The sequence below is a fragment of the Mastigoproctus giganteus genome, chromosome 12 (genome assembly GCF_048544385.1).
Source record: "Mastigoproctus giganteus isolate SK-2022 chromosome 12, ASM4854438v1, whole genome shotgun sequence".
Classification (NCBI taxonomy): Eukaryota; Metazoa; Arthropoda; class Arachnida; order Uropygi; family Thelyphonidae; genus Mastigoproctus; species Mastigoproctus giganteus.
Window position 1 is genome coordinate 146062701 of NC_143586.1, and position 121896 is coordinate 146184596.

The window sequence follows — 121896 nt, forward strand, 5'->3', positions numbered from 1 at the left end:
CAAAATGTGTGCTCCTAAGCTTTCACTTGTTCTGTGTTGCCTTTTTTTCACTTTCTTATTCCACTTGTGTTTGTCTGTCTGCTTGGAAATTTGCTCATATCCAACTAGTTCCGAAAAAGGGTGACAAATTTCCCCAATTGAATTATTGTCCCATTGCACTTCTACTCTTTCTGAAGTAATGAAGGAATCCATTTACAACTCCTACACTTTCTATAAACATTCCATCTGATCAATGATTGCCAATATGAATTCCATCAGTGTCGATCCAATGGTGATATACTAGCTTATGTTACCATCTATGGACAAATTAAATGGGAAATGTTTGGTGAAACTCAAGCAATTGCTTTTGATATTTCAAAGGCTTTTAGCATTAGCTTTAGCAGAGGCATACCGATGCAAGAAAGCAAGCTTATGCAGCATCAGCCAAAAAAAAAACCTTCCCATTTCATCCCACCATTCGTTCCAAATGCCTGTCTAGTTCAGCCTTAAATTTATTTAGGCTATCAACTTCCACAACAAAAGACGGAAGTCTGTTCCACCAACCTTTTGATTGTGTTTGGTATAAAGGTCTTCTAAATAAGCTTCCATCTTATGGATTGCCGACTGTTTTCTGTAATTGGGTATTCAGTTTTCTATCTAACTGCTCATGGCAGGTGATGGCTCTGTCTTCTAACTATCCCACTAATGCTGGTGAAGTTAGGTTCAGTTCTTTTGCCATCACCACCAAATACGGAGGATGCGGAAAGGTCAGGGAACGACCACCGCATATCCCGAAGCAAAATGGCCTTGGTTGCTAATGCTCCTAAAACCAAATAACAAACAACATGAGTTCTTTTCCCACTTTTTTCCTCTTGTATATTATTATTATTAGATATATGGGGCAAGGAAGCCTGAGGCTTATTCTGCACCAGCCAAAAAAAAAATTTCTGAATTACTCTGAGAGAGAGAAGTAGAAGGGAATCACCAAGAAAGAGAAGAATGATGATATCCAGCTCAGGACCACCCTGGGTATGCCAAGCCCATACTCACCAGATGTGAGCCCCTGGGGTTGTTGATGACCTTCTATTGAGTGTAAATTCCATCCATAGTTTTGCTGATGATAGCAGATTGTATTCCACCTTTCAGTTTGAGAAACTTGCACAAACAGCTTCAACACTTCTCAAATATCCACTTCCAATTCCTTAAATGCTGATTTCTGGGTAATTCTCCAATGGGTAAAATAATTTCAATCCTTCTAAACCTGATTCCTGTTATACCTCACAAAAAGGATTCTTCTGCTACTATGCTTATCTCCAATGACACTCAGATTTCTACACAAGATCTTATATCTCTATTAGGGATTACTTTAACTTCTAATCTCTCTTGGCATAAGCACATTACAAATACTCCTTCCTCTACATCCGTAAAACTAGGTTTTCTTCCAAACAAACCATGCATACTAAGTACTATAGGTTCTTATACCTTTCGTGTTTGGGGTATTCATTAAAAAAAATCAATGATCTGTACAAAATCTCAAATCCAGTCTACCTTAGAATATTATTCCCACATCTGGGGCAGTGCCCCCTTAACATCTCTTAACCTTCTAGACTTCATGCAAAAGAGGGCATTTGGGCTGATTAATGAACTATTTTTACAAAATCTCTCCAGTCTCATAGATATTCTGTTTCTGCTCTATGCATTCTGTATAGATCCTTCCATGGGCACCGTTCTTCCAGATTGGCTTCTCTATTTTCTCCCTCTCTCTTCCAAACCAGTTCGAACATGTGTTGCAACCAGTTGGAACCCTTATAATGGCCAAATTCACTGACCCAACTTTACTTCTTCCTCATTTGTTCCTTCAAGTTCCATTTTCTGGAACAGTCTCCCTTCATGTACATTTCCTGAAAATTACAATCTACAGGAATCTTCTTTCATCTTCTTAACCTTCAGCCATGCATACTAAGTACTATAGGTTCTAATACCTTTCGTGTTTGGGGTATTCATTAAAAAAAATCAATGATCAGGAGCATCCAGCCTTTTTTTGGCTGAGGGCCAAAACAGATAAAATGATTAAGGTGCTGCATGAGCAAAAAAATAAAATAAAATAATAATTAAAAAAGTTCCTTACTACTAATTTACTAACCTAACCTTTATTCATTAGCTGAATATTAGTCTGTTAAAAAAAACCACAGTTTACTGGCCTGACAGCCAACAGAAATATGATCTACAGGCTGGTGCACTGTGTTTTTTTTTTTTAAATAGACTAATATTTGGCTAGTGAAAAAAGGTTAGATTAGTCACACCACTAATTCGGGACAGATTCAATCGAAAAACTGTGGCTGTGTATGATACTGCACACTAAAGATTAATGGCACCATTTTACACTTGAATACTTTTCGAATTAATTGCACAAACTAATCTAGCCAAATATTGGTCTATTAAAAAACTATAGTTCACTGACCTGTAGTTCGTATTTCTGCCAGTTGTAGTCATAAAAAAAATGGCATTCGGTCTACCAGAAAACCCCTGTAACACACAGCAAGGACAAGAGGAGAAAGCAGCGAGTGAGAGAAGTCTCCACCGGTCAATTAATGCCTTCTTTCTTTTCTTCTCGCAGATAGTCTGGAGTGCCACACCCTGTTCTAAAGTTTAACCAAAATTTAAAATTAGGCTTTCAATTTTAGGGTGTGCATCACACACATCAACTCATTGATATGTCTAACCATAGTTTGCTGAGATAAACTGATTTTGGAAAATTTAGCACTTTTTTTCTGATAAATTTTCCCTGAAAGGATTTTGATTTTTTAGAGATTTCTGCTATTGCATAATTGGCGTTGACAGAGGATTCTGCTTGAGAGTTCATAATTTTTAAGAATGACTGTTGATCCAAAAGCTTAACTGTCAATTTGGATTCGTGGTTAGCATCATAATGTCTTTTAAAATTAAACTCTTTCATACAGAAACAACTGACAAATAAGCCTGTTTTTGATTGCAATGAAAAAGTACTGATCAGGCCATTTCTACTAAAATACTCTCCATTCTTCATAAACTTTTCTTTTCTTACCAGAAACTCAAGCCATTATTGTCTACTTTGATGTAATTAACTCATGCACACACTGCGAATTTACACAAATAAATATGCAAAAGTGAAACTGAACAACAGTTGGCCTTATAATGTCTAGTGACTGGCAGTGCAACAGCACGTGGCAATTTCATTTACGTAAAACGGCCATTTCAGACATTCGAAATAAAAGCAGATTCATTTATGGCATTAACTAATAAAATTAAAAACTCTACAACTGTTACATTATTTTGTACGACGCCTTGTCATAACTCTGCAATACAGGAAGTACAATGCTATGTAGAAAAACTCTTTATTGCACACAAAAGGCACATACACAATACCCTTCACGGCTACAAGCCAGGGGTTTACAGTAAAGGCTAATACAATGTAATAAAAAAGGATGAGATAGGAGAAAAATTATATATATATCACTAATTATGCAAGTGTAGGATTAAACGTTGGAGAAAAAAATGACAAATTTGCATACGAAAATATGTATACAACAGCATGTTATCAAGTTAAATTATTCTCCAAGGAGCAGTCCTCTTACAGTGCTGGAGTCATCTGAGCAGGTGCAGAAAGTTGGAACAATGTAGTGATGGACAGGTCCTCAGGAGCAGGTTTTAATGTCCTGTGACGTGGTCATGAGAAGGAAGTTGAAGTAAGTTCTGCCTATATTTTTTATCGACTGCAAACTTTTAAAGGTTGCCATCTAAGAAGTGTATGAATTGCAGAATTTGCACAGTTAAGAATCGATCGGATAACTTTAACCGGTTTGGGGTGACCTGAAGGACTGGAATGGCCCAAAGGCTTGGTACTGGAATTCTCCATCCGCAGTTAGCCCAGAAGTCTGGTTCCGAAATGATGCCAACCATCATTTTTACAGCAGAGATGTCTTCTCTCATGGATAATGGCAGGAAGACGTCTGATGTTTAGAGCTGCCGCCATCTGGGTGGTCCTTGGTGCATGGGGAAGCCGAAATTTCCACACGACCCACTTCAGTATTTTGGCCACGCAGCCAAAATTTGCCCGCGAAAATCCATCTCAGATGCGTTGTGGCAGTTGAGGTCCAGACTTCTGTGCCATAAAGTATGACCGGCTAATATATCTGCACCCAACAGCCTGGTCATGGACATGCATAAGTTGTTGCTTCAGCATCCACCGGAGTCAACAGAACGTTATTTGCAGGTGGTCTATGTGTGGTAGAAAGGAGAGCTTCTGGTCAAATATAACGACCATATCGGTGTGTGCTGAACAGCAGAAATTGGGGATCCTCTTAGATTGGGTTGCACCATGGTTGGGTTCCGTTTGAGCGAGAAAGTCAACTGTTTCGACTTCTCAGGATTGATGTGAAGGCTGAAACCAGAGAGAAAGGCCTCAAGGTTCTGGATTTTCTGTAGGATTAAGGCAATTGTGTAGTCAGTAGTGTCTCCAGGGTTGATAGCAGTGAACAGCTTTATATCATCAGCGAAGGTGATGTTATCAGTTTGGCCTGTCAAGAAAGGCAGAAGAACAGCTGAGAACAAGATACCAGAGAGCACCCCACCTTGTGGGACTCCAACTGTAATAGTTCAGGTGTAGCGCCGATTGGCATTGCGAACAATAATAGTCCTTCAAATAGGCCTCTGGGGTTGGGTATATTCATACTATGATTTTTTAGTGTTTCTCACCAACCATTGAAGTAAAAACGAAAGACGGAAAACCAAATTCTTAAAATTTTTAATATTTACAATAAATTTATTTACAAACAAAACAAAATACCATATTACTGATGATAGTAATTTTAAAATAAGACAACTGTGATATACAGTAAATATACAAATACCGAATTTAAAATACAATAAAATATGCTAGGTTAAAAGCGCTAAAATACTAACTGAAGCTTTCAAAGGCTTCTGCCTTCTTTCTCAACAGTGTACTTCTATTCTGCGGTGCATGATTAAATACCAGCAGGTTCACGGTGCGTCTCACGTAAACGTATACTGTTCCCGTCGGAACCGGAAGTGGTCTTATTTTAAAATTACAGTTGTCTTATTTTAAAATTACTATCATCAGTAATATGGTATTTTGTTTTGTTTGTAAATAAATTTATTGTAAATATTAAAAATTTTAAGAATTTGGTTTTCCGTCTTTCGTTTTTACTTCAATGGTTGGTGAGAAACACTAAAAAAAAAAATATCATAGTAATAATAGTCCTATTCTCAAGCATTGTCTGAATAAACCAGAGCACGAGTAAGCCAATGAGGTATCTGTTCCCGTATCCATTAAGACATTGACAAGGCTACTGCTCGTGTAGTAGCCTTGCCAACGCATAAACAAATACCGAATCAAATGCCGCCTGGATGTTGATATAAGTAATGGTGATTTCCAAACCGTGCTCAAATGCTTCAAGGATCTTGGTAGTGGTGGTGACTAGATTTGTAGCGGTGGATCTTGACTGGGTGGAATTGCGGATCTGTGGTGGCTGATGTGGCATTATTTGGGTAGTTAATGTTTTTAGAAGAGATTTCTCAAAGAGCTTTGATAGGCTTGATGCAGAAGAAACTGGACGGAAGTGACAGGGCCAAGAAGCAGAGCATAGTTTTAGCAGCGGTCTTACTAGATAGACATGCCATATAGGAGGGAAGAATTTTTGATGAAGGATTTTGTTAAATAACGACAGAATTGGATCAGCAATAAATGTTGGTCCAATTCAACTACAACAATAAAATTGGATCGACAATAAATACTCAGCCATTTCAGCATAAACTGAGGGATCCCATCAGTGCCGGATGCAGCCATAGGCGCTAAGCTATTTATTGCTTCAATCAACTGATATTTGGTGAGTTGAACTGAATTTAAGGTGTCTATTGAAATCAGATTGATTGGGAATTCTATTGGTGTAGTGTATTCCGGCTAAGCCGTGAACCTAGTTATATGGTCGAGCCAACTGCTCAGATTGAGTGAGTCAATGACATCCTCTGATCTGCTTCTATGGAAGGGCCTCCCCTTATTTATGGTAGCCTTTAGGTGAAGTTTTATTGCCTCCTTGTTCCTAATATAAAATGCCCTAGCTCGGAAGAAGGTAGTTCTGTCCGAGGGTGAGCCAGAGTTTTTCCGCCTCTTGTGCATGTTCTGTTTGATGTGGAAGCTTTCAGAGACTTTTGGACTCCACCAGACCCTTGAATGCTCTGTAATGGTTAGCTTCTTCATTGCAGAATAGAGAGACTGCATGGGTAGCATAGTGGTATCGTCACCTTCCTACCCATACAGGGTAGAAAAGGCTGGGTTCGAATCCCGTTGATGACACGAGGAACTTTAGTTGGCTTTTTTCGCTCCGTGGCTGAGTTAGTCGGTCTCAGGTGTAGAAAACAAGATTTTTCCCACAGAAACACGGTTTTTTCATCCAGCAAACAGGCAAATCGACCAGAGAACACGCACAATTTAGAGACAAAATAAATATGGGTGGTCATTAGGTCAATCCTGAGTTCAGGGTCGCTTTCCTCAAGGACATTCCATGGGATTGATTGGGCCGCATAAACACCTTTCAGGATTGAAGTATTTTGGCACTGTAATTGTTTTGGCTGCGACTTTCCTCCTGCCAGAAGTGATGGGCATTTCTATTTGCACAAAGAGAATGGTGGGATTATGATCAGACTGTATGTTGCTTGTAGGGTAGCTATGTATGTGTTTACATCTCCCATTCTCAAGTGACTTCAATCGACTACCGCTGCTATAATGCCCCACGGCTGTACCATGTTTTTAATAGGCTGGGAAAATTTTGCAAAAACGTGAAAAGTCTAATTTTATTTGCATCCGCTCTTTACCACTTTCGCTTTTCTTTCTAATGACAGTAATGGTCTTAAAGTCAATTGAGAGGAAGCAACGGCTTATGATTCCTAAATGAATAAAATGAACTATTTATTTAAATAATCCCAGGGGCTCACATCTGGTGAGTATGGGCTTGGCAAACCCATGGTCCTCAGCTGGATATCATCATTCTTCTCTTTCTTGGTGATTCCTTTCTGCTTTTCTCTCTCTCTCAGGATAACTTGGGAGTTTTTTTTTTTTGGCTGGTGCAGCATAAGCCTCAGACTTCCTTGCACAATATGGCTAATAATAATAATAACATTGATAAAACCGGTTCGATATATCAATCGTTTTGCTGAGAGAATTCAGGAGTGGCCATAAGCATGTTCACTGGTTCTGTCACATGCCCCCCCCCCACTCAAATGGTCTAAATAATATACACATCTTTACCGCATTTCTATCAGCGAGCCTACTGCTACAAGTAATTCTTGAACAGGGCTCCACAAATTTTGGGATCAGCCCTAAGAGTTGTGTGTGTGTGTGTGTGTTTTTTTTTTTTTTTTAGGAGCATTAGCACCTAAGGCCATATTGCTCCGGAATATGCGGTGGTCATTCCCTGACCTTTCCGCATCCTCCGTATTTGGTGGTGACGGGCTTGAACCCCGGTCTAATCAAGAAGCGTGTGCTACGCACTGCTGCTCCTTCCCACATGGCTACGGAGGCGCCAGCCCTAAGAGAATTAGGAGTCATTTCTACTTTAGATTTGTTATTCTCAAATTAAATATATACGGTTCGAAATTTACATAAAAAGTAAAACTGTAATGATTTTGGGACCAGCCCTTAGAGAATTACAAATCATTTCTACTTTAGATTTGTTATTCTCAAATTAAAAATATATGGTTCAAAATTTACATAAAAAGTAAAACTGTAATTATCACCTCAGGGCTTTTTTTATTATCATTAATTATTACCGCCCGAGGCAAGTGCAATTACCATCATTGCAGCTGACAGTCATTAATAATAATAATGACAGACGTTGCTGTTATTATTATTATTATTAGCTATATGGTGCAAGAAAGCCTGAGGCATATGCTGCGCCAGCCAAAAAATAAAAAAATAATAAAAAATTCCCGAGTTACCCTGAGAGAGAGAGAGAGAAGTAGAAAGGAATCACCAAGAAAGAGAAGAATGATGATATCCATCAATACTTATTTAAAAACATACTGTTATAGAATGAATAAATGTCTCAAATAATATGCAGTTAAAACATACACAAACTACAGTACTTATTACAATGTTACAAATTACATTAGGATTCGTTTTAGAACAGCTCCTCTCCATCTATCTTATAATGGTCTTTATATAAATGCTCTTGATATGTGAAATCAAATCTTCCGAATAACAATGAACATTCTGTTTGTACTCTAAGATGGCCAAACAAGAGAGGAATTTACAGCCCGGCTCCGAATAGATTGGAGCTCACTGGTACGCCATTCCGATTCGTCACACACAAACACACGTCACTAATATCTTATGCATACTTGATTATTAAAAAAGTTCCGTTAAACTTGAGAAACTCTTACCCATGGATCTACGCACAGCAGTGAATAAACTTAGATCCTCCTGCTGTTTCGCGGTGATTGGATGAAAGAGAGAGAGAGAGAGAGAATCTTTATTGAAAAAACATTGCAGGATGCCCTTCAAATCAAATTGTTATTTTAGGGTTGCCCATATTTGTGTCTGTAAATTGCGTGTATTCTATGGTCGATTTGCCTGTTTTGCTGGACGAGAAAAACCTTGCTATCTACGCCTGAGACCGACTAACTCAGCCACGGAGTGAAAAAAGCCCATTAAAGTTCCTCGCGTCATCGACGGGATTCGAACCCGGGCCTTTTCCACCTGGTGTGGGAAGGACGGTGACTGTACCACTGTGCTTCCCTTGCAGACGGGATGCCCTTCAGGGCCATCAGGCCTGGGATTCACAGCCTTCTGATACTTCCAGGATTCTGAAACAATTGTTTACAAAATGAAAACAGAAAGGTTCGCTATACAAAAGTAACGATACAAATATTTAGAAATTAAAACAGAAAAGTGACTACAGAAAAGAGAGAACTCTTTTAGGTCGGATTAACATCGAGTTAGGTACCAGGTTAACATCGAGATAGGTACCAGGGGCGTTCCTACGATACGTTGCGCCCAGGTGCCAATCGCAATTTGGCACCCCTTTAAAATTTTCTTCATACTAGTATATAAGTTTCAGGTTTTCAGGCGCCCCTTGAATGTTGATGCCCGGGTGGTCCCGAGGGTGCAAGGAGTGCAATGCACCCCTTGCACCCTTGGGACGACCTGCCCCTGATAGGAGCACAAGTTCAATCAGACAAAAGCAGATGTAAAGGAAAAGTTGAGTTATGGCTGATTAGTCCTGCTATCGAGAATTTTTTTCCTATATCCGATAAATGGCGAATATGTTCAGGTGAACATCAAGATTCTGAGTCTGCTTGAGCATCTGCTTGGGAAGGAACCTGTCCAAGAGATGGAGACGTGTTGAATGAGGGTAGAGCTAGGAATTAGACCTTAGGGCAGCAGGGGAATCCTCAGGCCACAGGTATCCCAGAATGAGGGTGTTATTATTATGCCTGTTATCATCTTGACTATTCCTAGGCGGCGTTAGTTGTTGATTAAGGTGGGAAGCTGTGGAATCCCCAGAGAGTTAGCAAGCTGTATGGTGTGAATCAGAGCTGGAAGGTTGTGTTACCTTTTGGTCCACTTTAGGAGTCAGAAATGTGCTGCAAAGAACTGTTCCTTTATTGATAATGCCTCAAATTTCAGCATTGTAGAGTAAAGTTGGAAAGATAATTGTTCTAATGTACCTCGTGGTTGTTTTTTTATCAGTGATATGTAGGAGACGTTGCTTTACTATCAATTGGAGTCAAAGGAAGTGTGAGGAGCATGTCTAAGTGGGTATTAAATCGAAGTTTGGAGTCGAACACAACCCCCCCCCCCTCCCTCCATAGATCGTGATGAGAAGATGATGCTGCCAACTGAGGCTGGAGTGATGATGATGGTTTTGCTTCAGTGAAAGCACCATGAATTCGAACTTGGCAGGATTCATATTGAGCCGAAACTGGCAGAGGTAAGCTACGACTGCGGTAAGTGTGTTGTTAATTTCCACTATTACCAGATCTAAGTCTTGACTGGGGATGATTGGAGTGAGTATTTTTATATCATCTGCATAGCTCAGTAGCCCCTAGGTTTGTGCAGCCAGTGGGGAGCAAAGAGGAATCCTCATTGTGGGACTCCTGCAGTGATGGAACTTGAAAGGGTGTGATCACCTGAATGAAGTTTTACTACCTTGTCGAACAACAGAGAGGAGAGGAAGCATAGTACGTTCCCTCTGATCTACAAGTGCATTCCAAGAGAGTGAAGTTGGTTTACTTGTAGAGAATCAAATGCGGCCTCATTGTCTAAATAAGTAATAGCTAGTTCTTTTCTTTGCTAAAATCCCAACAAGATTATACTAGTGGTTACTAGCAGGTTGGTGATCGTTGATCTGTTTGCAAGGAGTAGTAAATTTTCGGTGGATTGCTGGACAAGATATGCTTAGTGAGGATGAGGAGTAAGACCTCTAGAAGATTCTGCAGGCTGGAGTAGTTGGAGATGGGTCGGTAGTGTTTAGGTTGCGATGGCGACTACACTTCAGCTAATGGTCTGATAAGAGTTTTTCTACTGCTGTGGGAAAATCTGGTTCAAGAGTAACTGGTTGATGATAAAAGTGACTGAAAAATGAATGGACTTAGGCATTTAAGCATGGATTGAGAAACTCCATCATCACCGGCGGTTGACGAGGATGGTATAGATGTGATGACTATGATCAGCTTTTGTTTTGGGATCTGAATGGTATTCAGCACTTCTTGCTGGGTAGGTTCCGTTGGTTGGACTGAGCGTGTAGCACAGTGGTATCGTCACCGTCCTCCCCACAAAAGTGGAAAAGACCCGGGTTCGAATCCCGTCGATGACGCGAGGAACTTTAATGGGCTTTTTTCACTCCGTGGCTGAGTTAGTCGGTCTCAGGCGTAAAAAGCAAGGTTTTTACCCCAGAAACTGGGGTTTTTCGTCCAGCAAACAGAAAAATCGCCCACAGAACACACGCAATTAACAGACACAACACGGCATATGAATTTAATTTTTTTGACTCTCTCTCTCTCTCTCTCTCTCTCTCTCTCTCTCTCTCTCTCTCCCTCACTCTCTCTCTCTCTCTCCCTCACTCTCTCTCAGGGTAAATCGGCAATTTTTTTTTTGGTCGGTGCAGCATAAGCCTCAGGCTTCCTTGCACCATATAGCTAATAATAAAAATTAAAAAAATTATGCGGGTGGCTGCAATAAAATAAATTTTTTTAGGCTCCGTTAGTAAAGCCAGATCTGACTTTGACGCTGAATTATGGTTAAGTCTTGTACGAAATCGAGCCACAATTCTGGATCAAGTTGCTGAGGAAAATTTCTTATATGAAATTTTACCTTTAGCCAGATTCCTGGTAACATACATTTTTATTGCTTGAGATTTCAGGCTGTTGAACTGGGCCTGTGCCCTTGAATAGATTATGCAGTCATTGACATTTTTTTAACTCTTTCCATGTTCGATGATGCTGGAAACTCATTTTGAATTCTGAATTCCAAAAAGTCGTGTATGTGGGCTAATTGTGATTCTTTAAGAGACCGCATATTTGGCAACCGTATTGATCCAGTTTGTGAGAATGTTCACGGCTAGTTCTGGGTAACAACTCTGTAAGGCCTTCCAGGAAAAGAGAGAGAGGCGGCTCTGATGCATTTGTCTACATTGAGTAAGTTGGGGCCAGTGATATCAATCGTTTTAGAATTAGCATTAGCATTAATAGAGACATATGATGCAGGAAAGCAAGCTTACACAGCATCAGCAAAAAAAAATCCAATTTCACGCATCCATTTGCTCTAAACGTTTGTCCAGTTCTTCCTTGAATTTATTTAAGCTATCAACTTCCGAAACGACAGGTGAAAGTTTGTTCCAGCAATCAACTACTCGTTGGCTAAAGCCAAATTTTCGCACATCTATTCAACAACTGTCTCTCCTCAATATGAAACTGTGCTCTCTCAGGTTCTTAGTCTGAGCTAGAGAAAGAATCCCATCAGCATTCAGCTTGCTCAATCCATTCAAGGCCTTATACACCTCAATCAGATCACCTCGCAGGTGCCTACTCTCCAGGCACTGCAATTTGCAGAACTTAATCCTTTCTTGGTAAGAGCAACCCTTTGTTTCCCTCACTAATCTTGTTGTTCTTCTTTCTACTCGTTCTAGCAACTCTACACCCTTCCTAAAATGAGGCTTCCCGACCTGTACACAGTACTCTAGGTGTGACCTGACCATTGACTTGTATAATGGGATAATCACTTCCCTTTCCCTGCTAGCAAAATTCTTATATATCATTGACAAGACTCCATGAACTGTCCTGGCCGCCCGTCTGCACTGCTCAGCGAAGTACATATTTGACTGCACAATTACCCCCAGGTCTTTTTCACTTCCCAGAGTGTATTACCACACATTTGGTACGTTTCCCTTCGGTTACTGTTATCCATATGCAGTACTTTGCATTTGTCAATGTTAAACTTCAGTTGCCATTCACAGTCCATTTTCCTAACTTATCTAGATCCAGTTGGAGTAGTATACTGTCTTTACTATCGTTTACAACCATGCCAACCTTTGTATCATCTACAAACTTGGACATTAAACCTGATATACATTCATCAATATCATTGATAAATATTAAGAACAACAACGAGCCCAACACGGAACCCTGGGGAACTCCATTAATAACATTTATCCACGAAGAGCAGTGTCCATTGATTACCACTCTCTGTTGTGTCCCACTCAACCATCCCTTTATCCATTGTAGCAATTTACTCTTAATGCCATATCTCTCCAACTTGTACAGCACTCTTCCATGTGATCAGTATTAAAAGCTTTCCTGAAATTCAAGTATATGATATCAAAATTATTTTTGGCATTCAGTTCCTTTGTAACCACATCATAGTATCCAATGAAATTGGTCAGACAAGACCTCCCTTTAACAAACCCATGCTGTGTCTTAACTATTACTGCAGTCTTGTCTTGATGATCCTGCAATGCTTCTTTAACCAGGGATTCCATTATTTTCCCCGGAACACAAGTTAAACTAACAGGTCTGTAGTTACTTGTGTCACCTTTTGAACCTCCTTCTTGAATTGGTGATACAGTTGCACACCTCTTGTCCATGGGGACTTCTCCTGAGTCCAAGGAAGCTCTATATAATTATGGCTAAGGGTTTGCTTACTTCCTTTGCTGCCTCCTTTAATATAACTGGATAGATCCCGTCAACCCCAGATGCCGTCCTTGTGTTTAACTTCAACAATTTCTCCTCCACTTTGTTCTCAGTTATTTCAAAATCACTTAGTTCCCTGTTAGCGTTTGATAAATATCTGCCACTGCCCTTACTGAATAACTCCTCATGTGTGAATATAAATGCAAAATACTCATTCAGTTTATCAGCTACCTGAGCATGATCATCAATAGTCAACCCATCTATATTAAGTGGTTCCAATCTGATTCATCCCTTTCCTTCTAGAATTTACATAAGTAAAGACCTCTTTGCTGTTTTTCTTTGCATCCTTTGCCAAAGATTTCTCGTAATCTGCCTTCGCCTGCCTCACCTCCTTTTTGACTTTATAGCAGACTAATTTATACCTGCCATAGCTTCTGTGTCAACTGATACTTTATATGCATCCCATACATTCTTTTTCTTCTGTGCCATGAGCCTCATTAATTCATCTGACAGCCATTTAGGCCTAAACCTTGAACAATATTTCTTAGTTGGAATGAAAAGCCTAGTAACCTCCAAAATGAAGTCCCTGAAGGCTACCCATTTAGAATTCAACTTTGGTAACGTCATCAGTAGATTCCACTGCAGAGAATTTAAAAACTGTCTGAGAAATCTGTAGTCACCTTTATGAAAGCAAAAGCCCTTCCCTTTAGCCTTGATGGTAGTTCCGTCCTTAAGTAATTCCCACATCAGTACATTGTGATCACTGTTACCCAGTGGTTCCTTTATCTGCAAATTCTTAATGCATGAATAATCACTGCTTATAATCAGATCAAGAGTATTACTCCCTCTTGTTGCCTCTCGAACATATTGCTGTAGAAAACAATAATCCAATAAATCCAGAAAAATCTTGACAGTGTGCGAGTGACCAATCCACAAGTTTCAGTCAATATCTCGCAAGTTAAAATCCCCCATTATAAGACATTCTGATTTACTGGCCCCCTCTATTGCTCTGAACAATTACTCATTATGCTCATCGGATTCATTAGGCCTATAAGACTCACCTACTCTCATTTATCCTTTCCCAGTGTTTATTTTACACCAAACAGGCTCAACACTGCATTGTCCACCAACATCAATTGGATGCACTTCCTAAGATTTTATGTGTTTCTTAACTAACAACATAAGACCCCCTCCTTTCCTGTTCTATTGACCCTTCCCGTACATATTGTACTCCACAAATTGCAATTCTGCACTGCTTATATCTGTGTGACACCACGTCTCTGATGTCCCAACAATATATGCATTTGATGTCTCAACTAGTACTTCAAGCTCATCAAATTTATTAACTGTATTCCTAGCATTGGTGTACATGCAAGTATACACGCACCTGTTCCTACTCTTAGTTACCCTAACACAGCCCATGTATTTACTTGTTCCACTATGACTCCCAGCAGTCCTGGAAATCTCCATTACCTTGCTTTCCAGTCTGCTGCTCATTCTAATAAAAGCTGTGCACGAATTACTTTTGACTCTTCCTATGGCTATTGGTAACCTTTTAGTCTGTGTATTCTGTTGCCCCCCCCAAGCTAGAAGTTTTCCGACCCACCTAACACTGCCTTGATAGCATCAGCAACTATTCTTGCGCCCTTTCTATTTAGGTGTACCCCATTCCTGTAGAAGCAGTTCCTCCTGTCAACAAGCACAGACCGGGCTGAAAAAAAAATTCTGAAATATTCTTTCGTTCTTGTTAATTTAAAGGGAGTCACATGTGGTGAGTATGAGCCTGGCACACCCAGGGTCTTGAGCTGGATATCATCATTCTGAAATCCTCAATATTTTGTTATTTCTCCTCGAACTCCAATTACAGCCTTGAAACGATCTGGCATAGAGTTAGTCAACTTCTGGATATACGGTTGCCCAATTTCGTGATACCACACCGTTACAATGCTCTCCTGCAGCTGAATTTTGTTGGCAATTTTCAATAGCGTTCAAATCAAGACTGTTGCTGGGTCAGTCAAACGCTTTAATGCCAGCATTTTTGAGATATGACTGCACCTTAAGGGAGAAAAACGAGTGTAAACATTGGTGTAAGTATGTTTTAAACCTTTGGAGACAAGAAGACAAATTCATCATTAAATCTAAATAGCATGAAACTTACCAATTTTGCTTTGTGGCAAGGTGCTGAGTCCTGTTTAAAAATGCAGTTTTGGATGTTTGTGTAGTGATTCCTAATAACGGGTTTCAGGCACTCTTCCAAGATAGCAGTGTAGGTTTCTGCATTCACAGTTCCGTTAATAAACTTAATTTGCCCCAACCCTTTGCTTGTTATGCATCCCCAGACCATTTGACCGGCGGGGAACTTTGTAGTCGACGTTATGCAGTAAGGATGGTATGGCTCCGATTTTCGTCTTCTGACATATCGCTTCTCATCCGAGCCATGCATATTGAATTTCGATTCGTCAGAAAAGATGACTGTGCCCCATTGCTCTTTTGTGAATGAAACATGCGTTTTAGCCCAAGCAAGCCGCTTCTTCCTCATTTGTTGGGTCAACAAAGGCTTCTTCTTGGGCCGATAGACATGCAGAGCACATTCCGAAAGTCGTCTTTGGATAGTTCGTGCACTTGTTTCAACAACAGTGGCCATTTCAAAGTCCAGTTTTAAATCAGTAGCACTAGCACTAACTAGCGATTACGAAGGCATAGCCGTTTCAAATATCGATTTTGGGAAGGCGTAGTCAATCTCTTACAGCCTGATCCAGGTCTTGTCTTCACATCACCGGTTTCATGCTTTACTGGCTGATCCAGGTCTTCTTTTCTCATCGGCGGTTTCACGCCGGGATACTGATACTGTTGACTGTTGGCAGCCTATTTTATGAGCGATAGCACTCGTAGAAAGCCCTTCCTAGGACAGAGCAACAGCTACACTTTATTTTCTTGGTGTCAACTGAACATATGGAGCCATGCTTATACATCCGGAAAACTGGATACTAATGAGTGTGTATACCCTTCCAACGCTGTATTTATAGAAACGGCTGATTCAATACCTTGCAAATACTGTCTGATACAATAGAAGCGTTATCTGATGCCAATACCTTTGCTTTGCGACAAACAAAATGACTGTAATCAAACAACAACTTATATGCAGGGCCGGATTTAAACTTGTTGTGACGTTAAGCTATAAGATGTATGAGGCCCTTCTCTTTATTACAGTTCACCTGTGACAATATTAAAAAAAGGATTTTTTAAGATGGAGGGAGGCCCTAAGCTGTAGCTTGTTTAGCTTATGTGTAAATCCGGCCCTGCTTATATGTTTCACTACAAATGCTACTTTTTTTAAAGGTGATTCAGTTTTTTGTCCTCCACTGTATACATGCACACATGCAAAGCGCACCCAGACTGCTGAACTACATACATGTATATACAAAATATGTGTGTGGTGTAGCGAAGTCTGGTAGCGCCTCCTTTTTGTCAAACTGTCTCGTTGACACAAGGGGAAGCGTTTGTATGTTACCGTATTCTAGTTGGCAGTTTACCTCTTGTAGTTGTACTTTATTAAATTATTTTGTCACTAGTAATTTACATTTTGTGTGTAATTGTTTGTACCTCCCATTTAGTAGGTTGCTTAATTTGTAGTTATTTCATTTAGGTTTTCAGGCTAAACTTAATTTTTTACTCTCCCTTCAACTTGTAACCATTCTCTTGTATTGGTCTAATTTGGTCGTAGTTTCGAAATATAATATTTCAGTAAAGAAGTTAATGTACGTAAGTTATATGTATATGTATGTAATTTTTTAATTAAAATGTGCATAAATTCGCACTATTGTATCATTAAGCAGTGATGTGTACAAGTAACATCAAGTGATATATCAGATGTGTTTGATATGAGGCGTACCCCTACCTTAAAATGAGTAGTTTAAAATTAATTGATAGTGAAGCTGAAAGCAGCTTGTCGGTGCCATCTTTAATTTGAGATTTCAGGGAATTTAGGAGGGACAAAAAAAAAAAAAAAAAAAGAAAAGGAAAAGAATCCAGTTATAAAATGAATTGAGAGATTGGGTATGTGTGACATTTGAGAAACTACGTTTGCATAACACCAACAGTAAAATATCAACTTATTTAGTTTTTAAATCGTTTTTCCCCTTAATTTATTTATTCATATTTCAGAAAACATTTTCGTTGCCATAAAAAGAAAAATCTTTAATTTAAGGAATTATAAGATTATTAGTTCATTGTCAAACAGCATATGTTTGTTATGAACATAGATGAAATGGCTAATTATGCAGGTTGACATTTGAAATGGACAGAATCATGTGGCAAAGGTGAAATGGGCACTTGTATACATGAAAAGTAATAAAGGCAAGTGATCATAGAGCAGGCACAGAAAGTCGCCTGAAGTGAGGAAGCTTGCCGAAAAACAACTTTCTATTTTTCATGTCGATAAGTATCACTATATAAAGTGGTTTGAGGTGATGTGTTTAATACATGGAAGCCAGCTAATGGGTGTTTTGATAAACTTATGTGTCAGAGTCAGAACAGTTTTTTTATGACATCTTGACATTCAATGGTTGATTGTTTACAGATGCTCTTAAACATGCTGCCCTGGTATCTGGATATGATGAGAGTGGGTGATAGTCTAGGAGCATTCTGTGACCAACATCAATTTTCAATTATGTGTCAATGTGAATAACCATTGCAGTCAGATATAGATTTTTTTGGCAAATGATGTAAGAGCCAGTGGGCTTGCTCTAGTAAAAAATGATCTAATATCAGATTTTGAAAAATATTTCTGTGAAGATAATTTTATCTGTGCAAGAATAATGTGAAATATTAATTGTCTGTATGCTGATTATTTGGTTTTTGCATTATCCATGCATGATTTTTTAATTTCTTTTGTATAATTTTTGTTTTAAATTTATTGAAGACATTTCTGACTAATGAAATAGCATGTCATCTATAAATTGAATTATCCTTTCAATTTTATGGGACATTTTGAATGAGTATTTTGCATATGTTTCACTACAAATGCTACTTTTTTTAAGGTGATGCAGTTTTTTGTCCTCCACTGTATACATGCACACATGCAAAGCGCACCCAGACTGCTGAACTACATACATGTATATACAAAATATGTGTGTGGTGTAGCGAAGTCTGGTAGCGCCTCCTTTTTGTCAAACTGTCTCGTTGACACAAGGGGAAGCGTTTGTATGTTACCGTATTCTAGTTGGCAGTTTACCTCTTGTAGTTGTACTTTATTAAATTATTTTGTCACTAGTAATTTACATTTTGTGTGTAATTGTTTGTACCTCCCATTTAGTACGTTGCTTAATTTGTAGTTATTTCATTTAGGTTTTCAGGCCAAACTTAATTTTTTACTCTCCCTTCAACTTGTAACCATTCTCTTGTATTGGTCTAATTTGGTCGTAGTTTCGAAACATAATATTTCAGTAAAGAAGTTAATGTACGTAAGTTATATGTATGTAATTTTTTAATTAAAATGTGCATAAATTCACACTATTGTATCATTAGATGATTTTGTAATAACAGAAATTGTTGAAGATAAATATAAGAAAGGCACTTGGGGTGGATGGGATCTATCCAGTTATATTAAAGGAGGCAGCAAAGAAAGTAAGCAAACCCTTAGCCATAATTATGAGAGCTTCCTTGGACTCAGGAGGTTCCTATGGACTGGGGATGTGCAATTGTGGCTCCAATTCACAAAGGAGGATCAAAGGTTGACACAAGTAATTACAGACCTGTTAGTTTAACTTCTGTTTCGGGGAAATTAATTGAAGTACTGGTTAAAGAAGAACTGCAGGATCATCTAGACAAGACTTCAGTTATAGTTCGGATACAGAATGGTTTTATTAAGGGGAAGTCTTGCCTGACCAATTTGATCGGATACTATGATGTGGTCACAAAGGAACTGGATGCAAAAAATAATTTTGATATCATATGCTTGGATTTCAGGAAAGCTGTTGATACTGTTGCACATGGAAGACTACTGTACAAATGGGAGCAGTGTGGCATTGGAGGCAAATTGCTGCTATGGATTAAGGAATGGTTGAGTGGGAGAAGACAGAGTGGTAATCAGTGTTGGGAATGAGAGTGGTATCTAGCAGGGATAAGAAAGTGATTATTCCCTTGTATAAGGCAATTGCGAGGCCACACCTTGGGTACTGTATATAGGTCAGGCCTAATTTTAGGAAGGATGTAGAGCTGCTGGAACGAGTACAGAGAAGGGCAACAAGATTAGTGAATGGAATAAAGGGCTGCTCTTACAAAGAAAGGCTTAAGTTTTGCAAATTACAGTGTCTGGAGACTAGGCACCCACGAGGTGATATGATTCAGGTGTATAAGGCCTTGAATGGTTTGAACAAGCTCACGCCGACCTGGCTAGCTGGGTGGGTAAAGTACTTGCCTGGCAACCTAAAGGTCACGAGTTTGAATTCCTTCTCGGGCTTGGATCAGAGTAGTGCAAAAACTTTGGGAGGTGCATTATGGCTACAGAAGCCGATACGCCAACAACTAAGAAAAAAAAACAAGCTCAGTGCTGAAGGGATTCTTGCGTATTTAGGTTTGTGACCTCTTTCTCCCTCTTTGCCATTCATTCATTCATTCCTTTGGATGTCTGTAAAATGCTTGTTGAATTTAACATTTTGGTTTATCTCTGTGTTATTATTAATGAAAAGAAGATCAAAATAGAGCAGGGAGTGGTCCAAAAAGGAACCCCATTTCTCACATAAATTTATTGCAGGAGTTAAAATGGGAAGGAACAAACTGGACTGGCACAGTTTTGAGTGGTTGGATGAAGAAAGTTATATGTTACTATTGTTACCATTTTTGTGTTTAGTGACAAATGGGCCTGGAGTACTGGGGTCCATTGTTTAATAATTTTTCAAATAGATATTTACAGTATACCCAGTATAAAATAAAAATATAAGTACAAATTCAGTAGCTTTCGGAACACGTGTCCCTTTATCAACTGACAAATTTGAATACATTACAAGCAAAGTGTGGCACGTTACTCAATCGTCATTGTTGTAGCACGGACGTGTGCTGCCTTGCGCCAGTGATCATCCATCAATAAAATGGTTGTCTCCATGATGGGATGTATACGCATGCCTTGAATTCATTAACATCATTAAGGACATTTCAATCCCTGATAACTGTCATGACATCATTTGACGTGGTTTCTTTATTCACCTCGATTCCCGTCCAACAGGCCGTGCACTGCGCCAGAAGGCTCCTTGAGAGCGACTTAAGCCTCCAATCCAGGACGTCACTATCCACTGATGACATCTGTACCGCCCTCAACCTATGCCTCTCTAGCAGCATCTTCACCTTTGAAGACTCACTCTACAAACAAGTACATGGCACTGCTATGGGTGCCCCTGTCAGTTCCGTAGTAGCTAACATCGCCATGGAAGATCTGGAGAAGCAGATACACCAGAACCCACCTACACCTATTACAACGTGGTGTAGATACGTCGACGATATTTTTACCATAATACCACGTGGTTCTGAAACGGTACTACTAGAATACCTCAACTCTCTATCCAATTTCATCAAGTTTACCGTAGAATCAGAGGTGGACGGTTCGCTCCCGTTTCTGGACGTACTAGTGCATCGCGTAGGCCCACATCTAGAGACCTCAGTATACCGCAAACCCATGTGGTGCGGTCAATTCACCAACTACGGGTCCGGCCACGCTCCAAGCCATCTCAATAGCACTGCCCGCACCCTGTTCTCCAGGGCCTGGAGCCATTCCAGCACCGACACAATTAGACGTAACGAGGTCTCCCGTGTGAAGGCGGACCTAACCAGATGCGGTTATCCATCCCATGTACTAAACAGATGCTTGTTACAGGCACAAGAACTTACTTCCAACCCAAGACCTCCGAAGCAAGTCGGCATATCATCCGCCTACATTCCGTACTATCCAGGAGTGTCAGGATGTATCTCGAAGATCCTGAGAAGTTACAACATCAAATGTGTGCAATTACCAGGTAGGAACCTACGTTCACTTGTCTCCAGTGTGAAGACCCCTGTCACACCTGTCTTACGCAGCAATGTAGTGTACCGTATCACCTGTAGGGCCTGTAACAGTTGCTACGTAGGTGAGACATCGAGACGTCTCCAGGATCGCCTCACGGAACACGACAGAGCAATCCGGCTTGCCGAAACTGACCAGTCCGCGCTTGCAGAACATTTTTGGGCTACCAACCACGATCTTGACCCCAAGCGCAACTTTGAGATAGTGGACCACGCGCGACACTTTCGCCACCGCCTATGGCTAGAGTCACTAAACATAATAAACAACCCTAAGGCATTAAATCGCCAGAAAGGCATGCGTATACATCCCATCATGGAGACAACCATTTTATTGATGGATGATCACTGGCGCAAGGCAGCACACGTCCGTGCTACAACAATGACGATTGAGTAACGTGCCACACTTTGCTTGTAATGTATTCAAATTTGTCAGTTGATAAAGGGACACGAGTTCCGAAAGCTACTGAATTTGTACTTATATTTTTATTTTATACTGGGTATACTGTAAATATCTATTTGAAAAATTATTTTTGTGTTTAGCATTAGTAGAGGCATATTATGCAAGAAAGCAAGTTTAAGTAACATCAGCCGAAAAATAAATAACCATTTCACATGTTGATTCCCTCTTAACGTTTGTCCAGTTCCTCCGTGAATTTATTTAAGCTATCAACTTTAATATAACAAAAGAAGATACTATAAGGAGGACATCCATATAACTTCGTGAACACTTGATGGCATTATTAATATTCCATAAAAAAAAAATATCCATTTATATGCTGGATGAATGGCTGTCATAAATGGGCTGTGCACATTTTGTAGCAGTGCATAGGCACAATCTTGCCATGTGTGAAAAATCCATGGAGTTATTTTAAAAGTTTTTGATGCCTGTGGCTTGCAGCATCCTGTTTTCTTGTGAACTGAATAAATTTTAACAATATTCCAACTGCAAATGATGAATTGCTTTTAACTATACAAAATCTTTAACTTTACTTCACAATGTCATTTAAAGGCACTATTACAATCTGTGGGAGTGATGAAATGAGATTGTTACTATGCTAGGTAATACAGTACAGAAAAGTTTTACATCCACTAAGATGGATTAGATAGGCCTGACGTAGCTGAGTGGTCATGAGCGTGATTGTAGTACCATGCGCTGTTTGAGTGGCCCGGGGTTCAAGCCCATGGACTGCTAAATATGATTGTTTGTATTGATGATTTACTTTAAACTCCACTGACCTCGTGGTCGTGCCGGAGTATAAAAGAAATAGCAGTTTAGTTAATATCTTTATGAGATGATATGAAGAAAAGAATATTGAAAGTTTTGCATTAGCAAAGGTACATGATGCAAGAAAGCAAGCTTATATAGCATCAGCCAAAAAAAAAAAAAAAAAAAACACCCTTATTTCACCCATCCCCTTGCTCCAAATGTTTGTCAAGTTCTGCCTTGAATCTATTTAAGCTATCAACTTCTACAAAGACAGATGGAAGCTTGTTCCAACCATCAACCACCCACTGGCTAAAGGCAAACTTCCGCACATCTATCCTACAACTGTCTTTCCTCAATTTGAATTTATGCCCTCAGATGATTATTCTGAGCAAGAGGAAGAATCCCATCAGCATTGAGCATGCTCAAACCATTCAAGGTTTTATACACCTCAATCAGTTAATGTTAATAAAACTATTTGATCCGTTTGGATGTGTAATTAGTATTTGGGTGTATAGACTATGTTAACTAGAGTGAATGGAGGTTCACTTCAAAATGGCAATGAAATAATTTGTTCAGTAAAGGTGTTAAATTATCCCATAAAACAAAACAGGTAAATGTGTATTGGAGTCAATAAATACAATTTGCAAGCCATGTGAGTGAATTAATCCAGGTTCTTCTTTGGGCAGTGCAGAGAATTAGAGCAAAAAAATACAAATACAGTAATTTTACTTTTAACTTGTGAGAGGCCACCATTAAGTTGAAATGAAAAGTGTTAAAGAAATAAAATACATGAAAGAAAATCCATTATAATTTTCTGAAATTCACATTTTATCATTTTGGCACTGTCAGTTCAATAAGTTATTAAAATTAGCAACTACTGTAAATTCCCATTATAACTACTATAGGAGTGTGTTTTAGTCCTAATGCCCGTGATGAGTTTACCAAACAGCTGTACAGAGAAATAATGGGTTAGCAATTCAGAATGTCTCAATGGGGGATTTTAACTTTCAGATGTTGAATGGAAGTTGTGGCGCCTCCGTAGCCAGGTGGGAAGGAGCAGCAGTGAGCAGCACACGCTTCTTGATTAGACCAGGGTTCGAGCCCGTAACCACCAAATACGGAGGATGTGGAAAGGTCAAGGAATGACCACCGCATACCCCGGAGCAATATGGCCTTAGTTGCTAATGCTCCTAAAAAACCAACCAACCAAACAAACAAAACAAACGAATGGAAGTTGTGGGTTGGTCACTCACACACTAACAAGACTTTTGTGGATTTCTGATGACTGTTTTCTACAGTAGCACGTTAGAGAGGCAACAATAGAGGAAGCAATACCCTTGATCTGGTTATCAGCAGTGATTTTTCATTCTTTAAGAATCTGCAGGTAAAAGACTAACTGGGTGGCAGCAATCACAGTGTGCTAATGTGGAATTTAATTAAATACAACTACTGTCAAGGGTAAAAGGAAAGGCTTTTCCTTTTATAATGGTAACTACAGTGGTCTCAGACAGTTTTTAAATTCTGTGCAGTAGGACTAACTGATGATGTTACCAACAGCAAATTCTAAATGGGAAGTATTCAGGGAAGTAATCAAAGAAGCTACTAGGCTTTTCATACCAGTGAAGAAATACTATTTGAGCCTTAGACCTAAATGGATGTCAGATGAACTGAGGCATGTGTAAGAGAAATGCATGGAATGCATATAAATTATCAGGTTATACAGAATCCTATGGTAGATATAAATTAGTCTGTAATCAAGTCACAAAGGAGGTTATGCAAGCTAAGGCAGATTACGAGACGTTTCTGGTAAAGAATGCAAGGAAAAACGGCAAAGAATTCTATGCTTACATTAACAGTAGAAGGAATGGATTGAATCACATTGGGCACTTGATGTCTGTGGGTTAACTGTTGATGACCCTGCTTAGGTTGTTGTTATTATTAGCTATATAGTGCAAGGAAGCCTGAGGCTTATGCTGCACCGGCCAAAAAAAAAAAAAAAAAATCCCCAGTTACCCTGAGAGAGAGAGAGAGAGAGAGAGAGAGTCAAAAGGGAATCACCAAGAAAGAGAAGAATGATGATATCCAGCTCAGGACCCTGGGTGTGCCAAGCTCATACTCACCAGATGTGAGCACCTGGAGTTGTTTAGTTCTTCCTTGAATTTAGTCAACTACTCGCTGGCAGAAGGCAAATTTCAGCATATCTTTCTGCAACCATTCCTTTCTCAATTTATTTGCTTATTCCATGTATTTGCTTGTTCCATGAGGACTCCCACCAGGTATTGAAATCCCTAATGCCTTGCTTTCCTAGGCAGCTGCATGTTTTAATAGAAGCAGTGCAAGAATCAATTACATCTCTTTCTGCATCTGTTGTTAAGCTGCATGGTGTATCAACCTTCCCTCCAAGGGAATAGCTTTTCAACCCATGTAATAATAGGTTGAAAAACTATCTGAGACCACTGTAGTCACTGCTAATGCTATCACCGCTGTGATATCATTAGCAGTGACTACAGTGGTCTCAGACAGTTTTTAAATTTTATACAGTGCGATCATCTGATGTTACCAACAGCAAATTCTAAGTGCGAAGCATTCACGGAAGTAATCATACAAACTTCTAGGCTTTTCATTCCAACTAAGAAATACTGTTACAGGCTTTCATCTAAATGGATGTGAGATGAACTGATGAGACTTGTGGAAGGGAAGAAAAATGTGTGGGATGCATATGAATTATTAGGTGATACAGAAGCCTGTTGTAGATATAAACTAGTCTGTAATCAAGTTACAAAGGAGATTAGGCAAGCTAAGACAGATTACAAGAGGTCTCAGGCAAAGAATGCCAAGAAAAGCAGCAAAGATTTCATTACTTATATTAAAAATAGAAGGAAAGGGTTGAATCACATTGGTCCACTTAATGTCGATGGTTTAATTATTGATGAACATGCTCAGGTTGCTGACCAACTGAATAGGTATTTTGCATCTACATTCACACATTAAGAGGCCTTTAAGGAGGAGAATTCCAGAATTTAATTGAAATCTAACAGGGAGCTAAATGATTTTGTGGTAGCTGAGAGGAAAGTGGGAGGGAAATTGTTGAAGCTTAGCATAAAATTAAGGGAGGCAGCAAAGGGGGTAAACAAACCCTTAGTCATAATTACAAGAATATCTCTGGATTAGGTGAGATTCATAGGAACTTTTTTTTTTTTATGAAATCCCCAAACACATGAGGTATTAGAACCTATAGTACTTAGTACCGTGCATGGATTGCAGATTGAAAGACACAAAAGAAGGTATTTGTTGACATTAGACTTGAACTTCTGTAGACTGTAATTTTCAGGAAATACTCGTGAAGAAAGGTTGTTCTTAACAACGGCAGTTGAATGAATAAACGAGGAATATGAAAAATTAATTCTGTGAGTTTGAAGTTGGGCAGTAAGTGGATGATGGCACGAGTTTGGACTGTTTTGAAAGAATTAGCATTAGTAGAGGCATATGATGCAAGAAAGCAAGCTTATGCAGCATCAGCCAGAAAAAAAAAAAAAAAAAACTTCCACTTCACCCCTCCGTTCGTTCGAAATACCTGTCCAGCTGAGCCTTAAATTTATTTAAACTATCAACTTGGATGGAAGTCTGTTCCACCAAGCAACTGCCCGTTGGCTAAAGACAAATTTCCAGACATCTATTCTACATGTCTTTCCTCAATTTGAATTTATGCCCTCTCAGGTGATTATTCTGAGCAAGTGGAAGAATCCCATCAGCATTGAGCATGCTCAAACCATTCAAGACTTTATACACCTCTGTCAGATAACCTCGCCGGTGCCTAGTCTCCAGACACTGTAATTTGCAAAACTTAAGCCTTTCTTCGTAAGAGCAAGCCTGTGTTCCATTCACTGACCTTGTTGCCCTTCTCTGTACTCGTTCCAGCAGCTCTACATCCTTCTTGAAATGAGGCCTCCAGACCTGTATACAGTACTCAAGGTGTGGCCTCACCATTGCCTTATACAAGGGAATAATCACCTCCTTATCCCTGCCAGAAAAAGGCGCCTCCGTAGCCAGGTGGGCAGGAGCAGCAGTGCGTAACACACGCTTCTTGATTAGACTGGGGTTCGAGCCCGTGCCCACCAAATACAGAGGATGCGGAAAGGTCAGGGAATGACCACCGCATATCCCCAGAGCAATATGCCCTTAGTTGCTAATGCTCCTAAAAAACAAATAACAATCCCTGCTAGAAAAATTCCTATATATCATTGATAAGACGCCATGAGCTACTCTTGCAGCCCGCTGTACTGCTCAGAGAACTTCATATCTGCCTGCACAATTACCTCCAGGTCCTTTTCATTCTCTACCACTGTCAATGTAGTACCACAGAGTTTATACGTTGCTCTGGGGTTGCTGTTTCCCTTATGTAGTACTTTATATTTGTCAATGTTAAACTTCATTTACCACCTCTCAGCCCATCTGCTAAACCTTTCCAGATCCTGTTGCAGCAGCAGCATAGCGTCAGTAGTGTCCTTAACAACCCTGCCAACTTTTGTATCGTCTGCAAACTTGGACATCAAGCTTGATATACCATCATCAATATTATTTATAAATACAGAAAACAATAATGGACTCTTCCCTGAACCCCGACGGACTCCACTAATAACATTAGTCCACGATGAGCAGTGTCCATTGATTACCACTCTGTCTTCTCTCCCTCAACCACCCCTTTATCCATAGCTTCAATTTGTGCAGCAGTCTTCCCTGTGCAACAGTATCAAAGGCTTTTCTAAGATCCAAATATATAATATCAAAGTTATTCTTTGCATCCAATTCCTTTGTGACTACATCATAGTATCCAATCAAATTAGTCAGACAAGACTTCCCCTTAACAAACCTGCTATGTCCGAGCTGTAACTGGAGTTTTGTCTAGATGATCCTGCAATGCTTCTTTAACCAGTGCCTCCATTAATTTTCCTGGAGCAGAAGTTAAACTAAGAAATCTGTAATTACCTGTCTCTCCCTTTGATCCTCCTTTGTGGATTGGGGTCACATTTGCACATCTCCAGTCCATGGGTACCTCCCGAGTCCAGGGAAGCTCTCATAATTATGGCTAAGGGTTTGGTTACTTCCTTTGCCGCCTCCTTTAATATAACTGGATAGATCTCATCCACCCCAGGTGCCTTTCACTTCAAAAATTTCTCTTCCACTTTACTCTCAGTTATTACAAGATTATCTAGCTTACTGCCAGAGTTGAATACACCTCTGGCATTCCCCTTGCTGAATAACTCCTCATGTGTGAATGTTGATGCAAAATATTCATTTAGTTTGTTAGCTATATGAGCAGGATCATCAACAGTTGAACCATTGATATCAAGTGGACCAATCTGATTCATCCCCTTCCTTCTAGAGTTTACATAAGAAAAGAACTCTTTACTGTTTTTCTTTGCATCTTTTGCCAAAGATTTCTCGTAATCTGCCTTCGTCTGCCTAACCTCCTTTGTAACTTGGTTACAGATCAACTTATATCTATCATAGGCTTCTGTGTCACGTATTAATTTATATGTATCCCAAGCATTTTTCTTCTCTGTCATATGTCTCATTAGTTCATCTGACATCCATTTAGGCCTAGACCTTGAACAATATTTCTTAGTTGGTATGTAAAGCCTAGTAGCTTCCAAGATAAGTTCTTTGAATGCTTCCCATTTTGAATTTGCTGTTGGTAACATCATCAGTTGGTCCCACTGTATAGAATTTAAATACTGTCTCAGACCATCGTAGTCACCTTTACGAAAGCAATAACCCTTCCCTTTACCCCTGATGGTAGTTACCTCTTTGAGTAAATCTCACTTCAGCACACTGTGTTCACTGCCACCTAGTGGTTCCTCTATCTGCAGATTCTTAATGCATGAAGAATCACTACTGATAATCAAATCAGGAGTATTACTCCTTCTAGTTGCTTCCCGAACATGCTGATGTAGAAAACAATCATCCAATAAATCCACAAAAGCCTTGTTAGTGTGTGAGTGACCAACCCACAAATTCCAGTCAATATCTGGGAAATTAAAATCCCTCATTATAAGACTCTCTGATTTACTGGCCCATTCTATTTTATCTGTACAGTTTCTTATTACACTCATCAGAGTCATTAGGCCTATAGCACACTCCTACTCTCAATTTTGATCTCCCGGTGCTTATGTCACACCAAACTGACTCGACACTGCACTGTCCAGCGATGTTGAATGGCTTCACTTCCTTGGATTTTGTGTTTCTTAACTAATAGCATAACCCCTCCTCCCTTCTTTTCTGTAGACGTTGTACTCCCCAAATTCCATTTCTGCATTCCTTATATCTGTGTGACACCACGTCTCTGATATCCCAACAATATCCGCCTTTGATGCTTTGAGCAATACCTCAAATTCAATCAATTTATTTACCAAACTCCTAGCATTGGTGTACACGCAAGTATACGTGCACCTGTTCTTTTTCTTAGCTACCCTAACACAACCCATGTGTTTACTTGTATCGCAACGACTCCCAGCAGTCTCTGAAATATCCTGCATCTTGTTTTCTAGGCTTCTGTTCATTCCAATAGAAGCAATGCATGAATCACTTTCACCTCTGCCAGTGGCTACTGTTAATCTATTAGTCCTTGTATCCCCCCCTCAAGCTAGCAGTTTTCCGACCCACCTAACACTGCCTCGATAGCATCAGCAAATATTCTTGCACCCTTTCTATTTAAGTGTATCCCATCCCTGTAGAAGCGGTCCCTTCTGTTAACAAGTACAGACCAGGCTGAAAAAAATTCTACCCCTTGAGCCTTGCACAATCTTTCCAGGACCTAATTGATCGACAAGGCTCTCATCATATACTCCCTCCTATCGTGTCTGGGCAGAATTGCAGACACTTTCAAATTCAACCCTAATTCACACCTTTTTTTTTTCAACAGTGACCTGTACTTGTTAAGTAATTCTGCCGGTCTCCTACTCTTAATATCATTAGTGCCAACGTATACAACTATATCACCTTTCGTGCCCTTAAAAGATGATATCTGCTCTACAACGTCATCAACCTTTGCCCCTGGCAGATATACCCCGGTCCTGTTCCACCTATCCTTTTTACAAAGCATGTTCCCCGTTTCCCTGACAATAGTCACCAACAACTACTAGTTCCTGTGGGACCAGCGCATTCTGATTAGGGGTTGCCGCTGTGTTGCGTGATAACAAAGTGCAAGCTCTGGCATTGATGTGGGCAGCTGAGAGCTTGATGGGCCCTCACTTTAAATCCTTCAAGGGTATCCACCCTGTCCTTTAAGCTCTCATATAGGCCCATAATAATGCTGAGTTGTCACCTGATTTCTTTACACTCCTTGCATCACGCACACACAAAGACATCCCCTATGGCAATATCATGTCCCGTACCCGATTGCTCCACAAACATCATGCAAGCAGTGCATTTTAAAAGGCTGTGATTCAGAGGGCAACTGCCCCCCTCAGTTCTCCTCTGAGCCACAGCACTCCCATTAGCTTGAGCCTTTTGCTTTGCTGCTCTGGTTTGAGTCATGATTTCGATTTAATTTCAATAAAATTTAAATTTCAGTACAAAATTATAACCGTAAACTTGTATCCCAACACAGTTATAACGCTATATATATTTTTCAGTAATAAATATTATCTACGAGTTCTGTTTATATAACTTCCGTATCAAGTTATGTATTAATTATGTTTCGTTTGTAATCTAAGTCATTATATGTGTTTAGTTAAAAGGACAATTTAATCAGCAACTAGGTCTGACTAGGTCTATAAGCTACTTATAGAAAATAATTTGATGTATCAATTGGTCAATAAAGTGGCTAAATATGGTTATAAAACTTCTCGTTCAGCGGAGTGCAACTCGTAACACGTGGATATGATACCCTTACCGATGCTTTTATGCAATTACATGGCCGAGTAAAGAATAAATAAACCAGATTAATCGGAAAAACACAATAATGCTATACTACTAAATTTAAATCAAAAGTTTTAGAAAAACAATAATTTCAAATCAATAAATAAGAAAATCCACTTAGCGGCTTTTGAACACATCTGGCTCCCACTAGCCTCGTCAGAAAGAGAGAGGGGGAATTATAGAAGCCAATTCAGAACAGTGCCCATGGAAGTATGTGTAGAAAAGACATGCAGAAGAAATGGTTCGTCTATGAAACATAGTGGGGAGATTCTGTTAGATGAGTCATTAATTAATCTAACTGCCCTCTTCTGAATGGAATCTAGAAAGCCTGAGAGAGGTTTTGGGGGCACCGCCCCAGATCTAGGAACATTATTCCATTGTAGGGCAGATTTAAGATTTGTACAGAGTGAACAGCTGTTTGGAAGAAAGGTAACGCTGAGAGCGAAAGAGAAAACGAAGTTTTTTATATGCAGAGGAAGCAATATTTGTGATGTGCTTGTGCCAAGAGAGATTAGAAGTCAGGGTAATTCCCAAAAAAGATATATCATCTTGCCTAGAAATCGGAGTGTCACCAAAGATAAGCATTGGAGCAGAAGAATCCTTTTTGTGAGATATAAGACAGGACTGAGTTTTAGAAAGATTGAAATCAAGTCGACCGGGCTAGCCAGGTGGGTAAAGTGTCTGCCTGGCAACCCAAAGGTCGTGGGTTCGAATTCCGCCTCGGGCTTGGATCACAGTAAAATGCAAAACTTTGGGAGGTGCATTATGGCCATAGAAGCTGATGCGCCAACAACTAAAAAAAAAAAAAAAAAAAAAAAAGATTGAAATCAACTAAGTTTTCTTTGCCCCACTGGAGAATTACCTGGAGACCAGCATTTAAGGAATCAGTAGCAGATATTTGAGCAGGGCAAGGTTTCTCAAACTGGAAAGTGGAATGCAATGTGCTATCATCAGCAAAACTATGGGTAGGATTTCTGGTAAACGGAAGAAGGTAATTAATATACAAGAGAAATAGAGAGAGGGGGAAAGAACTGAACCATGGGGGACACCAGCATTAGTGGAGAAGTTAAAAGACAGAACCATCTACCATCACCCTCAGTGAGTGGTCAGAGAGAAAACTGGATAACCAATTACAAAAAACAGTTGGTAAACCATAAGATGGAAACTTGTTTAAAAGACCTTTATGCCAAACACGAAAGCCTGAGAGAGGTTTTGGTGGTAGGGCAGATTTAAGATTTGTACAGAGTGAACAGCTGTTTGGAAGAAAAGTAACGCTGAGAGCGAAAGAGAAAACCAAGTTTTTTAGATGCAGAGGAAGCAATATTTGTAATGTGCTTGTGCCAAGAGAGATTAGAAGTCAGGGTAATCCCCAAAAGAGATATATAATTTTGCCTAGAAATCGGAGTGTCACCAAAGATAAGCATAGGAGCAGAAGAATCCTTTTTGCTAGATATAAGACAAGACTGAGTTTTAGAAGGACAGAAATCAACTAAGTTGTCTTTGTCCCACTGGAGAATTACCTGGAGATTAGCATTTAAGGAATTGGTAGCGGATATTCGAGAAGTTGAAGCTCATTGAGCAGAACAAGGTTTCCCAAAATGGAAAGCGGGATGCAATGAGCTATCATCTGCAAAACTATGGATAGGATTTCCAGTCAATGGAAGGTCATTAATATACAAGAGGAAAAAAGTGGGGGAAAGAACTGAACCTTGAGGAACACCAGCATTAGTGGAGAAGTTAGAAGACAGTGAGCCATCTACTATCACCCTCAGTGAGCGATCAGAGAGAAAACTGGATAACCAATTACAAAAAACAGTTGGTAAACCATAAGATGGAAGCTTGTTTAGAAGACCTTTATGCCAAAAACGATCGAAAGCCTTTGAGATGTCAAGAGCAACTGCTTGTGTTTCACCAAACTTTTCCATTGAATTTGGCCATAAATGGGTAACGTAAGCCAGAATATCACCAGTGGATCAACACTGATGGAATCCATACTGCCGATTGTTGATCAGACGGAATGTTTCTAGGTAGTTTAAGAGTTGGCAGTTAATTGATTTCTCCATTACTTTAGAAAGAGTAGAAGTAATTGCAATGGGATGATAATTGGATGGGCAGGATTTGTTACCCTTTTTACGAATGGGTTGGATATGAGCAAATTTCCAAGCAGAAGGAAAAATTCCTTTGGAATAAGAAAGTGAAAAAGGCAGCAAAGAACAAGAGTAATTTCAGGAGCAAAGGTTTTGAGAAATACCATCAGGACCTGGAGTTTTTTTAGCATCAAGATTCGTCAAAATCCTTTTGATGGAAGACCACAGGAGGCATTGAATGAAGCATGATTGGAATTGGTGGGAAGTGTTTTACCAAGATCATTAGTTATACAAGATTTGGAAGAAAAATGGGATGCTAGCAGGTCAGCTTTATCCTTGGCTAAAGTGACAATAGAACCATCTGGTTTTGACAGAGGTGGGAGCAGAGATCGGCAAAAGTTGCGACCAATAGCTTTGGCAAGAGACCAGAATCTTCTGCTACGATTAGGGCAAGAAGCAAGTTTTCTATTCTTAGCTTGTTCAAAATCTAGTTTGGACTGATTAATAACTGTTTTACAATTGTTGCGAGCTTTGGTGTAGAAGATTAGAAAACTGAAACTGAAGAATTGGAAACAAGCCAATTACTATATGCAACATTCTTCTCTTGAAGAATGTTGAACAGCCTTAGCACATTTATTGGAAAACCAAGGTTTAGATAAAGGACGAGATTTTAAATTGGAGTGCGGAATAAAGGATTCCATTCCTACAAGAATAATTTCACTGACACGATCTGAGCAAACATTCACATCAGAAGTTTTGAAACAGTAATTCAACCAAGGAAAAGAAGAAAAGAAATCTTGCAGGTCATCCCATTTTGCTTTCTTGTAATGCCAAACAACACAAGGTTGGAAATAGCTATGAGATAAAGGCTCCATTGGAGAAGAGACAATCAACAAGTTGTGATCTGAGGTGCCTAAATGGCCACTCACTTCGACCGTGTACTTAGAAGGGTTGTTTGTGAGAAAAAGATCACAAACAACCTTAGGATTGTCTGTTATTTTGGTAGGTAAATGAACAATCTGAGCAAGGTCATTAGCAATTGCTAATGACCTTGCTCAGATTGTTCTCGTTTTTGTTTTCTAGTCACACAGACCCAGCTGGTCGAGATGCCTCAGCATCTCAACCAGCTGGGTCTGTGTGACTAGAAAATAGAAGCCAGCTGGAGTTGTGAACATTAAAATTACCAAGGAAAATTACCTCACTGTTAGGAAAGTTGGACTGGAGAAAGTCAAGTTGCAAAGAGAGGAAGTCAGAGTTCTAAGTGATTAGTAGAGTTGGGAGAATGGTAGAGACAACAGATGAATTTGACAGAATGAGGTAGAGAGATTTTAAGCCAGAGAAGATCGAAAAGAGGAAATCCCAAGTTACCAGGTCTCTGACAGGGAATATTGGAATGGACATATGCACAAATACCACCTTTGAGACGAAAGGAATCATATAGCGAATAATTTGGGCAACTGAGATGAGTAGTGCTTGACTCAACCGATAACTGAGATTCTGTCAGAAAAAGTACATTTGATTTGGCAGACTGTAAGTGGAAATGAAAATCACTGAGATTAGAACTGAGACCATGTATATTTGTGAAATGAACTAGGAAGTGTTCATTTCACAATAATTGTGAAATGAACTAGTACTGGAGATGTGCAGCTGTATCCCCAGTTTACAAAGGGGGATCAAATGGGAACATGAGTAATTATTGACTTTTAGCATTAGTAGAGGCATACGATGCAAGAAAGCAAGCTTGTGCAACATCAGCCCAAAAAAACCTCGCTCCCATTTCACCCCTCTGTTCGTTCCAAATTCCTGTCCATCTCAGCCTTAAATTTATTTAGGCTATCAACTTCCACAACAAAAGATGGAAGCTGTTCCACCAATCAACTACTCGCTGGCTAAAGGCAAACTTCCGCAGATCTATCCGACTTGTTAGCTTAACTTCTGTTCCAGAGAAAATAATGGAGTCTCTGGTTAAAGAAATAATGCAGGATCATCTGGATAGGAATGCACCTATATTGCAGTTCACATCATGGATAGGAATGCACTTATATTGCAGTTCATATCATGGATAAGAATGCACTTTATTGCAGTTCATCATGGATTTGTTAAGGGTCGATCTTGTTTGACCATTCTGATTGGATAGTATGATACAGTAAGAAAGGAACTAGATGCAAAAAAATAATTTTGATAACATATACTTGGAGTTTAGGACAGCTTTTGATATTGTTGCACTTAAGACTGCTATCCAAATTGAAGCAGTATGGCATTAAGGGCAGGTTCACGCTGTGGATAATGGGATGGTTGAGTGGGAGAAGATAGGGAGTGGTTATTAATGGACACTGATGCTATGGACTAATGTTATTAGTAGATTTCCCTAGGGTTCTGTGCTGGATGCATTTTTTATATATTTATTAATGATGTTGATGAAGGTATATCAGGATTAATGCTTAAGTTTTCAGAAGATATAAAGGCTATCGGGGTGGTTAATGACAGTTATCCAGATAAGCTGCTGCAACAAGATCTAAAAGAAATTAGACAGTTCAAGTGTAATACAGTAATACCCCGACTTACGCTAACTCGGAGTTACGCGGTTCTTGATTTTTTCGTTTGGCAACATTGCCGCCCACTATCTACAAGGTCGTTTTTCATATGCTATCGATATACAGTGTGACGGCGGAGAGTGGGAGCGAAAGATGAACAAAATTCAACTTTGCTGCCGCATGAGCTGCACGCATATACAAGAATTTGCATTCCAACTGTCATATTTATATGTGTGCGTTCGAATTCGTGCTCAACTTTTGTTGGAAATTACATCGTTTTCACGAATAAAAAAACTTTCCAGGCTTTAAGGTTTCCAAAGGCCGATTGACAATGATGGTTGGTGGGAATGCAGCTGGTGACTGCAAGTTAAAACCTCTCTTAATTTATTGCTCCTAAAACCCAAGAGTTTTAAAAAATATATCTAAAATTAGCTTACCAAAAGTGATTTGGAAGTCAAATCATAAAGCTTGGGTGACAGCTTCCGTTTTTGAGGACTGGTTTGGTCACCACTTCATACCCGAAGTCGAACGTTATTGCAAGTCTAAACAGATTCCATTTAATTTGATCCTTCTTATTAACAATGCACCGGGTCACCCTCCTGCCACCCTAATTAATTTCAACCGACGTGTGACAGTTGTGTTTTTGCCTCCAAACACAACCAGCTTGCTGCAACCGATGGACCAGGGAGTCATCAAAACATTCAAGGCCTACTACACGAGGCGTTCGTTTGCATGTCTGAATGAAGCTATGAGACAAAATAGTGAGATATCTGTTAAAGACTTTTGGAAATAATTCAATGTTTTAGATGCCGTAAGAATCATTGAAGAATCTTGGAATGAAATTCACAAAAAAACGTTGAATGGTGTCTGGAAGAAACTTTGTCCATTTTTTTTCAAAAACGAGACAAAAACAACACCAGAAACTGATCATGTCGCTCATATGATAGAAGAAGTTGTTAATTTTGCCAGGCAATTAGATTTGGAAGTCAATGGTGATGATGTCAAAGAACTGTTGGATTCACATAGTGAGGAGCTGACAATGAATGAGCTCATAGAGATGTGTGAGCAAAACGTCACTGAATTATCCGACACTTCAGACCCAGTTCCACCAGAAAAGCACATGACAATTGCAAGCTTGACATAAGGTCTCAGCTCAATTGAAAAGGGCTTAAAAATTTTAGAAAACATAGAATCCAACGAAGAACGCATTATAGCTACAAAGCAAGGAATAAAAAATCATTAGCTTGCTACAAAGAAATTCTGCGTGAAAAAAAGGCACTGTGTCATCAGACGAATTTGTTATATTTTATGACGCCATCGAAATATTTTTTTTACGTAACTCATTTATTTTTTTAATACATAATTTGTATTAATATGTATAAATAACTGCAATTTTATTAAATACAGTCGATTCCGGTTATTTGGGACACATCGGGACTAGTGCATTTTGGCCCGATTAAGCGGCTGCCCCAATTATCCGAAGTTTCACGTAAATAGTTAAAAATACAATTTACCCCCCCCCTTTACAATTACTTCACTGTACAATCAAATCACATTACGACGAACTCACCACAGTAAAGTACCGTTCATTATACGATGTGTTGTAAGCGCCGGTCATTGTGATCACGTTTGTGAATTGAATTTTAATTCTATTAAACAGCGATTCTAATTAGCGAAAATAGGAGGAATATTATCCACAGGCTATAAAAGTAAAGATATATTAAGCACAGATTTACCCTTTATTACCTTACCAATTAAAAAATTAATGATACGTGAAAATCGGAAGAATATACGTGATAATTGGAATAATTAATACGTACTGTAATATGTACATACTAACTAGTTGACATTTCTATTCACTGACATTTGTGGGTGGGGGTTAAAATTTAAAACAGTAAAAAGATAAGCAATCAATAACAAGGACACGGCACACACAAATTACAAGTAACACAACAAGCGCAAGTGAGAATGGAGTAACAAATTACGAAGCTTTAAAAATAGGAATGAAGAGAAGATTCTGAAAATTATTTTTTTTATATGATTGAAGATTCCATGGAAGTGTAAACACATTTTACCATAATAACACACAGAATTCCAGCTGTCGGTATTACCGCAAATTCAATAAGATCGAGTTTACTGTCCGTTTATGATAGATTGCACTAACAGAAAAGCCCAATAAACAGGTGACTGCTAATTGTTTTTATTGTTTTATGGTTGTGACCTCCAGAAATCTGACCGAACTACGTGGTACGGTCGGAGACAATCGTAGTGTAATCTCCAGTGCTGAGGTCTCCTGCCCTGATTAAACGGCATTTTGTCCCAATTAAGCGAAGTAAACCCTGGCTATTTTCTCAATTGGTTTTTGTTTTTTAAGATTTGCCCCAAATAAACGGCTGCCCCGATTAACCGGTGGCCCAAATAACCGGAATCCACTGTATTTTTCTTTTAAACTAGTGTTTTTGCTAGTCCTTGGTCCCAATTAAACAAAATTTATATATATTTATATATTTTCGTCGGACCCACCTATCGCGTAACTGCGGGGTATTACTATATTGACAAATGGAAGGTACTACATACGGGTAGCAGCTGTGTGGCACTGTGCTCAGGGTAGTAACCCTGTTTGTTTTTTGGAGCATTAGCAACTAAGGCCATATTGCTCCGGGGATATGCAGTGGTCATTCACTGACCTTTCCGCATCCTTTGTATTTGGTAGTCACGGCTTGAACCCCGGTCTAATCAAGAAGCATGGTGCTATGCGCTGCTGCTCTTGCCCACCTGGCTACGGAGGTGCCTGCTCAGGATAGAGGAAGATGAAAAATGTAATTGTGCAGTCAGATATGAAGTCAGATCTGGTAAGATTAAATTTATTTAATCTTACCAGAATTTACCTTTATTTAATTTAAGAATAAGGTAAGATTAAATAAATATAATCTTACCTTATTCTTAAATTAAATAAAAAAATATTATAAACCAATCTCGGAAAATAGAAACACCCATCCAGCCATTTTTATGCAAAACAGGAAAATTAGAAAGATTTTTAAATGCTCTCGGTTTTTTTGACCGATAACGAGCACAGACAATCTGTGCATCCCAGTGGCATTTGCACACGTAACAATTCACTCTTTTCTCGTCTTAAAACTTGGTGCAGGCATTTCTCTTTTAGTGGCTAGGGTTTTTCTCATTAATGCTTTCCATAATAAGCCCGTCTCATCAACATTATAAAAGTTTTCTTTCTCATAATTTGCTATAGCTGAAGCAAACTTACTTTAAGATAGCAAATTTACTGAAGCACACTTACTTAAGGATAACACTGTGCCTCAGTAGCCAGGTGGGCAGGAGCAGCAGTGTGTAGCACATGCTTCTTGATTAGACCGAGGTTCGAGCCCATGACAACCAAATACGGAGGATGCGGAAAGGTCAGGGAATGATCACCGCATATCCCCAGAGCAATATGGCCTTAGTTGCTAATGTTCCTAAAAACCAAACAACAAGGATACCACTGCTGATTTGTCTGCAGAAAGTTTCTCGCCTTGAATGTCTAGTTCACATATACTGTGTCTCAGTTTAAAGTTTTTCAGCCAAGCTGTGCTTGCTTTAAAATCTTCATTACTTCTTAATTTTCAATGCTTTTTCACACAACATTGGGCCAGACATTGGTTCACCTAAACTTCGCTTCTGAAGGAAACAAAAAAAAAATAAAATGAGTGCACTCTCTAAAGTGACATTTTCAGGTTTCAATATAGTCTTTTTCCTTGTAGATCCTCCTTCACTATTCATAACCAACACAAATTCTGTTGTAACATTGGAATTTTTCTTGATGTAAATTGTTAAAAGTCCCCACATTAAACTCTTTGGAGAGATTTGCTAAATATTCACCTATTCTAATTCTGGTAATAATTTGTTTTTTGTTGCAATGTTAAAACTACGCGTTTTATTTTCATTCACATTTTACCGTAAAAAATTGAAAAACATAATAAATTGCACAGTTTTGGGCTGATAGGGCAGGGTTGTTATTATTCTTACTGAATATGGAGCTAAACTAATTTGAAATTCACTCATAGTTTCTGAGAAAACCTAGTAATTTCTGTAAATTCTCAAGATCACTTAGAATTCTAGAGGTCACAACCATAAAACAATTAGCAATTTTCGGTTTATTGGGCTTTTTGTTTGTCAATTTGTTATAAACTTTCAGTAAACTCAATCTTTCGCTCATTATTATCCAAATTCATTTGTAAACGTGATCACTATAACCGGCACTTATTGTACTACCGTTAATTATAAAAAAAAAAAGAAATATCAGCCTTTCAAATTATTCTGGATAACTGACGTTCTACTGTATTGTTATTTTGTACGTTTAGTACAAACCTTGGTACAGTTGTCCAATTATTGCTTCTGGCCACCCAGTTCCCTGCTTCCCAAAGGACTGGACATGTGCAAATGTGACCCCAATTCACAAAGGAGGATCAAAGGGCGACACAAGTAATTACAGACCTGTTAGTTTAACTTCAGTTCCAGGGAAATTAATGAAAGAAGCACTGCAGGATCGTCTAGACAAGACTTCAGTTATAGCTCGGACACTGCATGGGTTTGTTAAGGGGAAGTCTTGTCTCACAAATTTGATTGGTTACTATGATGTGGTCACTAAGGAACTGGATGCAAAGAATAAATTTGATATCATATATTTGGATCTTAGAAAGGCTTTTGATATTGTTGCACATGGAAGACTGCTGCACAATTTGGAGCAGTGTGGCATTTGAGGCAAATTGCTGCTGTGGATAAAAAGGGATGGTTGAGTGGGAGAAGACAGAGTGGTAATGAATGGACACTGCTCTTTGGGGACTAATGTTTTCAGTGGAGTCCCCCAGGGTTCAGTGTTGGATCCATTGTTGTTTTCTGTATTTATTAATGATATTGATGGTGGTATATCAGTCTTAATGTCCAAGTTTTTAGATGATACAAAGGTCGGCAGGGTTGTTAATGAAACTAATGACAGTACGCTGCTGCAACGGGATCTAGAAAACTTGAGCAGATGGGCTGAGAGGTAGCAAATGAAGTTAAACATTGACAAATGTAAAGTACTACATATGGGAAGCAGTAACCCCAGAGTAATGTATTAACTCTGTGGGACTACACTGATAGTGGTAGAGAATGAAAAGGGAGGAAGTTGTGCAGGCAGATACGAAGTTTTCAAGAATAGCTCATGGTGTCTTGTCAATGATATACAGGAATTTTTCTAGCAGGGATAAGGAGGTGATTATCCCCTTGTATAAGGCAATGGTCAGGCCACACATTGAGTACTGTATACAGGTCTGGAGGCCTCATTTTAAGAAGGATGTAGAGCTGCTGGAATGAGTACAGAGAAGGGCAACAAGATTAGTGAACAGAACAAAGGGTTGCTCTTACGAAGAAAGGCTTAAGTTTGCAAATTACAGTGACCAGTGAGGTGATCTGATAGAGGTGTATAAAGCCTTGAATGGTTTGAGCATGCTCAATGCTGATGGGATTCTGCCTCTTGCTCAGAATAATCACCTGAGAGAGCATAAATTCAAATTGAGGAAAGACAGTTGTTAGATAGATGTGTGGAAGTTTGCCTTTAGCCAGTGGGTGGTTGATTGCTGGAACAAACTTCCATCTGTCGTAGAAATTGATAGCTTAAATAGATTCAAGGCAGAACAAGACAAACATTTGAGGTGAGTGGATGGGTGAAATGAGAAGGTTTTTTTTTTTTTTTTTTGGCTGATGCTATATAAGCCTGCTTTTTTGCATCATGTACTTTTACTAATGCCACTGTGTTTATGGTAGCTACAACTTAAGTGTGCTCTGAGAAACATCATTGTGGGAGATGAGATGTTAAATTAACAAAAGAATAAAGCCAGTTTTTCTAAGTTGTTTACATACACTCCCTCACTCTCCATGGGAAATGGTCAGTTGCAATTGTTATGCTGCTTTAGAGTCTTTTGCTACAGTATAATCTATTTTTTTTTTTGCCATTTTATCTGAGCTAATGTGTTTTTTGGAACTTGTCTTTAAATTACTTTAAAGTTTAATATAAAATCTCATCTAGTAATGTTATGGCTACAAAATGTAAACTGATGTAATTAAGCCTCAAAATTAAACTGAAAATTAAACGAGAGAGTAATAGGATGGAATGAAGCAAAACGGACATTGCAGTGGAATACAACATCCCTTTACCTACTTTAAGTGTGCGATACTGGAGCAGCGATTAAAAAAAAAAAACAGTAAATGAATTCCTGGTTCTAAACACAGAGCTTGAAACAAAACTCTGAGGCATACCAACAACTGTGTACATATAATTTGCCAATATCAGGTCCGATTTTGCAAGATAAGGTAAATTATCTAGCTCAGCAACATGGAATTAGCAAATTCAAATACAGCAGTGGCTGCCTCCAAAGATTTAAAAACTGGAATGATTTGGTTTCGTGAATGTTTGTGGCGAGTCTGAATTAGTCGACAAAGGAAAGGCTACAGACTGGTTGTGTTCTGTATGGTCGTCCTTGAAAAATATGAGGCGAAGGATATTTTTGCCTAATATTTATTGCTGCAAAGGTTATTGCTGCCTACTATCTGGATGTTTTGAAACATTTGTTGCAGAGAATTTGTTGTGTGTAGCCTCAGTATGAAGATGGCAGTTGGTTCCTCTTGCACGATAATGCATCAAGCCACAAGGCTCTCTTTGGGAGTTTTGTTTGGGAGTTTTTAGTCAGCAAAAAAGTCTGCATACTGTAGCACCCACTGTATTCACCAGACTTATCCCCCTTGTGACTTGTTTCCTGAAACTCAGGGCACCACTGAAAGGCTTATTTTGATGATATTGACACCATTCAAAGAGCTGCAACAAGAACATCGAAAGTTATACCAGTTACAGCCTCCTGCCAATCATTCCAATCACTTCATGATCATTGCATGCTGTGTGCATTTGGACACCGGAGGAAGTTACTTTGGATAAACCAAGGTTAGTTTACTCGTACATGGATCATTATTTTTACATGGCATTAGTCTCGTTTTCCAGTTGCTACACTGTGTAGTAAGTGTCATACATGCTGGATGTTTATTTGTCTTAGACTTAATCTTCTTCTGAGCTGTGCTGATAACAGAAACAAGGGGAAAGAAGAGGTAATGAAGGCCCCAAATAATGTCATTTTCAGTTGCAAATGGCAGTAATCAAAGTGATTACTAACTAAATGCAATCATCTTGACCTTTTGTGATCAGAAAAGCAAAGCCCATCCTCAAGAATGACAACCCATATCAAACGCAAGATGTATAAAGAGGATAGAATATCTGGGCACCCCCAAGCTGAACCTCCTTGCACTCAGCAAGAGATTTCAATGATACAGTGAGAGTGAACAGAGGAAAACAGACAACCTCATTTGATGAAAACCAGAAAACCTTTTACAGGAACATCAGACACTATCTTTGCTTATTGGAGGCTTGAAGTGGTGAAACCCATGTTTAGTCTCTAGAGCAAAGTTTCCGGCCTCCCCCCCCCCATACTTCTCCTTCAACCCATGCACGGTACATAGTACTATAGGTTTTGATACCTTCATGTTTGGGGTTTTCATAAAAAAAAAAAAAAAGTATGAAAAGGATGGCAACAGACTTCCCAAGAGGCACTTAAGGAATTCTGGGGCAACTTGTGGAGCAACGAAGTTTGCCATAATGGCCATGTCTGGATAGACCTAAAATGGAAGAAAACTAAGCATATATAAGAGATGACAGAATAGAGGATTCAGGAGGAAGTACAACAAGCAGTTGGGGAGTCCCACAACTGGTGAACCCCAGGGATGGATAACATCCACAACTACTAATTCAAGTTCAGCTATGTGCACAGGCACATAGCAGAGCAGTTCACCAAGGTGATAAGGCACCATGACACAATCCTAGAGTCTCACTTGAGTAAACACCTATCTGAAGGCTGACAGAGATACCAGAAACTCAGCTAACTACAGACTGATTACCTGTCCTCCACTTAGAGAGCCAAAACACCATGGGCAAGCAGCAGAAAGGATGTAAGCAGATGAGCAAAGGATGCAAGGAGCATTTGACCATCGATGCAGTAGTTATAATGCAAGCCTACAAGAACCACCAGAGCCTGTACACAGCCTACATCGACTACCACAATCCTTCGACTTTTTACTCCATAGCCGGTTGATAGAGACATTGAAGATCTGCAAAGTCGCCCCGACGCTGATGCAGTTTCTAGGAACAACCATGGCAAAGTAGAGGACTGCCATCTAGGTCAAGAACATCACGACCAGACTAATCTCCATTAGAAGAGGAATCTTCTGGGGAAATGCCCTGACCCCCACTGCAGTCTGTCTAGCACTCAATCCACTGTCCACCATGCTCAATAACACCAAGTACAGATATACCCTAAAAGAGGGGTGGTAGATTCTGCTCATCCTCTCTCACCTGATGTATGTGGCAACAGAGAATTAACTCCAACAGCTACTTTGGATCACTGAAGAGTTCCGCACTGTAGTCAGCATTAGGGCTTACAATACCGGGATCCCGGTCATTTTTTTCCAGTATTGACACAAAAAATACCAGTTTTTTGGTACTAATTTAAAACAAATAATTGTTTATAATTTAATCACATAAAGGTTATAAAATCACCTTTATGTGATTATGATGTCCTTATCTCTACTAGCAAATGTTCGATAAATCATCGATAGGACACCATGCAACATTGCAACCTGTCCACAATTCTCGGACAACTTCATGTCTGACCGTATCGTAACTCCCAAGTCCTGTTCCTCCACTAATGACTTTAGTTCAACTCTACCAAGTGTATAAGTTATTTTGGAGTTGCTGTTCCCGAGGTGTAAGACCTTGCATAGCTGCCAGTTTTCTGACCATCCTGGAAGACTATCTAGGTCACTCTGAAGAAGCTCTGCTTGGCGGCGATCATTAACTACTCTACTGATCTTTACATCATCTGCAAGTCGCAAGACTTCACATCCTCCGTCCCTTCTTAAATGTCATTTAAGATAATCAAAAACAACAGTGGTCCCAATACTGATCCTTGGGGAACCCCATTTCTTACATTAACCCAATCTGAGGAATAACCATTTATCACAACCCACTGCCTGGTGCCCTCAAGCCATCGTGCTATCCATCTAAGGATTTTCCCTATGATTCCAGCCTACTGTAACTTATAAACCACTCATGTGGGACTGAGTCAAATGCTTTGCTGAAATCCAAATAAACAATATCGAAATTGTTCCCAAAATTCAGCTCTTGAGTGACCCTGTCAAAATGGCTAACCAGATTAATTAAACATGATTTTCCCTTTACAAAACCATGCTGTGTATCCTACAGAATTCCATTTCCATCTAAATGATCCTGAATTCCACCCTTGATCATTGCCTCCATGATTTTCCCTACTACTGAAGTTAGACTGGTCGGTCGGTAACTTCCTGTTATACTCCTAGAACTGCCTTTATGTTCCAATTTACACCAATCCAACGGAATCTCTCCTGAGTCCAGTGATGCTCTCATAACTAGCCTTAATGGTTCAATGCACTCACTTGCCGCCTCCTTTATAGGGTATATGTCATCAACCACAGGAGCCTTACTTGTCTGTGGGCGCAAAAGTTTTCTCATTAAATCACTATGTGAAATTTCAACATCATTAATTACATTTTTTTCAACTTCACTTCCATAATATCTCATTGACACAAAGGTTTTTTTATATAAATATCGATGCAAAGTAACTGTTGAGTTTATCTGCAACTTCAGCTGTGGTATCTAATACTGTCCCACGTCCATTACATAAGGGTCTAATCTGATTTGTCCTTCTGTTCTTTGCATTTATGTATGTGAAGAATTCTTTAACTGCACCCTTTGCTATCTTCTTTATTCCTTATCCTCACTCTTTGCTCTCTCCGTAAAAATATCAAAATATCATCATTCTTCTCTTCCTTTGTGATTCCCTTCTACTTCTCTCTCTCTCAGGGTTACTAGAGATTTTTTTTTTTGCCATTGCAGCATAAGCCTCAGGCTTCCTTGCACCATATAGCTGATAATAATAATAATAAAAAAGATACTATGGTGAAAATTGTACGTCGCTTAATAAACGTCTTTCTCCTTCAGAAAATGATGAACATAATTCAACCATGGAAGACCAACATGGAACAGAACATCAGTGTTCCACAAATTCTTTCCAAAATAAGAAATTGCCTGACTCCAATGAGATTTTAAAAGATGAACTTGAGTCAGAAATTAATGAAATACTTTTAACTATTTTTGCTAAAAAAGTTCAAAGCCTAGAAAATGAGTCTACGATTATCTCAGTACAATAGTACCAGAATAGAATCAGAAGTTCGTTTTCTGGCGCTAATTAGATACTGTATGTACCAAAATTAGATCCATTTTAAACGATCATACTATTGATTGCTTATGTTTCTTAAGAGCTCACTTTATTCGGAGGCACCTCCATAGCCAGGTGGGCAGGAGCAGCAGTGCGTAGCACATGCTTCTTGATTAGACCTGGGTTCGAGCCCGTGACCACCAAATACGGAGGATGTGGAAAGGTCAGGGAATGACCACCGCATATCCCTGCAGCAATATGGCCTTAGTTGCTAATGCTCCTAAAAATGAAATAACAACAACAACTTTATTCGGACAGGTAGTGGTTTCTTAAACGTGACTAAACTTTGCAGTAACAATATTTTTTTTGTTTTTAGAATAACTGTATTTTAATGATTTTTTTCAGAATATTTATTATTGCAATAAAAGTTTATTTAAAACATGAATTCAAGTAATTACAGTACTTGTTTTTTTTTCTTACTTTATTGCACCTAAAAAAAAAGTAAAGTGCAGCCATTATCAACCCACTGCAGGATGGAAGCCTCCTCAACAATTCATGCTGAGGGAAATGGACCATAATCTGCCACGCTGGTCCAGTGCGGGTTGGCAGATCGACCGTATTCAGCAGTCAGGGGCTTGAACCCCGGTCTACTCAAAGAGCGTGTGCTACTGCACTCCCGCTCCTGCCCACTCGGCTACGGAGGCCGTTTATTGCACCTAATTGTCATCAAAATTTATTGAGAAAAACATTTGTTTTTGGAATACCGGTATCCCGGTTTCATAAATTAAAAATACCGAAATACCGGTATTAAGATTTTGGCTGGTATTGTAAGCCCCAGTCAGGATGCAGTTTGGTCTAGATAGAGGGAGAGACTTATAAATATCTGGGGATGATGTAGACTCAACAGCTAGAACACAAAAAGATCAAGGCCTACTGAGAAATGCCATCAGAGACAGAAATCTGCTAAAATCAAAGCTGAATGTTGGGAGCATGGTCACAGCCATAAACATCTATGCAGAATTATAGATTGGGCCAGAATCAAGCTGGAGGAGGCTATGAGATCAATGTGGATAATGGTGACTAAAAGCCACCAACACCACTCAAGATCAGCTGTTGAGAGACTGACCATAGCCCGGAAAGGAATAGGGAAGGGAGTGGGGGTTGACAGATCTCGTTGAATAATGCAAGGCAAGTAAGGACCTGAGGGATTACTTCCAAGAAAATCATGCCAATCTACCAAGCCATCAGGAAGGTAGACAAATGGCGCACACTGCTCAACCTTAACAGAAAGATAGAAGAAAGCACGCCATGGCAGACACTACAGTCACCATCAAGACTACATAGATAACACAGATCAGATAATCAACACCAGGAACTGCATGAAATACATTGCAAAGCACCCCAGATTCAGCACATCCCTGTGGGATTCAGGATGATCACCCAGTTGGTGTACACTCATAGACACGACCAGATTGCTAAGATGATGCATTGGAAGCTAGTGGCAGGCTAGCTTCCAATGTATCATCTTGTGTACTTCCAAAGTGTACTATATATTATAATATGAATGCCTGGGCTTTCTAAAGACCCTAATCACAAACTGAGACCACACCATAATAATGCACAAAATGATCCCTTCCACAGATTAGGCATAACCCCCATTGACAAGTAGGAAATCACTACCTACCTGATCGACATTACGCCCAACACCAGCAGCCTCCAAAAAACCTACAAGAAAAAGATCAGGAAGTATGCAGACCTAAGACAGGCAATCGAAGAAATGTGGAATATGGAAAAAGTAATGACCATCCTGATCATGTCAACTACCACCCTGGTGGTAGTTGACATGGTGATCAGGTGACATGGCCAAAGATCCTCCATAAAAATCTTGAATTTCCATGATGCTTTCAAATCTTTATCCTTTTAATTGGATTTTCATTTTGGGGATCGGGAAGAAGTCACAGTGGGTCAGGTCACTAGAATATTGGGGGATGTGAGACCATCTTGGCTAAGAACTGCTGAATTGATAAAGCCATGTGGATTGGCACATTGCCAAGAAGCAAAAGCCAATCCTAAATGCACAATTTGTCTGGCATTTTCTTCTGACATCCTCATGAAATGCTTTAGGTTCCCCAACATAGAACTAGTGATTTGCAGTTTGTCCTGGTAGAAGGAACTTCTGATCAACAGTTCTTCATTGTTGAATAAAACAATCAGAATGCTCTTAAAGTTTGTTCTGACCTGCTTTGCCTCTTTTGGATGTGGAGATGAATTTTCCTAGTGGGAAGACTGCTGCTTTGTTTTTGAGTCATAACTATAAACCTAGCTTTCATCTGTGTTATGACTTGGAAAGCAAGTTTCTGCATTTTCTAGTCTGTGCCTGCATGTCCCTTTTTTTTTTCTTTTTTTTTTATGAAAACCCCAAACACGAAAGGTATCAAAACCTATAGTACTTAGTACCTTGCATGGGTTGAAGGAGAAGTATGTGGGGAGGGGGATGCCGGAAACTTTGCTCTAGAGACTAAACATGGTTTTCACCACTTCAAGCCTCCAATAAGCAAACTGGTGGTATTTCACCGGTTGATGATCTACCACCCTGCATGCAAAGCTGGTTATTTTTCTGTTCATCACCCAGCAAGCAGGATACATATTTTGCTTCAATTCATATTTAAATTTTTAAGTTAATTTCTAAGTTGTTAAATGTACCATATGAATGTTACAATTATCATTAATTATATGCCATTTGACCTCTTGGATGGCTTGATGTACTTTTTGAACATTTTCATCTGTCCAACTTGATGATGGACAACCTGAGCACTCAAAATCCCTAACTGAAGGTTGTCTGCCTTAGAAACAAATGAAAAGTTTGTTTTACCCATAGCATCATCAGCAGTGTTTGTGTCTAAGCATTTCATAATTCTCCAAGCTGTTTTCCCAAGTTTATGTCAAAATTTGATGAAATTTTGCTGTTCTGATGTCCACCATCTTACTTCTCTACAAAAATTGTGAGACACACTCAAGAGAAATACACCAATTGCACGAAAGCACAGTATCCTGTTGGTGGAAAACTTGCCACACTAACTCTGGTAATTAGTTCAGTGATACCTAATGGCTCACTGCTCTACTATATATGGTTAGCACTCCACATGGCTGCTCTAGAAACTTTTGGCCTGCACCTTGTAGCCCTTCAATCAAGTGTACCTCACTTCCATGTCTTGACATTACTCCTATATATCTTGAAGAATGTTATGTATAAGTTTTGTCAACAGTTTTCTAAATGTTTCATTTACATTTTAGAAGTTGATTTATCATAACAGACCAAACAAAAAGAGTGAGTCTATATGATAATTAACCATAGCAGTCTAAAACAAGAAATTTTGTTTGGTGAGGAAATACTTTATTGTGGAATGTGACTGCATGGTGCACAAGTTTCCATTATTATGACTATTAGTTATACAGTGGAAACTGTTAGCCATGTGGTGCAAGGAAACTCTAGTATTTTGCTGCACCAGCCTGAAATAATTAACAAAAATAATAAAATAAACTACCATTTGTCTTCTTCCTTACACTGGTATCTTTCCATCTGACCTTCGAATTTCCCCAAGCTGACAGCCTCAATCACCCATGGAGCCGATTTATTTCAATAATTCATGTGCCTAGAAAGCAGAAATTTCACAAAAATTAACTGTCTATTCAGCTCGTTTCTCACATAGGTATCTGTCAACTGATCTCTGAATTTCCCCAAGCCGTCAGCCTCAACAATCCATGGAGGAAATTTATTCCAGTAATTTACAACTGAAAAGTAATGGCCTCATAAATATTGAAGTAGCAGAAATTTCAGTTGGCAGTGCATTGTTTTCAGATTTGAAATTTTTTTTGTGCCCAGGTTTTCAGTATTTCTTGCATGTTAAAGATAAACAAAAGATGTTTTGGAGTATTAGTACTGTCAGTTTTAATATGAGAATCTACCAGATGCTATTGGGAAAGAAGGAAGAATTAATGTACAGTGTTCCTTGGTTGGGGAACTGACAAGTGCACAAGGAAACATTAAATATAAAAAATTAACCCAAGACATTCTTGGCATTTTAATAATTCCTCATAGTAGTGCCAAGTATCAGAGAATATTTAATCAATTGAAAAATTTCTGAATTCAGATCTTTCTTTCTGCTGAAGCTTTGGAACTGCTCTTTATAGCCTAGTCTGAATCAGTGCCATTGCTATAAACAAAATTTTGACCCAACATTTCTGAAGTGCAGAGTCTGCAATAGGATCATACTCGAAGTAGTCATAATCAGCTTACATCTAATAGACAACCTAAATAAATCTGCGGACAGAAAAATCCTAGGTAACCTAACGTTTGAAAGCTTACTGTCCTGTACTTGTAAACTAGCCTATCTGTATTTTATGTAAACTGTATTTCTTTAGTGAAATTTAATTTCTGTTGCTGTGTGGCCTTTATAAAAACCTCGTGTTTTTTTTTTTTTTTTCCTGAAAAATCTGCTGCTGTGTTGTGATTGGACTCTTGCATGGTCTCCTATTAATATGGTGCATATGCTGAAGGTTGAGAAGCTACTTGTTGACATTGGACTTGAATTTCTGTAGAGAATAATTTTCAGGAAATATGTATGAAGGAAGGTTGTTCCAGAAAACGGAATTTGAATGAATACATGAAGAAAATGTGGTTCTGTGAGTTTGACGTTGGACAGTAAATGGATGTTGACTGGTTGCAGCACTTGTTCAGATGCTTTGGAAGAGAGAGAGTGGGATTCATAGAAGCCAATTCAGAAGAACAGTACCCATGCCCATATCTATAGAAAAGGCCTGCAGCAGAAACAGAATGTCTATGAGACAGAGTGGGAGAGACTCTGTTAGAGATTAGTCATTAATTAGCATTAGCATTAGTAGAGGCATACGATGCAAGAAAGCAAGCTTATTCAGCATCAGCCCAAAAAAAAAAAAAAAAAAAAAAACCCTCTCCCATTTCACCTCTCCGTTCGTTCGAAATACCTGTCCAGTTGAGCTTTAAATTTGTTTAGGCTATCAACTTCAACAACAAGTGATGGAAGTCGGTTCCACCAACCAACCACCCGCTGGCCAAAGGCAAATTTCCGCACATCTATCCGACATCCGTCCTTCCTCAATTTGAATTTATGCCCTCTGAGGTGATTATTCTGAGAAAGATGAAGAATCCCATTGGCATTGAGCATGCTCAAACCATTCAAGGCCTTATACACCTCTATCAGATCACCTCGCCGGTGCATAGTCTCCAGACTCTGTAATTTGCAAAACTTAAGCCTTTCTTCGTAAGAGCAACCCTTTGTTCCATTTACTAATCTTGTTGCCCTTCTCTGTACCCGTTCCAGCAGCTCTACATCCTTCTTGAAATGAGGCCTCCAGACCTGTATACAGTACTCAAGATGTGGCCTAACCATTGCCTTATACAAGGGAATAATCACCTCCTTATCCCTGCTAGAAAAATTCCTGTATATCATTGACAAGACACCATGAGCTACTCTTGCAGCTCGTCTGCACTGCTCAGAGAACTTCATATCTGCCTGCACAATTACCCCCAGGTCCTTTTCATTCTCCACCACTGTCAGTGTGGTACCGCAGAGTTGATACGTTGCTCTGGGGTTACTGTTTCCCATATGCAGTACTTTACATTTGTCAATGTTAAACTTCATTTGCCACCTCTCAGCCCATCTGTTCAACCTTTCCAGATCCTGTTGCAGCAGCATAGCGTCAGTAGTGTCCTTGACGACCCTGCCAACCTTTGTATCATCTGCAAACTTGGACATTAAACTTGATATCCCATCATCAATATCATTCATAAACACCGAAAACAACAACGGACCCAACACTGAACCTTGAGGAACTCCACTAATAACATTAGTCCACGTTGAGCAGTGTCCATTGATTACCACTCTCTGTCTTCTGCCACTCAACCATCCCCTTATCCATAGCAGCAATTTGCCTCCAATGCCACACTGCTCCAATTAACCTAACTGCCCTCTTTTGAATGGAATGTAGAAGCCTGAGAGAGAGATTTTGGGAGCACTGCCCCAGATGGGACAATATTCCATGGTGGGGCAAATTTGTGATTTGTACAGAGTGAACAGCTGTTAAGAAGAAAAGTAATGCTGAGAACAAAAGAAAAAACCCAGTTTTTTTAGGTGCAGAGGAAACAATATAACAATACTCCGCATAGCAATGATAATTGGTACTGAAACTGTTCCATGTTATGTGAAACCGTGCTGATTGAGGTATAATTATAATGGGTTTTAATTGAATGCGTACCAGAGAAACAGTCTATAAACAATTTGCACTTGATAGCCAATTAAAAAGATTTGAAATAAAAAATAATCCAAAAGTTTTATTAATGAAAAGGTAACATAATGAGAGATGAATAAAAAAAGATTTGTTTATTTAGGTATTTCAATAATAAAGTCTGAACTCGGCTCTTCTTTTTATTGGTGTACAAGTCTTTGTAGCATTGAATCCCATCTTATAAAATTTGTGTATCTTGATGCTCAATTGAACATTTGGATCTCCATTCATAATTGCCTCGCAGGCCATGTCAACTCCCCGAAAAACTTTCTCCAATTCTTCTGTTGAAAATTCTTTTGGTGCCACTTCAGAATTGTTTTTCTCTTCTTCATATGCAGTGTGCTCGTCATTTTCATGGAGAGTTGTATCATCTAGGTCATTTGCATGTGAGTCAATGCAGTCACGTACATTGGTAGTGTCCAAAGTTTCGAATTGCAAGTCTTTTTCGATCTTCAAAATGTCTTCCGCAATTGTCTTAGCTTGTGATTCAAAACCAGTGAAATCATTTGCCAAACAGAACTCATGTTGTTGGCAGTGATTTCTAACCAAGATGTAGATATATTTTCGATTGTGTTTAAAGGGGTAAAAAATAAATTGTGAAATGAAAAAAAAATGAAAAGCTATCACATCTCGTCAGGATGAAATTAAGAATACTAAACACTGTTGCACGTTTCTGCTGACTGCCTGAGGGAGCTATTGGTGCATGTGCATGCAACACAATAGAATTGGCACTGCAGCATATATGTGCATGTACCTAGGCTACGACAACACAGTATATATGTGCATGTACCTAGGCTACGACAACACAGTATATATGTAGAATATGCATCTAGGCTATTGAATTATTTTTAATATGTACAGTAAATTTTTGACTTAAACTTAATTGAAAACCGTGTTATAGTGAAACCTGTACTGTTTGAAGCTGTGCTAAGCGAAGTATTGCTGTATTTGTAATGTGCTTATGCCGAAAGAGATTAGAATCAGGGTAGTCACCAATTGAGATATATAATCTTCCCTAGAGAATCGAATGCCATTAAAGATAATCATAGGAGCAGAAGAATCCTTTTTGTGACGTGGTAGTAGAAATGGCAGATGACATAAAGAAAGCAAGCTTATATAGCATTAGTCAAAAAAAAAAAAAAAAAACCTACACAGTTTACCCAACCATACCCTTGAAGAATTTGTGTAGTTCTTCCTTGAATTCATTCAGCCCATCCACTTCCACAACAACAGATAGAAGCCTGTTCCAACAATCAACCACCTGCTGGCTGAAGGAAAACTTCCACATGTCTATCCTGCAACCACGCTTCCCCAACTTGAATTTATACCCCTCTCATGTCTGTAGTGAACAAGCAGAAGAATGCCATTAACATTCAGCTTACTCAATCCATTCAAGGCTTTAAACACCTAAATCAAATCTCCCTACAGGTGCCTAGTCTCAAGATACTGCAATTTGCAGAACTGAAGGCTTTCTAGGTAAGAGCACCCTTTTGTTCCCTTCCCTGCACCCATTCCAGCAATCTACATCCTTCCTAAAATGAGGCCTCCATACATGTATTTGAGGCAGGACTGAGTTTTAGAAGGATTAAAATCAACTAAGTTATCCTTTATTAGACTAGACAAAGACAGTAGCAAATTTAAAATTGAGAAAGGAGTTCGGCAAGGAGACACAATATCTCCAAAGTTGTTTACTGCTGCCCTTGAGGAAGCTTTCATAAGATTAGACTGGTTGCAGAAAGGAGTCAATGTGAATGGAGAGTACCTAAACTATTTACGATTTGCAGATGACATTGTAGTCATAAGCCATGATCCCAAAGAATTAGGGTAAAATCTTAATCAGTTATACGGAGTTTGTAAGGATTTTGGACTAAAGATGAATATGGCTAAAACAAAAGTAATGATGAACAAGTATGCCATAGAAAGGGATATAATGATTGAAGTAGCAGTAATTGAAAAGGTGGAGTAATATACTTATCTGAGACAAGTCATTAGCTGTAATAATGATAAATGGCTGGAAGTCAAGAGAAGAATAAATTTTGGATGGATAGCATTCAGGAAATATAGTCGCATACTGAGGAGCAATATCCCAAATTGTCTGAAACGTAAAATAATGAACCAATGTATACTACCCACCATGACTTATGAAAGTGAAACTTGGGCACTCACCAAAAGAATGGAAGAGAAGCTGAGAACGACACAGCGAAGAATGGAACGAATTATATTGGGAATAAGACCATTAGATAAGAAGAGAAACACATGGATTAGGCAGCAAACTCAAGTAAAGGACATTCTTATCAAAACTAAAGAACTAAAATGGTCTTGGGCAGGACACACAGCTTGAAGACATGATGACAGATGGACTAAGAGAATAACAGAATGGTACCAAAGAGGAGCTAGAAGAAAACCTAGAAGACAACGATGGAGATGGACAGATGAAATTCATGAGTTTGTGGGTAGTAAATGGATGGCCATTGTGCAAAACAGAAGGAACTAGAAAGTTGCTGGAGAGGCCTTCATCCTGTAGTGGATTGATAATGGCTGATGATGAAGAAGTTATCTTTGCCCCACTGGAGATCAGCATTTAAGGAATTGGTAGTGGATATTCAAGAATTTGAAGCTGTTTGTGCAGGGCGAGGTTTCTCTAACTGGAAGGTGGAATGCAATGTGCTATCATCAGCAAAAATATGGATAGGGTTTCTAGTCAGTGGAAGTAAAGTCATTAATATCCAAGAAGAAAAAGTGTGGGAGAAAACTGAACCTTTGGGGAACAACAGCATTAGTGGAGAAGTTAGAAGGCAGAGAGCCATCTACCATCACCCACAGTGAGCAGCCTGAGAGAAACTGGATACTCAATTACAAAAAACAGCTGGCAAACCATAAGATGAAAGCTTAGGTTAAAAAAAAAAAGTTTTAAAAGTTGTTTTAAAAAAAAAAAGGTTGGTTTAAAGAACATTCAGCAAATGTGGATGCTCTTTCCCCTGTAATCTCTGGTACGTAATACCACTATACAGTCATGGTAAATTATCTTCTGCTAAATGTGTACTATGCTTGTTTTTGGTTGTTTAACTTTATTTCAGTTGTTTCTAATACATCTCCAGAGTAACCATTTGAATTTTTATCATATATAGGTTTAATGGTTAAAAAAAATAGCATTTGATTTAAAATACATTCAGCATAAGTGGATGCACCTTCCCCCTGGTAGTTCATCATAGCAAGAATTTACTGAAGTACTTTTTTAATTTCAAGAAATTTTTAAATAAAATTAGAATTAAAGCCAAAAGCCAGTTTGTATAAACTTCATGCAGAAAGGAGGGATTACATCGCTCTTCTTTTTATGTAAGCATAATGTCACAGCATGCATTGTAATGAAGAAAATTACACTAGTTTAACACTTGTTGGTACACTATTTGAGTTTGCCCTTGTAGGTGGCTTGAGAAAGACAGATTTTCACTGTTACATCCAACATGAAATGTTATCCTTACATTAATCTATACGTGCATTTAACCATGTCCTTTTATGTGTATATCAGTTCTTTTTTTACTTCTGATTTTTTTTTTTTTTTTTTTTTAGTTAGTATTCAGGATGCTTATTAAAAGTAGTATATTTCAGTATCTAAACTTATTTCTACCTTATAATAAAAATTTTATATAATTTCAGTTAGTATATTATGTCAGCTGAAAAGCCTGGTGTTCCATATGCAGAACCACCTCCACCTTACAATAATCCTGTTCATGCTCCATATGGACAAGCTGCAGGTGAATTTATATATTTTAGATATATAATTTTATATAATAATTAGGTTGAAATAATTATGGTTCAGTATTTTATGATTTATTGTTTTTAATGTTTGATTATTGCATTTCCTTCTGATCTTTTGAAGGGAAAAAAAATTAAATGTCTGTGATTGTTTTCTTTTTTTGTAGTTATTAAAATACCATAGTGAGTTTGTTTTAATGTTTAACTCATAAAATAGAAAATTGTAATAAAATAATTATATTAAGTGATGTTTATTGTGTGGTTGGTGTATTTGGTAGTGCCTGCCTGGCAACCCAAAGGTCGCGGGTTCGAATCCTGCCTCTGGCTTGGATCAGAGTAAAATGCAAAAACTTTGGGAGGGAGGTGCATTATGGCCACAGAAGCCATAATGCACCTCCCAATGTGCCAACAACTAACAAAAAAAAAAGAAAAAGAAAAAAAAGATGTATTTGGTTTCTTAAGTGATGATTGTGAAATTACCCACTACATTTCTGGATTGTGGAAACTTCTCCCACAAAATCATTCATTTAAAAAGGGATACTCCCATAAATTATAACTTCATTAAACACTACATGATTTAAAAAAAAAATGGAACATGTTTATTGGTACAGTCAGTCCTCATATAACACGTGTTTACACTACACGAATTCGATCATACACGATTTCTAAATAGGGGAATGATATCTTATATAACACGAACCAAATTCGCTTATGCACGATTCGCTTTTGTGTTTACAAGAAATGGCAGTCAGACCGGAATCACCCCAACTGAACGCAACACGATAGGAATGAAGAAAAGATCCTGAAAATGTATTTATGTTTTTTATATCAGTGAAGGGGAAACACATTTCACCATAATAACGTAAAAACCAACACAATTCCAGCTATCGGTATAATTGCAAATGCAATTAGATCGAGTTTACTACCAGTTTATAACAGATTCCAATAGCAGCAATGCAACTGGAAATTGTTTTTATTGTTTTATGGTAGTAACCCTTAGAAATGTGCTTTAGTAAAATGTGAGGTGTTAATAGTGTATCTCTGCCTTTACGGTGTTGTTTATTCAGTTACTACACACACACGCAGCTTTGTTTATGTGTATCAAGCGTGCCTCCCCGTTTTGTAATTGTGATTTATTCCCTAAAAATGAGTAAAATACTTAAAAGGTGTGAAAAGGAAGCGTCCTGGTGAAGACACTGCAGATTCAGAGAGAAAAAGAAAAGCAATATTGATAAACAGAGGCGGATTGGGTCAAAAATTCTTACCCAGGAAAATTTATAGTGGCCTCATACTATGGTTTATGGCCAAAATCACACCAGCCTCTGGCCCACCGGGGTTTCCCCGGTAAGGCTTATGGCCAGTCCGCCTCTGTCGATAGAGAAAAAATATGAAATTGTGAAACGCTTTGAGCGAAATGAAAGACCATGTGATATTGCATGTGCTACAGGCCTAAATGAGGCAACGCCGAGAATTACAAAGAATGCAGAGAAAATAAAAAAAAAAAACTTTCATAGCAGGAACATAGCAAAGTGTAATTAAAAGCCATTAGATTAAGACACAAGGAATTGGAAGAGATGGAACGGCTGTCATCTCTTTGGATAGAAAATCAAACAAAAAACAAGTTTGCTTACGATAGAAGCAAAAGCATTAGCAATATTTTATTACGTAATAGTCGTAATAAAATATGTAAGTATTTTATTACCATTATTTATTGTGTTTGGTAATGTTTTGGTTAAAAATGTGTGTTCAATCTTGGGTGGTCAGCACCTAACCCTATTTTTCCCATAGGGCCTGTTGTTTATATTGCACGATTTTGCATTGTACGAGGGTTTCTAGGAACACAACTATCGTGCTATACGAGGACTGACTGTACTTATATAACAAAACAGATAAATTTATTCAGTAGAAAACGTTCTCTGTGGTTAGGAATCATAGAAAGTATGGTTGACAAACAGGATATGGTAGCAGCATTCCATAACTATAGAAAAACGTAATCGGGAACCTTTCAGGGATTGTCGCTATCCCTTCTTTAGCATATCTAATCACAATATAACATGAGCATATACAAATGTAATGTCTGAAATTTGGCAGCCTAGAGACTGTTGGTTTTTGGATAATAAATTTAACCGAACATGAAATGTCAAAATTCAGACTGATAAAGGGGGAATGCATCGGCAGTACAACCATTTACATTTTAAAAAAAAAAATTTAATATTATTAATTTATTTTTATTAATTACATTATATTATTTTTTTTCTTATTTATTCTTCAGACTGTTGATCAATATTTGAAAATGAGAAACTTTGCACTGTGAAGTTGCTGAAGGGATTACCTATAAAATTTTTTCTGGTCCATTAAAAAAATAAAATAACAAAGACAAGAATAAACAGAAACAGATTATCACATAGGAATTTTTCACTTAAATGGACAAGAAGATTTTTGCATTTTTCTTTTAAGAATAAAAGTCGATGCTTTTAGATTTTCCCCCTACCCCCAATAGTAGTAGTAATGGCAAATAATACAAGAAAGCAAGCGTCAGCAAAAAAAAAACCTACACAGTTCATCCATCTGTACCCTCCAAGAATTTGTCTAGTTCTCCTTTGAATTTATTCAACCCATCCACTTCCACAACAACAGATGAAAGCCTGTTCCAACAATCAGCCACTCTCTGGTTGAAGGCAAACTTCCACACATCTATCTTGCAACCATCCTTCCTCAGCTTGAATTTATCCCCCGTCGTGTGTAGTCTCATCAAGTGGAATAATGTTATTAATGTTCAGCTTACCCAATTCATTCAAGGCTTTAAACACCTCAGTCAGATCTCCCCACAGGTGCTTAGTCTTGAGAAACTGCAGTTTGCAGAACTGAAGTTTTTCTAGGTAAGGACACCCTTTTGTTCCCTTCACCAGTCTGGTTGCACTTCTCTGCACATGTTCCAGCAGATCTGTATCCTTCTTAAAGTGAGGCCTCCAGACCTGTATACAGTAGTCAAGATGCAGCCTAGCCAAAGGGATAATTACTTCCTTATCCCTTCTAACAAAGTTTCTGTATATCACTGACAAACCCTGTGAGCTGTTCTGGCAGCATGTCAGCACTGCTCAGAGAATTTCATATTTGACTGCACAATTAACCCCAGGCCTTTCATTTTCCACTATCCTGAGCATAGCACTACACAGTTGATAAGTTACTCTAGGGTTACTGCTACCCATATGCGCAGTACCTTGCATTTGTTGATGTTAAAATTTCAACTGCCATTTCTCAGTTGGTCAACCCAATTTTCTTAGATTTTGTTGCAGTAGCTCATCTTGATGGCTGTTGTTAACCAGCATGCCATTCTTCGTATTATCTGCAAACTTGGGCATTAAGGCTGATATACCTTCATCAATATCATTGATAAATATTGAAAATAACAATGGGCCCAGCACTGTACTGTGGGGTACTCCACTAATAACATTAGTTCATGAAGAGCAGTGCCCATTATAACCACTCTCTTTTTTCTTCCACTTGACCATCCCTTTATCCATAGCAGTAACTTGCCGTTAATGCCACATTGCTTCAGTTTGTACAGCTGTCTTTTATGTGCAACAGTATCAGAAGTCTTCCCGAAATCCAAGTATATGATGTCAAAATTACTTTTTCCAGTTCCTTATTCATTGTATCATATTAACCTATCAGATTGGTTAGGCAAGATTGCCCCCTTAACAAATCCATGCTGTGATTGCAGTATAATTGCATACCTGTCCTGATGGTCTTGCATTATGTCTTTAACCAGTGATTCCATTATTTTACCTGGAACAGATGTTAACCTAGCAGGTCTGTAATTACTCATGTCGCCTTTCGATTTCCCCTTTATGAATTGGGGATACATTTGCAGATCTCTAGTCCATAGGGACCAGCCCTGAATTCTAGGATTCTCTCATAATTAGAGCTAAGGGTTTACTTAACACTTTTGCTGCCTACCTTAATATAATTGGATAGATTCTTTCCATCCCAGGTGCCTTTTTATGTCCACCTTCAACAATTTCCCCTCGACTTTCAGTTATCATAAAGTCATTATCTTCATGTTAAAGTTTGATAAACGTCTTGTATCCCCTTCCTAATATGTGAATGTAGTTGCAAAATACCTATTCAATTTGTCTGTAACCCAGTCAGGGTCATCAGCAGTTAACCCATAGACATCAAGTGACCTGATGTGATTTAACCCATTCATTCTGTTGGTTGTATAACCATACAAGTCTCTGCTATTTTTCTTTGCATTCTTTGCTAGAGTCTTCTCATAATCTGGCCTTAGCTTGCCTAACCTCCTTTGTGACTTGATTATAGACTAATTTATATCTACCATAGGCTTCTGTATCACCTGATAATTTATATGCATCCCATGCACTTTTTTCTCTGCCATGTATATCAGTAGTTCATCTGACATCCATTTAAGTCTAAGCTTCAAACAGTTTTTTTTTTTTGTTGATATGAAAAGCCTAGTAGCTTCTTTGATTACTTCCCTGAATACTTCCCATTTAGAATTTGATTTGCTGTTGGTAACATCATCACTGCAAAGAATTAAAAACTGTCTGAGACCCCTGTAGTCACCCTTATGAAAGCAAAAGCCTTTACCTTTGACAGTAGTTATGCTTTTATTAAAATTCATATTAGTAAACTGTGATCACCACCACTCAGTTAGTCTTTTACCTGCAGAGTATTAATGCATGAAGAATAACTACTGATAATCAGATCAAGAGTATTACTCCCTCTAGTTGCCTCCCGAACATGCTGCTTTAGAAAACAATCATCCAATAAATCCACAAAAGCCTTGCTAGTGTGTGAGTGACCAACCCATAAATTCTAGTCAGCATCTGGAAAGTTAAAATCTCCCATTATGAGACATTCTGATTTGCTGGCCTACTTTATTTCTCTGTATAACTGTTTGGTATACTCATTACAATTATCATTACAATCATTAGGCCTGTAACATGCTCCTACTCTCAATTTTGTTTTCCCAGTGCTTATATCACACCAAATTCCTCCCAGGGGCTCACGTCTGGTAAGTATGGGTGTGGCACACCCAGGGTCCTGAGCTGGATATCATCATTCTTCTCTTTCTTGGTGATTCCCTTCTACTTCTCTCTCTCTCTCTATCAGGGTGACCCAGAAAATTTTTTTGGCTGGTGTACCATAAGCCTCAGGCTTCTTTGCACCATATGGCTAATAATAATAATTATAAATTGACTCAACATTGCACTTGTTACTCATCAGTTGGATGTGCTCACTGCCTTAGATTTAATATGCTTCTTAACTAAAAACATAAACCCTCCACCTCTCCTGTCCTTCCTGTATACATTGTACTCCCCATATTCAAATTTAGCATCACTTAATGTCTAAGTGGCACCATGTTTCCGCTGTTCGTACAGTGACTCATTTGACTGCTTAATCAGTACTTCAAATTCATCAAATTTATTTACAATGTTTCTGGCATTAGCATTAGTAGAGGCATTTGATGCAAGAAAGCAAGCTTATGCAGCATCAGCCAAAAAAAAAAAAAAAAAAAAAAACCACTTCCACTTCACCCCTCTGTTCGTTCAAAATACCTGTCCAGCTGAGCCTTAAACTTATTTAGGCTATCAACTTCCACGACAAGGGATGGAAGTCTGTTCCACCAACCAACCACTCGCTGGCTAAAGGCAAATTTCCGCACATCTATCCTACATCTGTCTTTCCTCAATTTGAATTTATGCCCTCTCAGGTGATTATTCTGAGCGAGAGGAAGAATCCCATCAGCATTGAGCATGCTCAAACCATTCAATGCTTTATACACCTCTATCAGATCACCTCGCTGGTGACTAGTCTCCAGACACTGTAATTTGCAAAACTTAAGCCTTTCTTCGTAAGAGCACCCCTTTGTTCCATTCACTAATCTTGTTGCCCTTCTCTGTACTCGTTCCAGCAGCTCTACATCCTTCTTGAAATGAGGCCTCCAGACCTGTATACAGTACTCTAGGTGTGGCCTGACCATTGCCTTATACAAGGGAATAATCACCTTCTTATCCCTGCTAGAAAAATTCCTATATATCATTGACAATACACCATGAGCTACTCTTGCAGCCCGTCTGCACTGCTCAGAGAACTTCATATCTGCCTGCACAACCACCCCCAGGTCCCTTTCATTCTCTACCACTGTCAGTGTAGTACCACAGAGTTGATGCATTGCTCTGGGGTTGCTGTTTCCCATGTGTAGTACTTTACATTTGTCAATGTTAAACTTCATTTGCCACCTCTCAGCCCATCTGCTCAACCTTTCCAGATCCTGTTGCAGCAGCAGCATAGCGTCAGTAGTGTCCTTAACAACCCTGCCTACCTTTGTATCGTCTGCAAACTTCGACATTAAGCTTGATATACCATCATCAATATCATTTATGAATACAGAAAACAATAAAGGACCCAACACTGAGCCCTGAGGGACTCCACTAATAACATTAGTCCACGATGAGCAGTGTCCATTGATTACCACTCTCTGTCTTCTCCCCCTCAGCCACCCCTTTATCCACAGCAGCAATTTTCCTCTAATGTCACACTGCTCCAATTTGTGCAGCAGTCTTCCATGTGCAGCAGTATCAAAAGCCTTTCTAAGATCCAAGTATATAATATCAAAGTTATTCCCTGCATCCAGTTCCTTTGTGACTGCATCATAGTATCCAATCAAATTGGTCAGGCAAGACTTCCCCTTAACAAAACCATGCTGTGTCCGAGCTATAACTGAAGTCTTGTCTAAATGATCCTGCAGTGCTTCTTTAACTAGTGCCTCCATTAATTTTCCTGGAACAGAAGTTAAACTCACAGGTCTATAATTACTTGTGTCAGCCTTTGATCCTCCTTTGTGAATTGGGGTCACATTTGCACATCTCCAGTCTGTGGGTACCTCCCCTGAGTCCAAGGAAGCTCTCATAATTATGGCTAAGGGTTTGCTTACTTCCTCTGCTGCCTCCTTTAATATAACTGGATAGATCCCATCCACTCTGGGTGCCTTTCTTGTGTTTATCTTCAACAATTTCTCCTCCACTTTACTCTCAGTTATTACAAGATTCTCTAGCTTACTGCTAGAGTTGAATACACCTCTGGCTTTCTCCTCGCTAAATAACTCCTCCTGTGTGAATGTCGATGCAAAATATTCATTTAGTTTGTTAGCTACCTGAGCAGGATCATCAACAGTTGACCCATCGATATCAAGTGGACCAATCTGATTCATCCCCTTCCTTCTAGAGTTTACATAAGTAAAGAACTCTTTGCTGTTTTTCTTTGCATCCCTTGCCAAAGATTTCTCGTAATCTGCATTTGCCTGCCTAACCTCCTTTGTAACTTGGTTACAGATCAACTTGTATCTCTCATAGGCTTCTGTGTCATGTGTTAATTTGTATGTATCCCATGCATGTTTCTTCTCTGCCATATGCCTCATCAGTTCATCTGACATCCATTTAGGCCTAAACCTTGAACAATATTTCTTAGTTGGTATGTAAAGCCTAGTAGCTTCCAAGATAAGTTCTTTGAATGCTTCCCATTTTGCATTTGCTGTTGGTAACATCATCAGTTGGTCCCACTGTATAGAATTTAAATACTGTCTCAGTCCATCGTAGTCGCCTTTACGAAAGCAATAACCCTTCCCTTTACCCCTAATGGTAGTTACCTCTTTGAGTAAATCCCACTTCAGCACACTGTGATCACTGCCACCTAGTGGTTCATTTATCTGCAGATTCTTAATGCATGAAGAATCACTGCTGATAATCAAATCAAGAGTATTCCTCCCTCTAGTTGCCTCCCGAACATGCTGATGTAGAAAACAATCATCCAATAAATCCACAAAAGCCTTGCTAGTGTGTGAGTGACCAGCCCCCAAATTCCAATCAATATCTGGGAAATTAAAATCTCCCATTATAAGACTCTCTGATTTACTGGCCCACTCTATTTCCCTGTTCAGTTTTTTATTATACTCATCAGAGTCATTAGGCCTATAGCACACTCCTACTCTCAATTTTGATCTCCCAATGCTTATGTCACACTAAACTGACTCGACACTGCACTGTCCAGCGATGTCCACTGGCTTCACTTCCTTGGATTTTATGTATTTCTTAACTAATAGCATAACCCCTCCTCCCTTCTTATCCAGTCTATCCTTTCTGTAGACGTTGTACTCCCCAAATTCCAGTTCTGCATTCCTTATATCTGTGTGACACCAAGTCTCTGATATCCCAACAATATCTGCCTTTGATGTTTTGAGCAATACTTCAAATTCATCAAATTTATTTACTAAACTCCTAGCATTGGTGTACACGCAAGTATATATTAATATGTATACTTGCGTGTACACCTGTAGTGTGTACTGGCATTAATATTCATGCAAGTTAAATGGCAATATGGCCTTGAGAAAGAGGTGTCAATCACTTCAGTGATTGACACCACTTTCTCACTGTTTTGGTGGCCAACCAAAAGTTTTCCATGACTATAGAAACACCCTCAATTGCTAACAGGGTTTTTTGTTTTACTGAATTATACACATACTTGTGTGGTCTCGTTGAGAATGAAATTCTCTGTAGCTGTGCTTGAATATACCTGTAATACAATACATGCATGCTTGTTTTTACTTAATAATATATGTGGAACTTAATTAGAATTTCAAGAGTAACGAATATAGTTGTAATAACCACCATATTTGTTATGCTGAGCTATCAAGCAAACTTTGTTGTGTGGGTTTTTTATTTCCATGCAATGCAAATGACATGACCCGCGGTTGGTACTCTCCCACAATTTAGAAATTAGTAGATTTAACTAATACCTCTATTAATAAGAATTAATATTAATACATCTTAATTTTCAAAGCAAATAAATGTTCAGAATGACAACACTGCATTCTTGATAAAATCAGAGTTCAGAAATATGAACCAAAATACCACCCTCCTTTGTTAGCAATTCAGTGAAATCCGCATTTTCTGTCAACATTTATTATAGCCCAGTGAGAGAGAGGAGTACAGAGAAATGCCTTGAATGTTACTTAGGCTGATAGGTGATGAACCAATTATAGTACAGTAAACCCCCGCTATTCGCGGTATCTGTATTCGCGGTCGCTGATTTAATATAAAATGAAACCAAAAAAAAAAGAATTTTAAAGCGCCGTGAACATTTTCAGCCATAAAAAAACATGGGCGTGGCTAAAATTATCTTCCCCTGTCAAAACAGCGCTCAGGGGGGAGAGGGGTGTCAAAATCGCGAGCGTGGATGTTTCTCGCTAATCCTTGTTCAGTATGTGTTATGCGCTTGCCATGGAAGATTTCGTCGTTTGCTTTTAATTTATATGCTTATAAATTGAATAAATTTATCAATTTATAAATTGATATGCTTACAAAAGTGATAAATCTACCGTTTTGCAGTGTAAAACAGACTTTTTCGAGTGTGTTAACGGAAGAAAGTGACTTTATTGTGGACAAGTTCTTTCTAACCCCTACAAAAATATGGCTACGAATAACAAGGGAAATGTGAAAAGATCAAAGAAGGTGATGATATTAGCGAATAAAATTGAGTTATTAGATAAAATTTCTAATGGTGAAAGTGTCTCCTCAGTGGCAAAATATTATAAAATCAATTAGTCAGCGGTATGATTAATCGTACCGTTGATTAATGATCAATCATTAGTCAATAGATTTCTTCCGATCAATCGTAATCGGAAGAAAAAATCCGCTGTAGTGTCTGTGAAAATGCGCTAATTGCTTCAAAAATTTGCTCTGTAACTCGTGATGTTAAATTAGAAAAAATGGAAAAGGTTTTAAACCTGTGGATAGAAGCCGAACTCAAAATAAAATTCCGTTAAGTTCACTCATCATTCGTGAAAAGGCAAAACCCCTTTATCAACACTTTAGCGAAACGGGTGATAGCACCAGCGGGATAAGTTTTTTAGTTAGCAAAGGCGCTGGTTTGAAAGATTTGTTTGAAATTTCTAATAAATATTATATTTAATATTAAATTGTTTCTTATTTTCATTTCGATGCTATATTGTTGCATTTCACTATGTACATAGTCATATTATGAAGGTACATATAATACATGGCGCCTCCGTAGCCAGGTGGGAAGGAGCACACACTTCTTGATTAGACCGGGGTTCGAGCCCCGTCACCACCAAATACGGAGGATACGGAAAGGTCAAGGCAATGACCGCCGCATATTCCCGGAGCAGTATGGCCTTAGTTGCTAATGCTCCAAAATAACAAAACATATAATACATACATAGACAAAATTTTAGACTAGTTTTTCTTATATATTTCATACTTTGGAAAGGAACCCCTTTATTACTATGGGAGCCATAACTCAGTATTCACGTTTTCGGTATTCGCGGCAATTCTCAGGAACGTAACCCCCGCTATTCGCGGGGGTTTACTGTACTGCATATCACCTTAAGTGTTTTTATGTACAGTGAAGGTATGGCCATGTTTATATTCAAATGCAATTTTTGAAGAAAAAAAAATATAATAAATAATAATTAAATAAATAAATCTTGTAAATTTTGAATTTTGTTTTGTTGCCAAACAAAATCCACATGTTTTGTTGAGAGTGAGATCTCTGCATGTGAGATCTCTACTTATAGCAGTTGAAAATGCTGAATTGCCATAAATAAATGTATAGGCACAAAGCCCGCTAATGTAGTTTTTGAAAGTGTTAGGTTAAATATTGTTTAATTTTACTTTAATATAACTGAGTTTGGAGAGCTAGTTCATTAGTGTTATTCAGAAAATGAGTTTTGCATCAAATTGAAATGACTCCATTTTTGTGGGCGCCTCTGTAGCCAGGTAGGCAGGAGTAGCAGTGCATAGCACACACTTCTTGATTAGACCCAGGTTCAAGCCCATGATCCCCAAATATGGAGGATGCAGAAAGGTCAAGGGAATGACCCCCGCATATCCCCGGAGCAATATGGCCTTAGTTGCTAATGTTGCAAATAACAATAATAAGTCCATTTTCATGTGTTGCGGGGGGGGACACAAATCTTAATGTCCAGATTCCAGGTTATTTTATGTTTTGGACAGCTGGATTTTGGATGGGCTGGTTGTATAAAGATGTTGGTAAAAGGGCCCAGATCCTTCTGAAGAAGGGATATTGCAGATTCCTTAAAGCTTCATGGTTACAGATTTTCTATAGTTTGACATTTATAAGGTAACTGTAGTATTTTCCACCATTCCCTATTATAGTTCAGCTTCTATCCACTGGAGGCCTTTCTACAGAAAGGATTGTTGTAAAAGTGTGTTTTAAAAATTAATAGTTATTTTAGAGCAAAGACCTGTTAAAATTTCTTTTAGTCAGGAAAATATTAAGAATGGTAGAATAACATCTATAAAACTCACTGGAATTTATGGTCTTGTGTCTGGCTTTGCAGGTTGGCTTAAATTTAGTGAAACAGTAGCTTCTAAATTTGATGGCAGTTGACTTGATAAATAGGCTAATAATGGACATAAATGTGCATTATTCACTGTACATTTATGTTCAATGTTCACTGTACATTCACTTGATATCAACAATCATTTGGTGATATCAAGTGAATGTAGAGTGAAGCATAACTTGTATGAAAGAATGGGGTTACTCTTTCTCATCATGTGACACTGTTGAAGTAGTTTGAGAGTATGTTTCCAGATAGTAAATTTGCTTGTCAAATGAAACTCCGTGAAACTAAAATGTCTTATTGTCTAGGCCAGGTGTTCTCAAATGCTCTATATGGCCCCCCAGAAGTCGATCACATTTGCAGGGAGTCTAGTGATTGAAAGGGCATTGACTGACAATGATTTGCAACTTAAGGTGACTTATGGTTGCGATGGTCAGTTGGTAAGCTTATTTTAGCTTAGCAATTGACAAGCTGTAGATCACCTTGAGGATTTGGGCATAACCGTTTTCAGCTCCCTCTATCCCTCTTATTTTGCATCTATGAGAGAACAAGTGGAGGCTGTCCACATTAGTTTTAATACTTCCACCATAGTGAAAACATCAGATCAGTGACCTCTGTCTTTCATTTCTTGAAGAACTCTTAGTATTAGTATTAATAGTGGAAAATGATGCAAGAAAGCAAGCTTGTACAGCATCAGCGGAAAAAAAGAAAGTGTTATCACAAATCGGCTTTTGTGCGTAATTGATACCCGTGATAACTCAAGAAGTAGTATCAATATTATAAATATTTTCCCAAACTATTTTTTAAGAATTTCACAATATGTGACCAGAGGACATTCTTCAGCCTGAGAGTTTCTAAGTCTGTTTTAGTCAGAAAGTAAGTACGTATATATATTTTTTATTGATTTAATTAATTTACCTCCTGATATTGCTTTGATTTACATTGAGAATACATTCCAGGAGAGCATGATAAAAATCAAAACTAGATTTTTGTTATCACATTAATTCAAGTGTATACCGAGGCAATATGTTTTTAGTAAGTATTCTGTGCCAAAATTTTAAGTAAACACTTTTCAGATTAAGAAGGGCATGTCAGTGCTCTTTTCAAGAGTATTGCCATGTGCTTGTTAATGCTCATCAGGCCCATCTTACGCATTGAGGATGAAATATTGATGAAATTCTTCAATAACAGTTTCCATTACTTTAGTTTTACTTATTTTCTTGATTTAAAATTTCAGACGTTTTCTGCATTCTGTTGGAATACATATAATGTTTACATTAATATAATAGAGAAAGTAAAAGTAAAGTGCAGCCATTATCAACCCACTGCAGGATGGAAGCCTCCTCAACAATTCATGCTGAGGGAAATGGACCATAATCTGCCACGCTGGTCCAGTGCGGGTTGGCAGATTGACCGTATTCAGCAGTCGGGGCTTGAACCCCGGTCTACTCCAAGAGCGTGTGCTACTGCACTCCCGCTCCTGCTCACTCGGCTATGGAGGCCGTCATAGAGAAAGTAAGTATATATAATGTGATTCTTAATTACTGACTACTTGATTGGTGATCGATGACAGCACAGTAAGTTCCAAAAGGGGGGGGTCGGTCGATGGACTCAATTTCGAGGACCCCTGATCTAGGCCATCACTTTCACAAAGAAACCACACAGAAACCAAACGATGACAGAACATGAACTGAGTGACATTTTATGTAGATAACACCTGGATGTGCATATATGAATCTAGAATTAAAGTATGATGAGAATGGACAACTGTTTTTTTAAGGCATCTATCCTTGGGCATGGAACATCAGTTATTTTAAAACATTTTAATACCGTTAGTCATTTTGCAGCATGTGAGCACAACTAATTTAGATGGACCACCTGTAAATATTTAAATACCAAAAGATATGTAGAGTATACCAGAAAGATGTATATACATTTTCAACATAAATATTTAATCATGTATTTATAGTTGAACTTAAATTTGCCTTTGATTAGTAGGTTTTGCTGATAAAAGACGTTTATCAATTGTTAAAACAAAATAATGTAAAGGATAATAAACAACATGGCATTGGATGTTTAATGTTCAAAAAATGCAAAGCAAATTTAAAGTGGTAATGGAAATCTGAGAATGAGTGTACAGTTTGGAGACTGCAGATGTGAATTTGCAAATTCACATGAACAGTTTCAAGAATTCATGACAAATTTGAAGCTTACAGTACTGTGAGAGATTTGTGCAAGCAAAGATGTGGGAGGTCCTGCTCATTGGGTGAGGAAAATTGTGATATGGTGTTGCAGTAATTTGTAAATTTGTACATTTACCACAAAAGTCTGTAAGGCAAGCTGTAGTAGTAGTAGTAGTAGTGGCATGTGATGCAAGAAAGCAAGTGTATGAGCTTATGCAGCATCAGCCAAAAAAAAAAAAAAAAAAAATCACATTATTCCCTCCAAATGCCTGTCCAGTTCCTCCTTAAATTTATTCAACCTATCAACTTCCACAACGACAGATGGAAGTTTGTTCCAGCAATTAACCACCCGCTGGCTAAAGGCAAATTTCCACACATCTATTCTACTTCTGTCCTTTCTTAATTTGAATTTATGCCCCCTTAGGTTCGTAATCTGAACAAGTGGAAGGATTCCATCAGAATTCAGCGTGCTCAACCCATTCAAGGCCTTATACACCTCAATCAGTCTTTTACCTGCAAATTCTTAATGGTAAAGGGAAAAGCTTTTTCTTTCGTAGGAGTGACTACAGTGGTCTCAGACAGTTTTTTAATTCTATGCAGTGGGACCAACTGATGATGTTACCAACAGAAAATTCTAAATGGGAAGCAATGAAGGAATTAATCTTGGAAGCTACTAAGCTTTTCATACCTACTAAGAAATACTGTTCAAGGTTTAGGCTTAAATGGATGTCAGATGAACTAATGAGAAAAGAAGCAGAGAAGAAACGTGTGTGGGATCCCTATAAATTATCAGTTGATACAGAAGCCTGTGGTATATATAAATTAGTCTGTAATCAAATCACAAAGGAGGTTATGCAAGTTAAGGCATGTTATGAGAAGTTTCTGGCAAAGAATGCAAAGAAAGACAGCAAAGACTTCTATGTTTATATTAACAGTAAAGGAAGTGGTTGAATTACATCCTTGGATTCAGGGGAGATCCCTGTGGACTGGTGATGTGCAAATGTATCCACATTTAATAAAGGGGGATCAAAAGGTGATATAAGTAATTACAGACCTGTCAGCTTAATATCTGTTCCAGGGAAAATAATGAAATCACTGGTTAAAAGAAATAATGTAGGACAATTTGGACAGGCATGCAATTATACTGCAATCACAGCATGGATTTGATAAGGGGTTGGTCTTGTTTAACCAATCTAGTATGTTACTGTGATGCAGGGACTAAGGAACTGGATGCAAAAAATAATTTTGACATCATATACTTGGATTTCAGTAAATCTTTTGATACTGTTGCACATATACAAACTGGTGCAATGTGGCATTAAGGGCAAGTTACTGCTTTGGAGGAAGGGATGGTTAAAGTAGAAGAAGACAAACAGTGATTATCAGTGGGCACTGCTCTTTATGGATTAATGTTATTAGTGGAGTTCCCCAGGGTTTAGTACTGGGTCCATTGTTGTTTTCAGTATTTATCAATGATATTGATATAGGTATATCAGGTTTAATGTCTAAGTTTGCAAATGATACAAAGGTTGGCAGTTGGTTAGAACAGTCAGCAGAGTCAGCTACTGCAAGAAGATATAGAAAAATTGGGTCAATGGGCTGAAAAATGGCAGTGTAAGTTTAATGCAAGATACTGCTTGTGAGTAGCAGTAACCTCAGAGTAACTTATCAGCTATGTGAAACTACAGTCAGGCTAGTAGAAAATGAAAAAGACCTCTGGGTAATTGTGCAATCAAATATGAAATTCTCTTAGCAGTTCAGATGTGCTGCCAGGATAGTTCATTGGGTTTTGTCAATGATATACAGAAACGTTGCTAGTAGGAATAAGGAGGTGATTATCCCTTTGTACAAGGCCATGGTTAGGCTGCATCTAGAGTGTTGTATAGAGGTCTGTAGGCCTCACTTTAGGAAGGATGTCAGTCTGCTGGAACCAGTGCAGAGAACAGCAACCAGATTAGCAAAGGGAACAAAAGGGTGCTCTTTCCTAGAAAGGCTTCAGTTTTACAAATTTCAGTGTCTGGAGACTAGGTGCCTGCATGGTGATTTGATTGAGGTGTTTAAGGCCTTGTGAATTGATAGAATAAGCTGAATGTTAATCATTCTTCCTCTTGCCGGGACTACACACATGCGGGAGCATAAATTTAAGTCGAGGATGGTCAGGAATAGGCTTCTATCTGTTGCTGTGGAAGTGGATGGTTTGAATAAATTCAAGGAAGAACTAGACAAATTTTTGGAGGGTAAGGATGGGTGAAGTGTGTGTATTTTTTTTTTTTTTTTTTCTTGTTTGGCTGATGCTATGTAAGGTTCCTTTCTTGCATCATTTGCTGCTGCTACTACTAATGATGCAAATGCAATAACTTAATGCTATAGATTGAATTTTGTGTAGTTTGAGGCTTTCTGCCTAAAATATTATTAGTTTAAAGAGCACACCCTTTGCCATCTCTCATGTAGTGTATATAAGTCACAACTGGGTTGTCAACCCTTATTCCTCTGGGTATACCTACCTACCCACTGATGAGAAGCCAAATAGCTTTTGAAACAGTGCTGTATGAGTGGTTGGCTCAACTGAAAATAAGTAACATTAGCCTTCTCTAATGGAAAAATATTACTTACTTGAAGTATATGGAGGGCAACTTGTTTTGAAGAATTTCACAATATGTCACAAATAATGATGCCATGATTATATGACAGATATTTTATATTTCACATTTTCTCTAAGTGCATTGTTAATTTATAATTTGATTCTTCCCATATCTCATATTCTTAAATGTTGGATGACTGTGCTTGTATATTATGATTTTTTTTTTTTCTATGTTAGAATAGTTATCAGCTGTAATGATTTATTTATTACCAAAAGATTTATTTTATGATGCTAGTTTAATCACCTTGAAATGATAATATTTCATTTCTACAAATTACAGGTTATCTATAAAAATTTATTTTGAGCATCCTTAATTGTATTTTTTTTCCGTGTTTGGTTTTATGCATGTAGGAAGTAATACTAAAACCATAAATTTTCTTTCCTTTTCTCCATGCATTTACATGGATTTCCAATGGTCAGCTCCAAGCATGACCATTTTTCCAGGACCCACACATCCACCACCCCCGGGTGGGGTTCCAGTCTTCCCTATGGCAGGTCAGATACTTTTTATAGCACGAGGATGCTTTTTAACTTTTCATGAAGAAATGGTTAGATATGCATGATGATTGCATGATAAATGCAGTTTATTCATAATATTGCACACATTTGAATTCACTATGGATTGCATATATCCATGTAATCCATTTAGTAAAAATATTTTTTATATGTTTCATTTGAAATTGAACCCTTAAATTGGTAATTTGCATGGTAGCAACTTGTTGCTGAATATTTTTAAAGTGTGCATTTGTTTGTTAGTTAAATTGTTGGATGTATGGGATATGTATACCTGGCGTGAGACTCATTTTATGTTTATATTTTATATCTTGGCAAAAAATAAATAAACAAATAAATATACTTAATACTTGTTTCAGACTTTCTTTTTACTTTATGTATTAACATTAGATGAATGACATGTTTATTACTCTATAGTCTGTAGAATCGTCATATAAAGCTATTTCACTTTCCTGCTACTATGTAGCATATTTTGCATATTCTAGCTAGGATTAACTAATCGTTCAAAAAAAAAAAAAAAAAAAAAGGTATCACATTCTGAAATATATTTTTCTAACAAAAAGATTGAAAATATAAATATTTTGCTGACAAAGTGTGGGGTTATACTCTATATGCCAAAAAAGTGGCCCTGAGTTTGGCACTATTTTAGTGAACAAGTGAATTCACAGTGTTATTATTTTTATACAGGTTATTTCATTTTAGTTCATGATACAAACCCTTATAGGGCCTGCAGGAAAAGTAATTACAGCTCAGAAAGGAAAACCACCTTTATTTTTTTTAACTCTAATCTCACCAGTGTGTTGATCTTAGCCACTTGGTTACTAGGTGATATTCCTCCTGTCTCCAAATAGTAGGGCTGAAAACCTGGTAGGAAAAGCAGTCACTCTCCCAGGGCTAAAAGTTGCTACAATGACTGACAAATGGAGCAAAGAGGGTCCAGAATTCCATTGGGGTTCACATGCCAAATTATAGCAGGTCCTAAATATGATGAACCTTGTTCTGTCACAGTGACACGTCAAAAGATTGATATACACAGCATCTTCATTCTAATGTTCCTTCTTATTCACTCAACCCAAGAGTGAATGAGAAGGAAAAATCCTACAAAGTACAATAAGGCATCCAAGACAGTGTGTTGTTTAAGATTGGGCCACTTGTTAGTTGAAGTTATTAATGCTTGGCACTCTGAACTACAAAAACTCACTTTTGGTGTTACCTCGGTTACTGTTTTCTCCTCCTACATCTCACTAAACAAGTGAAGAAGTAACATCACTAAATAGGACTTCATCAGTCCATCAGATGAGGAACTGAAACTAGAACTGCAAGATAAAGGAGTCATCAAACTCAGACAAATCATGACAAAGCAGAAAGGTATATTAAATTATCGAAGTTAAGAATTTGTTCCCTTTAGAACATAACTTCAACAATTGCAGACTACCAACACTGATTAAGGCAGGTTATCTTAATTGCTATGTTAAAGCTTACATTCCAAACCACCTTATGTTGCCACCAGTGCTAGAAGTTTGGACATTCTCAATCTGCAGAGGAGCAGCTATCTGCACCCTATGGGGATCCCATGCTGACTCATACTGACTACATAGCCACGACATCCAAGCATCTGAACTGCAGATAAGAACATCATGCTTATTCCGTGGGGGTGCTACCTTTGAAAATGAGAAAAAGAGATACAGCAGTACACAACTGAACATAATGTAACCTGGAAAGTGGCAAAAAAAAAAAAAAAAAATCCCTACTGACCCAAACTGCTGACTTATGCTTAGCTAAACAGGTGAGTATCAGTAGCTATCCCACCCAGCAAATGCTAGCTCTGTGGGTAGTCAGTATTGGTCACTGTATAACTAAACCAAACACACCTAGAACTGTAAAGCAAACTGTCTGCTGTCTCTAGTAGAATATCAGTACACCCACCATTCCTGGTGCAAAACAAATAAAAATTAAATCAAAATATTAAATTAAAACAAATAAAAAGAAAACAATACTTTCTGCATAGGGGAACTAAAGCTGAGCAACACAAACCTTAGCTCTTCAAAACAAAAGGATCTCACAAAATCCAAATAATGTGTATATTTTTGCAGTGGAACTCGAGAGCTATTGCAGTAATGTAATTAATATCAGAGATATCCTTGAAAGTATGGCCTTGCTCCCTTTCTTTTTTTTGCTTGGCAAGAAACCCACTTACCTCCAGGGTAACTCTCATTCTGGAATGGTGTAATACATCGGTGAGACTGTGTTACACATAATTGGATAATCCAGAATCTCAAGGAATAGAATAGTGTTGATAATCAGCTCTTAGTTGCCTTCGAAACTGATCAGAGTAAAGGCACATCTTCAGACACTTGCTGCTCGTGTCAGCATAAATTTTGTTTTGACTGTAGTTTTGCGATGGCCCCTAATCAGTATATAAACTATACTGACGTATGAGCTAGTAATGCAATTTTCTTGACCTTATTGCATCCTGTGGAACTTAAATTAACTATCCACTGTAGTGAAATCAAAACAATGTAAAACAAATTATTGATAAACTATTTGACCAACACAACCTAACAAACCTAAGTAGCAGTTCACGCATTTTCTCAAAGGGGATACAGTTGGCCACAGACCTTTCCATATGATCAGTAAGTACAGTAGAAATATGATATTCTAGCATCCACAGGATCATGGCAGTAGTATATTATCGTATATTATCAGATTCCAGATTATTGGATGTATATATAAAAATATTTAAGTTTTCAAGGTACCCATAATTTTTGGTTTGTACTTTGCTGTATGCTATTTATTTTATATTTAATCTTGTTATTATTTTATGTAATAAAATAATGAAAATATGGTTTAAGTCTAGTGTTTTATCCTCTGGGGATTTGGCATGCCAGTTAGTAGTAGTAATGGCAAGGTGCAAGAAAGCAAGCTTATATAGAATCAGCCAAAAAAAAGAAACCTATGCAGTTCACCCATTTGTATCCTCCAAGAATTTGTCTAATTCTTCCTTGAATTTATTCAAACCCACTTTCTCAAACTCTCGAATTTCTTATTCAAACTCTCAACCAGTTCTTAAATTCTGTACAGTGGGATCAACTGATGATGATGTTACCAACAGCAAATTCTAAGTGGGAAGCATTCGAGGAATTAATCGTGGAAGCTACTAAAAGTTTCATACCTATTAAGAAATATTGTTCAAGGTTTAGGCCTAAATGGTTGTCAAATGAACTAATGAGACTCGTGGCCAGAGAAGAAAAATGCATGGGATGCATATAAATTATCAGGTGACACAGAAGCCTATGGCAGATATAAGCTAGTCTGTAATCAAGTCACAAAGGAGGAAGTAGTAGTAGTAGTAGTGGCACATGATGCAAGAAAGCAAGTGTAGGAGCTTATGCAGCATCAGCCAAAAAAAAAAAAAAAAAATCACACCATTCCCTCCAAATGCCTGTCCAGTTCCTCCTTAAATTTATTTAACCTATCAACTTCCACAACGACAGATGGAAGTTTGTTCCAGCAATTAACCACCCGCTGGCTAAAGGCAAATTTCCGCACATCTATTCTACATCTGTCCTTTCTTAATTTGAACTTATGTCCCCGTAGGTTGGTAATCTGAACAAGTGGAAGGATCCCATCAGAATTCAGCGTGCTCAACCCATTCAAGGCCTTATAGACCTCAATCAGATCACCGCGCAGGTGTCTAGTCTCCAGCCACTGCAATTTGCAGAACTTAAGCCTCTCTTGGTAAGAGAATCCCTTCATTCCCCTCACCAATCGTGTTGCTCTTCTCTGTACACGCTCAAGCAAATCTACATCCTTCCTAAAATGAGGCCTCCAGACCTGTACGCAGTACTCAAGGCGTGGCCTGACCATTGCCTTATACAGAGGGACAATCACCTCCTTTTCCCTGCTAGCAAAATTCCTATATATCATTGACAAAACCCCATGACCCGCCCTAGCAGCCTGTCTGCACTGCTCAGAACACTTCATATCTGACTGCACAATTACTCCCAGGTCTTTTTCATTTTCTACCACCTTAAGTGTAGTACCACACAGTTGGTACGTTTCTCTGGGGTTACTTCTACCCATATGCAGTACTTTGCATTTGTCAAGGTTGAACTTCAGTTGCCACTTCTTAGCCCATCTGCCCAAATTATCTAGATCCTGTTGCAGTAGCACACTGCCATTACTGTCATTAACAACCCTGCCAACCTTTGTGTCATCTGCAAACTTCGACATTAAGCCTGATATACCTTCATCAATATCATTGATAAATACACAAAACAACAGTGGACCCAACACCGAACCCTGTGGGACTCCACTAATAACATTAGTCCACGAAGAGCAGCACCCATTGATTACCACCCTCTGTCTTCTCCCACTTAACCATCCTTTTATCCATTGTAGCAACTTACCCTTAATACCACTCTGCTCCAATTTGTACAGTAGTCTTCCATGCGCAACAGTGTCAAAAGCTTTCCTGAAATCCAAGTACAGTCTGTCCTCGTATAGCACGATAGTTGCGTTCCTAGAAACCCTCGTGCAATGCGAAATCGTGCAATATAAACAACAGGCCCTATGGGAAAAGTAGGGTTAGGTGCCGACCACCCAAGATTGAACACACATTTGGAACCAAAACATTACCAAACAATAAATAATCGGGTAATTTTAATCATTATAAAATACTTAACGTATTTTATAACGATTAAAATACGTAATAAAATTATAATAAAGTATTTTTAGTATTTTTTTAATACTAAAAAAGTATTTTTTACAAATAAAATACGTATTTTATCCGTAAAAAATTTATATTATATTAAATAAAATAGTCGTAATAAAATACTTACGTATTTTATAATACGTAAGTATAAATTATAATACGTAAGTCGTAATAAAATATTGCTAATGCTTTTGCTTCTATCGTAAGCAAACTTGCTTTTTGTTTGATTTTCTATCCAAACAGATGACAGCCGTTCCATCTCTTCCAATTCTTGTGTCTTAATCTAATGGATTTTAATTACACTGAGTTGTTCCTGCTATGAAAGTTGTTTTTATTTTCTCTGCATTCTTTGTAATTCTCGGCGGTGCCTGATTTAGGTCTATAGCACGTGCAATATCACATGGCCTTTCATTTCGCTCAAAGCGTTTCACAATTTCATATTTTTTCTCTATCGACAGAGGCGGACAGAAGCCTTACGGGGGAAACCACGGTGTGCCAGAGGCCAGTGTGAGTTTGGCCATAAATCGTAGTATGAGGCCACTATAAATTTTCCCGGTTAAGAATTTTTGATCCAGTCCGCCTCTGTTTATCGATATTGCTTTTTTTTTTTTTTCTCTGAATCTGCAGTGTCTTAGCCAGAACGCTTCCTTTTCACACCTTTTAAGTATTTTACTCATTTTTAGGGAATAAAGCACAATTACAAAACGAGGAGGCACGCTTGATACACATAAGCAAAGCTGCGCGCGTGTGTGGCAACTGAATAAACAACACCGTAAAGGCCGAGATACACTATTAACACCTCACATTTTACTAAAGCACATTTCTGGGGGTTACTACCATAAAACAATAAAAACAATTTACAGTTGCGTTTCTGCTAGTGAAATCTGTTATAAACTGGTAGTAAACTCCATCTAATTGCATTTGCTATTATATCGATAACTGGAATTGTGTTGGTTTTTACGTTATTATGGTGAAATGTGTTTCCCCTTCACTGATATAAAACACATAAATACATTTTCAGAATCTTCTTCATTCCTAAAGTGTTGCGTTCGACTGCCATTTCTTGTAAACACAAAGGCGAATCGTGTATAAGCGAATTTGGTTCGTGTTATATAAGATAACGTTCCCCTATTTATAAATCGTGTATGATCGAATTCGTGTAATGTAAACACGTGTTATACGAGGACCGACTGTATATGATATCAAAATTATTTTTTGCATCCAGTTCCTTTGTGACCACATCATAATAACCAATCAAATTTGTCAGACAAGACTTTCCCTTAACAAACCCATGCTGTGTTTGAATTATTGCTGCAGTCTTGTCTAGATGATCCTGCAATGCATCTTTAACCAGCGACTCCATTATTTTACCAGGAACAGAAGTTAAACTAACTGGTCTGTAATTACTCGTGTCACACTTCGATCCACCTTTGTGAATTGGGGACACATTTGCACATCTCCAGTCTGTGGGAACCTCCCCTGAGTCCAAGGATGCTCTCATAATTATGGCTAAGGGTTTGCTTAGTTGCTTTGCCGCCTCCTTTAAAATAACTGGATAGATCCCATCCACCCCAGGTGCCTTTCTTATGTTTAACTTCAACAATTTCTCCTCCACTTCGCTCTCAGTTATTACAAAATCATTAAGCACACTGCTACAATTTGATAACCTTCTTCCATTTTCAAATTGTAATAATTCCTCACGTGTGAATGTAGATGCAAAAGGTTATGCAGGTGAAGGCAGATTACAAGAAATCTTTGGCAAAGGATGCTAACAATATCAGCAAGGATTTCTTTACTTATATAAACTCTAAAAGGAAGGGAATAAATCTGATTGGTCCACTTGATATTGATGGTTCAACCTGTTGATGATCCTGCTCAGATAGCAAACAAACTGAATGAGTATTTTGCATCTACATTCACACAAGGAGTTATTAAGATTTGAAAATGCCAGAAGATCATCAAATTGTAGTAGGGCGCTTAATGATTTTGTAATAACTGAGAGCAAAGTGTAGGAGAAATTGTTCAAGTTAAACATAAGAAAGGCACCTGGGGTGGATGGGATCTATCCAGTTATATTATAAAGTTGGCGGCAAAGGAAATAAGCAAACCCTTAACAATAATTATGAGAGCATCCTTGGACTCAGGGAAGGTCCTCACGGACTGGAGATGTGCAAATGCATCAACAATTCACAAAGGTGGGTTGAAGGGTGACACGTGTAATTACAGACCAGTTAGTTTAACTTCTGTTCCGGGTAAAATAATGGAGCCACTGGTTAAAGATGCATTGCAGGATCATCTAGACAAGACTGCAGCAATAATTCAGACACAGCATGGGCTTGTTAAGGGAAAGTCTTGTCTGACAAATTTGATTGGATATTATGATGTGGTTACAAAGGAACTGGATGCACAAAATAATTTTGATATCATATACTTGGATTTCAGGAAAGCTTTTGACACTGTTGCGCATAGAAGACTACTGTACAAGTTGGGGAAGAATGGTATTAAGGGTAAGTTGCTACAATGGATAAAAGGATGATTGAGTGGGAGAAGAGAGGGCGGTAATCAGTGGGAGCTGCTCTTCGTGTACTAATGTTATTAGTGGAATCCCACAGGGTTCGGTGTTGGGTACACTGTTATTTTGTTGTTGTTATTATTTGGTTTTTAGGAGCATTAGCAACAAAGGCCATATTGCTCTGGGGATATGCGGTGGTCATTTCCTGACCTTTCCGCATCCTTCGTATTTTGTGGTCACGAACTCGAACCTCTGTCTAATCAAGAGGCGTGTGCTATGCACTGATGCCTCCTGCCCACCTGACTATGGAGGCGCCTGTTGTTTTATATATTTATCAGTGATATTGATGAAGGTATATCAAGCTTAGTGTTGAAGTTTGCAGATGATACAAAAGTTGGCAGGGTTGTTAATGACAGTAATGGCAGTGTGTTACTGCAACAGGATCTAGAAAATTTGGGCAGATGGGCTGAGAAGTGGCAACTGAAGTTTAACATTGACAAATGCAAAGTACTGCATATGGATAGAAGTAACCCCAGAGAAACGTACCAACTGTATGGTATTACACTTAAGGTGGTAGAAAATGAAAAAGACCTGGAAGTAATTGTGCAGTCAGATATGAAGTTTTCTGAGCAATGCAGACAGGCTGCCAGGGCAGGGAAAAGGAGGTGATTGTCCCTCTGTATAAGGCAATGGTCAGGCCCCGCCTTGAGTACTGCGTACAGGTCTGTAGGCCTTATTAGGAAGAATGTAGATTTGCTTGAGTGTGTATAGAGAAGGGCAACAAGATTGGTGAGGGGAATGAAGGGATCCTCTTACCAAGAGAGAGGCTTAAGTTCTGCAAATTGCAGCGGCTCGAGACTAGGCACTTGCAAGGTGATCTTATTGAGGTGTATAAGGCCTTGAATGGGTTGAGCACACTGAATTCTGATGTGTTTCTTCCATTTGTTCAGATTATTAGCATTAGCATTAGTAGAGGCATTTGATGCAAGAAAGCAAGCTTATGCAGCATCAGCCAAAAAAAAAAAAAAAAAACCACTTCCACTTCACCCCTCTGTTCGTTCAAAATACCTGTCCAGCTGAGCCTTAAACTTATTTAGGCTATCAACCTCCACCACAAGGGATGGAAGTCCGTTCCACCAACCAACCACCCGCTGGCTAAAGACAAATTTCCGCACGTCTATCCTACATCTGTCTTTCCTCAATTTGAATTTATGCCCTCTCAGGTGATTATTCTGAGCTAGAGGAAGAATCCCATCAGCATTGAGCATGCTTAAACCATTCAAGGCTTTATACACCTCTATCAGATCACCTCGCTGGTGCCTAGTCTCCAGACACTGTAATTTGCAAAACTTAAGCCTTTCTTCGTAAGAGCACCCCTTTGTTCCATTCACTAATCTTGTTGCCCTTCTCTGTACTCGTTCCAGCAGCTCTACATCCTTCTTGAAATGAGGCCTCCAGACCTGTATACAGTACTCTAGGTGTGGCCTGACCATCGCCTTATACAATGGAATAATCACCTCCTTATCCCTGCTGGAAAAATTCCTGTATATCATTGACAATACTCCTTGAGCTACTCTTGCAGCCCATCTGCACTGCTCAGAGAACTTCATATCTGCCTGCACAACCACCCCCAAGTCCCTTTCATTCTCTACCACTGTCAGTGTTGTACCACAGAGTTGATACGTTGCTCTGGGGTTGCTGTTTCCCATGTGTAGTACTTTACATTTGTCAATGTTAAACTTCATTTGCCACCTCTCAGCCCATCTGCTCAACCTTTCCAGATCCTGTTGCAGCAGCATAGTGTCAGTAGTGTCCTTGACAACCCTGCCAACCTTTGTATCGTCTGCAAACTTGGACATTAATCCCGATATACCATCATCAATATCATTTATAAATACAGAAAACAATAATGGACCCAACACTGAGCCCTGAGGGACTCCACTAATAACATCAGTCCACGATGAGCAGTGTCCATTGATTACCACTCTCTGTCTTCTCCCCCTCAACCACCCCTTTATCCATAGCAGCAATTTGCCTCCAATGTCACACTGCTCCAATTTGTGTAGCAGTCTTCCATGTGCAACAGTATCAAAAGCCTTTCTAAGATCCAAGTATATAATATCAAAGTTATTCCCTGCATCCAGTTCTTTTGTGACTGCATCATAGTATCCAATCAAGTTGGTCAGGCAAGACTTCCCCTTAACAAAACCATGCTGTGTCTGAGCTATAACTGAAGTCTTGTCTAAATGATCCTGCAGTGCGTCTTTAACCAGTGCCTCCATTAATTTTCCTGGAACAGAAGTTAAGCTCACAGGTCTATAATTACTTGTGTCAGCCTTTGATCCTCCTTTGTGAATTGGGGTCACATTTGCACATTTCCAGTCTATGGGTACCTCCCCTGAGTCCAAGGAAGCTCTCATAATTATGGCTAAGGGTTTGCTTACTTCCTTTGCTGCCTCCTTTAATATAACTGGATAGATCCCATCCACCCCGGGTGCCTTTCTTGTGTTTATCTTCAACAGTTTCTCCTCCACTTTACTCCCAGTTATTTCAAGATTCTGTAACTTACTGCTAGAGTTGAATACACCTCTGGCATTCCCCTCGCTGAATAACTCCTCATGTGTGAATGTCGATGCAAAATATTCATTTAGTTTGTTAGCTACCTGAGCAGGATCATCAACAGTTGACCCATCAATATCAAGTGGACCAATCTGATTCATCCCTTTCCTTCTAGAGTTTACATAAGTAAAGAACTCTTTGCTGTTTTTCTTTGCATCCCTTGCCAAGGATTTCTCGTAATCTGCCTTCGCCTGCCTAACCTCCTTTGTAACTTGGTTGCATATCAACTTGTATCTATCATAGGCTTCTGTGTCATGTGTTAATTTGTAAGTATCCCATGCATTTTTCTTCTCTGCCATATGCCTCATTAGTTCATCTGACATCCATTTTGGCCTAAACCTTGAACAATATTTCTTAGTTGGTATGTAAAGCCTAGTAGCTTCCAAGATAAGTTCTTTGAATGCTTCCCATTTTGCATTTGCTGTTGGTAACATCATCAGTTGGTCCCACTGTATAGAATTTAAATACTGTCTCAGTCCATCGTAGTCGCCTTTACGGAAGCAATAACCCTTCCCTTTACCCCTAATGGTAGTTACCTCTTTGAGTAAATCCCACTTCAGCACACTGTGATCACTGCCACCTAGTGGTTCATTTATCTGCAGATTCTTAATGCATGAAGAATCACTGCTGATAATCAAATCAAGAGTATTACTCCCTCTAGTTGCCTCCCGAACATGCTGATGTAGAAAACAATCATCCAATAAATCCACAAAAGCCCTGCTAGTGTGTGAGTATCCAGCCCCCAAATTCCAGTCAATATCTGGGAAATTAAAATCTCCCATTATAAGACACTCTGATTTACTGGCCCACTCTATTTCCCTGTACAGTTCCTTATTATAATCATCAGAGTCATTAGGCCTATAGCACACTCCTACTCTCAATTTTGATCTCCCAATGTTTATGTCACACCAAACTGACTCCACACTGCACTGTCCAGCGATGTCGACTGGCTTCACTTCCTTGGTTTTTATGTGTTTCTTAACTAATAGCATAACACCTCCCCCCTTCCTATCCTGTCTATCCTTTCTGTAGACGTTGTACTCCCCAAATTGCAGTTCCGCATCCCTTATATCTGTGTGACACCACGTCTCTGATATCCCAACAATATCTGCCTTCGATGTTTTGAGCAATACCTCAAATTCATCAATGATGAATACCTCAAATTCATTGCATTCATTGCAGAGCAATACCTCAAATTCATCAATTATGTGAACCTAAGGGAGCATGAATTAAAATTGAGGAAAGACTTATGTAGAATAGATGTGCGGAAATTTGCCTTTAGCCAGCGGGTTGTTAATTGCTGGAACAAACTTCCATCTATCGTGGAAGTTGATAGGTTAAATAAATTTAAGGAGGAACTGGACAAACATTTAGAGGGAATTGTTTTGTAATTTTTTTATTTATTTTTTTTTTTTTTTGTGGATGATGCTGCATAAGCTCATACAATTGCTTTCTTCATCACATGCCACTACTACTTCCACAATGACAGTTGGAGGCCTGTTCCAACAATTAACGTGCTGGCTGAATGTAAACTTCCGCACATCTATTCTGCACCCATCCTTCATCAAATTGAATTTGTGCCCACTTCTTGTGTGTGGTCTTAGCAAGTGGAAGAATGCAATTAACATTCAACTTACTCAATCCATTGAAGGCTTTAAACACCTCAATCAGATCTCCCAGCAGGTGCCTAGTCTCAAAATGCTGAAATTTGCAGAACCGCAGCCTTTCTAGGTAAGGGCACCCTTTTGTTCCTTTCACCAGTCGGGTTGTCCTTCTCTACACCTATTCCAGCATATCTACATCCTTCCTAAAGTGAGGGCTCCAGATCTATATACTGTATAGGTCTGGAGTCCTTATCCCTTATATAAAAGGACAATCACTTCCTAATCCCTTCTAGCAAAGTTTTTATATGTCACTGACAAAATCCCATGAGCTGTTCTGGCAACATGCCTGCACTGCTCAGAGAATTTCATGTCTGACAGTACAATTACCCCCAGGTCTCTTTTCATTCTCTTCTACCTTGAGTGTAGTACCACACAGTTGACAAGTTGATAAGTACCACACAGTTGATAAGATAAATAACTCAGAGGTTACTGCTGCCCATATATGCAGTACCTTGCATATGTCAACTGCCATTTCTCAGCCCATCGACTTAATTTTCCTAGATCTTGTTGTAGTAACTCACCCCAATAACTGTTGTTAACCACCCTGCCAACCTTTGGCAGGGTGGTTAATGACATCTGCAAACTTAGACTTTAAACCTGATCTACCTATATCAATGTCATTGTTAAATATTGAAAACAATGATGGGCCTAGCACTGAACCATGGAGAACTCCACTAATAACATTAGTTCACGAAGAGCAGTGTCCATTGATAACCACTGTCTGTCTTCTTCCACTTAACTATCCCTTTCTCCATAGCAGTAGCTTGCCCTTAATGCCACATTGCTCCAGTTTGTACATCAGTCTTTTATGTGTAACAGTATCAAAAGCTTTCCTGAAATCCAAGTATATGATGTCAAAATTAATTTTTTCATCCAGTTTCTTGGTCCCTGCATTATAGTTCCTTGATCCCTGCAGTTATTTCAATGGTTACGCAGGACCTCTCCTTAACAAATCCATGCTGTGAGTGCAGGATATTGCATAACTGTCCAGATGTTCTGCATTACTTCTTTAACCAATGACTCCATTATTTTTCCTGGAACAGATAAGTTGACAGGTCTGTAATTACTTATGTTGCCATTTGATCCTCCTTTATGAATTGGGGATATATTTGCACATTTTATGTGCAAATATATCCCCAATTCATAATATTCTTCATTCCACGGGGATCTTCCCTGATCTCCCATTTGCTCCCTCCCTTAATATATTAATGACTGGATAGATCCCATCCACCCCAGGTGCCTTTTTTATGTCCATCTTCAACAATTTCTTCTCCACTTTCCTTTCAGTTATCACAAAGTCATTTAGCTCCTATTTAGAGTTAATAAACTTCTAGCATCTCCTTCCCTAAAGAATTCATCAAGTGTGAATATAATGCAAAATACCTATTTAGTTTGTCTGCACCCTGAGCAGGGTCATCAATAGTAAACCTATAGATATCAAGTGGCCCAATGTGATTCAACACCCCTTTCTTCTCTTGCTTTGCATTCTTTGCTAGAGACTTCTTGTAATCTGCCTTAACTGGCCTAACCTCCTTTGTGACTTGATTGCAGACTAATTTATATCTACCATAGGCTTCTGTATTACCTGATAATTTATATGCATCCCATGCACTTTTCTTCTTTGCCTCTTGTCTTAATAGTTAATCTGATATCCATTTAGGTCTAAGCTTTGAACGGTATTTCTTTGTCAGTATGTAAAGCCTATTAGCTTCTTTGGTTATTTCCCATTTAGAATTTGCTGTTGGAAGCATCATAAGTGGTCCCACTGCAGAGAATTTAAAAACAAAATCCTTTCCCTTTACCCTTGACTTGACAGTTGTATGAATTTGCTGTTTAGGTGAGTATTATTATTAGCATAGTAGGTGCCTATGCTATGCAGTGAATTGTAATGTGAAGTAGTTAAATTTGTTGGATATACCAATATTCAAGCACATACCATACTTCATTTTAAATATTCAAGTACCTGTTTTTACACTTACCATTGAAAACTTTTTACTGATTGTGCTTTTATATCTTAAACAAGTTGAAGTAACCTGGCATACTGTCAGGTAAGGTTAAAAGTGCTGCTGTGTGGTAATTTAATTTGATAATAAATTATGGAAAATGACACCTATCACAATAAACACAGCAAACACCTATAAACACAACAAATTAATACTAGAATTAGGGTTAAACTTTGCTGAGTATAACCCTGATTGAACAGCCATTTGAAGAATTCCAGTAAGTTGATTTTGTAAAATAAAATAAAACTGCAACTTTTATATTTTCAGTTTTATTGATTTTTGCCTCAGATATAAAATTTACAACCCTTTATTTTCAATAACAGACAACTATTAGAAATTTTTTGATACATTATTTAATCAGTTACCATGGTTACAAGTTTACGGATTTGTTCCCTTCTTCAAACTTCCATAGTGACAAACCATATAAAATCATAATAGAGGAGTTAAAATTTTATTTTAATACACTAATGAGCAAAAACATTACAAATGAAGAGAAAATGTTTGCAAAAAAGGGAAAACAATCAAATGGAAAAAAAAAAAAAAAAATCATGAAGACCTTTTCAGTCCTATTCACCTTCTCTTTCAGTTGCTGTAGTTGGCCAAGTAAGAATATTTTCATAAAATGCTTTCCTGTAATGTGGAATATATGCAGCGATTTTGCTTGCATTTTCTTCACATTAATAGATATTATTTGGTTGTAGGATTTTGTTTTAGGTAACTCAAAATTCATCCCAGGTTTCAAGCAGGAAACTATGCTTTACCAATTGATCGATGTAGTCTGAGACTGTAAGATACCCTTTAGGAGTCGATGTCTATTCTTTGAAATGAGAAAATTTGCAGTTTTATCCATTGATTTTGTGGTTTTTTTGAAGACTGGAATCTGATCCACCAGTTTTTGAAATCAAGTACATCTTCCAATGTGAGCTTTGTTACCAAAAATCTTTTTTTTTTGGTAGTAGTTATCGGTTGATTCTATAGTTATTTTGCTGCAGTTATTTCATTAATGAAATAACTGCAGCAAATTTAATACTATAATTAGTTATACTTAACAAGGTGTGATTCTGCTACCCAAATACCAAGGTACCTCAATATTCAAATTAAAATCATAGAAATAAGAGGGGAAAAAAAAGCAAAGCTCACCTGAACGGTGCATATGCACAATGCAGAACTCCACACCCAAGGAGATGCACCCTCACACCTACCAATGCATCATAGACACTTTATAATAAATAGAGAAATATAATTAAAATAAAGACAAGGAACTTGGAAGCACCACCTCTTCAAGGGGACACAGCACTTGTGAACAGCAGAAAGGATATCCTTGACCACTATACAGCCAAAGGGTAGTGGATGTCCCTACACAATCCAAAACTGCAATTCCCTATAATCTAACACTACAATGGACCATTAGTTTGAAGAAGGGAATAAGTGACAAAATTTCGAAAATTGAGGGTTTTTTTTCCAGAAATGAATGACTCAATCAATTGATTTCTTATGAAGTTACTCGCTTGAGTAGAACTCATCAGTTTCAAGAAGGGAAAGAATCCCGGACTTATTCTCAGTGGTGTGCTGGAGCTGGCTTGCGTGAGCCGATTGTTAAATTTTCAAGAATTTTGCGAGCTGGTTGTTAAACCGACAATGGCTATGAACTGTAGAGTGGCATGCACTTCAATCCACAGTGGTTAGCAGCATTTGGGCAATAAGCTTGTAGATGATTACACTGAATATTCAGCCAGGGCATGCTAATTTCAGCACATTTTGTGCTTCCTTTCCTCTGCCCCCTTCCTCACATGGTAACCTGTGTAGGAATTATCTCTGCTAGCAATTTTACGTGATATTATTTCCAACTAACTTTTTTTGGGGGGGGGGATTCACAGACTAAAAGATTAATGTTAACTGCAGGCAGAAGCGAAAGTAGTGATTCATGCACTGCTTCTATTGTAATGAGCAGCAGTCTAGAGAGCAAGTTGCTGGGAGTCATCATGGAACAAGTAAATACATGGGCTGTGTTAGGGTAACAAGAGTAAGAACAAGTGCATGTATACTTAAATGTACACTAATTCTAGAAGTATAGTAAATAAAATTGATGAATTTGAAGTGCTGATCAAGTCATCAAAGGCAGATATTGTTAGGATAGCAGGGACATGGTGTCACACAGATATAAGCAGTGCAGAATTGGAATTTGGGGAGTACAATGTGAACAGAAAGGACAGACAGGTTAGGAAGGGAGGAGGAGTTATGCTGTTAGTTAAAAAACAAAATCTAAGGAAGTGCATCCAGTTGACATGGGTGGGCAGTGCAATGTTGAGTCTATTTGGTGTGACATAAACACTGGGAAAGAGAAAATGAGAATAGGAGTATGTTATAGGCCTAATGACTCTGATGAGTACAGTGAACAGTTGTGCAGAGAAATTGAATGGGCCAGTAAGTCAGAATGTTTTGTAATGGGGGATTTTAACTTTCCAGATGTTGACTGGAACTTGTGAGTTGGTCACTTGCACACTAGCAAGACTTTTGTGGATTTATTGGAGGATTGCTTTCTAGAGCAACATGTTCAAGGGGCAACCAGAGGGAGTAATATCCTTGATCTGATTATGAGCAGTGATGATGCATGCATTAGGAATTTGCAGATAAAGGAACTACTAGGTGACAGTGATCACAGTGCACTGATATGGAATTTACTTAAAGTTGTAACGACGGTCAAGGGTAAAGGGAAGGTTTTTGTTTTCGTAAAGGTGACTGCAGAGGTCTCAGACAATTTAAATTCTATAGAGCAGGATCAATGGATGATGTTACCAACAGTGATTTCTAAATGGAAAGCCTTCAGGGACTTAATCTTGGAGGCTACTAGGCTTTTCATACCAACTAAGAAATACTGTTCAAGGTTCTGCCTAAATGTATGTCGGATGATTTAATGAGACTTGTGGCAGAGAAGAAAAGTGAATGGGATGCATATAAATTATCAGGGGACACAGAAGCCTATGATAGATATAAACTAATCTGTAATCAAGTCACGAAGGAGGTTAGTCAGGCAAAGGCAGATTACGAGAAATCTTTGGCAAAGGATGCAAAGAAAAACAGCAAAGAGTTCTTTACTTATGTAAACTCTAGAAGAAAGGAGATGAATCAGATTAGCATTAGCATTAGTAGAGGCATTTGATGCAAGAAAGCAAGCTTATGCAGCATCAGCCAAAAAAAAAAAAAAAAAAAAACCACTTCCACTTCACCCCTCTGTTCGTTCAAAATACCTGTCCAGCTGAGCCTTAAACTTATTTAGGCTATCAACCTCCACCACAAGGGATGGCAGTCTGTTCCACCAACCGACCACCCGCTGGCTAAAGGCAAATTTCCGCACGTCTATCCTACATCTGTCTTTCCTCAATTTGAATTTATGCCCTCTCAGGTGATTTTTCTGAGCTAGAGGAAGAATCCCATCAGCATTGAGCATGCTTAAACCATTCAAGGCTTTATACACCTCTATCAGATCACCTCGCTGGTGCCTAGTCTCCAGACACTGTAATTTGCAAAACTTAAGCCTTTCCTCGTAAGAGCACCCCTTTGTTCCATTCACTAATCTTGTTGCCCTTCTCTGTACTCGTTCCAGCAGCTCTACATCCTTCTTGAAATGAGGCCTCCAGACCTGTATACAGTACTCTAGGTGTGGCCTGACCATTGCCTTATACAATGGAATAATCACCTCCTTATCCCTGCTGGAAAAATTCCTGTATATCATTGACAATACTCCATGAGCTACTCTTGCAGCCCGTCTGCACTGCTCAGAGAACTTAGACCACTTAACATAGATGGTTCAACTATTGATGATTCTGCTCAAGTAGCTGATAAACTGAATGAGTAATTTGCATCTACATTCACACATATGAGGGGTTATTCAAAGAGAGGAATGCCAGAAGTTTATCAAACTCTAACAGGGAGCTAAGTGATTTTGTGATAACTGAGAGCTAAGTGGGGGAAATTGTTGAAGTTAAACATAAAAAAGGGACCTGGGCAGATGGAATCTATCCAGTTTTAATGAAGGAGGCAGCAAGTGAAGTAAGCAAACCCTTAGCCATAATTATGAGGGCATCCTTAGTCAGGGGAGGTCCCCATGGACTGGAGATGTGCAAATGTATCCCCAATACACAAAGAGGGTTCAAAGGATGACACAAATAATTATAGACCTCGTTAGTTTAACTTATGTTCCGGGGAAAATAAATGAATCGCTGGTTAAAGAGGATCATCTAGACAAGGCAATCCTTTTTAGCCAATGACTCCATTTATTAAAAACAGGATCACCTGGACAAGGCAACAGCAATAGTTCAGACACAGCATGGGTTTGTTAAGGGCAAGTCTAGTCTGATCAATTTGATTGGATACTATGTAAACTCTAGAAGAAAGGGGATGAATCAGATTAGACCACTTAACATAGATGGTTCAATTTCATGTGGTCACAAAGGAACTGGATGCTAAAAATAATTTTGATATCGTATACTTGGATTTCAGAAAAGCTGATACTATTATACAAATTGGAGAGGTATGGCATTAAGGGTAATTTGCTGCAATGAAAAAAGGGATGGTTGAGTGGGAGATGGCAGAGAATGGTAATAAATGGACACTGCTCTACGTGGACTAATATTATTAGTGGGGGTTTCCCCCAGGGTTCAGTGCTGGGCCCATTGTTGTTTTGTGTATTTATCGATGAAGGTATATCAGGCTTAATGTCCAAGTTTGCAGATGATACAAAGGTAATGACACTAAAGACAGTATGTTACTGCAACATGATCTAGAAAAGTTAGGCAGATGGGCTGAGAAGTGGCAACTAAAGTTTAACATTGACAAGTGCAAAGTACTGCATATGGGTAGCAGTAACCCAAGTGAAAAGTACCTACTCTGTGGTACTGCACTCAGGGAGGTGGAGACTGAAAGAGACCTGGGGGTATTTGTGCAGTCAAGCTATGAAGCAGACTGCACAATTCTCTGAGCAGTGCAGACGGGCTGCCAGAGCAGGTCACAGGTCATGGAATTTTGTCAATAATATATAGGACTTTTGCTAGCAGAGGCAAGGAGGTGATTATCCCTTTGTATAAAGCAATGGTCAGGCTACACCTTGAGTACTGTATACAGGTCTGGCTCCCTCATTTTAGGAAGGATGTGGAGTTGCTAGAACGAGTACAGAGAAGGGCAACAAGATTGGTGATAGGAACAAAGAGATGTGTGCTTATGAAAAAAGACTTCAAGTTCTGCAAGTTGTAGCATCTGGAGACTAGGCACCTGCAAAGTGATCTGATTAAGGATCAATTTGCAGGTGCCTTGAATGGCTTGAGTAGGCTCAATGCTGATGAGATTCTTCCACTTGCTCAGACTAAGAACCTGAAGGGGCATTGATTCAAATTGAGGAAAGACAGTTGTAGAATAGATGTGCAGAAGTTTGCCTTTAGCAAATGGGTAGTTGATTGCTGGAACAGACTTCAATCTGTTGTGGAAGTTGATAGCTTAGATAAATTTAAGGCTGAACTAGACAAACATTTGGAGTGACCAGATGGGTGAAATGGGAAGGGTTTTTTTTTTTTTTTTTGGCTAATGCTGTATAAGCTTGCTTTCTTGCATCATATGCCTCAACTAAAGCTAATGCTAACTAACATCCGCTTAATTTTGCCTGGGCTGCTTCTTCTTAAGGTAATAACATTACCATGCTCGACATTTGTCAAAGATTTTGCATGAATCTGATAAGGTCATTACCCTAAGAAGAAGTGGCCCAGGAAAAATTAGCATTAGCAAAGGCACATGATGCAAGAAAGCAAGCTTATATAGCATCAGCCAAAAAAAACCAAAAAAAAAAAAAACCTTATTTTACCCATCCACTGGCTCCAAATGTTTGTCAAGTTCTGCCTTGAATCTATTTAAGCTATCAACTTCTACGACAGATGGAAGTTTGTTCCAGCAATCAACCACCTGCTGGCTAGAGGTAAACTTTCGCACATCTATCGTACAACCATCTTTCCTCAATTTGAATTTATGCCCTCTCAAGCAATTATTCTGAGCAAGAGGAAGAATCCCATCTGCATTGAGCATGCTCAAACCATTCAAGGCCTTATACACCTCAATCGGATCACCTCACAGGTGCCTAGTCTCCAGACACTGTAATTTGCAAAACTTAAGCCTTTCTTTGTAAGAGCAACCCTTTGTTCCATTCACTAATCTTGTTGCCCTTTTTGTTCTCGTTCCAACAGCTCTACATCCTTCTTAAAATAAGGCCTCCAGACCTGTATACAGTACTCAAGGTGTGGACCTGACCATTGCCTTATACAAGGGGATAATCACCTCCTTATCCCTGCTAGAAAAATTCCTGTATATCATTGACAAGACATGAGCTATTCTTGCAGACTGTCTGCACTAATCAGAAAACTTCATATCTGCCTGCACAATTACCCCCAGGTCCTTTTCATTCTCTTCCACTGTCAGTGTGGAACCACAGAATTGATATGTTACTCTGGGATTACTGCTTCCCATATGTAGTACTTTACATTTGTCAATGTTTAACTTCATTTGCTACCTCTCAGCCCATCTGCTCAACTTTCTAGATCCTGTTGCAGCAGTGTACTGTTATTACTGTCATTAAAAACCCTCCCAACCTTCGTATCATCTGCAAACTTGGATATTAAGCCTGATGTACCCTCATCAATATCATTTATAAATACAGAAAACAACAATGGACCCAACACTGAACCCTGAGGGACTCCACTAATAACATTAGTCCATGAAGAGCAGTGTCCATTGGTTACTACTTTCTGTTTTCTCCCACTCAACTATCCCTTTATCCATAGCAGCAATTTGCCTCCAATGCCACACTGCTCCCAATTTGTGCAGCAGTCTTCCCTGTGCAACAGTATCAAAGGCTTTTCTAAGATCCAAATATATAATATCAAAGTTATTCTTTGCATCCAATTCCTTTGTGACTACATCATAGTATCCAATCAAATTAGTCAGACAAGACTTCCCCTTAACAAACCTGCTATGTCCGAGCTGTAACTGGAGTTTTGTCTAGATGATCCTGCAATGCTTCTTTAACCAGTGCCTCCATTAATTTCCCTGGAGCAGAAGTTAAACTAAGAGATCTGTAATTACCTGTCTCTCCCTTTGATCCTCCTTTGTGGATTGGGGTCACATTTGCACATCTCCAGTCCATGGGTACCTCCCGAGTCCAGGGAAGCTCTCATAATTATGGCTAAGGGTTTGGTTACTTCCTTTGCCGCCTCCTTTAATATAACTGGATAGAGTTCATCCACCCCAGGTCCCTTTCTTGTGTTTATCTTCAACAATTTCTCCTCCACTTTACTCTTATTACAAGATTATCTAGCTTACTGCCAGAGTTGAATACACCTCTGGCATTCCCCTCGCTGAATAACTCCTCATGTGTGAATGTAGATGCAAAATATTCATTTAGTTTAACTGCCTGAGCAGGATCACCAACGGTTGAACCATCGATATCAAATGGACCAATCTGATTCATCCCCTTCCTTCTAGAGTTTACATAAGTAAAAGAGAACTCTTTGCTGTTTTTCATTGCATCCTTTGCGAAAGATTTCTCGTAATCTGCCTTCCCCTGCCTAACCTCCTTTGTAACTTGATTATAGACCAGCTTATATCTATCATAGACTTCTGTGTCACGTGTTAATTTAAATGTATCCCATGCATTTTTCTTCTCTGTCACATGTCTAATTAGTTCATCTGCCATCCATTTAGGCCTAATTCTTGAAAAATATTTCTTTGTTGGTATGAAAAGCCTAGTAGCTTCCAAGATTAATTCTTTGAATGCTTCACATTTTGAATTTGCTGTTGGTAACATCATCAGTTGGTTCCACTGTATAGAATTTAAATACTGTCTCATACCACAGTAGTCACCTTTACGAAAGCAAAACCTTTCCCTTTACCCTTGATGGTAGTTACCTCTTTCAGTAAATTACACTTCAGCACACTCTGATCACTGCCACCTAGTGGTTCCTTTATCTGCAGATTCTTGATGCATGAAGAATCACTACTGATAATCAGATCAAGAGTATTACCCCCTCTAGTTGCCTCCCGAACATGCTACTGTAGAAAACAATCATCCAATAAATCCGCTAAAGCCTTGCTAGTGTGTGAGTGACCAACCCACAAATTCCAGTCAATATCCGGGAAATTAAAATTCCCCATTATAAGACACTCTAATTTACTGGCCCACTCTATTTCTCTGCACAATTGCTCATTATGCTCATCAGATTCATTAGGCCTATAACACACATCTACTCTCAATTTTTCCTTTCCCAGTGCTTATGTCACACAAAACAGACTCAACGTTGCATTGTCCACCCACAACAATTGGATGCACTTTCTTTGATTTTGTGTGTTTCTTAACTAACAGCATAACCCCCCCTCCGTTCCTGTCCTGTCTATCCTTTCTGTACACATTGTACCCCCCAAATTCCAGTTCTGCACTGCTTATGTCTGTGTGACACCATGTCTGATATCCCAACAATATCTGCCTTTGATGTCTTGACTAGCACTTCAAGCTCATCGAATTTATTAACTATACTCCTAGAATTGGTGTACATGCAAGTACACATGCACCCTAACACAGATCATGTATTTACTTGTTCCACTATGACTCCCTGGAGTCCTGGAAATTCCCATTGCCTTGCTTTCCAGGCTGCTGCTCAATTGCATTTCAATAGAATTAGTGTAAGAATCACTTTTACCTCTTCCAGCAGCTACTGTTAATCTATTAGTCTGTGTATTCCCCCAAGCTAGCAGTTTTTTGACCCGCCTAACTCTGCCTCGATAGCATCAGCAAATATTCTTGCACCCTTTCTATTTATTGTATCCCATCCCTGTAGAAGCAGTCTCTCCTGTTAACAAGCACAGACCAGGCTGAGAAAAATTCTACCCCTTGAGCCTTGTGCAATCTCTCCAGGGCCGAATTGATCGACAAGGCTCTCATCATATACTCCCTCCTATCGTGTCTGGGCAGAATTGCAGACACTTTCAAATTCAACCCTAACTCACAGCTTTTTTTCAGCATCGTCTTGTACTTGTTAATAATTCTGCTGGTCTCCTACCCTTAATATCATTAGTGCTAACGTGTACAACAATATCACCCTTTCTGCCCTTAAAGGATGATAACTGCCCTACAACGTCATCGACCTTTGCCCCATTAAGTGGATGTTTGCTGATAATGGAATTTATTTATACTTTTGGGAGGTTGTAATTCTCAAAAAGGTTGAAACTGCTACGTAGTTTCCAAAGAGGGCAAGGGTTGCTAAAAAAAAAGTGTGAGCTAGTTTTTATTATTATTATTAGCCGTATAGTGCAAGGAAGCCTGAGGCTTATGCTACACCAGTCAAAAAAAAATATTCCCAAGTTACCCTGAGAGAGGGAGAGAGAAGTAGGAAGGAATCACCAAGAAAGAGAAGAATGATGATACCCAGCTCAGGACCCTGGGTTTGACAAGGCCATACTCACCAGATGTGAGGCCCTGGGGTTAAGTTGTTAAATACCAGCATACCACTGCTTATTCCCTTCTTCGGACATTTTTGTTTACCACTAGATTGTGTACTTCTGCATTTTGTTGTCAAGCGAGAACCAGTTTCTGCTGAGTTGTCACAACGGCAGTATTGTTTATATATTAATAAGTTTTCCATTCTCTGAGACATATCTAGCAGTAGAAGTGATGAAAGTGAAAACCAAAGTGAAATGCCACTCAAGAGGAAAAGTGGAGTTTGAAACCTCCACATGTAGAGATATGAGTTTCAAAAAAGTCTTCACAGAGAAGTGCATGTGAGACAGGATTCACTGTGGTGGCTAAATCAGATACAGAGGTGGAGGGTTTCTGTAAATGGAAGTGCACACAGAATGTTACCTTTGAAGAAAATGTCTTTCTGACAAACTTTATACAGTGGATGGCCAAAAATGAGCAAGACCCATTTCTTATGGGATTGATACAAAACTTAAATAAGTACAGAAATATAGCTCACATGTTCTAAGAAAGAAACCCAAAAATGGTGGGACAGTATTTTCACTTACTTTGTACTGAAGGACACACGCGCACACAGAGAGAGAGAGAGAGGAGGCATTGTCAGTTTTCTGTGCAGTAAAAGATAAGGCTCTTTTATGCTTATTGAAAATAATAAGTTCTCATGCTTATTAAAAAATAAGCATGAGAACTGTGCAAAAGAGAATGGTTTTGATAATGTATGATAGATTGTTGAATTAAGATCATGCTTCATAAGTAAAGTGGTAAAATATTTTAGTGCCAACCTTGATGTGAGTGAAAACATGGTGCTCTGCTGCACTAAATACCCTGTTCTTGCCACTACCATCAAGTACAGTTTCTACAGTAAATACGATAGTGGAAATCATGAGTATAGGTTTGGAAGGCCTCAGGTGGATGTTTGCTGAAGTTGCAAGGAACTTGAAACCTAAATCAAATTGCCTTCTTTAAACAACACTAAACTTGTGGCAATGTCATAAAAAAAATTATACACAAGCACATTTTACAAGAAATGACAGGAACTATTGACTTTGTGTAAGGAAAAGGATGAAGTGGGGGTGATTGTTTTTGACCATATGCAGAATCTACCACTGCCGAAAATGCTGGTACAAGAAATGTTTTATTTGAGAAAACTTTAGCCATAAGTCTTTTGTGTACGTGACATGAAAACAAATGATCTTATTTCAAGCAGTTGTTTCTTGTTAGTGTTTCCTTTTCCATAATAGTCTAACACACAGTCGACATAACATGAAGCAAGGTTAGTAATAAACGTTTTTGAAAAGTTGGCTGTATTCAAAGATATTTAAAGATGCATGTTATAAATGTTAAAAGTTGGTAAAATGATTACACATCTGATGTATTTCTTTAATACATATTCAGGCTAATCATTTTACTTTATCCTGAATTCTGTGATTGATTTGTTTGTGATATTTGTGATCTTAATGGATTGCATAATTCTGTGAAGACTAGTTATAAAGGTGTCAAAAATAAGGTTCCAATTTAATGCTCAGTGGTTAATTTATTTGATCACTTAATTCTCTTTCATGTGACATGCCTTTTATGTCGACATTTGGAATAGCGGAACGATGACAGATGATAATGATGAATCAAGGAAGGTGGAGTGGTATCATCTCTGTCTTTATTTGAATACTTATATATTCAAAATAATTAAAACACACGTGAAACTCTTTTATCCATTACACAGCTTGTTCAAGTGTTATTTTTTTTTTGCTTATAATATACAGGTTTACAATTTCTTATAGTCATTTATGCATCAGTTACTTAATTTTGTATTTAAAAATTTACTCTCAAAAATCTGGTTAATATTGTAAGCATGATTCCTGATTAAGACTTTCTGAACTTTGGTTAAGACTTTCTTTAATCCATGTGGATGCAAAACTTGAGGCCTGTATCATGAATAGATATATTTGAGAATGGCTTTGAAAATGTATGGTAGATTGTTGAAGAGTCAAGATCAAGCTTCATAAGTATATTGCAATTTTCACATTTTTTGTCTGCTGCAATTATATTTGTATATGGTGAATTCAGTGTGTACAGAAAGGACATTTTATTTTTACATACTGTGTTACGTGGCCCCAGCCAACAGTATGGCAACTCTGCAGTCTATTATGTTTATACTGTACTGATAAAGGATGATTAGTGAAGTGTTGTAGATATATCATAGTGTAATGTTAGGTTTTGTTGTTTGTGTTGAGTGAGCCACCAACTTTTTGCTATCCCTGGCACGTGGAACTAGGCCGGTCATAAATTGCACTGACTTTCACTCTATGTAGAAAGTGAGGGATTAAAAAAAAAAACGCAGTAGCCTTCAGTTCTTTTCCTAATTATGTCTGGACTGTTCCGGCTTAAAGGGCACTGTATACTCTGTATTAAAAGATACAAAGTTAAGAACAATTCTTAACTAAGCAGTTAGTACAAGTTGGCTTTACATCCTCTGAGCATTCCTGGTAAGACTGTCTGCCTCTTGCACATTGACAACAATAGGCGCCTCCGTAGCCAGGTGGGAAGGAGCAGCAGTGCGTAGCACACGCTTCTTGATTAGACCGGGGTTCGAGCCCGTCACCACCAAATACGGAAGATGCGGAAAGGTCAGGGAATGACCACCGCACCGGAGCAATATGGCCTTAGTTGCTAATGCTCCTAAAAACCAAATAACAACAACAACAACAGCACATTGACAATAAATACTTTCTTTTAGATTACAGTGCCTTGTAGTATGGCCATAGTGAAGACATCTGTAACACTTTTTAGTTAAATTAATCTCTTAAAGGTGTAGTTTTACCCTCCCAAAAAATAGTAGTAGAAGTAGTAGTGGCAAAGGGTGCCTCATTTTTATTTCCCCACACGAAGGTCACTGCCACTGCTTATACAGTGGAATAATCACCTCATTATCCCTGCTAGAAAAATTCTTGTATATCATTGACAAAAACCCTATGGGCTGCCCTGGCAGATTGTCTGTACTACTCAGAGAACTTCATATCTGATTGCACAATTACCCCCAGCTCTCTTTTATTTTCTGCTATGCTGAGTAGATAGTATGAATCAGAGCTGTACTACTCAATATGTTCTACGTTGATAATAATATTAGTAAAATAATAAGAGGAGTTTACCTCAATATAGTGCGTAGAACACTTCCGTATGATACCCTCCAGAAATTAAAACGGAAAAAACGAAAAAATCGACAACTTACCGGTACATTTGAGTAAAATATAAATATACTGAGTGTAGTTGCCACATAGTTGGGTACATTAATCTGGGATTAGGATTTCTTCTACCGTATGTATTTTCAATGTTAAACTTCAACTGCCATTTCTCATCCTATCTGCCTAATTGGTCTCAATTTTGTTTCAGTAGCTTTGATTACTGTCATTAACAACCATTCCAACCTTTGTATCTTCTGCAAACTTAAACATTAAGCTGTTTTCATCAGTATCATTAATAATATAGAAAGAAAAAAAAAAAAAAAAACAGTGGGCCCAGCACTGAACCTTGGAGAATTCAGCTAATAACATTAGTCCAAGAGAACCAGTTCTTGTTGATAGTCACACTCAGTTCATCTGATATCCATTTAGGTCTAAGCGTTAAACAGTATATCTTAGTCAGTATAAAAGCCTGGTAGCTTTTACGATTGCATCCCTGAATGCTTTCCATTTAGAAATTGCTGTATGTGACTTCATTAGTTGGTCCTGCTGCATAGAATTTTAAAACTGTCTGAGACTGGTATAGTCACCTTTGCGGAAGCAAATGCTGTTTGCTTGCCTTTGGCAGTTACATTTTTAAGTAAATTCCATATCAATACATTGTGATCACTGCCACCCAGTGGGTCTTATCTGCAGTCTTAATACACGAAGGTCACTGCCAATAATCAGATAGAGTATTGCTTTCTCTTGTTGCCTATCCAACATGCTGGTGTAGGAAACAACCATCCAATAAATCCACAAAAGTCTTGCTACTCTGTAAGTGACCAACTCTCACGGTCCAGTCATCTAGAAAATCCTCCATTTTTAAAACATTCCTATTTAGTGTCTTGCTCTGTCTATACACTTGTTTTTTATACTCATCACAGTCCTATTTAGTGTGTTATTAGGCCTATAACACACTCTTACCCTCATTTTTATTTCCCCAGTGCTTATGTCACACCAGACTGACTCAGCATTGCACTAGCCACCTGTGTCCACTGGATACACTGCCTTAGATTTAATATGGTTCTTAACTAAGAGCATAACTGTCTCCTCCTGTCCTATCCATCCTTTCCCTACAAATTGTACTCCCCATATTCAAATTCTGCATCCCTTATGTCTGAGTGACACGTGTCTCTGATAATTTTACAATGGCTGCAATCAAAGACTTAATCAGTACTTCAAATTCATCAGCCATGATTATGTGTAAATTTGGTAAATTGCAGGCATAGTTTGGCAGCCTGCAGATTTTTTTTGTCATGATTTGTAAGACCAAAGCATGTTTCCTTATGGCAGTCGAAAGCCTACTCACTCCTAACAGAATTTCATAGATAGCTAGTCAGCCCGCTGGGTTTTTGAAAGTGTTAAGATAAATATTTAACAAATAATAAGTTAAGATAAATATTTAACAAATAATATTTCCAAATTATATATTATTCCATATTATTTAACTTACATATAACCATACTTGGAGAAGTTTTTTGAACTAAAGTGAAACAAATCAGTTTCACAAAAAAAAACCCCACAAAGTTTCCAGTAGTTCTCAATGTCATTGAAGGTAAAGAAATAGATATTTTACAGATCAGATCTCACAAACTGGAATGATAATTCCAGTGTGAGAACCTACCGTTATGAAATAGTAGACGTCCACTGGACCTTTGTGAACTAACAAGTGCAGAACGAAGTATGAAATAACAAAATATCCTAAGCCATTCTTGCCATTTTGATAATTCTTCATAGCAATGTTAATTGGCAGAAAATATTGATTTTAACCAGGTGAAAACAAAAAAAGATGAGTTCTTCCCTTTTCAGATATGTATTTCCAAGGTGTAAGCCAAGTCTGAACAGCAGTGCTGAAATGGAATGAAATAAATTTTTTGTTTATACTCCATCATAGCCACATAAAATCAGAGGAGTTCAAAAGATAGAGAAGATACAAAAAATTACTGTGTTTAGTAGTCATGTAAGCTTGTACCATGGTCACTCAAAGAACATGTACTTCTCCACCTATGCACTTTACCGGCCATCTACAGCAGCCTTTGGCTAAATTGAATGAATGCAGTTTTAGTATTGGAATGAATGTTTGAAATTTAATAATAGGCCAAGAAATCAGCATGTTGTTAAACCTCTATTAATTTTACATTTCTTTGTCAGTGATTTACATGAATGAATCCTTACCTGCATTCTTCTTACATTCAAAACATAAAAACAACAGTTTTGATTTTGATATTTTTTAAGAATAAAATATCAACAATTAACAACAACAACAATTAATAAAAATTTGAATGTATGTTATTCTCCTATGAAATTGTTCCTTTTTCTGTTTAAATTATTGCTGCATTGATGAATATTTTATTTAATGGTGATAAACTTATATTTCTATAGCAGCATGGTTCATAATAGATTCAAATCTTGCTTCACTCTGATAATGGGGCTTCATGCATGTATTTTGTAGATTTCTGGTGTCTTATTCAACTTGCCAACTCATAAGCTATCTCAACCTTCCATCTGATCAATGACTGCCAATGTAGATCTATCAGCATTGATGTACTGATAATATATTGGCATATATTACTCGTCTTTGGAGACATTCACTAGAGGAGTGTGGTGAAACCCAAACAGTTGGCATTAATATTTTTAAAGTTTTTGACATGTTTGGCAAAGTCTTCTAAACAAGCACACATCTGATCGACTGTGTTTTTTTTTTTTTTTTTTTTTGCATTTGAGTGTGCACCGATTACAATACTTCTTCAACTTCTGGGAACATTCCTGATAAACTTCTTTAGGAATTTCCTGAAGCATTTTGAATAATCTTCAGTCATTGCAAATCTGTGACCTTTCAAGGGTAACTTAAAACTTTAGGAAACAAAAGAAAAAAAAAAATCACATGGAGCTGGAAGACTAGTGATGAAGTGTTTTGCAAGAAATTCTTGAAGGGAAAGCACCAAGTGTGCAGGAGTTAAACCAGAATAATGAAGTAATTAAGTTGATGCAATAGAAGATTAGATCTTTTGCTTTCACTTCCAGTCACTGTTAACACATATATAATTAATTATTTAATATATAGATAAAAGTTTATCTCACAGATAACTTAAAGCCTTTAATTTTCCTGGGTTTCAACAGACAGTCCAATATCATAATGTTAATATGATATTGGACTGCTTTGGGAAGTCGTTATTAAGAATTAAGCTAAACAATCAAGGGATTTTTACACTTCATGTAACTTGAGTTTGCTGTAATGGCTGTTCCAGATGACTTTTTTTTATTATTATTATGCTTTCCCTCTAGCTTTGGCTGTAGAGACTAATTGATATTTCTATAGAAATTGAAAAATGAGTAACCAAAGCTAGTCGTAATATGTGTGCAAATAAAGACAGATCTGATATAGCCACTTCATTCCATGACCCTGGAGACTGCCATAATGTGGTGGCATTTTTTTGAAAAATTTAATTTTGCAATTTTTTTTTTATTTTACCTTTGCTTAACCATGAAGTGCATAATGTAAGTGTGGAGCATTCTTCTTCGAGGGACAAAAGATAAATTTTATAACACTGTCTTTGGCTTATATGGAGATGTCTATGTACTTCATATGCAAAAAAATTTTGGTATAAAATGCAGTTGATATTATTACTTCAAAATTCCTGTATGGAATTTAGCAAGAGGCTTTGGCTCAATTACCATGTTTTTTTATTTTATATTTTTTTATTTTTAATAAAATAACGTTGAGTTGACTTAACTTCTTAGTGTATTCTCACTTATTTTATAGGTTCGGGGTACCCAGCACCTCCACCTCCTACTGCTGCTCAGACTGTAGTTGTTGGATCTCCTTCTGGTGCTCCAGGTTAGTATTACTACTATTACACAGAAAAGCTTTATTTTATCATTGCTCAGGGTTTTTTAAATTCAGTGTAGCACTGAACTTCTTTTCTTCTCTCCTGCAGTCAAATTATGAAATCAGTAGGAAAGATCATTAAGCAACACATAAAGACTCGGGTGTGTAATTCAATGAAAGGACAACTGAATCTTTGTCCCTTCTTTTACTTTATGAATATAATTAGTTTATATTACTAAATTACATATACCGTATTTGATAGCATATAAGATGAATGGGCATCTATGACACACTCCCATTTTAGAAAGGAAAATTAAGGAAAAAAAGTTTTAGTGTATTTAGGCATTTAATATTTATTGTAATGTGTATAGTAGAAAAAAGCTCATCCTAAACGTGATCAGAACAGCAAGAAAAATACTAATACTGTATAATAATACATTATTTTATTATTTTTATTAATTTACTAATACAGCAATTTAAAAGAAATGTGATCCTATCTGATCACATGTTTAGGAGAAAAATACTAATACTATATAATAATACATTATTTAATTATTATTATTAATTTACTAATACAGCAATTTAAAAGAGAAATAAGAGTCATTTTGAAAACCACAAAATTCATCGCCTTCAAATCCTAAAAACTCTTCCTCACTAATGTTATCACTGTCTTCAAATAACGCAACGTCTTCAGTGCCATCATGGGCATTACTAATTCCAGTCTTCTTGAAAGACTTTATAATTATTTTACCACTTATATTTCTCCGAGATTCCTTAACCCTTTCACACACTCGTGCAGTGGTGGGCCTCTTTGTTCTTCCTGTGGGTGTGAGGTCGTGATCGTGTTCTCCTGTCCATTTGTTCCACTGTTTTTGGATGTGTCCATAAACAAGCCATAAATGGCTTGTTTATGGACACATACAAAGGATACAATTGGCTTGTCAGTCCACCAGGAATGACAACTACTTGTGTATTCAATTCCCTCACCCTCATTTTAATAACTTCAGTTGTATGGGCTCTGAACTGGTCCCAAATGAGAAGAGATGGTTTCATTAAGAGGCCACCAGGATGCTTTACCCATAATTTTTGAAGCCATAAATTCATACTATATTCATCTATTAGATAGTATGAATCAGAGCTGTACTACTCAATATGTTCTACGTTGATAATAATATTAGTAAAAATAATAAGAGGAGTTTACCTCAATATAGTGCGTCGAACACTTCCGTATGATACCCTCCAGAAATTAAAACGAAAAAATCGACAACTTACCGGTACATTAGAGTAAAATATAAATAATTAAATAATCAATTTAACACAATTGAAATCAATTTAAAACAATTAAAAATCAAATTAACGCAATTAAAAGAATCTAACGAAAATATTCAAAACGATTTTTCTTCCTGAAGCTGACAATGCTTTTCGACCGTATGTCGTGATCACAGGAATGAAAATTCCAGGAAGGAAAATCGTTTTGAATATTTTCGTTAGATTATTTTAATTGCGTTAATTTGATTTTTAATTGTGTTAAATTGATTATTTAATTATTTATATTTTACTCTAATGTACCGGTAAGTTGTCGATTTTTTCGTTTTAATTTCTGGAGGGTATCATACGGAAGTGTTCTACGCACTATATTGAGGTAAACTCCTCTTATTATTTTTACTAATATATTCATCTATCCACACTTTTAGATGAACATGAACAAATACACCTTCTGGAATTTTTTCCTTAGGTGGAGTTTTTCTTTTAAATATTAAAAATGGTGGTAGTTTTGTGCCATCAGCACAGCAGGCCAAAAGTACTGTGTAATGTGTTTTCTCATGCCCAGTGGTTTTTATTGACACCATTTTAGACTGATATTCACAGTTTTGTTGGATGGTGCATCAAAAGTTAGTGGGACCGTGTCCATATTTCCTATTTAGTCAATTTCAAAAGAAGTTTGTTTTTGTGCCTTTATTACAAATTTATGGAATTCCAGTATTTTTTTCTTCATAATCTGCTGGTAATTTTTATGCAATTGATGTTTTTGTATGCATTGATAAACCATGCTTTTGCACGAGTTGGTAACACCAACTTTCTGTTCCAGAAAATTTTTGAATTTCCTGCCCTTCTGCTAAAATCCTGGCCTTATGCATAATCATTTTGGTAGAAACACTTCTTCCTAAATTCCTTTCACCTATTACCCACTTTTTTACATCTTCAAGTTCTGGCCAGTGTGGATGGGGCGATGAAAGTTACGTTTACTTTTAGCAGCTTGAAGTTCTTTTTCTTGTTTCTGCCAGACGTGTATCATTTTTTCCATAGGTGATGGCCAAAAAAAACCTTTCCGCAGCTATGTTACCATGTTTTTTAGTGTGATCTATTACGTTAAGTTTATATCCGATAGTGTAACTCAACCTCTTTTCTCCTGCAGCCATTTTCTGAGGGTAAAATACTTTAAAATAATGTCAAACGCCAAGATTAAACAATATTGTTATGAAACGGGGTTCTGATTAAAAACAACTAGTATATAATTAACACTGTTCTTTATTATTTTATTTCAGTCACCACAATGATTACAATTCATTGTTGTGATTACCGTACATGGAGACACACTCAACGTCACGAAAGCCCGCACAGAATTAAGTGGCCCACTGGTCGTGCCACCTTTTAAAGGATTGGCAAACTATTGAGAAACCTGGAGAAGAATCTTGAAGCTTCCATCACCTTCTAAGGCTTTTGCTGTGTTCCCTGGCTTTCGAAACTTTTTGGAACTGATTCCAAACACCTCTGCATCCCAAAGTACTCTAGGGTGTCCCGTTATCCTTCAGAAATGAATATATTCTGACAGAATGTGCAAAATACAAACTGCCTGCTTGCTCCGAGGGCTCATGTCCTCATATAGGATGCAGGGCGATTTTTCAAGGCATTTTTTTTTTTTTTTTTTTTGAATAAAAAAGTGCATCTGATATGCCATCAAATATGGTAGTAACCAAATGGGTTACTCTATTTATTTAATTAATTCCTGTGTCTTAAATTATATGGCTTAAGTAGTCATTAAAAAAGAAACCAAAGCAAGTGTAAATGACAGTTGTGTTATTTACATTTGCTTTGGTTTCTTTCTTAAAAAATACCTGTGCAAAACAGAATCAAATATAGAAATTCTCAGAAACAATTTTAGAAAATGTTATTCCCTAATTTTTTCTTATCTGAAGTAACAATATGGGTTGCTTTACTGGAAAGAGAGTTGAGCATGAACAGGAAGCAACATATTAGGTTTTTATTCAGCGCAGCAGGATTGCACAGTCAAGACATAGAATCGCAAGGGTGAAAAAAATTTACTTTCATAATAATAAACTTGCAGCAATAAAAGGGTGCAATTTTAAAATTTACGCACAGCCTGTTTTTATTATCGTGTTCGCTGGCCCCTATGTTTGAACTCCTTTCAATGGGAAGTAATTTTTGGAATGTTAAGAAATAACAGCATTCTGAAATAGTCAACATTATGAAAAATTGAAAATAATGCTTGAAAAGTAGGTTTAGAATTCATAGCTAAGAGTGAACGGTTACTTTTGGACTGAGCGCTAAATCAGAACAAAACTCAAATTTTATTGGAAGCTTATTCTGTGTACATAAATTAACATCAACACAAGGGGAAAAAAATTCCTATACCAAGAAATAAAAAAATGAATGTTGATGCTAATATCCCAGAGTTCAATCATTGTGCTGGCACAATTAAGCAGTCCATTTCATGTGCCTTTATGCATAATAACATTGGGTACTGTGCTGTAACATGTGTTATAACAGCACAGCACTTGGATTACTATTGAATGCTTATATGCATTGATGCAGTGAGTGTGTTAAGCAATAATATATTACCTTCAACAGTTTTAGGAATAATCATATATTCTAAACTAAGAGTGACAATTGATGTGAGTTACTTTGACAATCAGAATATGTGATTAATTTCTGAAACCAGTATAATTATTTTATGCTTTATTATACCAAATATTATATGGGGACATGGAGATATGGTTTAGCAATTCAAGTTTAAGGTATTTTATTTCACCTGATTTTATATTCTTTGTAGGGCTTGTTCTAAGTTTCAAAGTTAGTAAAATGTACCATCCAGTTATAAAAACTGTTAATTAAAAACTGCAGACATCACATGTGCAAAAAAATATCAGCCAAAAAAAAAAAAAAAACCTTTTAAAGTGAAATAAAGTATATTATTTGATTTTAATTTATATACCAACATTTATCTGTTCAAACTGGGTAACCAGATGTTTGTTGTGTTTATTTTTACTGAATTATCATTTAAGATGTAATTATCTTCAGTGAAGTGTGAAATTTTAGAGAAGTCCAGACATTCTGTGCCAGCCATATCTCTTCTTGCATCATGTAGCCAGGTGGGAAGGGGCAACAGTGCGTAGCACACGCTTCTTGATTAGACCGGGGTTCGAGCCCGTCACCACCAAATACGGAGGATGCGGAAAGGTCAAGGAATGACCACTGCATATTCCCAGAGCAATATGGCCTTAGTTGCTAATGCTCCTAAAAACCAAACAACAACATCTTGCATCATGATGGTGGGAATGCTCATTAATAGCCCTTCAAGTTTGCAGTTAATGTTAATTATCTAAGTACTTGAAATTAAACTACTTCACTTGTGATAGTAATTAATAATAATTATTATCACCGGTGAAGTGCTGATGGTGTTAGTAATAATCAGATTCTACATTTTAGAATTTTTTTATTACTAATAGTCTAAACTTATAATTCATGGAAATTTTCTCCTCCATTTATTCAGTGATCATAGGCCTGCTTTTGCATAATCAAAAAACATCAAAGACCAAACTGACAGATTGTAAACTTCACATAGGTGAAGTGCTTTCATTTCAAGTATTTAGATAAAGATAAACTATGCAGCATGTCACTCCAACATTATAATAATAGTGATATTTATATTAAGGTTGTTATTATTATAATAACCTTAATAGACACCCAGTTTCTCCCCTCAGTTAGAGATGCAATAAAAGAGTACAGTAAACCCCCGCTATTCGCGGTATCTGTATTTGCGGTTTCGCGTATTCGCGATCGCCGATTTAATATAAAATGAAACCTAAAAAAAATGTGAATTTTAAAGCGCCATGAATATTTTCCGCCATAAAAAAACATGAGCGTGGCTAAAATTATCTTTGCCGGTCAAAACAGCGCTCAGTGGGTGGGGGGAGATTGTTGACAAAATCGCGAGCGTGGATGTTTCTCGCTAATCCTTGTTCGGTATGTGTTATGCGCTTGCCATGCAAGGTTTCGTCGTTTGCTTTTAATTTATATGCTTATAAATTGATCTTATTATCATTTTTTTTTACCTTTGCGTTTAATTTTTTCCCTTGATGCGCAATATTTTTTCAGTAAAAGGTAAACTGCAGCCATTATCAATTTATAAATTGATATGCTTACAAAAATGACAAATCTACCGTTTTGCAGTGTAAAACGACCTTTTCGAGTTTTTTAACGGAAGGAAAGTGACTTTATTGTGGACAAGTTCTTTCTAACCCCTACAAAAATATGGCTACGAATAACAAGAGAAATGTGAAAATAGCAAAGAAGGTGATGACATTAGCGAATAAAATTGAGTTATTAGATAAAATTTCTAATGGTGAAAGTGTCTCTCTTCAGTGGCAAAACATTATAAAATCAATGAGTCAACGGCACGATCAATCCAAAAATCGGAAGAAAAAATCCGCCGTAGTGTCCGTGAAAAAGCGCTAATTGCTTCGAAAATTTGCTCTGTAACTCGTGATGTTAAATTAGAAAAAAAAAAAATGGAAAAAGCTTTAAATCTGTGGATAGAAGACCGAACTCAAAATAAAATTCTGTTAAGTTCACTCATCATTCGTGAAAAGGCAAAACTCCTTTATCAACACTTTAGCGAAACTGGTGATAGCACTGGGGGGATAAGTTTTTTTGCTAGCAAAGGCGCTGGTTTGAAATTTCTAATAAATATTACATTTAATATTAAATTGTTTCTTATTTTCATTTCGATGCCATTTGCTTGCATTTCACTATGTACTGTCTATTATGTACATAGTCATGTTATGAAGGTACATATAATACATATAGACAAAATTTTAGACTAGTTTTTCTTATATATCTCATACTTTGGAACGGAACCCCTTTATTACTATGGGAGCAATAACTCAGTATTCGCGTTTTCGGTATTCGCGACATTTCTCAGGAACGTAACCCCCGCGAATAGCGGGGGTTTACTGTATATCTATCAGTGGAATGCTGATTATAAACAGCTACCTCTGGAGGCAAATACAGCTACTGTTAATCAAGTGTGTTACATTAGTTACAAAGTAAATTTTTGTGAACACATGACATCCTTTCTTTGACTAGAAGCTACACCTGGGATAGCAAAAACTGCTAAGGGCTAAACTAGACAAAATATGTTCGAACTGATGAGTGAGTTATGGAGAAATTATGTGACTTCACTTCAGCACTTGATGGTCTGGACACTTTGGTTTGATGTAGTTTTCTCAATACATGGTAAATTCTTGAGAATCAGAAATAAATACTCAGCAGAATTAGTAAATCAGTAGGATTGAAGTTAATGGCCAGCAGACTAAAATATTTTACAGTTGAAGAAAAGTTAAAGATTATAGAAAGAGTTAAGAGTGGTGAAAAAAATTGCAGTATATTTCGCAAGTGTGGAATTCCAGAAGGAACAACTCGTGGTTGGATGAAAGAGGAAGAAAAACTGTGTTCACTCGTAGGCTCCATAGAAGATGAAGTAGGCTTCAAAAAAGAAAACTAGACTTTGTGAAAACAGGAATGTGGACCAATGCTTATATAAGTGGTTTCTACAGAAGCGTAGTGAAGGAGTACCAATAAATGGAGTAATTTTGAAAGCACAGGTACTCTAATGCATTAAGGGCTTATGCCTCAAGCTGCAAAAGAGTTATACTATGTATATCTTAGTGCACTTGCATCATTTATACACAGTCAATTATAGATTAGCAAATTTGCAATAGCGGCATCGTTTAAGTTACATCTCATATTGTGAATGCCTTCACGATGAGTTGCCATGACATTGCACTACTTCGAATAAGTAATGCTTCACCCAAAGGAGAAGACTGTTGTTACTTATTCTCAGTGATACAACCATCCAGACGGCACCGTTTCAAGGCTATTTGGCCCTTCTTCGGTGGGTGGGTAGGTACCCAAGTGATGTAATGATGACAAAAACAGTTGTGAAGTATATCTCCACAATATGAGAGATGCCTGATGGTGTATGATATAAGTTAAGACTCTAATGCATCAAGGGCTTATGCCTCAAGCTGCAAAAGAGTTAGAGTATGTATATCTTAGTGCACTTGCATCATTTATACACAGCCAATTATAGATTGGCAAATTTGCAATAGTGGCATCGTTTAAGTTACATCTCACCGAAGAAGGGCTAAATAGCCTTGAAATGGTGCCGTCTGGGTGGTGGTATCCACTGAGAATAAGTAACAAGTCTTCTCCTTCGGGTGAAGTGTTACTTATTCGAAGTAGTGCAATGTCATGGCAACTCGTCGTGAAGGTATTCACAATTTGAGATGTAACTTGCCGCTATTGCAAATTTGCTAATCTATAATTGGCTGTGTATAAATGATGCAAGTGCACTAAGATATACATAAGCACAGGTACTTAAATTTCATAAGCTACTTGGTAGAGATGACACATTTAAAGCTTCTTTAGAGATGGAAGTCATGTCATGGGATATCCCAGGTTAGTCTTGTAGGCGAATCTGCATTTGGTGACATTACAGTAGCAGAAGCATTTCCTGAATTTCTGCTTAATGTGATTCAAGATGGTGAATTCGCTGATGAACAGTTGTACAACTGTGGGGAAACAGTGCTGTACTATGAACTTCTCCCGAACTAGCCACTGGATATTAAAAAGGCACCCAACAAAGAGGGCATAAAAACTGACAAAGAGAGCATTACAAGATAAAGCCACTGAACGTCGGTAAAAGTCGAAGTCCCTGGTGTTTTAAGCACATCAACATGAAATCTCTACCTGTAATTTATAAAAATGGCTCCAACAGTTGGATGATGAGTGATATTTTTGCGTCATGGTTTGAAAGTGAGTTTGTACCATCAGTGAGATGCTACTTCCTTTCCAAAAAACTTGAAGAAAAGGCTCTGTTACTGTTGGATCACTGCCCAGTCATCCTTTGGCTGATGTTCTGAAATCAAATGATGGCAAGGTCAGAATGGCAGTTTCTGCCAAGGAACAAAACCGTGTTAATTCAGCCCATGGATCAGGGCATTATTCGAGCCTTCAAAACCTGCTGTCATGGTCATCTACTTGCTGGAGTTGTGAACTAAGAAATTCATGTTCGAGAATTTCTAAAAACTTTAACAGTGAAAGATGTTGCATACAATATTGGATTAGTGTTGTAGAAAGTAAGCCCAACAGCAATTGAAAACTGCTGGAAAAAATGTATTGGAAAAGACAAGATCACTATTAATGACCTTGAATTAGCAGCAATTTCAGAACAAGAAGCAAATTCTGCTTGTAATGTACTTTGTGTGGCAGTCTTGGAGCAAATGACCTGACTGCTTGGATTGAGGTGGATGTGGAAGCTCCAGTTGCACACTGCCTGAACAAGGAAGAATCTCAGCTTCTGTGAACAGTGGGAAGACAATTGAAAAACAAAGGCCAGTGACATATAGAGTGACTCAGAAGATAATGTGAATGACCCTTCTAAGGAAAAAGCACCAGAAATTAACAAAGTGCTTGAAAACATTAATAAAGGTTAAAACATCAAGGTGATACTGAACATCTTCATTTATTGTATATGACCACTGTTGAGAATTATGTACGGAAAAAATGCTGTTAATTAGTTCTAGTAAACTGAATTACACGACTATTTCAGAATGGATGCGTAAAATATGTCCTTAACAGCATTGTGTTAGTATAATGTAAAGGGAATGATATAACCTCTAATACTTTGTCTTTTAGTCTGTATACTTATAAAACATTAGTAAATAAAATATGTATTTATTTTTAAAAAAAACTGGGAAAAATTGGGAAAATTTTTTTTTTTGGCTATGATGCACTTTGCTTATAACATGTGTATTAAAGTTATCGCCTGATAACTTTATAACCCATGTTATACCAAGGTACCACTGTACCTTCATCATTATCACTAATAAATATAGAAAACAACAGTGGGCCCAACATTGAACTCTGGTGGATTCCACTAATAACATTAATTTATGTATTTAAAATTATGCATTAATTTATGCAAAAATAACTTGTTTTTTACCCATTTTTTTTTCTCCTGTCCATTCCTAGTTTCTGAAATACTGATCTTCAGGTAATTCTCCATTGAGAGAAAGCAAACTTGATTAACTTCAATCCTTTTGAAACCTTGTCCTATCTTATTTCTCACAAAAAAAAAAAAAAAAAAAAAAAAAAAAAAAGTTTCTGCTCCCATACTCAACTTCGGCAACACTCAGTTTTCTAGACACACAAATTTACTGGAGATAGCTGTCTTCTAAACTTTCTTGTCATAAGCATATCAGAAATATTTCATCCTCTGCATCTCAAGAAAACCGGTTTTTCTTTTTTAATCTCAGCATTACTTCTAAACAACTGTTGATTGTACTAATCACAAATCTGCCTTGTCATGGAATATTGTCCTCACATCTTGGAGGGTGGGAACCACTAAAGTTGTTAATGGGTTTGGTAGAAACAGAGCATCTGATCCCTCTTCACAGATCAAAAAGTTGGAGTGGGGATAGGGATACCCTTCATTGTGGTATCCCTACACCTACTCCACTTCCATCCAGAAGATGTAGCATCTGTGCTACACAAACTGAATTCAGTAATAATGACAACTAACCACACTTCTGCAGGAATAGACAGACAAACACTCCTCAGGGCTACATAAGTTTGCATACCAACACATTAGAAGCTAAGGTATGTGCAGTCTGCCCACCCATATGGATGACCAACAATGATGTTAAGCATTTCAGATGAATGGAACACATTGCAAGATTTGCAGTCACTGAATAGGACTTAAATGTACACATCCTATAAACTCCATTCCTTGGTCCACTTCATTCTTTGTTGTAACATTGGATTTGCAAATTCTATGTAGTAAATAGCCTTTATAATCTGTAAACCAACATTAAGAGTTAATTGTTTTTAATATTAGTATTAGTAATGCCCATATGGTGCAAGGAAGCCTAAGGCTTATGCTAGTTTGGTATGTAAATAAGTTTCCTTAATTCTTAATCTCCAAAGAGGAATCAAAGTGTGTTGTATCCTTAAACTTAATGTTAACATTTTTGATAAACTGTTTATAACCAATATGGTGTTTCTCTTGAAAGTTATCATTATCTTGCATTAAATTATGCATTTTAACCTGTCCAAAATATACTTTTTCATAGTATATTTTGGACAGGTTAATTTTTCTAACACAGTTGATAAATGAAGATGTCATAAGACTCTTAAGATTATCGGGTTTTTCAGAATAGTAGAATTTAAATGGCAGGTGTAATTGTTTGTCTTAATATCTTCAATTGATGATTGCAACAGAGTGATCAGTGTGTGATTGTGGATTTCAGCATGGAGTTGCATGCCGAAATCCACATGATATCAAAAATATTGTTATTATTTTTAGTAGTTTTTCTTGTAAACTCCTTTGACTTTGTGGCTATTGCAATTATCAACGTAATTTTTTTTTTTTTATCAGTGACATCAGTAACAGTTGTGAATGTAGCAGAATGTGGTCCATATCCAATGCAAATATCCTGCCCTCATTGTGGTGCTCAAGTTATGACAGAAACTACTGCTGTCCCAGGAATGCTCACTTGGCTTTTGTCAGGGGGATTGCTACTTTTGGGGTGAGTTTCTCTAAAAATATTAATGACCTAAAAAAAATAAAAAAAATTCCAAAAGATATTTTCTGTATTTTATGGTTTCAAAATTTTTGAATGTTAATGGTATAGTGTATTGCAAATATGAAGATAAAGCACTGAATTCTCTCCTCATTTTAAAGTTAGCTTGCCTAGTGTCTAATTTCAGATTTTAATTTTTTAATTGTTATAAAGCAAAAGCATTTGAAGCTTAATAGAAAATGTTGGAAATCAGCTGCACAAAAGAATCTTCCATCTAAAATAAATTACTATCTAAAGTAAAATTTTGTATTTTAATGAAACAAAAGGAGAAATACAGTAAACCCCCACTATTCGCGGTATCTGTATTCGCGATCACTGATTTAATATAAAATGAAACCTAAAAAAATGTGAATTTTAAAGCGCCGTGAATATTTTCCTTCTAAAAAAAAAAAAACATGGACGTGGCTAAAATTATCTTGCCCGGTCAAAACAGCGCTCAGTGGGTGGGGGGGGAGAGGAGTGACAAAATGCGAGCATGGATGTTTCTCGCTAATCCTTGTTCAGTATGTGTTATGCACTTGTCATGGAAGGTTTCGTCGTTCGCTTTTAATTTATATGCTTATAAATTGAATAAATTTATCAATTTATATATTGATATGCTTACAAAAATGATAAATCTACCATTTTGCAGTGTAAAACAGACTTTTTCGAGTGTGTTAACGGAAGAAAGTGACTTTATTGTGGACAAGTTCTTTCTAACCCCTACAAAAATATGGCTACAAATAACAAGAGAAATGTGAAAATATCAAAGAAGGTGATGACATTAGCGAATAAAATTGAGTTATTAGATAAAATTTCTAATGGTGAAAGTGTCTCCTCAGTGGCAAAACATTATAAAATCAATGAGCCAACGGTACGATCAATCAAAAAATCGGAAGAAAAAATCCACCGTAGTGTCCGTGAAAATGCGCTAATTGCTTCAAAAATTTGCTCTGTAACTCGTGATGTTAAATTAGAAAAAATGGAAAAGGCTTTAAATCTGTGGATAGAAGACCGAACTCAAAATAAAATTCCGTTAAGTTCACTCATCATTCGTGAAAGGGCACAACTCCTTTATCAACACTTCAGCGAAACTGGTGATAGCACTGGCGGGATAAGTTTTTTTTGCTAGCAAAGGCGCTGGTTTGAAAGATTTGTTTGAAATTTCTAATAAATATTACATTTAATATTAAATTGTTTCTTATTTTCATTTCGATGCCATATGCTTGCATTTCACTATGTACTGTCTATGTACAAAATCATATTATGAAGGTACATATAATACATACATAGACAAAATTTTAGACTAGTTTTTCTTATATATTTCATACTTTGGAATGGAACCCCTTTATTACTATGGGAGCCATAACTCAGTATTCGCGTTTTTGGTATTCGCAACATTTCTCAGGAATGTAACCCCCGCGAATAGTGGGGGGTTTACTGTATATGATTGACTCTCATATTATTTAGGCTGTGCCACTTTATTGGCATATCATTACAAAGATTAGCAGCTCACTAATTAGGTAGAAGTTTCTAGAGAGGATGGCATCTTTCTTTGCCCTTTAGCCAATTTCACTAGACACTTCATCCACCTTTGGACCCTTGTAAGAAGCTCAATGCCATCATTTTTTCAGTTAAAAGCTTGCATGATATCACACAGGGTGAGGGTGGAATCTGCATAGAATTGCCATAATAATAAAAGTTAAAATTACATATCTTCTACATGTTATAGTTTTGATCTTTATTTCCAAGGAAACATAAAGCAAATTGCACTTGTTTAATCAAATATGATAGTCCCCACTAAGATATGTCAGAGTCATTTTTCTAGTAATATTGCATGTTAAATACTAATCTGTGAATAAACAAGAAATTATGAAAAAAATAATCCTACTAATAAGAAAGTCCTAGGTTTTGCTGCAATTGTAAAAAAATATATGAAAAAGAACTGTAAAGTAGTTTATTGCATTTTGTGATGGTATGCATTGATTACTTTTCATTAATTTGGAAAAAAGCTTGGAAATGCTGGTTAGGCAGTTCCCAAAAACATTTCCAAACCATTAGAAAATAGTTCTGGAGTGTTCCAGCTAAAGCTGAACTATGTTGTCTTCACCTTTTTAGTTTTGAAACATTAGCAGGTATGTGCATTAATGGTGCTATGAATATAAACAGTAAGTTCTTGCCATGAAGAGAGCCAAGAATAATAAGAATTATTCTTGTGAAGTCCTAAGTTTTTCCTCCTGAAAATTGTGTATTGTAAGGAACTGCTTTTAGGCCATCCATTTTGCAGGATTTAAGTGACTTATTGTGCAGTTGAATGTTTAAATCCACTGAAGAAACATTTCATTCCTGAAAGTAGTGACAGTTTCTATTAGCCTATAGACAGATGCACTAAATGCATGCCTTTGTGAATGAGCTTGCCTTATAAATTATACCATTTTAAAAAAGGCAGGAAATAATTCAGGATTAACTCTTTGATATCCTTTATTTTAACACTAGTGGATAGAGCTATGAATAAAGCTTATATATTCTGTGAAAAATGTATGAATGAAAGAGTATCATACGAGATGTATGAGTACTGAGTGAAAAAGTGTATGTGCAAAACACAACAAAATAGCATGCATAAGTTGCAGACACTAGTTATGCTGGAATATATAGTTAAAGAATATGTATTCCAGTGAAATAGTATAAAAGAAATAAAAACTGTTAGAAGATATATAGTAAGATGAAGAGTGCAATCCAAGAACATTTAGATAGAAATGGCATTCTGAAGGGCACACAACATGGTTTTGTTAAAGGAAAATCATGTTTTACTAACCTGGTAAGCTATTTTGACACAGTTACTCATGAGCTAGTTGGGAACAATTTTTGACATTATTCCACCTTCAAATCATTTTACTAATCCCTCTAAGAGCCTTGTAAACCTCAATCAGGTCACCTCTGAAGTGTCTGGTTGCTAAGCTCTGTAGCACACATAATCGGTCTTTCCTCATATAGTTGTCCTTCTGCCAATCTCACCATTCAAGTTGCCTGTCTTTGAACCCTTTCAAGAAGCTGTCTTTTTTCAGATGTTTCCATACTTGAACACAGTATTACAAATATGGTCCTACAATTGCCTTATACAGTGCGATTATGACCGCCTTATCTCTACAGGATATCGATGATTTAACATTCAATAAGTCATCAATAATCTTTCCTGGCTGTTAAGTCCAAAATTCCTTTCCTCCTTCACTGTTTTTAATTCAACCCCACCAAGGGTATAATTTATTTGTGGGTTGCTATTCCCTAAGTGTAAGACCTTGTATTTAGCAGCATTAAAACATAGCTGCGCTTCTCTGACCACCTTTGAAGTCTGTTCAAGTCATCTGAAGGAGTGCTGCTTGGCACTGATCATTAACGACTCTGCCCACCTTAATGTCATCTTCAAATTTTGATATCATGCCTTCTATCCCTTTGTCAATGACATTTATGAAAATGAGAAACAACAGTGGCCCAAGAACCGATCCTTGAGGGACCCTACTCCTGACATTACATCAATCTGAAGAATACCCATTAATCACAACCCTCTGCCTTCTGCCCTGCAGCCACCTAGCAATCCATCTTAGAACCTTACCAGTAATCCCAACTTGTTAAAGCTTATACAGTAACCTCTCATGCGAGACTGAGTCAAATGCATTGCTAAAATCCAAATAAACTATTTCAAAATTGTTCTCAACATCTAGCTCTGAGTAACTATGTCAAAAAAAGTTAGTTAAACATGATTTACCATTAACAAGCCATGTTGTGTGTCCAGAATGCCATATCTATCTAAACGTCCTTGGATTGCACTATTAATCATTGCCTCTAAGACTTATGGTTCAGTACACTCCCTCATGCTCTCTCTCAAAACTGCAGGGTATATGCCATCAAATCCGGGAGCCTTGCCTGTATGCTCAAAAGTTTTTCTTATAAACAGTCATCTGTGATTACAGCATCACCAATTTTATATGGCTCAGCCTGACTCGCACAGTGTCTTCTCTGCATGAATGGTCTTTCTTCAATAAAGACCAATACAGAGTACCTGTTCAATTCATCTGCAACATCAGCTGGCTTATTTAAGACTTTCCCACGCCCAGTGCACAAGGTCCAATGTTATTAGCTACGAATACAAAGAATGGCAACGAGATTGGTGAATGGAACAAAGAGTTGCTGTTACCAAGAAAGACTTAAGTTCTTCAAATTGCAGGCTCTGGAGACTAAGTACCTGCGAGGTGATCTAATTGAGATGTATAAGGTCATGAATGGTTTGAGCAAGTTGAATGTTAAGGGATTCTTCCTCTTGCTTAATTTACTAATCTGAGGGGACAAATTCAAATTGAGGAAAGACTATTGTAGAATAGATGTGCAGAAATTTGCTGTAGCCAGTGGGTGGTTGATAGTTGGAACAAACGTCCAACTGTCGTAGTGGAGGTCTACAAATTAGATAAATTCAAGGCAGAACTAGACAAGCATTTAGAGTAAATTGGATGGGTGAAATGGGAAGGGTGTTTTTTTTCTAACAGTCTTTTTTTTATTTTATTTCCATATTATAAATTCCCGGTTTGACAGTTATGGTACTTATAGGAGAATTCTATAAAAATATCGACGATAATGTAATTGTTGGGTAAAATTTTTCAACCATAAATGCCAGATAATGTTCAAAATGAGTGCATGAAAAATCTTAAATGCCATCATAATGAATTAATATAGTATATTTTTTAATATTTTGAACTTGTAACTGTTGAGAGTATAACACTCTGTGCATGTTGTTTTAAAATGGCATGCTGTTGACTTATGATATTTTTAAGGTGTCCTTACGTGCTGTGATGTAATGACTAGATCATGGATATAGCTTAGCTTAAATTGCTTAATTAAATGGCATGCTATTTAATGAATATCGTTGTTAATTGCATATATTATAGTATTAGCATTAGTACAGGCATATGATGCAAGAAGGCAAGGTTATGCAGCATCAGCCAAAAAAAAAAAAAAAAAAACCCCACTCCCATTTCACCCCTCCATTCATTCCAAATACCTATCCAGCTCAGCCTTAAATTTATTTAGGCTATCAACTTCTACAACAAGGGATGGAAGTCTGTTCCACCAACCAACTACCCGCTGGCTAAAGGCAAATTTCCGCACATCTATCCTACATCTGTCTTTCCTCAATTTGAATTTATGCCGTCTCAGGTGATTATTCTGAGCAAGAGGAAGAATCCCATCGGCATTGAGCATGCTCAAACCATTCAAGGCTTTATACACCTCAATCAGATCACCTCACTGGTGCCTAGTCTACAGACACTGTAATTTGCAAAACTTAAGCCTTTCTTCATAAGAGCAACCCTTTGTTCCATTCACTAATCTTGTTGCCCTTCTCTGTACTCGTTCCAGCAGCTCTACATCCTTCTTGAAATGAGGCCTCCAGACCTGTATACAGTATTCAAGGTGTGGCCTGACCATTGCCTTATACAAGGAGATAATCACCTCCTTATCCCTGCTAGAAAAATTCCTGTATATATCATTGACAAGACACCATGAGCTACTCTCGCAGCCCATCTACACTGCTCAGAAAACATCAAATCTGCCTGCCCAATTACCCCCAGGTCCTTTTCGTTCTCTACCACTGTCAGGGTTACTGTTTCCCATATGTAGTACTTTACATTTGTCAATGTTAAACTTCATTTGCCAGTTCTCAGCCCATCTGCTCAACCTTTCCAGATCCTGTTGCAGCAGCCTACTGTCAGTAGTGTCCTTAACAACCCTGCCAACCTTTGTATCATCTGCAAACTTGGACAGTAAGCTTGATATACCATCATCAATATCATTTATAAATACAGAAAACAACAATGGACCCAACACTGAACCCTGAGGGGCTCCACTAATAACAATAGTCCACGATGAGCAGTGTCCATTGATTACCACTCTCTGTCTTCTCCCCCTCAACCACCCCTTTATCCATAGCAGCAATTTGCCTCCAGTGCCACACTGCTCCAATTTGTGCAGCAGTCTTCCATGTGCAACAGTATCAAAAGTCTTTCTAAGATCCAAATATATATCAAAGTTATTCCTTGCATCCAGTTCCTTTGTGACTGCATCATAGTATCCAATCAAATTGGTCAGGCAAGACTTTCCTTTAACAAAACCATGCTGTGTCTGAGCTATAACTGAAGTCTTGTCTAGATGATCCTGCAGTGCTTCTTTAACCAGTGCCTCCATTCATTTTCTTGGAATAGAAGTTAAACTCAAAGGTCTATAATTACTTGTGTTGCCCTTTGATCTTCCTTTGTGAATTGGGGTCACATTTGCACATCTCCAGTCCATGGGTACCTCCCCTGAATCCAAAGAAGCTCTCATAATTATGGCTAAGGTTTGCTTACTTCCTTTGCTGCCTCCTTTAATATAACTGGATAGATCCCATCCACACCGGGTGCCTTTTTTATGTTTATCTTCAACAATTTCTCCTTCACTTTCCTCTCAGTTATTACAAAACCATCTAGCTCACTGCCAGAGTTTACTTCACCTCTGGCATTCCCCCTCCCTGAATAACTCTTTATGTGTGAATGTAGATGCGAAATACAGTAAACCCCCGCTATTCGCGGTTTCGCGTATTCGCGATCGCCGATTTAATATAAAATGAAACCTAAAAAATGTGAATTTTAAAGCGCCGTGAATATTTTCCGCCATAAAAAAACATGGGAGTGGCTAAAATTATCTTTCCCGGTCAAAACAGCGCTCAGTGGGTGGGGGGAGAGGGGTGACAAAATCGCGAGCGTGAATGTTTCTCGCTAATCCTTGTTCAATATGTGTTATGCGCTTGTTATGGAAGGTTTCGTCGTTTGCTTTTAAATTGAATAAATTTATCAATTTATAAATTGATATTCTTACAAAAGTGATAAATCTACCGTTTTGTGGTGAAAAACAGACTTTTTCGAGTGTGTTAACGGAAGAAAGTGACTTTGTTGTGGACAAGTTCTTTCTAACCCCTACAAAAATATCGCTACGAATAATGTGAAAATATCAAAGAAGGTGATGACATTAGCGAATAAAATTGAGTTATTAGATAAAATTTCTAATTCCTCAGTGGCAAAACATTATAAAATCAATGAGTCAACGGTACGATCAATCAAGAAATCTGAAGAAAAAATCCGCCGTAGTGTCCGTGAAAACGCGCTAATTGCTTCAAAAATTTGCTCTGTAACTCGTGATGTTAAATTAGAAAAAATGGAAAAGGCTTTAAATCTGTGGAAAGAAGACAGAACTCAAAATAAAATTCCGTTAAATTCACTCATCATTCGTGAAAACGCAAAACTCCTTTATCAACACTTTAGCAAAACTGGTGATAGCACTGGCTTGATAAGTTTTTTAGCTAGCAAAGACGCTGGTTTGAAAGATTTGTTTGAAATTTCTAATAAATATTACATTTAATATTAAATTGTTTCTTATTTTCATTTCGATGCCATATGCTTGCATTTCACTACGTACTGTCTATGTACAGTCATATTATGAAGGTACATATAATACATACATAGACAAAATTTTAGACTAGTTTTTCTTATATATTTCATACTTTGGAACGGAACCCCTTTATTACTATGGGAGCCATAACTCAGTATTCGCGTTTTCGGTATTCGCGGCATTTCTCAGGAACGTAACCCCCGCGAATAGCGAGGGTTACCTGTACTCATTTAGTTTGTTTGCCACCTGAGCAGGATCATCAACAGTTTAACCATCAATACCCAGTGGACCAATCTGATTCATCCTTTTCCTTTCTTTTCTTACACAGGTAAAGAACTCTTTTCTGTTTTTCTTTGCATCCTTTGCTAAGGTTTTCTCATAATCTGCCTTTGCCTGCCTAACCTCCTTTGTGACTTGGTTACAGACCAGCTTATATCTATCATAGGCTTCCATGTCACCCATTAATTTATATGTATCCTATGCATTTTTCTTTTCTGCCATATGTCTCATTAGTTCATCTGACATCCATTTAGGCCTAAACCTTGAACAATATTTTTTAGTTGGTATGTAAAGCCTAGTAGCTTCCAAGATAAATTCTTTGAATGCTTCCCATTTTGAATTTGCTGTTGATAACATCATCAGTTGGTCCCACTGTTTAATAAATATCATTGTTAATTGCATATATTATAGTAAGGTGACTTCATATCCCTAACTGAAAGCAAATCCACCTCCTGATTCAAATAAGGAATTTGTAAAATTAAATTAAATAATCGCTCTAAATAAATTAGGTACTATAATTTGTTTTATGTATTATTGTCATAACTGTTCTTATAAATGTAATTTTTTTTTTCTCTACAGCTGCTGGGTAGGTTGTTGTCTTATTCCATGCTGCATTCCAGAATGCCAAAATATTGAACACAAGTGCCCAAACTGCAAGCAGCATATAGGCACCTATCGCCGATTGTAAAGTAGATTGTTTTTATACAACTCAGATTTTTCCCCCCTCTGGATCAACATGTTAATACAGATATTGACATGTAGTTGAAAAAAGTAACACACTGCAATGATAGAAATGTGTGATGGTGATGAAACTTAAATACAAAAAAGTGAACAAATTTTTTCGTTTATTTTTAAACTAAATATTTATAAGCTTTTTTTTCCCTTTTTTTTCCATGCTTGTTTTGACGCTTACTGTCTTTCATATTACTTTACATCATTCCACTTTTTGTGTGTATATGCGTGTGTATAAGTTATGCAGAGCCAAATTTTTTTTTTTTTTTTTTTAAGTTTATTATACGAAGATTTTTAATTTTTTAGG

The 121896-nt window shown here is 37.8% G+C and overlaps 1 protein-coding gene across 4 annotated transcripts; it reads left to right on the forward strand.

Annotated features, from left to right (window-relative positions):
- Window positions 1-18301: 18301 nt before the first annotated feature.
- On the forward strand, window positions 18302-121631 carry LOC150077487 (LITAF domain-containing protein-like). Of its 4 annotated transcripts, none has more exons than XM_090386392.1 (6): window positions 18302-18363; window positions 55274-55371; window positions 72024-72098; window positions 102118-102192; window positions 112925-113075; window positions 121437-121631. In XM_090386392.1, exons 2-6 carry the CDS (start codon window positions 55284-55286, stop codon window positions 121543-121545), a joined length of 498 nt encoding a protein of 165 aa, XP_090242518.1. In that variant the 5' UTR covers window positions 18302-18363; window positions 55274-55283; the 3' UTR covers window positions 121546-121631. The 4 variants fall into 4 exon arrangements, with proteins under 4 accessions (XP_090242518.1, XP_090242521.1, XP_090242520.1 ...); XM_090386393.1 differs by lacking the exon at window positions 18302-18363 and adding an exon at window positions 18449-18619; XM_090386395.1 differs by lacking the exon at window positions 72024-72098.
- Window positions 121632-121896: the final 265 nt, after the last annotated feature.

Bases quoted from the DNA above. Each gene is read 5' to 3' on its own strand.
- LOC150077487 (XM_090386392.1), top strand. From the start codon at position 55,284: ATGTCAGCTGAAAAGCCTGGTGTTCCATATGCAGAACCACCTCCACCT. The intron at 72,099-102,117 runs GTCAGATACTTT...CTTATTTTATAG, and splicing joins TCCAGTCTTCCCTATGGCAG to GTTCGGGGTACCCAGCACCT. The intron at 102,193-112,924 runs GTTAGTATTACT...TTTTTTTATCAG, and splicing joins ATCTCCTTCTGGTGCTCCAG to TGACATCAGTAACAGTTGTG.